This window comes from Canis lupus, chromosome 3 (assembly GCF_048164855.1).
Source record: "Canis lupus baileyi chromosome 3, mCanLup2.hap1, whole genome shotgun sequence".
In the NCBI taxonomy this organism is placed as follows: Eukaryota; Metazoa; Chordata; class Mammalia; order Carnivora; family Canidae; genus Canis; species Canis lupus.
Genome location: NC_132840.1, coordinates 79111024 through 79255202, shown reverse-complemented (window position 1 = coordinate 79255202; position 144179 = coordinate 79111024). Strand labels below are relative to the sequence as shown.

The following is a 144179-nucleotide window of genomic DNA, read 5'->3' as shown; positions in this document are numbered from 1 at the left end:
ATAACTCCAATATCTGAATAATAATAATTCTAGAAAGAAATAACAAAAAAAATTGTGTGGGAAGACAATTATCAATAAAGAGTATGAGAAATATTTCCAGAACTAGAAGATTTGTATTGCTAGATCAAAGGAACACTCTGAAAGAAAATAAACATACCATGAATATTATTGTGGATTTGAGAACATTGTGGATGAAGGTCTTAAGAGTTTTGAGAGAGAGAGAGAAAGAAAGAGAGAGAGACGTGGTGGCAGGATGGGGTGGGATAGGGAGGTGGACAAGATAGAGATAGAGAGAGAATCACATAATATATAAAAGAACAGAAATGAGAATGCTACTGGACTTGTCACAGACACTGATGCTGGGATCTAGGAAAGAGGGGATCTAACACAAGAGAGCAGCATAGGGAATTCCAGGCTGATGGCCATACACTGGGTCTAAAAGGCAATCATTCCAGATACATATAGAGGGTGCAAACCTCCAGGGAAAAAAGGAAATTGACAGATAGTCCCATATGTTTGAACATTTGGAAATTAATATTGATGGGTATTTGATAGATACTATGCAGCATGTGAAAATATGAAGGAGAGATACATGGCATTGGGACGTTATCAATTCCAGGAAAAATTTCAGATAGTACAAATAGGAAACATAATTAAAATATAGTATTTGGCTGATTATTTATATAGTGATGGTTATTTGCATAGTTCTCATAATGTGGACATTAAGTATTGAGAATGAAAAATTATAATGTAACTGAATGGACATGAGCACGAACTGGGGTGGGAGAGTGTTAGAGAAGAATCCACATATATTTTAAGTGAAAATAATAAATTCCACAAATATTTATTGATAACTATTATAAAGCTAGGCCCCATTATTTACTGATCCATGAATAAATGTCTAAAATAGAGGATCCCTTCACTATGAAAGGGTTTGAATCTTTGTCAATTATATTCTTTGCATCTGGGACTTGCTGTCCATATCCACTTACAGTTACAATGGCGCAAAAACACCAGAGAGCATCCAAATGGAATATCTGGGTTCTACACATGGTCCTTTATGCCCCCATGAGTGAAGGCAGCCCTACTTCTCTTGCTGATTAGGATCAATTATTTTTGCCAGGATGGTGAATCCACTTGTCTGCTGGTTGCAGGCATGAGGAGTCCTCAGTGCCCTGGAGGCAGCCATAACTTAGAGTTTTTTGGGGACCCTTGTGTCCTCTGGCATTTTGTCATCTAGACTAAAATCTAACTCCTGATGCTCCCCATTCTTTAGTTATTCCTGCCTTCTTACTCATGGTTCCATGGAAACCAAAATTTTAGTCAAATTTGATTTGTGGTTCTTTCTTTCCTTCTCTCTCAAACCACAGAGATATTAAATCCCGATCTTATCTCTTGACACTATTTTTACTTTAAAAAGTTTAACTGATGTTCCTGTTTTTATTCTCTCCCTGTTTTAGATAATCCTGAATAGTAGGGCAGTCTAAAATATCTTTTTCATGCCAGGGTGTAGATTTGAATGATGATGATGATAGCAACAACATAATAATTATTATGCCTTTTATGTTTCAGTAATGGAAATGGCACCATTTATGATTATTATCCCCATTTTAAAATAAATAATTTGAAGCTTAGGAGAGGCTAAACTAAGTTTCCAAGGCTACACAGCTAGTAGGTAGCTAGGAATTGTAGAGGTTGGTTTGATTCTGTATAGAATATCTCATTTAACTAGAATATATTTCATAGTGAAAGAATCTGCTTCTACTAAATTTTCTGGGAAAACATATGTAAATTAGGACCAATCCAAATGAACTAGGACTTATGATACCCCATTAATATCACCCTCTACTTCCTCTCCAATAAAGGAATGGGAAGGCTAGGCAGATGTCTGTTTTGGGGCCAAAAAAGATGTGCTAAATTTTATATTTGTTGAGTTCAGGGTGACAACAGGATGGCATTTTAATAAAGAATTTGTATACATAAGACAGGGAATTCACAGCAATGTGAAAACTAAATGTGAGAGCTAACCATACCGACGACGTTGTTGAAGTCATGAATGAGCTCACCAAACATTTAAGAAAGAAGAGGTCCAGAGACTTGAGAAGTGAACCCTAGAAAATTTGAAACATGAGGGCAATAAGGTGATAGAATAGGAGATGCCTCTACTAAACTATAAATTTCTTTACAGCAAGAACCATTTCTTTTGAATCCCTGTACATAGTATTTAATATGCCAAACACACAGAGTAAGAACTAATTCAACATTAAGTATAATATAGATCATATGACTTCTTTTTTAGGGGGAGGGAGGAGCATAAGGAGAAGGAGAAAGAGAATCTTAAGCAGGCTCCATGCCCAATGCAGAGCGCAATGCGGAACTTGATCACACAAACCCTGAGATCATGACCCAAGTCAAAAAAGAGTCAGATGCTTAACTGACAGAGCTACCCAGGTGCCCCTATATCATAGGACTTCTGAGAGATGAATTTAATTTTATGAGCATCTTGAGAGCCTAACTGAAGACACATTAAATGAAGACATTTCAGCTACCATCTTTTCTCTCTGGGCAGGCTCTCTAACTTTTTTGGTTGGAATTGTGGCTTATTCTTGTAGTTCTCTTGTGTGGAGTGAAGGGTACTGACCTCACACTACTCTGGTGCTGCCTGAAGGTTTACCAGACATATGAGGGCTAATGCATGTGCATGAGGTATATATACAAAGACACTGTATTATACATATTTTCCACATTAGTATGTTATAATCCATGTCTCACATATATTTTAGTGATAGCAATAAATAGAACAAGAAATCCATTATACAGAGATTCAAATTTTGGGAAGATAGTTCTGCAACAAAAGTAACTTAATCAAGAATATTTATTTCTGGGGTGCCTGGGTGACCCAGTTAAGCAACTGACTGATTTCAGTTCAGGTCATTATCCCTCGGTCCTGGGATCCAGCCCCTGTTGGGCTCCCTGCTGAGCAGGGAGCCTGCTTCTCCCTTTCCTGCTCCCCCTGCTTGTGCTCTCTCTGTCAAATAAATAAAATCTTAAAAAAAAGAATATTTATTTCTATGTTTCTTTCTGCTTGTATTAGAACAAGTCACTAGTAGAAATGACTTTGTAGCAGCCCCAGTTCACTTGAAATAAAATCTAGATGCATTTGAAATGAAATTCCCATGGAAACCACCTTTGAGGTGACAAAAATCTCAGAAGTTTTCCTGGTGTTGCATCATGCATTCAAGAACCCTCTAAGATTTCTAGAGGAAAGTGAACATTTAATTAACCCCTAAGGTCTTCATTGCCTTTAGGTCTAAGGAGAGTTTAACTGTAGTGCTTATTTTAATTTTTTGATAATAGATTGCTTTTTCTGTTTCTTGAATGTGTAGTGGGATTGAGAAAAGGGATTGGGATTCATTAGAGTTGCTCTAGGCCACGGAAATTTCTCACGTAAACACACAGATGAGGGACCATTATTATTGAGTCTTAGCTGAGGGGAAGCAAGTCCTCACTGATGCGTGTTCTCACATAAACACACAGAGGGTGTGTATAGTGGTTTTAGTTGGCTCTGCCTGAGGAAGATGGACTTCTCTGCCTTTGTGTTTTGATTTCTTAACTTCTCCAAGAGGACTTCATCCCTTAACTATGAGCAAAAACGGAACTCATCTGCTAACACTTGAATTTATCCAAAAGAGACATTTTTGGATGGAAAATTTGCTATACTTATATATAAAGCCCCTGGAAAAATTGCTGCACAAAGTTTTATTAGTCTTTATATCAGTCTTAGTTAATAATTTATATTGCATGACTTGTGATTGTCTAAAACCTCAGCAAGATCTCTTGGCCCTCTATCTTGTTACTACCATCAGAATTTCCTCCCTCAGATCAAGTAATCTGGGTTAACATATTGCATTTACAGTGCAGTATAAAAATGTGATGCTGTAGAAAGGTGCTGGATTGAGTCATGAATGTCCAGTGTTTTATTAGAGTAACTAATCGTACCAAGCAAACACTTTTTAGGTCTCTTTCAAAGTCAAAGTTATCACTTGAATGTCAGATTATTCTATTTTAAAACTGAATTCTGTAAACTTTGCCTTTGCTATCCTTATTCCTTGTATTCCTTTTCTTCATATAACTTTTCAAGTTACATATTTTACCTTTTTCTCTTTCTTCTTTCTTTCTTTCTTTCTTTCTTTCTTTCTTTCTTTCTTTCTTTCTTTCTTTCTTTCTTTCTTTTCTTTCTTTCTTTCTTTCTTTCTTTCTTTCTTTCTTTCTTTCTTTCTTTCTTCTTTCTTTTCTTTCTTCTTTCTTTCTTTCTTTCTTTCTTTCTTTCTTTCTTTCTTCTTTCTTTCTTTCTTTCTTTCTTTCTTTCTTTCTTTCTTTCATGTATTTTGTCTTTTCTCACTTGATTAAAAGCCCCACGAGGGCAGGAACCACTTTGTGTTTTTTCACCAAGACTTAGAAAAGTTTTAGGAATGGGATAGATATTCAATTGATAGGTGATAAAAGAAGGCCATCCTTGTTCAAAGTCTTTCATCAACTCCCCATAATCTGACATATTGATTGAAGACTCTGTTCTCTGCCTTTAGGTATTGATAGAAGTTGTTCTTAGTTATCTGACAAATATTTGTTTTTAATAGTCAAGCTTAAAATGAAGGGTTAAGTAGTGGAGAAAATTCAGAGAAAGTTTATTTTTAAGCGTGGAGAAGGATCAAATAATTATTGGGGGGATCCCTGGGTGGCTCAGTGGTTTGGCACCTGCCTTCGGCCCAGGGAGTCCCAGGATCGAATCCCACGTCGGGCTCCTTGAGTGGAGCCTGCTTCTCCCTCTCCTGTGTCTCTGCCTGTGTGTCTCTCATGAAAAAATAAGTAAAAATCTTAAAAAAATAATTCTTGGTATATATTGGATGTGACTGAGAAATAATGAATATCCTTCTCTAAAGTCTGATTCCCTTAATTTTACCTTTCTTGGTTTTAGCACTTCCTACATTCCCTTAAAGTTATATAAGTACTTGTTTTTATCTATAAAGACTCTCATGAGATCCTAGTAAGTAAAAATGGCTGCTTCAGAGATTTCATTGTCACTTAGAAGAAGGTAGCGTGCTTAGTGATTAAAACTAAGAAGTTAAAATTGGACGGAGTAGAGTTTGACTCAAGATTCTGGAACCTACTAGCATGTGTGCTCCTTACTTTAAAGGAGAGATTGATAGATCTAATCTATAGGGCTGTTGTGAGAAATAAAAAGGTATTAATTTTTTGTGCATTGCTTTAGAAACTTGGTTTTAGTACAAGGATGCTGGATCTATACTGTGTTTGGTACATAGTAAGCACTCAATACAAGGAGCAAGTACTATTTTTCCCATGAGACTTTGTTTTGAATTGTGCTTACAAAGATGTAACCAGAATGAAAGGTTAGGTCATTGAAAGCCACATCAAGCATTATCAAATGCATAAACAAACATTTCTTCTTCCTTAGGGAAGTGAGTCTCTGGAGCAGTGATCCTGAGGGAGTCCCTACAACTACGTCACGGAGATCTCTAATCCCAGAATAAAACTCTTTCATCTCCTGTTATCCATGGGCATTAGGAAAGGATGCTGTCTCATGCCTGGAATTTGGACAAGAGACTTGGGACAAAGCCACACTCAGAGATCAAGTTCTTGAGCTCAGCAAAACAATTAGAGGTTTTGATCCTCCAAGCAGAGGATCTGAGAGTAGAAGTAGCAGCAGAGGGTCTGAGCTCTGAGTTGTCACTTTCTGTTCACTGGGGCCATCTGAGTGTCCATGAAAGAGTTAGATGAGAGCCAATGGAGAAGAGCTCTGTGACTGCAAGCAGAAGCAGGGTTAGTGTCTGTCTGACCTGGTCTGTCCTATAGCAGAGGGGGTAAAAGCTCAAGCCCAGGAGCAAGATCACCCAAGTTCACCTTCTATTGTCACTCAGCAGCATCGGGACTTGTGCAAGTCCCTCAGGTTCAGTGTCTTCCTCTGTGAACTGGGGATAATCATAATGCCACATGGCACTTAGGACAGTGTCCATCCCATAGTTAGTACTCAGTGAACCTTCCCATCTGTGTCTTCTCCACATCCGCCCCCCTGCACTTGCATGGCGTGTAGCCTCTTTCTGTCTCAGTGATTTGTTTCTTTTTCCTTTACAGACCCTCCTAGAGGACAATGGCTGCAGATAACGCCTCCTCTGTGACAGAGTTTATCCTGGCAGGCTTAACAGATGAGCCGGAACTCCAGATGCCCCTCTTCTTCCTGTTCCTAGGTTTTTATGTGGTCACCGTGGTGGGGAACCTGGGCCTCATAACCCTGATTGGGCTGAATTCTCACCTTCATATTCCCATGTACTTCTTCCTCCTCAACTTGTCTTTCATTGATTTTAGTTATTCCACTACTCTCACTCCTAAAATGTTAATGGGTTTTGTCTCAAAGAGAAACATCATTTCCTTTGCGGGGTGTGTGACTCAGTTTTTTTTCTTCTGTTTCTTTGTCTTTTCTGAATCCTATATCTTGTCAGCGATGGCATATGACCGCTATGTCGCCATCTGTAAACCACTGCTGTACACGGTCACCATGTCTCCTCAGGTGTGTTTACTCCTCATGTTGGGTGTTTATGGGATGGGGGTGTTTGGGGCTGTGACCCATATGGGAAACATCATGTTTATAACCTTTTGTGCTGACAACCTTGTCAATCACTATATGTGTGATATCATTCCCCTCCTTGAGCTCTCCTGCAACAGCTCTTACATAAATTTGCTGGTGGTCTTCATTGTTGTGACCATTGGCATTGGGGTGCCTATTGTGACCATTTTCATCTCTTATGGTTTCATTCTTTCTAGTATTCTCCACATTAGTTCAACTGAGGGCAGATCCAAAGCCTTCAGTACCTGCAGTTCCCATATAATTGTGGTATCTCTTTTCTTTGGATCAGGAGCTTTTATGTATCTCAAACCACCTTCTATTTTACCCCTTGACCAGGGGAAAGTGTCTTCCATATTCTATACTGCTGTGGTACCCATGTTCAACCCGCTGATTTATAGTCTGAGGAATAAGGATGTCAAAATTGCCCTGAAGAAAACATTAGGCAGAAAACTCTTCTCTTGAAATGATTGTGAAAGGAGATCCAAAGCTGTATTTATCAGAGTATTTCTTTTTTTTTTTTTCAGTGAAGGAAACAAACACCAGTATTTTTTCTTATATACCTAGAGGAAAAATTTTAACTTGTTCTTAAGCATAAGTGTTCCCTCTGCTCTTTATTCTACCCTAAATATTCTAATCATTTTTGTTTTATGAAAATAGTTTCACAGTCATAGAGAGTTAGTCTTGAATAGGCCTAAGATATACTTTAACCTAGTCCTTCATGTTATGCATTACACACTGGAGACTCAGAAATACTTTGTAGGTTGTCCATGGGCACATATTTACCTCGTGCCAGAGCTGGGGCTCAAATCTAGGCCCTTGAAAACACTTTGCTCTTATTTCCTTTAGCCATGCTATTGTGATGTACCTTATTTCCTGACAGATTTCATTTGAAAGCTTTTATTTTTATTTTTGCATTTAAAGAAATCTTATTTATTTATAGTGATATGCAACTTTTTAAGAGTTAATCTTTGGAATGCTATTTTTGCAACAATGATAGTGGTGAAAAATGTGGTAATTTGATCTTGCAAAATGCTAAGGTTTAAGGTTTTTTGGTGGAGACTGAATTTCCCTATAGAATCAAGTGTGGTATCTGTTGAAGTGGTATGCAGTGCTGTAAGGATGCAGGCTTAGTTATTAGATCTTCTAATGGAGAGATATACAGATTTAAGGGAGTTAAAAATGTTGGATAAAAGCTTCACTCATTATTTACAGATTAAAAAGGTAGAATTTGGAGGCTTACTTCAAGTGTCTGAATGATATAACTGAGTAATAGTTTTGGGTAGATGTGAGTCGTTAGAGCAGCATCAACCAACTAGTCATCAAGAAGGTAGTTGCCATTGTATTTTAAGACATTGCAAATAGTTGTGATATTTTAATGGTAGGGTGCAGGGTAAGGCAAAGAGATGTTGGAGTCAGGACAGGTCATATATTCACAGTATTAGTTAAATGGAAGCACAGCTTATGTAAAGAATCAGAACAATTTTGGGGCCTGAATACATTATTAGTGGTAACAGCTCTTTTAGAAGCAATGGAACGTGAACTGTTTGCAAGATACCTTAACTTATTAACTTTTCTAAGGATAGTTCTCTTCTATTAGAAAAAATAAAGTTAGGATAAATGTTTAGTTTTATCCTTTATGATGGTTCTGTTCAATGAGGATGTAATAAAAGAAATGCAAGTGTAGAGACGACTGTGCTTTAGATAATATTATAGAGGGAAATATCATTGAGTTACTTATGAGTTGAGGGTGTCAAAAGGTTGATGGAAAAGCAGTACAATGCTGGTAATTAAAAAAAAACCTCACCTCCCTTTAAGTTGAAGTATAAGTTATGTACAGCAAAGTACACAAATCTGAGGTGTCAATGAATTTTTTCACATATGTAAGGCTATGTAACCATCACCTAGACCAAGAAATAGATTTGCATCATTTCAGAATATTACTCCCTGACCCTTCCAGGAAATATTACTCCCAATTCTCTTTCTGGAAATAGCTACTATTTTTAGTTTTATCAGATTCATTTTGTTCATTCTTGAACTTCATGTAAATATTACATTTACTTTTTTTATGTCTGGCTTCTTTCTCTCAATACAAAGTGTAGTGTGAGTTTCGCTAATAACATTATATGTATAAATATTTGTTCTTGGTTATTGCTGTTTAATATTCCACTGTATAAATATAGAACAATTTATATATCAACTATTGCCTTAATGGATATTTGGCTTGTTTTCAGTTTCTGAATATTATTGTTAATAAAGATACTCTGAACATTTTTGAGCGTATAGTTTCTTTGAAATATATTTATTTATGTTGGGTCTATATCTAGATGTGGATATATGGGTTATAGAATAGATATACTTCTAGGCTTCTCAAATACTATCAGACAATCTTCCAAATATTTTATTTTTATTTATTTATTTATTTTTTAAAGATTTTATTTATTTATTCATGATAGTCACAGAGAGAGAGAGAGAGAGAGAGGCAGAGACACAGGCAGAGGGAGAAGCAGGCTCCATGCACCGGGAGCCCGACGTGGGATCCGATCCCGGGTCTCCAGGATCGCGCCCTGGGCCAAAGGCAGGCGCCAAACCGCTGCGCCACCCAGGGATCCCTCTTCCAAATATTTTAAACTGATTTGCATTGCCAACAGTTTCCAGTTTAAGGATGCTCCTCATCCTTCTGAACTATCATTGTTTTCAATTCTTTTCATTTTAATTGCTCTTTTGGATATGTAGTGCAATATCACTTTAGTCTTTTTCTTATACTTCCCTCATAAGTAATGATGTTGATTTATAAGTGGTATATATTTGGATATCATCCTTTGTGAAGTGTCTGTTCAAGTGTTTTGCCTACCCAAAAATAGTACCTTAGGTCTTTTCTTATTAATTTGAGTTTTAGAAAAGTATATTCCGGATATTAATCCTTTTTCAGACATATACATTGCAGTTATTTTTGCTCAGTCTGTGGCTTGCCTTTTCAGATGGCCATTCCTAATGATGTCTTTTTGGTAACAGATGTTTTAATTTTAATGAAACTCCCATCTATCAACTTTTTCCTTTACTGTTAGCGCTGTGTCCTATTTAATCTTTACCTATTACAAAGTTATAAATATATTCTCATGTTTTCTTTTGAAAGCTTTACTGTTTTTCCTTTCATGTTTATATTTTTGATCAATTTAAATTAGTTATCATGTATGGTGTGAGGTAGTTAGTTTATTTTTTTCATGAATATATTCAATTGCTTTAGAATCATTTAAAGAAAAGCCATATCTTCTCTTTAAATTGTATTAGCTGTATTTATATAGATCTATTTGAAGACCATGTGACAATATTCTTATGTGAGTAGTTTGAGAGAAGTAGGCTTGGAGCCAAAGTTCTGTATTCTGCTAGCACAACATTGAAGAAAAGTGGTAAGAACAAAGATTCTTGTCTTGTTTTGAAGTGGATATTATGTTTATTCTAGGAATTTGATATCTTTTATGCTGTTTTTTAAAAGATTTTATTTATTTATTCATGAGAGACACGGAGAGAGGCAGAGATTTAGGCAGAGGGAAAGGAGGCTCCCCCGAGGGGAACCCAATGCAGGACTCCATCCTAGGACCCTGCAATCATGCCCTGAGCCGAAGACAGATGCTCAACCACTAAGCCACCCAGGTGTCCCTTTTAGCCTGTTTTAAATGAGTTTTTAAAATTTTAATTTTTGTTTATTACTATTATATAGAAATACATTTTCTTTTTATATAGAGATGACACTTATACTACATGGGTTTGAACTGTGTGGGTCCATTTATATGTAGATTTTATAGTACTGTAAATGTATTTTCTCTTTCTTAAGAACACTTTCTTTTCTCTAGCTTACTTTATTGTAAGAATACAAAACAAGCATATAAGACATAGACAAAACATGAATTAATTGATTTTTTATGTTATCAGTATGGCTTTTAGCCAATAGTAGGCTCTTTGTATTTAAGTTTTGGGGGAGTCAAAGTTATATATGGATTTTCAATCATGTGGAAGTTGATGCCTTAACCCCTGTGTTGTTCAAGGGTCAACAGCATCAATTTTGTAACCAGCTACTTTGCTAATTTCCATTATTAAATATTTCACATATTGGTTTAATTAACAAAAGAGGAAATAGGAAATCTTTTTAAAAAATTTCTATATTTATAATCATGTCATCTGCAAATAAAGACAGGTTTGATTCCTCCTTAATTATCCTTCATTTTCTTCTATGCTCTAAAACCTCCAATACAATGATGAGTAGAGGTGAAAATAGTGTACATCCTGTCTTGTTTCTGATCTTATGGTAAAAGCATTCAGGCTTTTACTACTGAATATGGTGTTTGCTGTAGCTTTATTTTATTTTATTTTTTATAGAGAGCATGATCAGATTAAGAGTGGGTGATTACTTCCAGTTAGAAAGTAATGTTTTTTTTCTAGAAAATACATATGGATAGCAAAAAAAATTCAATAGTATAAAAAAGTATACAGTAATAATAAGCCTTCCCTTTGTTTCAATTCTCCCCCAGATGTAACTAGTCCCAGAAATAGAAATAATCACAGATAGGCATACATTTATTTCTATGTATTTACTTATCTATATATCTAGGGACTCCCCTTTTTGTCATTTTAAAATTCTGTAAAAGGGCACTTAAAGATGAATCGTGAATAGATATGGAAGATAAAGAGGAGTGAGCAGAGGACATTGCTGGGCAAGAAGAAGAGAAATCAAGATATGTGAAAAGATGTGTAAGTAGAAAAGAAGAGGAAACATAGAAAACCCATGGCAGCTTCAGCTCTGGCAACATTTTGGTTTCTCCCAATCTTCTGTTCCCCATATATCCTGTTCCCATGACTGCCTAAGACTTTGCTTATTGCTATGAAGGGCAGCATCATCAAATGTTTAAGGTGCCAGAATGGCAAGCATTTTCAATTTGACAAACATTCAGATGTTTATTTATCTGTTTATTTATCTATTAAAGAAAAAGAGTTGGTGTTAGCTCCAAGAGGTGAGAGCTTGGTAGTTGTCACACTCATTCTTACATTAAGAAAAAGACTAAGCAAACTGAAAACCAACAGCTCTTCTTAGATCTAAAGGAAAACTGACATCACAGAGTGAACTCTGTCTCTGAAAACTGGAGAAAGAAGTGAAAATACAGAATCACAGCATATTTGGAGCTGAAGCTGCTGGACCCTATATACATATATGGGTAGTAATACTTCACTAATAATTGATGAACTGCTGGAGGCTGAGTATGGACTGGCTTGAAACATTAAAACTCTTAAGGACTCAGTCTTTTTTTTTTTTTTTTAGGACTCAGTCTTAAAGTCTCCACACTTTTGTGAATTTTACCTCTGGGAGCACCATCAGGTTCTCATGGTGAAGGTTGGAGAAAGCAAGGGAAATACCCAACTCCTGGTCCTACTATCCCATCTCATCTTCCTGACCCAACAAATCTTTACAATAATAGGCACAGAGTGGAAAGAATGACAAAGCTCAGACTCTAATTAAGAGTGTCCAGGGACATCCAAAGACAGCAGAGGAAACAAAAATGCCACTAGAGGAAATTGAAGCCTCAGACACCTATAGCTACAGCAAGTAGTAAATACAGCATAACTCCTAGCCAGATAAACATAAAACCTCACACTAAAGTCCTATGTACCCCAGATCCTATTACTTAAGACATCATGTTTCGTTTTCACCAAAAAATAACAAAGCACACTGAAAGGCAACATGAAAGTCTGAAAAGACAATGCAAACCACAGTATCAGACCCAGATATAGCAGAGATGTTGGAATTCTCCAGTCAGGAATTTAAAACAATTACAATTCTGTGCTAAGAATTTTAATGGAAATAGTGGACAGTAAGCACAAATAGTGGGCAATGTAAGCAGAGAGAGGGAAACTGTATGAAAAAAATCAAAAGGAAATTATAGAAATCAAAACACTGTGACAAAAATGAAAATGCCTTTGATGGGCTCACCAGCAGACTAAGCACAGCAGAAGAAAGAATCAGTGATCCTGAAGACTCATATTGACAAAATTTCCCTAAACTGAAATGAAGAGAGAAAAAAAAAACAAAAAATATGGAGCGGAATGCCCAAGGATCATAGGACAATTATAAAAGGTGTAATATAAACATAATAATACCAGAAAAAAAGAGAGAAAGAAACAGAAGAAAAATCTGAAATAATAGCAGTTGAGCAGGATAAATACCCAAAAAAATCAACAGCTAGCCATATCCCATTCAAACAGTAGAAAACTAGATTTAAAAAAATCTCTAAAGAAGCCAGGGGACAAATACCTACTTAACCAACAAAAAACCATGGAAAAGAATTACAACAGACTTCAGAAACCAGAAACTTGAATTTAAATAAAATCTTGAAAGAAAAAAAGTATAGTTGATATTAAGAGAGGAGAAAAAACCTGGAATCATATAAATGCTCAGTTAAAACTGGAAAAGGTAGAGAATGGAAGATTAAAAAAGAAACAAAGAACAAGTGCAACAAATAGAAAATAGATTCAAATATTATAGATATTAGTTCAACTATATCAGTAATCACTTTAAATATAAACAGTCTAAGCATGCCAATTAAAAGACAGAGAGAGTGGATTAAAAAAGTAAAACTTAGTGATGTGGGATCTACAAAGCAATCCATTTAAAATATAATGTAAATGATTATTATAAATAATATAAAATATGAACAATATATTATAAATATATACTATCTATAAAAATACTTATATTTGTATAATACACTTACATATTATGCTTATTTATTATATACTTATATATTACAGTTTATAAATACTATAAAGCATAAATAACATGTACCATGCTAACAGTAAGCAAAGGAAAGCTAGAATATCTATATTAATTTCAGACAACAGATTTTAGTAAAAGGAAACTTATCAGGGAAAAAGAATTATATAATGATAAAAGGGTCAAACCCCAAGCAGACATAACAATTTTTAAGTTCACACGCCAGAAAAGAGAGCATCAAAATACACAAAGTAAAAACTGACAGAACTGAAAAGGGAAATGGATGAATCCATTATTATTGCTGAAGACTTTAGCAGACTGAAAATCAGTAAGGACACAGTCAAACTGAACAACATTATCAATCAAATTATCTAATTGGCATCAAGTCATGAAAAGACAAGGGAGACTCTTTAATACATATAGCTTAGTGGAAGAAGCCCTTCTGAACAGGCTATATACTGAGTGATTCCAACCAAAAATCATTCTGGAAAAGGAAAAACTATATAAACAGTAAAAAAAAAAAAAAAAAAAAAAAATCAGTGGCTCAGTTCCATGAGTAGATGGAACACAGGTATTTTTAGGGCAGTAAAAGTACTTTGATGACACTGTAACAGTGGGTATATAACATTTTGCATTTATCAAGTCCCGTAGAACAGAAAGAGCAATAACTAACATAAAGTCCAGTTTAATAATAGTGTATCTGTATTGGTTCATATATTATAATGAATGTATCTCACTAAGGCAAGATATTAATAATAGAGGAACCCCTGAGTGTGGAAGAAGGGATATATGGGATCTCTCTGTATCATCTGTTCAATTTTCTGTCTGCCTAAATCTGTTCTAAAAAATAAAGTCTATCGATTAAAAAAAATAAGAGTTCTGATCATTTTCTTTTCTGAGTCTTAAATTCCTTGCTTTACACTTTCTTACTGTCCAAATTCCCTAAATAAGTTTGTATTACAAACTTATTAAGAGAACATTTGAAGAGAACATGCAGCATGTATGTATGACAGTAAGAAAGTGTGAAGAAAAGAATTTACCCCTAAGATTACTGAGTAAAGGTCAGGAAAGTATGATTTCATTTTGAGGCATTTTCTTTTAGTAGGATTATACTCTATACTTTGTGTTTCAAAATGTTTTTGTTTTTTATTGTGCTATGAGTTTTTTCCCCTTGTTTCTCCTTATTCTTTAGATTATAGTTTCTCTATATATTATTTCATCATATGGATTATCATTTTTTGTAAAATTTTGTCCCTGTCCTTTTGTTTGTTTCTCTCTCTCTCTTTGCTTCCAGTTTTAAAAATTCCATTTAGTTAACATACAGTATAATATTATTTTCTGGACCAGAATTTAGTGACTCATGTCCTCTTGTTTCAGATCCTTCAATGCTTTATCAGAACAAATAATACTATAACTTCAGTGTAAAAATCTTGGCCTGAATTTATGTCAATTTCCTCAGGATATATTCTCCACAAGGATGGTATCAAATGGCATGATGTTTTGGATTTGTCATTTATTTTTCAGTGAATTTATTACAATTTGCACTCCCAATAGTAGATAAATACCTTTATGAAATGTCTACTCTTTGTGAGACATGCTGTACTAGAAAGGGTTTAGCTCGGAAGAAGTAATCACCTTGATTATTTCTCTTTGCATGCCTCTCTAAAGGAATGGCAGTGAAAGGCCATTGCACATCTTTTTTCCCTGCTTTTGCCTCTGGATACATAAAGTGTTTTCAGTAAGTCTTGGTCTCATCAATTTTACCAGTTTGAGCACCCTTGAATTCGGACGAAAAGAGAAATATGGGGCTTTGTGAAGCAGGTAAGACATTTTGCTGTTTAGAGATGTGTAACTTAAATACTCATTTCTTTGTTTTAGGTTAGGTGCTTCCACTATGTTCCTTCATAGCACCCTTCACTTAACCTATTAGAACATGTACCAACTGCCTATTTATGTGTGGCTCACCCTCACACAAGAATATAAATTCGAAAAAAAAAAAAGAATATAAATTCGGCGAGGTCAGGATCTTTGCTTTTTTTTTTTTTTTAATGATTTTATTTATTTATTCATGAGAGAGAGAGAGAGAGAGAGGCAGAGACACAGGCAGAGGGAAAAGCAGGCTCCATGCAGGGAGCCTGATGTGGGACTTGATCCCGGGACTCCAGGATCATGCCCTGGGCTGAAGGCAGGTGCTAAACCTCTGAGCCACCCAGGCGTCCCAAGGTCAGGGTCTTTAGTGTTTGTCTGGTTATCTAAAAACTGCTTGAGAGTTATGCCAGGAGAGTAACTGGCATACACTTGATGCTTAATAACTACTTAGTGCAGGAAAGAATGAAGAGTCCAGGAGCTTGAGAAGATTATTTTTTAAAGGGCCATATCTGACTTCCAGGCCTATGATTTTAGACACATTTGAAGAGAACATACAGCATGTCAAAACAGAAGTGAATGGTGCATTTTCCCCACTGTGATTGTTATCTGTTCCTACTGCTTCATCCCAGGTACAGGCTTCCCTCAGCCTCCTCCATCTCCTCCATCTACCTACCGTGACTCAGGCCCAAGTAGGACATCCTGTGTACACCATCAGGAACTGGCCTTGTTAGAGTGGCATTTGAAAAAAACAGAGATTCTACTTCAATGTTTTTGTCAACTTTCACCACCATAATCTTTGAGTTTGTCTCACACGCCGCCATGGAGTTGACTTCATTAATGGTAAGGGACCTGGAGTATTTGTGCCTTCACGTGATCAGTCATTTGCTCTAGGTTGCCTTCAAAGGAGTGCGCATTCTCAGGTACTTCTGTGTCTCCTGTGAAGACAAACCAGTCTTCAGCATTCTGAGGCAAGCTCTTAGGCAAAGAGAAGCAGGGACAGGTGACAGTTGTTGGAATTTTATGAAAATTTACTTCAAGCTGGAGTGCATAAAAATTTGACAAAGAGACCTGAGGGAGAATCATGAAGTACTGTCAATGTATGGCTTCCCAACGGATAAAGAGATTTTTATGTCACTGGTGTGATGTTAGTGAGAAACAACAACAACAACAACAAAACACATTACATCTGAAATCTCTATTTCCTCTTTGTGGAGCATTTCCTCTTTCTGGTATACTTAGCTTATGTTTCTAGGTTCTATAGGTTGGGTCAAGTTTTGTTTTGCTCATTGGAATCAATTACTCCCTTGGCAGTGAAAGGCAGCTTGGTTGCTATTTTGGTTTGCTGTTCATGGTAGGTACCCTGGTTTCTGCTAGCTTTGCTTTTCCCCAGACATTCAGAGCTGGAAACACTTGATTCCTTCTCATTTACCTTGGCTCTATTCCAATTCTGACAAAAACTAACAGTTTTCAATGGACCTCATCCTTCTGGAGAATGGAGATGTCTTCTTGCTGCTCCCAGTCTGTCTGACTGATACACCGGATATTTTGGTAGCTTACATTTTTATCATTTTATTCTCTCTATGCATTTGGGCCTCATTTGTAGGGTTGTACTCGTCACTATCCTGAGTACACTGGAAGGGGACAAATGAATCTCCGCAGAGCATAATTCTTTGTGGGAAGCAAGAGGAGGCTCTGTTATCCCATTACCAAGATGGTGGTAGAAGAGTTTTATGAGCAGAAACGGAGGTGTGAGAGACCCAACCACGGCCTGCCCGTTTTCTTCCTCCCCATTTCTTCATCCCACTGTCCATCTGGCTAACTTCCACTATGGCCAGCCAGGGTTCTTAGGTGCAAGAACTGTATCTGATTCTGGCTAACCTCACAGAGTTCTTTCCAAGAACCAGATAGAGTTAGGAGAAGGCAGGCGGCTGGAAACTCGGCCAGGCCACACTGCAGAAACTGTCTGGTTGGAACGTTGACAGAAACTATTAAGATCTCGTCCTCAGGCAACTGAGCACTGACAGTGACACCCCCTAATATCACCACCTTCCAGAGCAGGAAGCTGTCAAGTGTCTTCTCTATCTTTGGCATTATGAACTCTAAGTTGCTTCAGGAGTGTAGACCTGAGCAGGAGTGTCCAAGTGCCTAAAGTTGGGTGACATTGCTGTTGGCGTGTGTTAAGAGTAGGTGTCCTGGTTTCTCCCGTAGTGTGGAGATTCAACTAAGACTCATGTAAGAGAAGACTGACTCGTCAAATAGGACAGATAGTGACATACTTTATTCTTCAAGCTTCTGCCCGAATTTCACTTTCTTCTTGAAGAAATTCAGTCTGATTTATCCTATTAAAAGCCTTCATTTTTGGGAAACTTTTGGTTTGGGGCTTTCAGGGCACACATGTAAGGTGGATTCCAGTCCCAAACACATCTAAATGTGGGCTTGCAGTTAGGAATTCCCAGAGAACCTATCTGCTTCCTCCAGAGCCAATGCTAAGAAGAGACTGTATGCGGGGCCACTTTTTTCTACTTCACTCACTGGGAATGGAGCCTGCCTGGGCTCAGGCTTTGTCTCCAGTCCCTCATATACAATGACTCTGTCTTGGCAGCTTCCCCAGAACAAATGTAGGTTCCAGCCTTCACCTGCCTCATGTGATTCCTGCCTTCTTGTCTCTTCTTCCCACCCAGGAACCTCTTTACTTTCCTGGCAGCTCAGTCATGCACCAAAATTATGCATTTTTCTTTAACCCAGCATTTTAATGCATGCTCAACTAGAAGGAGTTTTTCTGAATTTCAAACTGCTATATGGCCCCAAATGCCTGCCTCTTTACATAATTTTAAATTTTATAAATGAATGAATAAATGAGTGATAGTAAATGAATGAATGAAAGTTTTATTTTATACTGTAGTGACTTGGCTATTGCTTTACATTTGCTGAATCTCATAAGAGAGTGAAAAAAACATGGAGTAGAAGAGCCTTTGTGCTAAAAGGGAATAGTATTGTTTTAACAGTAAACTTCACTTATTTATTTATTTTTTAGGATTTTATTTATTTATTCATGAGAGACACACAGAGAAAGGCAGGGACATAGGCAGAGGGAGAAGCAGGCTTCCTGCAGGGAGCCTGATGTGGGACTCGATCCCAGGATCCTGGGATCATGATCTGAGCCAAAGACTCAATCACTGAGACACTCAGGCACCCCAACAGTAAACTTTAGAACATTCTACACCGAAGCTGGAAAGAGATCCTCTGGGTAGAAAATAGTTATTAGACCATGTGACACAGGTTCCTTCCTGAGGACTCCTCTTCCCCTCACCCTTGTGCCTTCTATTTTTTTTTTTTTTTTTACCCTTGTGCCTTCTAATTGATGTCAACATCAGGCAGGGGCCATCCAACAGCATGCAGGCCTCAGAAGGATGCTGCTCCCCATTTGTAACCACAAATTTCTAATCAGAGTTATAGTATAAAGCTTTGGTTATATTGCAGCCCAGTGCATTGGTAAGAACATAATCTTTTGAGGTAAGGTAGGCATGAGTTTAAAGTTCTTCTCTTTGGCTAACCATGTGAACTTGAGCTAGTTATTTCACTTTGTTAAACCCAGCTTAGTAACCTGTAAGAGGAAATAACGTATCATATGGCTGCCATTAAGAATAATGTACATAGTTTTTAGAAAGTACTTTGCATAATGCCAGAAACTTCCTCTTTTCCCTAAAGGAAATATGAGGTTTCATATTCAACTTACAACTTATCAAAATTTTCTTTTGAAAATCTATATGATGTGTAAGGACAAAAAAAATGAACCCATTTTCTGACTTAAACAATAGGGCAGGTGGGTCCTGCTACCCCACTTAACAGATGAGGTAAATGAGGCTTAGAGAGTTTAAGTAATTTGCTGCTTATAGCTAATTTGCCAGAAAAATTGTTGAGACATCATTATATGTTCTTTTTCTTCCCCACTCACAGGTACAATTTGCAATTTTTCTGCCCTTTCTAGCCTGGCAGAAATTTTAAGGTTTACTGTCTGAAGAATTTGAACCACAGGGACCCCTGGATTCCAGACACCAGGCACAGCTATGGGCAAGGGACTGAACTGAAAAGACAGGGATTAGGCAACATTCTTGGAGTTAATCACCAAACTCTCTGAATGTTGGCAGCATCATTAGTAAGGCCACTTTCCTTCCACCTCTTAAATTAGATCAGGATCTCCTTTCTGGGGAAACTGTCCAGCATATGAGGAAAGATCTATAGATAATGATGTTGGGGGTTCCTACATAGATCACTGAAGAGTGAAGTCTAAGAGTGTGGCCTAAGCCTGCCGAGTGTCCTCTCAACTTAGGGCACTCAGTTTCAAGAGAATAGCCAAAGATCACTGAGCATTTGCAGAAGGATTATGACATGAATAAAAGGAACTCAGATGAAACAGAGAATGTCATGCTACAGTTGTCTTACATGGTAGAAGGTATCTAGAGGCAGATAGACAGGAAGGAATCTAATGCAGGAAAATGGAACGCATCTTCTTGTATTGGCCAGTCCCATCATGCTTGTAGTGAGCTGGGTGATTTCCACATGGGTTCACCACAAAGTCATCCTGCTGGTTATGACGTTATGGAAAAGAAACTTATAGGAAGCATGGGACTGGAGGGCTTTCTCAAGGCAGCCGTCTGCTGGAATGGAGATTGGGAGCTGAGACAGAGTCTATCAGCAAGTCTTGGGGGCTACTTCTTGCCTCCTTCCAAATTTTTGATTTGGCAAGCACTCTGCCCCAGTTTTGTGGTTGAGCCTTTTTGTGTCATGGTAGAAAAAAGGAACTGCACTCATTCCAGATATATGCACTGACTCAGGTTTCTTGTCTTGGAGTTCTCTTTCCAAACAGCTGTTGGATCCAGACAGGCCAGCAGTGGCCTGTGTCTGCTAACGTGCATGCTGGCACTAGCACTCATGCAGTTTCATGTTGATGTCTACTTCCTCGGGTAGGTGACATGTTTTATAGGATTTACTATTTCAAGTTAAGTTTAAATATTTGATTTGTTTATTCATTTGAGAGAGAGAGAGAGAGAGGAGGAGGAGGAGCAGAGGGAGAGGGACAAGCAGACTCCATGCTGAGCATGAAGCCCGATGCAAGGCTCAATCCCATGACCCTGAGATCATGACCTGAGCTGAAATCAAGAATCAAACACTCAGTCTACTGAGCCACCCAAGCATGTCTCAAGTTGAGTTTAAATGTAGGGGAGTGGTATAGGTTGGAAGTTTTGGAGGAAAGAAGTGAATACAGTGGAAAGCATTTGGCATTGATTTTCCCATCATCACTCCCTAGAAAGAGAAATAGAGAAACTGGTGCTTTTCCCCACTTAATGGTAAATAAACAGGTAATGTGGGGTTGAAGATCTCTTGGTGGACAGTTTAGTAAGCAAATAGCATCACAAAAAATATGGGGCCAGGTCTCACCTCCCAGCAGTTCCATATTCTTTTTAACAGGGATTGTGAAGTTATTGAATAAATTGAGAGCTCCAAACAACACATGGTTTGGATGGGCTCACAATGAGATGGAAAGAAAAGTAGAGAAGCAATAGAAGCAACATTTACCCAGCACATTTTATGTATCAGGCAGTGTTAGGCACTAACAGTATCATATCTATAGCTTTGGAGGTGCGAAATGAAACGGCTCAGAAACAGTAATTCTCTTGCTGAAGAACTTCTTCTGAGGTTCTAATCCTGGAAACGATTATCATGTCCCCCCCCCCCCCCATGAGACTTACATGATTTAAAACTTTATTTTTCAAGTTAATAAAAATTGATCTGAAGATAAAAAAGCTTGTTCTAGATTTTTGATTGAAAAATTATGGAAATGTTTATGGTTTAAACTGAACTCTCTTACTTTTCTTTTGCCCCCTGCTTTTTCAGTCTCCAAACTGTAATCTTCAGACAAGTGCTTTTCAAATTGGGCTACAATTTAGAAGTGGCCCATGACAACAACACTGTGGTCCAAAACTCTTGGGAAAATGTCAGGGCCATCAGGAATGGAGGGAAGCCCACAGCTCAGAACATGATCATCAGATACCAGGAATGTACCAGGTTTGGGTAGGACCCCTGAGGAAGCAGTGGGGAACCTGTGAGCATGTGCTCTGCAGTTGTGTGTGCAAGTGATATGATATTGTTGAGTGAGGGCATGCATAGCTGTCCAGATGGAATCCCAGGATAGGCAGAGTGAGAACACAATGGGTTCAGGCAGCTGGCTCTGAACACAAAGTGTGTGCAGTTCCAGTCTTGGGAGTATCTGTGCTAGGAACAGGAGATGATTCTGTAAATAACATGGGAGGCCATGGGCCAGAACACTGGTAATTATAGGGAGACTTGACCTTGAATATGTCCTTGCTGGTAGAGGATGCAGAGATTGGGATTTTACCTGGGAGTGGTGCCAGTTTGCTGTCTCTAAGTAGGTGGAGTCCTGTGGTTTTATGCTGCTCTCTCATTAATGAGGTGTGTGGGGAGAGAGAGTGCTGTGGGGCCAGGCCACCCATTTAATTGGTGTGGAATTTGGTTTGATTTTAAAAAAAAAATGCATCAAAGGCCTGCATTTTGTTGTTTGGGGTGGGAACAGAGATCCAAAACTCAGCTAGGATTGCTTCCACTTATAGTATACTTTGTCCCAGAGATGTTTGGCTCTGGGCCCTAGATTTATTTCCCCAAACTGCTTTGCATTTGGTACACGTTTTATCTCTTTGACTTTGATCTTTTTCCAAAACGTTTCACTCTCATTGTTACAGTTTTCTGTTGGACTCGGAGTCCTGGAAAAGTTAGGGCAGAACTAAGAAAAGAAAAGAAAAAAAGAAAAGAAAAGAAAAGAAAAAAGAAAAAAAGAAAAGGAAAAGAAAAGAAAAGAAAAGAAAAGAAAAGAAAAGAAAATACTAGATCACGAACTTTGAAATTCGAAGGCAAAAAATCCCCACTGGGGTTATATATAAAGGTTATCTGTGCCCTAGTTTTCTTTTCTGTAAAAGTAAGAACATAGTCCATTCTCCCAGAATTGAAAGGATTGATTAAGACATGGCGAAAAGCGAGTTTCAAACTCTACAGTGAGGTACAAGTGTCTGCTCTTGCTTTTTTTTTTTTTTTTTTTAAGATTTATTTATTTATTTATGAGACACAGAGAGAGAGGCAGACACAGGCAGAGGGAGAAGCAGGCTCCATGCAGGGAGCCCCATGTGGGAATCGATCCCGGGCCTCCAGGATCACACCCCAGGCTGAAGGTGGTGCTAAACCGCTGAGCCACCGGGGCTCCCCTTGGATTTATTTACTTATTTATTTAAAAAAAATATTTTATTTATTTTTTCATGAGCGACAGAGAGAGAGAGAGGCAGAGACACAGGCTGAGGGAGAAGCAGGTTCCATGCAGGGAGCCTGATATGGGACTCGATCCCGGGTCTCCAGGATCACTCCCCAGGCTGAAGGGGCGCTAAACCGCTGAGCCACCAGGGCTGCCCTTGGATTTATTTTTAATTATTCCCTGGGCTTAAAGGTTTTTGGTCCACCATGGCAGGGGCTTCTGTGAGTTTAGGGAGAAATTATTAACAACTGAAATAGGGAGCAAAAATTGGGTGAAACAAGCATTGTTTGCTAACACCTAAGCCCCATTTTAGTTGAATCTGAAGTTATCAGCTTTAATGGAGTAAGGGGATAATAGGAAAATTTCCTTGTTTTATATACCACATCTATAATAACTGCAGCGTGGCCAGGCTGTTCTCAAAAACTTTTCAAAAGGGTTGCTCTATATGCTCTATCATATCCTATTCACTTTGTTGAGGGAGGCCTCCCCACCCTATGATTATGGGGTTGACTGAACACACAACACTCAGTGATGGACAGACAGGTTAACAGAAGTTTACTAGTCACATACACTCACAACCCAGGAATGGAAGACATGGCAGGTCATGCAGGTCCATGAGGGGTTACACTCAAGAACAGCGTGACCAACCAGGGGCCGTGACAGGCGGGCTTTCTAGTACTGAGAGGACTAAGTACCCATTTGTTCCAATGGGAGAACTTCCTTGGCTTTCTTTGAATAGTTTATTCAGTGGCTTATTCATTGACTTCTTTGAATAGTTTCTGAAGCTGATGGGATGCTGAAACTCTAGGACACTCAGGGATTGGCAGGGATCATCCCTTGGACCCCATAATAAGGAGGATTGTGTAGGTGGGAGACCTCATCAGTGGGACCAGAGTCAGGAGGAGAATTCATGGTCATGCCACTCGAGGCTGTTCTGGTTTCCCTCAGATGTTGAGGTAACACATAATGTTGGGCCTTAATTTTAGGTCTTGTCCCACACACACACATTTACAAAAAATCACACATGTTTGCATTTATGCACTAATGCAAAGCTATGCATATATATGTGGGTATATTATATATGAAATTAAGTGATCAAGAAGAGAAAGATGTAGCTCTCTGATCATCCATGCTGAATAGCTAGTTTTGCTTTGCATAGGGTAACGAACTAATGAGTGAGAGGCTTTTTAATTTGACGGGGTTTAGGGGAAGGCCTCCCCAAAATATGCCACTTTGGCATACTGATTGTTTTAAATTCAAGTTATTTAAGAAATAGCCAGGGCAGGGCACTTGGGTGTGGCTCAGTGGTTGGGCGTCTGTCTTCTGCTCAGGTCATGATCTTGGGGTGCTGGGATTGAGTCCTGCATCAGGCTCCCTAAGTCCTGCTTCTCCCTCTGTCTCTGCCTCTCTTTCTCTCTCTGTCTCATGAATAAATAAATAAAATCCTAAAAAAAGAGAAATATCCAGGGCAACATGGACAATCTGACCCTCCTTTGTCCCCTTGAAAGCAGGAAATAAGTCTCCCATGTGAACAGTACCTTCCCCGTACCAGGAGGTAGAGACATCCTCATTATCAGAGACACAGAATTCAGTGCCAAAGAAGTCTATGTAAACAAATCTTGTTGTTTTTATTAATTAACTACCTCAGCCCAAATTCTGTTTAGAATTTCTTACTAATTGAAACTTCCATACATAAGTTTTCTTTGTCCTTTGAATTTCTCATAGCTTTGTGTTACTTTGTCTAAAATATATAAAAAAGCTGCATGGCTTGGTCATTTCTTTGCGTCTCAATTTTATTATTGGCCTCTGTGCATACAAAATTAAATTTTCTCCTGTTAATCTGTCTCATGTCCATTTAATTCTTTGACCAGCCGGAAGACCTTGAGGAATAGAGGATAATTTTTCCTTCCCCAAAAAGCACAGCTGAGAAATTTCAGCTTAATAATCAATTTACTTCTGATTTGGGGCTAGGTGGAGACGTCATACAAGAATAAGAAGGTTGTGCTAATTTGGGTTGTTAATTTTGTATTTTGCCTTCATTAAAGAACCTAGGAGATAGAGAACGTTTTAGAAAGAGGATAAATAAATTTCACATGGCTGAGTTTTAGATGTCTATTCAAGACATTTAAGTGGAGAAGCCTGATAGTCTATTGACAGTACAGGATGCAAGTATAAACTAGACAAATATATTTGGCAGCTATCAATTGTATAGAATGGGTTAATCTTAGCCAGTATGAGTGACTGACTGCCTGATTATCTTCCAGAGCTCCCTAGGGCAGTGTCCTCACTGTTAGCTAATCCTATGGAATGTATTTCCTGAAGATATATGGTGTTTTATAACTATGGGTCACATCCTGTTTGGGGCAGTATATGACAGCTTGCCAACATTGTCTAGTAATAACAAGCAGATTATAATAATTCAGTAACAACCTCCACCACCACCACCACCACAATAATAATTGCATCTGGTTTCAGCAGAACCTGAGGGTTTTCAACAGAGGTTGATGATACCTACAAGGCCTCTTGCTCTAAGAGTAGCAGACTTTGTACTTTTAGGTACCAAGAAATTTCCCATATAGTTAGTGATGGTTCAAGACCTGAAAACAAAGTTGTGTAACCCAGTGGTGGGAGAGCAAGGAAGCCTGCGCCAGAAATACCTGGACCCCTTTGATTGGCTACTGCATTCTCCTTTACTTGAGATAATGCTGTTACTAGAGGAAAAGGGTTTGAATCTCGTGAGTTCTTTTAGCAGTTGAATACTTAAGGCAATTAAAGTTAATTAACATATTAATGGATGGTATTGAAACCTGAGGAATGAGTGGAATTACAGTTTGAGGAGAAAAGAAAGATGAGGTTGGAAATTCGAGGTACTTCAACATTTAATGCTAGGCAGGGAAAGGCATCTGGTGTACTATAGGTAATATCACAAGGTAAATAAATGTTGCTCCTTGATTAAAACTAGTCTTTAGAGAAGTTCACTAGAGAAACCTTTGAAAAGTGCAAGAAAACGTTACAGTGGTTTTGTGGCTTTCCTGCTCAGACAAGTTAAAAAACAGAGAGTCTTTAGCATCCTACAATTAGGATTTCTGAGACATCTCTGTCCAACAAGTTAAGTCTGTTGCTTCCTACAGGATTGGTGAATCTTCATTTTTAGGATTTATTTTTTTAAATCAATTGAGACATCTCCACTAATGCCAAGAATAACCTCCCTTCCATCAAACTGCCTTTAAATAGGCTGTGTTATCTCCTTGTATTTGCCCCCTCTGGGGAGAACATGATATTGGAACATGGCATGCCCTTAACACACCTTGAAATCATATATTTTACATTGCTAGTGTTAGTGTAATTTGCTTTTTATAGCACATATATTGCTGAGTTAAATGTCACTTAAAAATGGATTCCTATTTTAAGAGCAACAAACTGTGGGCTATGATGAAACTAAGCTCTGGGCAGCTCTGGACTTGGGAAGGCTCAGAAGCTCTTTCTGTCACTGAGTAACTTTTCTTTGCCAGTCCTCAAAATATTGGAAGCTTTCCTCTATTCTGTAAATATCTTGATCCTGGAAGTCACACCCAATAGGCACACGTCACCTAGCATGACTGTCAGTGTCAACATTAGTATATTTAATATGTCAAAAATATTTACAGTGAAACCAGTTATATAGAACCTACATTATTTATTTTTTCACAAAAGAGTTTACATAACTATTGATAGGACACTTCTAACAAATTCCTTCAGTATTTGGAAAATAAATGTATCCCTGAATTGATCAGTTTTTCACATCTGGGCTTTTATTGAACCATATTTATATTTCTTTATACTGAACTTAGTAAATATTAAGGAACATTATGTGTGTTCATCATTGTGTTCAATACTGGGTGTGTAAATTAGACAGTATTTCAACATATGATTGTGCTTGTAATATAGTTGGGGCTCCGGAAATTCACTCCTGAAGCAGTGGATAAAAGGCAGAATTTAATCAAGTGGATAAAAAAAGAAATAGAAGAATAAGGGTCTGTGAAACTTCATTAATTCAAAATTATAATTGACTCCTGAACAATGCAGGAGTTATGGGCACTAACTCCCATGAAGTAAAAAATCTGTGTGTAACTTTTGACTCCCCCAAAACTAAACTACTCAGAGCCTACTGCTAACCAGAAGCCTTTCCCAATAATATAAACAGTTGACTAACACATATCTTGTATGTTAGTTATATGTACTATATACTGTATTCTTACAATAAAGTAAGCTAGAGAAAATAAAGTGTTATTAAGAAAATCAGAATGAAAAGAAAGTACATTTATAGTTCAGTACTGTATGTATTGAAAAAAATCTGTGGGGCCTGCACAGTTCAAATCCATGTTGGTTAAGGGTCAACTGTACTTATTAAACATTATGACAGTTGATCCTTAGAACTATCCTATATGTTAGGTATTAATATCTAAGCTTATAGATGGAGTTGCCAACACACAAATACCAAATACCATAAGCGTACTTGGCCAGTGAGTGATGTGATCAGAACCCAGATTATCTGGCTACAAAGCTTGCTCAGAACCATCACATTTGTCTTCACTGACACATTTACTAATGACTTTCTCCTAGCTTGTGTTGAAAGGTTCCATCCTTTACCCTTGACTTGTGGTTTCTGGGATCTTCTACTTACATGATTTTCCAATACAAGTCTCCATGATCTTCCAAGCTCCCCTCTCATAGGAACAGCTCCTTACTGATCATCCCTCCTAGACATACTTCTAGCATAATACATGCAGGTTTAAATTCTAGCTCTTTATTTTCCCTCTTTATTTCCCTTTTTCTGTGTTCTGGAATTGAAATCTTAGTCACCTTTGATACTGGAACTTTCATCTCTATTCTTCCCCTCATGATCATTAATTTAGCAAATCCTGCTAATTCCTCCACTGCTACAAAGGCCTGAAGGCTCAGAGAGACCAGGCTGTCTAACTAGGACATAAGCATGTCTGATTCCTTTGACTCAAGGAAACGTTCCTGTGTGCAGCAGGATAATAATAATACCTGTTCACAGGATTTTTGTAAAAACTAACTGAATTAATTGTGTAAAGCACTTTGCATAGTTCCTGGGACATAGTAAGCACTTAAAAATGTAAAATATTAGTACTAGCATTAATATTCTTGAATCCATGGGATGATATTTTTAAGCATGCCAAGTCTGTACTTTCTGAAGATTATACATTTCCTATAAATGACATAATGTATGTAAAACCCGCTAGCTTGGTGCATAGTGTTCAATATGTGTTAATTATTGCCCCCCCATATAGACTTCCGAGGTCTAGATTCTAGGATTCTATGTTAAATATGTTTATTATTTATGTAGATATTTGTATGTTAAGGAGGCAAAGATGCTTAATAAAATAAATTGAGATTAAATATATGCAGAACCATCACTTGCCATCAGGGAAATACAAATCAAAACCACAATGAGATACCACCTCACACCAGTGAGAATGGGGAAAATTAACAACACAAGAAACAAGAAATGTTGGAGAGGATGCGGAGAAAAGGGAACCCTCTTGCACTGTTAGTGGGAATGTGAACTGGTGCAGCCACTCTGGAAAACTGTGTGGAGGTTCCTCAAAGAGTTAAAAATAGAGCTGCCCTACGACCCAGTAATTGCACTGCTGGGGATTTACCCCAAAGATACAGGTGTAATGACACCTGCACCCCGATGTTTCTAGCAGCAATGTCCACAATAGCCAAACTGTGGAAGGAGCCTCGGTGTCCATCGAAAGATGAATGGATAAAGAAGATGTGGTCTATGTATACAATGGAATATTCCTGAGCCATTAGAAACGACAAATACCCACCATTTGCTTCGACGTGGACGGAACTGGAGGGTATTATGCTGAGTGAAATAAGTCAATCAGAGAAGGACAAACTTATATGGTCTCATTCATTTGGGGAATATAAATAATAGTGAAAGGGAATAGAGGGGAAGGGAGAAGAAATGGGTAGGAAATATCAGAAAGGGAGACAGAACATGAAGACTCCTAACTCTGGGAAACGAACTAGGGGTGGTGGAAGGGGAGGAGGGCGGGGGGTGGGGGTGACTGGGTGGCGGGCACTGAGGGGGGCACTTGATGGGATGAGCACTGGTTGTCATTCTGTATGTTGGCAAATTGAATACCAATAAAAAATAAATTTATTATAAAAAATAAAATAATAAAAAAATAAATATATGCAGAACCATATAACTCTTGATATTTGCTTTCTCAGAAGTTAACTGTGGCTATTTCCAATAAAGCTCTTTCTGTTGCCATCTCTTCTCTTCAATGAGGTTCTGTATGTATCTCTTCTTCTGGAAGTGCCATTTGTGCTTGGACTCCTCTGGTATGTGGTGATGGTCAATGCACTTGGGACAAGCCTTGTGGCACAAGAAGTCTAAGGGTTAATGCATGAGAGACATTGTATTGCATTTACAGGTACCACGCATGGAATGACACAAATAGATTATAATGACAAAAAAAGGTGGAAAAAAATAGAAATAAATAAATAAAGAAGCACTATATAGAGATTCAAGTTTTGGAAAGAGGGCAACTTTGCAACAAAAGAATACAGTTAAGAATAGTTCTTCCTACACTGCTTCCTGCTTGGGCTTCATCTGCTCTTCAAGGAACATGACTTTAGTGAAGCCCCAGTTGAGAAGATTTTGAAATGTAGTTCCCATGGCAACAGGCTCTGAGGTGACATAAATCCAAAGGAACTTTTCTTGGTTCTCTGTCATCCAAACAAGAATCCTCTAAGGCTCCTAAAGAAAAGTCAACTTTTAATGAAGCTTGGGTCTTCTTTGCTGTCTGTGCTCATGGAGTCCTTTTCCTGTGGGTCTTATTTCAGGTTTGTAGTAATGATTTATTTTCTTTAATTGTGAGTTGATAACTGTAGGAATGAGAGGAGAGATTGGGATTTATTGTAATCACCACCACAGCAGTGGCAAATTTCTAAGTGTAAGATTTGTGCTTGAGGCCTTAAGAGATTAAATATATATCCCTCGTGTGAAGTATAGGCAAGCAGTGGGAATGCACAAATGTCATCCAACACTCACACACAAAAGACATACGCACGTACACAGGACTGATATAGGAGTTGTAACTAGCTTGCCAAGTGGAGGACAGACAGCTGCCAAAGTGATTCTGATTATACACCCACCACATGATGACTCCAGCTGCCCCATCCCTACTAAAATGTACAATCAATTGAGTGCTGTTTCAAATTTCATAGAGATCTATTATTTGGTTATAGAATTTGTCTTCATGAAAAAAAAAAATAAGTCCTGGAAGAGGGTGTAGAATGTGGATGACCCCCAACGAGTTCTTAATAGACTGTGTTGATCAATCTGCGACATCTTTCCTGAGAACTGCTTTTGAAAATCAAAGGTAGAGCAAACATTAGGACTGTGATGTTTGGGGAAGAGGAATGTTTATCAAAACTAGAAATGGGTACAGAAAGAGAAGTTTGGGGGCTGTGAAGGAAACCTTACCTGACTTTATAATTTGGCCTTTGTGATGTGATTATTTGAAAAATAGGGTGTCCGTGGTGGGACAGGAAATAGGAACTGCTGCAATACTCAAGGATCCTGATGCTGTCCATGGATTAAGTTATGCTGGAGAGTTGGGCCTTAGATAAAGTTTTGAAGAAAAAAGATTATTTCTGAATTTCTCTTATCTCTATCAATCAGCTCTCTTCTTCCTCCCTATATTAGCTTCTCTCTTGCCCTTTTTAGGCTCCTCTACTCTTAGAAGCTCTTTTCCCCTTCATTTGCTCCTAAAATGATATATATTTTATGTATATTTCATGTATATTTCCCATAACATTTATCGAGGCTCCTCCATGTGTCAGCCTCTTTGCTAGGCTCTTGCATTTTATGATTTAATTTAATCCTCATAAAACCTTATAGATTATTATCATTATGCTCATTTTACAGATGAGGAAGGTTGGGCATCTGAGATTAATAACAGTTTTGTGAGCTGCTGCAAGCCAGGTTTGGTATTTAATTTTCAAAATAAACATGAATAAACCTAGTTCCAAACCATCAAAGCTCATGGACGTAAACGGGAGATCACAGAGACAGCAAAACATCGTGAGGAGAGTGGCTCAAGGTACTATAGGACTTTCTGGTTAATTTGCACAAGGGTATGAGCTGGTAATGATCTGAGATCCTATTTTGTCTGTCATTTTACTAGGACATACTCAAGACATAAATTCTCTGAAATATGGAATTTCTAGTACTTGATAAATTTAGTGACTCATATATTTAGTTTCCTGACCTGGAATCAAATAGGTTTGGGTGAGGCTGCTTCCTCCCAGGTGGAGTAAGGAACATTTTGGTCAGACTTGCTCCAGATACTATCTTAGGAGCACCTTAGCTGGGGTTTCCATAAAAAGCTGTGCTGGGGACAAGGACTGTGTACACATAGATTATTTTTGGAAGTGATCTCATGGAAGAGGAAGAGTGAAGCAGGGAAGGATGGGAAGCTAATCCAAGGTGGGCTGCCAAGGTGTTTACCTTAATGGGAAATTCACAATTAATCCCTTTGAGGCCCCTTTAAGAATCAAGAATGAAGTACCAGAGACACAGAAGAGCAGAGCATTTATCTATTGACCCCCAAGGAGTATTACCTCCTTCATACTTCTAGGTTTGCACATGCACCAGAGCGGGTGGGTGCATTCCAACAGACAGTCTGGGTGTGAGGCAGAGACTGGGATCTTAGAGCAGAAAGCAGGTAAAAGTGGTGCAACTGGTGGATTGTGCTCTCTGACTGCAGCTACATGCAGCCAGCTGCCACAGCAACAGCAGAAGCCAAAAAGATGGGCTGAAATGAGGCAGAGACAGTGTCCAACACAGAGATCTTGGTGATGGGATATGTAAAAATGTTCAGAGTGGAGGGGAGATGACACCTTGGCTATAAAAGGCAGGGATTTGTAATGTGCTAAAAAGTTCTAGAAAGGCCTTTTGCTCCATTTACCTTTTTCTCATTCTGAAAGTTTATCCTTTGTCCCTTATCTTGTTGTCTGCTGGAGTTAAAGCAACTTGCCTGAATTATAAGATAGAATGTTGCCTGGAGGGACTATTGAATCAAGTCATTAACACCCAATAACCCGCAAGACTGGTAGGTCTTCCTCAGCACATCTGATCATGTCATTCCTCTGGTCATGCCATTCCTCTGTTCAAAATGTTCCATGGATTTATACATTTCTTGTCATGGCATTTAAGTTTCTCCCCAATACAACCCTCGGGTGCTATTCTAAGTTTGATGTCAAATTATGTCCTTTACTTGTACTCTGCATTGTACTCAACCAAATCAAAGACCAGGTAGGCTTCTTCTGGATAAGCTGGAAACCTCCTCCAACTGGAGAAGTTAGAGATTCATGTTTTATTCGGACTCTACCACCAACCAGCTGTGTGATTGATTTGGCCTCAGTTTTTCTGTCTGGAACATGTAGGGTAGGAGGGTTAGATCAGTGAATTCTGAACCTGGCTAAATATCCCAATCACGAGGAATAGATTTAGAAGAAAAAAACTGATTATAAAGTCTTATGTCTGAAAATTCTGATTTATTATGTTTAGATTGGAATAACAGAATACGTACTTTTAAAATGCATAGATAACTCTAACTCAATGTGAACCTCAGGACTAGATTACTTTTAATATTGCCTCAAATCTATGAGGCCCCAAATTTGTGAATTAGCTGTCACTGAGCTCAAGCAAGACTGAGAGATTGGGGCACAGTGGGATAACTTTTGTCATGAGGGAGGGTTAGAAAAGGAACAAAGGAAGCAAAATGGGGAAACAAATGTTGGTGGGTCTGGTGGGAAGAGGGGTCAAGCTACAAGGCCATGACAGTCAATATGAGGGCACTGGGAGCCTCCTAAAAGAGATCTGACAGGATGGAGGACAGGTGCCTCCTGTCAAGGATTCCAACAATTTAGCAATTTTGGAAAAGAATGTTCTTAATTGACAGGGATTTTTTTTTTTTTTTTTTTTTTTTTTTTTTTTTTTTTTTTTTTACTGCCAAACTCAAGTTCCAAGAGATCACAGAGAAGGTCTGTTTCTCCTTGGACTAGATATTATGCAATTTCTGTGATGAACTGAAATTTAAGTGGTGTATGGAATGCCCTTCTCTGAACTTGAATAGCATTTTATTTTTAACTTTTCTGGATCTTAGCACATTTTTTTTCAGCATATTAAGTTCAGTGTGTTCTAGCTTAATTTTTCCAGGAGATTGTCAGACCCCTGAGGGCAAGGACTCTGCTTATATATTTCATTATCTCCCACAGGGAGAGGCTAAACACAATCATTAAGAACACCAGATTTGAAGCAAGATGGATCTAGATTTCATATGGCCTTCGTAATTTAACATCTGGTGAATTATTGCATCTCTAAAATGGGAGTGATAGGGATCCCTGGGTGGTGCAGCGGTTTAGGGCCTGCCTTTGGCCTAGGGTGCGATCCTAGAGACCCAGGATCGAATCCCACGTTGGGCTCCCAGTGCATGGAGCCTGCTTCTCCCTCTGCCTATGTCTCTCTCTCTCTCTCTCTGTGACTATCATAAATAAATAAAATTTAAAAAAGAAAAAAGAAAAAAAAGAAAATGGGAGTGATAAAACCTAGTTCATAGGATTTGGGAAGAGAATTAAAAAGAAATATTACATGTGAAATGATATTGGATTCTGGCCTGCTGGAGTCAGTACACAAGTGCTAGGACAGAAAGAATGCTTGGTACATATCGTAAGCCCTCAATAAATGGTTAAGTTATTATTTTTTGTACAATACTTTGCATTTTATTGAGTAGATATTAATTGGGCAACTAAATAATGTTTCTAAAAGCCCATTCATATATTATCAAGGGTATAAGCCAATATTACTTTTTTAACAGTTAGTTTCTAGGGCTGTGATCCTGGGGGATCCTTTGGCTTTCTACTTCTAATCAGGTCCCCAGATCCCCAAATCCAGAATAAAACCCCTTAGTCTCCCATCACCAGCTGGCAATGATTATAGGCTAAGATGCTGTCTCCCTTCTACAAACTGGGAAATAGCGTTGGGGTAAAGCCTCCATCAGACATCATCTTCTTAAGCTCAGAGCAAATTCTAAGGCAGTCCAGATTCTGATCCTTTAAACAGAACGGGAGTTAAAATGGTCTGTGCTTAGTTCCTTTTTCTGTGTTAGCACCATAGTCATTTATCTGTCTGAACAATCATGGATAAGATTTGGACTGAAGGGTACATTGTGGAGGCTCTAGGCTGAAGGAGGGTGAGTGACTGAATCTGGACAGAACTTAAGTCCCCAGCCTCACATAAGAAAGGCTTTGGGAAGGACCACCTCCCTTTTCTGCTTTGTCCTTGGTGACCACAGGGTGGAAACTCCAGGCACAGGTGGGCTGCCTTCAACCTCTGAGAGGACTCTCCCCAGATACTGGCCCCAGATTTTGCGACCTTGAGCAGAAGCTGGAGTTGGAAGGACACAATAAATGGACCAAAGTAAAGACCTGGGAGACTCCTCAGCTCATCTTTGAGACCCTCTTCCCAGCAGCATCTGTCCTCACCATGGAGAAAGGTCCATTCTCCAGAGGGTGCTTTAGTGGCAGAGTCCTTAGGGGGCCTTGAGATCAGACCTACAGGCATCCTGAGAGGCCTTTCTGCTGAAGTTCAAAATCTCTGTGTGGATTCAGTTCTTACAAATAGGAGGTGACTAGGAGGAGAGGGAGTGTCTCTGTTTCTTTTTCTCTCTCTCTTTCTCTCTCTCCCCCCCTCAAATTGACTCTTTCCCCTTGTTCTCACAGAATGCCTTTAGTAAGAATGGCAGCTGAGAATTCCTCTGTGACAGAGTTTATCCTCTCAGGCTTAACCAACCAGCCAGGACTCCAGATTCCTCTCTTCTTCCTGTTTCTAGGTTTCTATGTGGTCACGGTGGTAGGGAACCTGGGCCTGATAACCCTGATTGGGCTGAATTCTCACCTGCACACCCCCATGTACTTTTTCCTCTTCAACTTGTCCTTCATAGATTTCTGCTATTCCACTGTTATCACTCCCAAGATGCTGATGAATTTTGTCTTGAGGAAGAACGTCATCTCCTACGCAGGGTGTATGACTCAGCTCTTCTTCTTTCTCTTCTTTGTTGTATCTGAGTCCTTCATCCTGTCAGCAATGGCATATGACCGCTACGCCGCCATCTGTAACCCACTGGTATACACTGCCACCATGTCTCCTCAGGTCTGCTTCCTCCTTCTGTTGGGTGTCTATGTGATGGGGTTTGCTGGAGCCATGGCCCACACAGTGTGCATGGTAAGACTGACCTTCTGTGCCAACAATCTGGTTGACCACTACATGTGCGACATCCTTCCCCTTCTTGAGCGTTCTTGCACCAGCACCTATGTCAATGAGCTGGTAGTTTTTGTTGTTGTGGGCATTGATATTGGTGTGCCCACAGTTACCATCTTCATTTCTTATGCCCTCATCCTCTCCAGCATTCTCCGTATTCATTCTACCAAGGGCAGGTCCAAAGCCTTCAGCACCTGCAGCTCCCACATAATTGCTGTTTCCCTCTTCTTTGGATCAGGGGCATTTATGTACCTCAAACCATCCTCTCTTTTACCTATGAATCAGGGGAAAGTGTCCTCTTTGTTCTACACCATCGTTGTGCCCATGCTCAACCCACTAATCTACAGCTTGAGGAATAAGGATGTCAAAATTGCTCTGAAGAAAACACTGAGCCAGAAACCATTCTCTTGAGAAAGGAGTAATACTTAGGAAAGGGCCTTTCTTCCTTCCTTATATGATTCAGGTTCCACTGGTTACATGGAGGAAATTTTAACTTCCTCCTTTCCACTTTATGCATCCTTTATTTATTTTTTTTTAAATTTTTATTTATTTATAATAGTCACACAGAGAGAGAGAGAGGCAGAGACATAGGCAGAGGGAGAAGCAGGCTCCATGCACCGGGAGCCCGATGTGGGATTCGATCCCGGGTCTCCAGGATCGCGCCCTGGGCCAAAGGCAGGCGCTAAACCGCTGCGCCACCCAGGGATCCCCTATGCATCCTTTAATTTAAGAAGATTCTTTAATCTAGGGTACTCATATTTAGTGGACCTTAAAGTTCCTTTAATTCAGTTCCCTCATATTTCTGAGAATAGATACAAGTTTATATACCTTCTCCAAGGTCACTCAGTTACCCAGCAGCAGGACTGTGACTAGGATATAGGCTTTTGATTTCTAATACTAGTTGTTTTCCACTATGGCTCACTTTCTTCCTCCATCAACACTGGAAGATTTCATTTCAAATGTGAACTGATCTAGGATGTTAAGATCTGGTTCTATCTACAGAAATTTCATGCAACTTTTCAAGGGCTAATTTTAAATACCACATTTTTGCAAAGAAGGTAGGAGGTATAAAACTTTGTTGAGATGGTCTTGGCTAAATGACCAAATTCTTGAAGAATTTTACACAGTACTTGGGGGAAGTATGCTGGGACCCAGACAGCAGGAAGCATGGTTACTCCTAAGACAGTGGTGTGGAGCTTCAGGGACTTGGACTTTAGGGGATTTGGTCATGCTGGCTGGACAACCGTATAGAAAATATCAAGGTCATGAAGTACAGGATTTGGGAATTTTTTGCACACAATAATTTCCTTGTTTCAAATTGTGCTTTTGAAACCTGGGTGGAGAAGTCTGAAGCTCACGGTGGTCAGCTAAAAATCAGGAGAATATTTCAGAACCATGGAAACTTTGTGTTACAAGCCAGTAATTAGGTTAGCACCACATAGCAGCCAGTCAACAGAGGAAACGACCACGGACTGTTATGGTACTGTATGTGATAGAGATGAGTGAGGTGTTCTCTGTGTGCCTCTCTAGATCAACTTTCTATTCCTTTGTACCTTACTTCAAGTACTGGGAGGCATTTCCTAATGGATCTTGTCAATGGGCTCCCTGACCCTCTGGTTTCTGGCTGGGTTAAGCCAATGGCAGCATCAGCAGAAGAAATCAGAGGACAAGTGGAACATGATATTGTGATATTTATTTCCCTGACTTCCAGTGGGCTATAGTAACTGCCCATTTCTAAGCCATTGTCAGTAACTGCTCCTTCGTCTCTTTATGCAAAGGGATGGTAATGCTGCTGCTGCTTGCTTCTACCATCCTTCTCTGGTTTCTCGTAACCACCATTTTGCCTACACCTATGCAAATAGTGCCCTTGTTACATTTTTCCGGGAGTCATCTTTTTTCTGCTGGGACTCTGACACACCCTTCCAGTATAGGGTGCAAGGATTATACAGTTTAGGTTTGTAAATCCACAGCCTAATGGTACTGTGTAAAGGGAGGCAGAGTTACTTCTTGGTTTAAAAGAAAATTATAAGTGGTAAATATGTCTTTGAGAAACAACAATATATGAAAGACTCTGAAAATACTTTCGATTTATGAGATTCTCTTCAGGAAAATTCTCTTCTATTTGTAAAAATGAAGTCTGGATGCGTATATAGTTACATCCTTTGGGAAGGTACAGATCAGTAAGGGTGAATTCAAAAGAATAAAAATGGAACCAGGGAACTGTGTTTAGATGGCACAGAACACAGGACCAGCGTAGAATTGGGATGACTGGGACAAGGGAGGGAAGAACAGCATAGAGACTCAGAAAAAGCAGAGTAGGGAATTGAGAGGTAGAGTCAGATTTGAGCCTAGTTTTTACTCAGCAACTATGTGACCTCATGCAAGTTACCTGATGTCTCTTTCTCTTTGAAGTCATTTCCACAGGATTATTAAGAGAATTATTTCTTTCTGAATTTGTGTATTCTTTCTACATCCCATTTACAATATGTATTTATTCATACATTGACTGGGCAGTACATGTTCATGGTATTTATAATTATTACCAAAAAATACTCAGTGAAAGGAAGTCTCTCTTTACTCAATTTTCTGGTCCTTCTGTACCCTCTCCAGGGTCGGTCAATGTTGCTTATTGGTTGTATGTTTTAAGACAGTCTTTCTATGCATGCTGCTTGTGTTAGCCAAGATGCAACAGGGAGTTACTCAGATCAGAGGGCTGAAAACTATCAATAGAAGGGAGGAGGAGAAGGGAAAAAAGCAGGGATGGAATATGTTTTGTTGCTGGAACCAGCAGTTCCTGCCAAGGAAATGCCAGGTTAGGTGTTTCCCCTGATAGCTCTTTGTATAGGCCAGTCTGAGCTGATTTGGAGCTGAGGACCTGTGCAGAAGCCCCCCCCCCCCCAAGTTGTCCTGAAGTTACCTTTAACTAATTTTAATAAGATTTTCTCTTATGGGTAGAGTTTTCCACTGTATTTTGAACATTCAATGTATGCACTAGCATGCTGACATACCAGATATATGCAGTTGAACTAAAATACCTAGGTAAGAGAATATGTATTAAGTTCCTTACTGTATGTACAAGACCCTGTCCCTGCTCCTAATACGCTAAATAAAAGCTTCCTGTACTAACCCCACAGGCAGATCGTGTTTCTATCTTCTTATTTGTAACAAGTAATAAAAAGTGCTTTGCTTTTGGGGCACCTGGGTGGCTCAGTAGTTGAGGGTCTGCCTTTGGCTCAGGCCTTGATCCTGGGTCCTGGGATTGAGTCCCACATGGGGCTCCCTGCAGGGAACCTGCTTCTCCCTCTGCATTTCTTTTTGTCTCTCTCTCTCTGTGTCTCTCATGAAGAAATAAATAAAATCTCTAAACAAAAAAAAGTGCTTTGCTTTCAACACTTCCTTGAGTTGTGTTCAATTCAGTGTACCCCAATGGCAAACCTCTTGAGTTTGGTTACACCTGCACATACATACACACAACCTTGTCCTTGTTTTCAAAGTCTATGAGCAGCTGCTTTAACATGTTATCTACCAATGAAAACTAATATGCAGGGGAGGGAATAAAGGGTTGTTATTGGATAAATAAGTGAATAAAAAAGCAGGAAAGATGTATATGAAGGATTGTGGATAACCAAAAAGAGGCAGAGAGAAAAGCACACTGTGAAAACAAGGGAGTGTCAGCTCTGGTTATATAAGTGTGTTTCCCAAGACACAGTTCACAGAATTTGTTTTTGCTGGTCTCTTGTTTCCAACTTGATTTTTATGATCACATAAAATTCTTGTATATGCATGCATTATATCTCATTAACAATTTTTTACTACTGTATATTACTTTTGTTTTTCCAAATTATAAACAATGGTTAGCAGACTTATTCAATAACTCTTTGAGTTTTCCTCTAATTAGGATATGTTTTTAGACACAGAATTACGGAATGACATAAGATTGTTGAATATTATTCCAAAATTCCTTCTTTAAAGTTCATCTCAATTTATACTCTCACAAGCAGTATAAACATACTCAGATGGTCTACTCTTGGCCAGATCCTGTACCAGTAAGGGTGTCACTCATTAAAAACTGATTACCTTTAATTTTGACAGTGGTGGTGTTTGTACTACTGTCTTCTCCTTTTACAGCTTTTATTCCTTTCTACTTCATGAACTACCACTTGTGGTATCTGAATGGATAAAGAAAAGTGGGAGCAAAACTGAGAATGTTTTTTTCTGTCTTCTTTTTCTTTATTATATATTCCCTGTAGAGGAGGGAAAATTATTTTCCTTCTAAGTTTTTGACTGAAACTCCCCTGTGATGAGAGACTGATTAGCAGGAGAAAAACAAAGAGAAGTTTAATAACATGTATACATCCTGTATATATAGGAGATACTCAGGAAAAACAACCCAAGCCACCAACTTAAATACCATCTCCAGCTAAAGGCAAAAAAAGATGTTGCGGGGGAGGGTTGTCACTTACAGAAAAGGTTATCAGGCAAAGCCCAGTAAATGATGGTATGGTTGTTACGCAGATTTAAGTTGCTACCTTCTCCATTGATAACAGTTTGTAGAGATTTAGTCATCTCCCTCTTCTTGGTAGAGAGGGGGAGAAACTCTTAAAAATGGAGATTTCTCTTATAAATTTCCCTCACAAAGGGAGCAACTTCTATCCAGCTGTCAGAGCTTCTTCTGTCTTTGTTTTCTTAAAAAGAATCAGATCAAGATCATTCTTAGGCCAAAAAGACATTTTGAGGTGGCAAATTCTGCTTTACCTCATCCCTTTATTTCTTAAATGGCTTTTTCTTGGCTTCATCATAACTCTGGTAATCTTTTTGGTCCAAGGAAGGAAAGATAGTCTAGAACTTTCCCTTTGTGATAATTTATTATGAAGTATCCTTCTGGATTATCTTTCTCCCACATCTCTGTCTCTTTCAGTGTCCCTACCCTGTATTCTCAGAGCACACTGCACTTCACCTGTTAAGTGTTGGTCCAAATGCAGGGCCACTGCTCATTTGCTTTTCTATATACATCCTCACAACAAATCAGACTGTAAGTTCTGTGTGAGCAGGGTCCTTGTTGTCCATTTTGATATATCCTCCACATCTAGTGGCTGTAGCTGAGCCAGACTCTAGGATTTGTAAACCCAACTTTCCACTCCTTTTTATAGTCAAGCATAGTGCTGTATAAAATGGTTAACTTTTTCTGGCAAATTCTAAATCACTCTCTGATTGAACATTGGCTCTGAAAGCAGTTTTATAAAATACCAACAATCGTGCATTCCCTCTGTACTGTCCATTTTCGCTCATATCTGAGAAACAACAAATTAAAAGAACAACTTGTATGATGAAAAAAAAAAAAAAAGAATCATTCATGTACGAAGCTCCCATTTCCCCCAGAATAACAGACTAAGCCTGAAAGATTGTGTTCAAAAGATAAACTAGAAAAAAGTCACCAAGACCATAATCCGATTCTTCCTTGTTGATTTTGCAGGGCACAGTACTGCTTTCCTTTTTCTTTACTGTCACAAATTAATATATTCTATATCCTGTCAAAATTGCTTCTGGGGACATTTGATAATACAGTTTTTGGAACTTTGCAAGTTCCTTGTAGTTTTATTGGGGAAAATTACTACTTTTCCCTTTGTTTTTTTTTTTATAATTTTTAAAAAAATTTTTATTTATTATAGTCACACACACACAGAGAGAGGCAGAGACACAGGCAGAGGAAGAAGCCGGCCCCATGCACCGGGCCCCATGCACCGGGAGCTTGAAATGGGATTCGATCCAGGGTCTCCAGGATCTCGCCCTGGGTCAAAGGCAGGTGCCAAATCGCTGCGCCACCCAGGGATCCCTACTTTTCCCTTTGTAATTAAAGTTAGGGAGAGATATTTTAGAACTATGAAATGTCTTGTTCCTTTTCAATTTTTCACATACCAGTTTTAGCATCCATTGATAATTCTTGCCTCAATCAGTATTACTCTGATGGTTGAAAAGTGGAGATTTTCTAACTCCATCAAGCTTTCATTATTGTTAGTTGGTACTTTGTCAGAAAAAAATCTTTCCTTCTGTACTTATTTACTTATCCATTCACTCATTCATCTGTTTATTCATTCATATGATTGTAGGCTCATGCATTTCAATTTTATCCAATGGGTTATGATTCATTATTGTCATTGCTTAAGTCGTTGCTAAGTTTGTTCCTGATTTATCCAGTGGGAGCCTCTTCAAACTAGTTCCTATATTCTTTTAATATATCTCTATTAGATTTTGAGCCTTTGTTGCTTTATAGCAAAGCAGTATGTTTCAGGCTTATTTTGTAACTTTCCTGCCCCAGCATTGGTTCTATTTAGAGATAAATTGTGTTTAAACCAAAATATGAATGGTAGGTGAAATGAGCTGTATATAATGTAATTCTGCAAGTAAGTATCTAATGAGAGAATATTCATGTTTATAAAATATTCTTTTATATGTTTTTTTCCCTTGAGGATGCCTGTCTGTGTACAGGTGATAGACCTGGTCTCTGTGAATGGGCCAACACTCTGTGTCTCAAAGTCCATTAGCCCTGAGTGTCATAGGTGGTCTTCTTCTCACTGTCTTTTACCAACTCATGTGATAATATCATCAGGTTCCCATCAGTGATCAGTGAGACCACATAGAAGGAATAAGTAGGCCTGGATTGAGAGGGGAAACAAGTCCTGAGACTCTTGTCCACACAATTGGGTTTTGATGCCACTCAGTCTAGCTTCCTTAAACATAGGACTCCTTGTCCCATTTGCTTCCTTCCTTCATATTGTACCTTGCTTGCAGTGACTACCCTTCTCCTTTCATTCTAAATTTCCAGAATTACAGCTGAGAATGAAGGTGGACAAGACTTTCACACTCAAGAAACTCATGTTCTTCAAACTCCAATAATGTCATTTTGGAAACTTTAGGTCCTTTGGACTTTACGTACAAGTTCTCATTTAATCTTCTCTACAAGTTAAAGAATTTGCTTAGATTGTACAATAGCAAGTGGTGGAGTAAACAATTAAATTTAGACTGCCTGATTCTAGAGCCCATATTCTCAACATTTGCTGCCTTCCAGAGGTTCAATCTGTATGTGTAAGAAATAGCACATATATTCATCATGTGTAATGTCCAAGTTCCTGCTGCCTTTGAGCTAAGTAAATTCATACATTCACTCTCATTTAGAAAAATTTGCTCAAAATATATGTCAAGAGAAAGATCCTAAAGATTTTTCTACTTATTTATTGCATTGAACTAATAGGGTCAGTAATATAAGTATGTGTGGGACCTGCTGAACTGTAATATGAGTGAGAGGGGCACTAACCAACTGAGCCACCCAGGTGCCGCTACAGTGTTTTGTTTTAAATTTATTTTTTAAAAACAATAATTCTTAAATTTGCAAAAGTAATGCTCAAGTACTATAGGAATACTATAGGAATATTGAAAGTAGAGAAAAGCAAAAGATAAAAAAAATCCATGATTCTAAAAAAAAAAAAACCATGATTCTATGACCTAGAGAAAACTACTTTTAGTATTTTAATGTATACTCTTTCAGAATATTTTTCTCCATGTGCAGTTGTGATGGCTTAGACCATTTTGCAAACACTATATATATCTATACACCTGTGTGTATACACATACACACACATATGTAGATATATATATATGCATATATATATATACAACAGAGACAGATGTGATCATATTAAGTACAATTTTGTAACTTTATTTTTCATTCTGTAACACATTGTAAACAGCCTTCCATGTGATTAAATTTTTATCAAAATCATTATTTTCAATGATATTCATTGTATTTAAAGCTAAAAGGTCTATGGAATGATACAAAATATTTCTGTTTGCTGCACAGAAAGACATTGCTTCCTTCTTTCCAAAGAGTTTTTTAACAGTGATATGTTCATCTGATGATCCTATATTTCTTTTCTAAATTCTAAGAGTAGCTCTGTCTTTGATTTATTCTTAGTGTCAATTCTGCATATTCCTCCCACTACCTTAGTTCAGTTTTTCTGGTCTCTATCCTTCTCTTTCATCTTTTATCAGAAGTCAAAGGCAAGTCTAGACATTCTAGCCTTGTTTATGCTTTAAACTTCTCTTTCCCTAGTGAAGAAATGTTTACATCCCAGGCAGGTAAATAAAGAAGCAACCATTTCTCTTCCCCTTTATCTTTCCTGCTCTAACTCAAAGGAAGAGGATAGTTTACAGGACTGATGAGAAATTGGGTGAATGAGCTTATGTGGCTTAGTGTGTCCTAGTCCCCTTCTTATGGCCTCTCGCCCCATTTCTGGTTAGGACAGGCACATTCTCAGTGCTCCCATTCATCTGTAATCCTTCTTCGTTATAAGAGAATACCAATTGTTGTGCAGCTTGGTTTAGACCCATATTCACTAATTTAGTCTGTGAAGTGCCATAGGAAATTACAAGGTCTTACTTGTACATCCAAGCTGGGTCTCTCAGTCAACTCTATCAGCATCAAAACTGATATAAATATGTGTGGGACCTGCTGAACTACTGTACTATGAGTGAGAAATTAGACTAATTTCTAATTTCTCAATTGATTCTGGAATCAGAAATGGATGAGAGATATTATTTATTATCATCATTAACCTTTCCCAACTATCTCCCACCCCTCCCTGCCATGTATACAGCAATTCAAGTCTCAATATCATTTGCCATTCCCCAAATTTGCAGTGCTTTTTTCCTCTGATGGACTTTTAAATTATTTTTTGTGATTCCCTTTGCTCAGAATGTTCTCCTAATTTTCTCTGCTGGTAACCTTCTACTTATATTTAAGCCTAATACCAATGCATTTCTAAAACCATATCATAAAACAGATTGTATATTTCCATAGTAACAATGTAATAATTGGAGAATGTTTTTGAATAAAGAACTAGCATAAAATAACCTGCTAAAAATCAAATATATACTTTTTGGAATACTTTATAATGACTTTTTCGGGGAAAATTATTTCCCGAGTTTTAAAAAGTGTACAAAAAGCTATTCTATGTATTGATTTCATATGAAACATCAAAGGCAATAAAGTGAATATAGAGTCCATGAAAAACAGAAATCTATCATAACACTGCCCAATTTAAACAAACACTAGCTATTTAATCATTAATAAAAATAATTATTGTGCCATAAGCTTCCTTTGATGTTAAATATCATCCCTTTTATTATTATTATTATCATTATTTTTTGCTATGACCCATATTGCATAAAAAATTTGGCCAGATAATTCATTGAATACCTTTCTGTTTAGCCAGCAAAGTTATTCATTCAGTAAACAGTGTAATGAAGTTTATTAGAAAAGATGAGTCACTGAAGAATTGAAAGTTTTCAAAACTGTGTAGGAATATGAAGAATTATCTGTGGAATTGGAAATGTTTGTTCATTTATCCTCCAAATCATATCCAAACATTTCCATGAAAGGGGAATATCATTCAAAATAGAGCAAAACTTTGAAAGAGAGTTTGTTATATCCCTCTAAGAAGGTAATTTTGATAGATGTGTCTGCCTTCATCCTAGGAATAAGAGAAATTTGTCTCATGGCCTAAATGATTTTCTGTCTCTACTCTCTTGTCTACAGCTTCCTGAATGTCCAGTTCCTATCATACTAGCCAGGATTATTGACTGCAAACAGCAGAAATTGATTTGGGTTAACTTTGGCAAAAGATGGAATTAATTGGGGTTTATTAACAAACCCATAGAGCAGGCCAGAGAATTAGCTTTTGGAATCCAGCAGGATCTAGGGGAAATCAGGTGGTGGAATCACAGCCAAGTTATACCACAGAACCATCTGGTTAGGCTGCATTGGTTCCTTGTATTGGTACCACCAATACCCAATACTCATTATCACTGGTAATTTTTCTGTCTTTGTCTTTGCCAAAATGAAATATAAATTGTTCCTGTTTCTTTGTGTCACTTGCCCCAGACTTAGAGTCCTGCATAGAAACATCTGACTGACTGAGTTCAGTCTTACTTTCTTTGGGGAAGCTTCACAGAAGGCTGAGTCTGGTTCCAATCAAGGCTCACATAAAGGCAGATTCCTAAACATGGAAGGAGGACTAATGTTGCAGTCAATACTTCTAGTTAGTTATGTATAAGTATCTGTTTATTCTAGGTACTAGGTATATAACTAGATTATATATATTTGAAAGGGCAGGGATTTTGTATCTCTTTTGATTGTTGCTATATTCTTAGAGCAAAACACAGGCTCTAGAATGTGGTAAATGCTCTCTATATGCCTATTGGACCTTCTCTCTTTCTACATTTCTTAAGTTATGTCTCTAATTCATAGTCTTTCCCTGTGGCTGATGCTGACTTTGGTTAATACCTTTAGATCTATCCTCCTCCATTTTACCTATTAACTCTTCACTTGTGTCTAATAGGCTATCACATTCATAGACTTCCTCATTTCAACTATCATGTTTTCATTTCTAAAAGTGCTAGTTGATTGTTTAAAAAAATCTGTCCTGTCAAGTTTTGATGGAGCCTTCATTACACTTTGCTCTTTTTTTCTGAACATATTAAATAAACTATTTTGTATTCTGTCCCTGATAAGCCTGATAATTTTGCAGGCCTGGTCCTGTAGCTTGTGGTTTATCATTAATGATTATTTTCATTTCTGGTGGCTTATTTTGTGTTTGTTTAGGGCTTTTCATTAAAAGTTCATGATCCCCAGTTAGTTATCTGGGGAAATTCTTTGATATCTGGAGCTAATCTATATTTTCCAGAGAGGAAATATATATATATTTGGTTACATTTGTAATATGACTTTTTTTTAACCTGGAATGAAGAGGTTGTTAGAAGTTCTCAGGAGATATTTTATCTCTTTCTCTTCCCTAGAGCCAAGGCCATATCAGACACATATCTTGCCTTCTTCCTGTGTGAGTTTTTTTTATTTCTCTAATTTAGCCATGGAAAATGTTTCTTTGGGGATCCAGGATTACAAGTTAGTAATGATTCCAAACTCTCAGGCTGCTAAGGTTTAGTCATGAATGGACCTATCCCAGGATTTATCCTTTATGTCCTGCATAGGCAACTGAATTAAAACCCAACTCTGGGCCGTTGGCAATCTGCTAGTTCCCCCAAGGCAAATTCCAGGTCCAGTGCTTGTGTACCCCTCTGAATTATTACTTTATCTTTTGTCTTTTGCTCTCATGGGAATTCATTGAGTCTCTGCCACCTCAAACATTAGCAGATAGATGATTTTTGTATTTTACCCAGAATTCTTAGTTTTGTTCTATTCAGAATTCTTAGTTTTGTTCTTTCAGGAGAGATTTTTCTGAGTATAAAGTTTTCAAGAGTACTGGAAATAGCTGGGCTTAATAATACATATTGGATGATGAATAAGTTAATAAGTTGATTTCTACTCTAATGAATAGAGATAATTAATTCTCAGTCTTTCATTGCTGGGCCATTGCTGCACATCTGATAAATTGTTGTTTAAAGGGGGAAATATAGAAGATATGAAATTATGTGTACTAGAAAAATTATGTGTACTAAAAGGAAATGCCTATTTTCTACATAAAAGTAAGCCTAAAAACATCTAAATATGGAACCATAGGAGATATTCTGAGTAATAAGGGGGAACTGGACTAAGTAATTCAAATTTGTACTGAAAAGTCCCTGGGCCATTTCCCTTGAGTATTTTTCCTTGATGTCTACCAACTAGCATACAGGTCCTAGAGGGCTTCTGCATCTTCTTAATATTGGGTAAATGACCATAAACTTGCTGGCCTGTGGCATATCTGGAGACAAGGCCAGAGGGTTCCAATATGATTGTCCTGAAGTCTAGAGGATGATAAAAGAGAAATAAGAGTGGAAGGGGTCAGGAGAGGGAGAGAGAAAGAGAGAAAAAGAAAGAGTGAGAGAGAGGTAAAGAGAGAAAAAGAAAGAGTGGGAGAGAGGTAAAAGCTGTACCCTTGTAGGGCTGAACTTTAGAAGTCAGATAACATCACTTCTGCTATTCTCTTTTGGTTGGAGAAATCCCAAGTCCTTGCTTAGATGCAAGGGTAGGGAATATAGATCCTATCTCTTTATTTAAGGAGTGTCAGTCCTATTGTACCAAGAACATGTAGGATACAGATGTGTGTATATGTGTGTATATGGGTATGTGCTGCTATGGTCATCTTTGGAAAAAACAAAACAATCTTCTATACATATGCACATTGTACAGTTATAAATATTACATTAGAAAACATCCAACATAATGGCATAATACCAGGCACTCTGTAGTTGTTTCATATCCATAAATTCTTTTGCCCTTTGATTTCCTCCCTTTAAATAAGAAATAAAGGGAGTTTTCAGAGATACAAAATGGCTGAAAAATAAAAATGATTTTTTTTTTTAAATTCAAAAGAGACACACAGAGAGAGGCAGAGACATAGGAAGAGGGAGAAGCAGGCTCCCTGTGGGGAGTCTGAGGCAGGACTCGATCCCAAGACTCCAGTATCATGACCCGAGCCTAAGGCAGATGCTTAACCACTGAGCTACCCAGGTGCCCTTGTTTTTGTCTTTTTTGTACATGCTATGATACTGAATTGTTAGATCAGTAAATTCTCATTTTACAAATTAGGGAATTAATGGCTCAAAGATGCTTTGTAATTTTAGTGTTGAAGTAGTTTGTCAGGATGATTTATTAAAATATTAATTTATTTTTGTTCTCGACTTACGTTAACACTTAAGTATAACACAAGGATATAGCTTGATGGGGGTGCCTGGGTGGCTCAGTTAAGTGTCTGCCATCGTCTCAGGTCCTGATCCCAGGGTCCTGCGATGGAGACCAGCATCCTGCTCCCTGCTCAGTAGGGAGTCTGCTTCTCCCTCCCACTTGTGGTCTTTCTTGCTTTCTCACACTATCTCTTTCTCAAATAAATAAATAAAATCTTTTTATAAAGGGAAATAGCTTGATGAATTTTTACAAACTGAACACATCCATGTTATCAGTACCCCTATCAGAAATAGAATATTGTCAACAACCTTGAAGTATATCCTTTTCCAGTCACTAGACTCTGCAAGACCAAGCATAAATAATGGTTATCTTTCTTTTTTAAAGACTATTTATTTATTTATTTATTTATTTATTCATGAGAGACAGAGAGAGAGAGAGAGGCAGAGACACAGGCAGAGGAAGAAGCAGACTCTATAAAGGGAGCCAATGTGGGACTCCATCCTGGGACTCCAGGATCACGCTTTTGGCCCAAGGCAGGAGCTAAACTGCTGAGCCACCCAGGGATCCCAAATAACAGCTATCTGACTTATAACACCACAGATTAGTTTCCTTATTTTTGAAATTCATATGAATGGAATCATAAAGTGTGTACTCTTTATGCTTGGCTTCTTTTGCTTCATAATAAGTTTGTGACCTTTATCTATGCTATTAACTTTCATGGCTGGGAAGCCTGGGTGGCTCAGCGGTTTAGCATCACCTTAAGCCCAGGGCATGATCCTGGAGACCTGGGATCAAATCCTACATCAGGCTCCCTGCATGGAGCCTGCTTCTCCCTCTGCCTGTGTCTCTGCCTCTCTCTCTCTCTCTGTGTCTCTCATGAATAAATAAATAAAATCTTTATTAACTTTCATGGCTATTCGGAATTCTTTTTTATTAATATCAATTTATTATCCAGCATATAGCTGATTGAAATATGGGTTACTTTCAGTTCTTGGTTATTATGAATAATGGTGCTATGAAACTTGACATGTCATTAGATAACATGTGTATTTATTTTTATTGGGTATGCACCTAGGAGTAGAATCGACTGTTCAATATATATGTGTATGTCCAAATTTGTTAAATATTACTAATCAATCTATTGTTCCATAAACAATGATACTCAACAATGTTGTATCACTCATATTATGATCACAATGATTATAATGTAAAACTGTACCAATGCTTAATCCTTGTACCTACATAATTCTTCTCCCTCTATTCCCCTTCTACCTATTTTAGGAAGGTAGCTAGGGTTTGTATTTCTTTGCTTTAGGGTTTTTGGAAACCCTAAAACAGCTTGCAGCAAGGGCTCTTCCCATTTTTGAACATAAATCTACTGAAGATATAGTATTGGTTGGTCAGGAGGAATAAGTTCAGTTAAGGAGAACTTTGAGGGCAAGGAGGGTAAAAGATACTCCCTTAGAATGAGGATGGAGGTCAGTGGGTCTAGGAGGCAGTGGGGGCCAGAGGACCTGAATAGCTGCTTATGCTCTTTTTAGTAGGGTGACCATATAATTTCTTAGCCAAATCCAAACACTTTTAAGAGTGAGACAGTGTGCTATTAATAATTACAGGGATAATAGATGTAAATCAGAACTATTCCAGGAAAACTGGGATTATTTTAGGCAGTCTCAGTTAACTTACAAATGCAGTTGCTGACATGCCTTTGAATGTTTCTTAGAATATTCATGTAGCAGATCATATGGAGAGCAGCTTTGTCATCTGGAGAATGACAGGATTAAAACATTTAGGTACATCTCCTGTTACATCTTGGCCTGCACGTATCTATGGAGTAACTTTATGCAGGTGTATGTGTGCTTCCTTGCATATGTGTTGTTATATTTTAATCTCCATATATAGCAAAGGCCTGTCTGTGGCCCTTAATAGATCTGAGGGTAGGTGGTGCTTGTGGTGGTGATAGTGTGGTGTTTCCACTGTTCTGAGCAGCTCAGGCTGTTTGAAACATTTTGTCTGAGGTGCTCTCTGTAGCATCTACAACTCTGATTTAAATTGTTGTCTATTACCAAATTCCCTTTGAATATTTGGAAATGGTGGCTAAAATAAGTTTGAGGTTATTTTCCTTTAAAGTCAAGCTTAAGTGCTAAGAGTTAATGGAGAGGAAAAATAAACCTCTCTCACTCAGTAGTGAATGGCGTGAAATCCCTGGAGTAACAGGGAAGTTTGAGTAGAATACCTGAGTCCCAAGATGCTAGGGAAGCAGCATAATCCAGGCTGTAAACAAAGACAGTGCAATTCCTTCCTCACAGAAACAAGTCTCTGAGAAATTCCCAGGGGAAATTGTGTCTAAGCAGGCCCCTGAGATCAAGTAGCATAAACTTCTCTGTGATATGCCAGCTGGGGTTCTGGTAAAAATGAAAGTTGCTATTTTATATTTTCTCCTGAAGTTGGTGTAGACCATCTGGGAAAATCCACAAACAGAAATCTTATTCTATTCCCAGAGTACCTTGGTGATTGGGGTCTGTAAAAGGTCTAATTCTCAGCACTGGGGGACTCAGAGGAGTTAACACTTGAGGCTGCTTGTTTTATGCAGGAACACCATTTTCTCCTTTGAGCTAATGGGAAAAAAGATTGCATAAGGCCCAGCACTGAGTGGGACCAGGGAGAAGGAAGGTGAATGTCTGAATCTCATCATTCCTGATGATTTTCTTTTAAACCCAGACATCTAGAGTATATCGATCCCTTCCCTGCTTTCAACACTTATTTTAATGTAAGATGGAGCGAAGGGGTTTAGAGGAAGAAGGTAGTATGTGTAGAGACAGTAGGGGGCACTCTTGGCTTTCCTTTTATGGTAGGAGAGGGAGGCAGAGAATGGGTGGAGACAATGGGGGACAGGAGAGCTCCTGCCAGGGGAGCTGAGATATAGTCATGGGCATATTGTCAACAACCTGGCTGAGGGAGGAGGCATAGATGAGTAAAGAAAGTAAAAAGGTAGGACATCCATATATGGGCTCATCTTCTAGAGCCTTCTTCCATCAGTGATGCTTGTGACTCTCATCAATCTATGTATTTTATCACTTGTTTCCACAGACAGCTCCCTGGAAGAGAATGACTCTAAGAAACAGCTCCTCAGCAACTGAGTTTATCCTAGTGGGATTATCAGAACAGCCAGAGCTCCAGCTACCCCTCTTCCTCTTGTTCTTAGGGATATATGTGTTTACTGTGGTGGGCAACATGGGCTTGATCACCTTAATTGGGCTGAATTCTAGCCTTCATACTCCAATGTACTTTTTCCTCTTCAACTTGTCTTTTATAGATCTCTGTTATGCCAGTGTGTTTACCCCTAAAATGCTGAATGGTTTTGTGTCAGAAAATATCATCTCTTATGTGGGATGCATGACTCAGCTATTCTTCTTCTGTTTCTTTATCAATTCTGAATGCTATGTGTTGGTATCAATGGCCTATGATAGCTATGTGGCTATCTGCAACCCTCTGCTGTACACGGTCAACATGTCCCCACAGGTTTGTTCTCTGCTGATGTTTGGTTCATACGTGATAGGGTTTGCGGGAGCTATGGCCCACACTGGAAGCATATTGAGACTGACGTTCTGTAATTCCAACATCATCCACCATTATCTGTGTGAAGTTCTTCCTCTCTTGCAGCTCTCTTGCACCAGCACCCATGTCAATGAGTTGGTGTTTTTTATTATTGTGGGAGTGGTCATCACAATATCCAGCATCAGCATCTTCATCTCTTATGCATTGATTCTCTCTAATATCCTCCGTATTCCTTCTGCTGAGGGCAGGTCCAAAGCCTTTAGCACATGTGGCTCCCACATTATTGCTGTTGCTTTGTTTTTTGGGTCAGGGGCATTCACCTATTTAACAACCTCTTTTCCTGGATCTATGGACCAGGGTAAATTTGCCTCAGTCTTTTATACCAATGTGGTTCCCATGCTTAACCCTTTTATCTACAGTTTGAGGAATAAGGATGTGAAACTTGCCCTGGGTAAAACCCTGAGAAGAGTGCTTCTCTGATGGTTCTGTTTGTATCACTTAATTACTGGTAAGCTCACACTCAAGTATCTTTTTACTTACAAGTACAGAACCTTCCATCTTTTCTTTTCAAGTAGGGTCTTTTCTCCACTTTACAAAATTGGAAGTTTCTTGCTTATACTCTTCTTGAAGATTATACTACTTTGTACCATGTAAATTGGTTCATTGCTTGCAATTTAGCATCTATTAATTGTCTACTATTTACTAGACTCTATACTACATCCAAGAGATGAATAAGATGAAGCTCTAGGCCTTTCATCCTTTTCTTGGTAGGATAAATGGGTTTGTCCAAGCAATATTTCTTCTTTTTATTTGAAAGATTTATTTATTTACTTGAGAGAGAGGGGGGGGGAGCATGTGGGTGCGGAGAGAGGCAGAGGGAGATGGAGAGAGAAAATCTCAAGCAGAGTCCCCACTGTGCATGGACCCTGATGTAGGGCTCCATCTCATGACTCTGGAATAGTGACCTGCGTCAAAATCAAGAGTTGGATGCCCAATTGACTGAGTCACCAAGGTGCCCCTGTCCAAGCAACATCTCTGGTTGCAAGATGGAGCAAGTAATGGTATGAGAGTCCAGGAGAGTGAATTTGTTTTCTTCAGTTATGGGAGCAGCTTTACCAAAACCAAATGTAGATACCTTGGTGCCATAGGTAAGATAGTCTCCCAGCTTCTTGAGAGGTTGCTTGTCTAGGGATGTCATAAATCATCTCATATACATACATATACACACAAGAGAAGGCCTTGCACAAGAGTTCTTTACATGGTTTGAAATGTAAGGATAAAGCAAAACTAAAGTCTTTCATTTCCAAGTTTCAGAACTCTTAGGGCTCGGAATGGTAACCATGGCGTAGGTGGTTTTGTAATTGGGCCAATTTCTTGGGCTCTGTATGCTAAGGCTGAAAGCAAGAACAAAGGAGAAATTCCATGGATTTCTGTGATTATGTTAATTGCTATCTCTATCTTGCCCTGGAAATACTGTGTACATTATGGGGTGTTTAGGAAAATTCTTTTATTCTTTAAAGTAGATTTAAAGTTTATTGTCTCTAAGAATATGTGTGTGTGTGTGTTTATGTGTATATATGTGTATGTGTTATAGTTAAATATTAGAGAATCAGGAAGAAAGAGGAGTCATATTACATTTTCTACTTGCAGGGAAATTTGGAAGTGATCCAAATCTTGAGCGCCAAAGTCCACTCTGTACTCTTCAGCTGAAGAATCTGCTATTCTATATCAAATAGTTCATTTTTCAAGGAATATAACCTCATAAACTGTCCTTAGTGTAAGCAGGAAGGTGAATCTTGGGCCAGAACAACCCTTGTGCAGAGATGGGAGGGTGGAGACACAGTATGGCCAGAAGAATGGGGCTGAGTAGAGGCTAGAACTTGGGGTGTCCTTGAGAAAACTCCCTGTGAAGAGTATTTGGTACTTTTCTTTTGGATATGGTGAGAGTCATATAAAGTACTGAGTTGATGTACTTTGCTTTGCTTATATTCTCTAACTCTTCCATAAAATTAGATTGTTGTACAATGTGAATTGGTATGAGAAACTAGGTAGCAAAGAGCAATTACAACTGCTGATTGTCTGGGCCTAGTTGATTTCTACTCTCCAGAGGATTGTCTGTGTCTAGGTATGTGGGGATCTTGGGGACATTAGGAAAGAGTCAAGAATAAGTAAAGATAAGAGCAAGTATACTATGGCACAGACAAAGAAAAAATTACCATTGGTATAAATGAGTAGGAATAAGGAATAAGTCAGAACTATAAGGATATGAATGAAAAGGAATAATTATGAAATAAATGCATTACGTCTCCCAAATATCCTTCCTTGCATTCATTACATATTCGCATTGGGGTGAGTAGGGGTGATAGCATAAATTTGACTAACTGAGACACTGGCTTGGATCTTTTGGAAAGCAGTCCCTTTGAAGATGTGAAATGACAAAACTCAGAGGTACTTTTGCTGATTCTTACAATAGCTAGACAAGAGATATTTATTGCTCCCACAGGAAAGACAATATTTTGCAAATTCCAAAAACCTTCACTCCTCTTACAAGGATAAGTCATCCTTTGGTCCTTATAGGTTGGTGTTGAGGAATTGTTGGTTCTCAGTGGTCAACAAACAGGAACACATTTAGGAGCTTCTGTTTTATAGTAACTGAGAGACCTAATTTGATACTCTGTGTCAGATATCCTCAAGTAAATCCCTCTACCACAATACCAAAATGCTGTCACCCGATCATACCATGACATTTTGATTTTCAGCAAAGGAAGTTTTCCCCTTTAAGAACCATTATTAAAGCTGGGATTCCTGTGGGTCCAGTCCTTGGTTCACTTCTATTCTTGACTTTTCCTGAGGCATCTCTTCAGCCTCTTTGGCTTCAACAACCTTTACTTTATTGTGACTCTTAAATCCATAACTCTGGTCTTGATCTATGATTATGATCTATAATCAATTCTAAATTAGAAATATAAAGATGTTATTCATGTTGATGTCCAAATACAATTTTGTAATGATTATATGGTAAAATAGTTTTGGAGTATAAAAAAGAATAATCTGTTCTTGATATCTACACATTGTCCTACAGTATAAACAGGTGGGGAAGCACAGAGATAAGTGATAGACACCAAATAGCAGGAGAGAGAGTCAAGGAGAACTGAATAGAGCTTGAGAGGCACAGCCTAGGTGTTTCTCTATATTCTGTGGAGCAGATGGGAGGATATCTGTCACTATGGCTCATTCTTGGCCCTCAGCCCATGTATTAGATAGAAAAACACATTACCCTCTCGTCCCTCACACTTCCACAAATGAAATCAATCATTTACTAATTGCTTCAGCTGCTAATAACATGAATCTGACTGCAGTGACTTAAAATCATGAGGATTTATTTTTCTTTAATATAAAAGGCATCTAGAAGTAGGCAGTCCAAGGCTGATACGGCAGTGTGAGTCAGCAAAGACTCAGATCCTCTCTCTTTCCTCTTTCCTGTCTCAGTAGTGACTTCATTCTTGCAGATGCTTCATGGGTTCCATATGGCTGCTAGAGCTCCATGTCCACATTCTAAGCATCAAGAAGACACAAGGACAAAGAAAGGCAGATGATGCTTTACCTATTGAATGAGTGACCTCCTCTGACATCTTTTTAGCCAGCCCTACCTACAAGGGAGACTAGGCAACTTAGCATTTAACTTCAGGACATTGCCATCCTGGGAAGAAAGAATTAGGATTTTGTTACTCATTAAGAAAGAAGAAATGGCTATTGAGTAGGCAATTAGCAATCTCTATCAAAGAATAGGTTTGGTTCCACTTGCCAGGAGGAAACAGTTAAGAACTGAGCACTTTCCACTCCTATTTTTGCTTTCTTACTTACTGTATTATACTAGAGGAAGATAGATTAATCTGACAGATAAGATGGGAAAAGAGACAAGTTGGTGATGATGGAACTGTACCCATGTCTCTCCCTTACTGACCTGTTGGTACTGAATTAAGGCAAAGTCTTGACAGGGACAAGCGAGATTTGTTCTATTTCATTTCCAAGTCCTCCTCCTATCCCTTATTGGGTGAAGTTAGAGTCCAGGTTCTGGGAGGGGGCTCTGAGTCCTGGCATATTTTCCTAATCAGCTTTGCTATTAATAAAGCCTGTAATGATATTTTGATCCTCTACTGGCTCCTTGTACTTTCTCACTAGTTAGATCTCACTGGGGAGGAAGAATGAGTGATTACTACTGCTAAATCTCCCACATGATGGTTATCTTTGAACTTTTAGCATAAGGGACTTCTGGGAACCAAAGCTCTCATTTTTTTTTTTTTTTTTATGCTTTTAGATCTTCTCCCCTTGATCTGTGGATTACTGGAAACTTTAGAGGAGGAACAAAATTCCCTCTTTCTATCTTAGATTCCTTCACTTAGGCCCTAAAAATAGAAGGACAAAAGACAGACTAAAAAGAGAAAACATAAGTGTGCATGTTAACACGTGTATCTTGCATACAGGAGTACTCAGTGATGAGTAACTCCAAGGGTCAGAATCATGAAATGGGCCAAAGACACGAAGAGAAATCTCACAGAGGAAGACATAGACATGGCCAACATGCACATGAGAAAATGCTCTGCATCACTTGCCATCAGGGAAATACAAATCAAAACCACAATGAGATACCACCTCACACCAGTGAGAATGGGGAAAATTAACAAGGCAGGAAACCACAAATGTTGGAGAGGATGCGGAGAAAAGGGAACCCTCTTACACTGTTGGTGGGAATGTGAACTGGTGCAGCCACTCTGGAAAACTGTGTGGAGGTTCCTCAAAGAGTTAAAAATAGACCTGCCCTACGATCCAGCAATTGCACTGTTGGAGATTTACCCCAAAGATACAGATGCAATGAAATGCCGGGACACCTGCACCCCGATGTTTCTAGCAGCAATGTCCACAATAGCCAAACTGTGGAAGGAGCCTTGGTGTCCATCGAAAGATGATGGATAAAGAAGATGTGGTTTATGTACACAATGGAGTATTCCTCAGCCATTAGAAATGACAAATATCCACCATTTGCTTCAACATGGATGGAACTGGAGGGTATTATGCTGAGTGAAATAAGTCAATTGGAGAAGGACAAACATTATATGTTCTCATTCATTTGGGGAATATAAATAATAGTGAAAGGGAATAGAAGGGAAGGGAGAAGTAATGTGTGGGAAATATCAGAAAGGGAGACAGAACATAAAGACTCCTAATTCTGGGAAACGAACTAGGGGTGGTGGAAGGGGAGGAGGGCGGGGGGTGGGGGTGAATGGGTGACGGGCACTGAGGGGAGCACTTGATGGGATGAGCACTGGTTGTTATTCTGTATGTTGGTAAATTGAACACCAATAAAAAATAAATTTATTATAAAAAAAAGAAAAAAGAAAAACTCCAAGGGTAAGTTAGAACTTGGGCTTAAGTAATATCTTAACAAAAGAATAATAAATTTGTAGGAAAATGGAAAGACGGAAGAAAAGGACTTTGAGCCTCGGGGCGGGGGTGATGTGTGTGGCAAACTGTGGAAAGGTAAAAATATGGGGGGAAACTAATGGATGGTAAGGGCTAATTAGTAGGGTTTATTATGTAATTCTGCTGGTGAGGTCTCTGGGCTGAGAAGTATCTAGAATTGTCTCCAGTGATTAACTTCTGTCTTCCTCATAAGGAGAGAAGGGGACACACCTTTACAAATTTATATCTTGCTTTTGGGTAAATAGGGGGAAGGAAGAGAGTTTTTCTTGTATCTACTTTTTCTTAAAATTGTCTTCAGCTCAAAATAATCCTTATGCCAAGAGTGGCATGTTTTGGAGTGGCATATTCTGCTACCCTTCAAAACAATACCAAGAACAAAGTTCCTAAGAATATACAAAATATAACCCAAATAGAGCCATGGACTGAGGTGCTCACTGAAAGTTAATAGGGTATTTTGACAAGAAAAATTAGGCTAAAGAATCCATAATATCACAGAGAAGCAAGAAGACTTGCTTATCTTATAAAATTTGCCCAACCATTTACGGGTTCAACAGATAGTCACTAAATTCTCACTAAGCTACAGGTAAAAAGTTCAAGATTTCACTTTATGGGATCATTAGGACCTGAAGCTATCTTATGTTTCCATTAACATGTACAACCGGGTGCCTTAATTGATAAACAGAAGTGATATTAACTGATACAGCTTTCTGAAATTGAGAATACTAAATTAGAACATTTGCCTAATTAGAACAATTTGACATCTCCTTGGAGGTAAGACAAGAGTATCTACAAGCTGACAAACAAAATGAAAAAAGTATATTTAACAGTGTAAACACTATGAAATGATATATTATTGACTAAAACTGGATGGTAGAGAAGAATGAGAGGGGAACTAATAGAGTAAGAGTTTTATATAAAGTTGTAATTATAAAAGCATGCATCAGTATCAGAATTTCACACAATAAAGAAGAAGGAAAGCAAACCATATAGTAAATGGCTCAAATAATATAAATATAAAATATGAAGCCATGACATATTATGATAGAATTAAAGCAAATACATACTATAGAGATAAATATAAATGTCTTAACATCTCTATTAATAGAAAAATACTTGGGCTGAATCAATAAGCAAAATACAAGAAATACAACTCCATGCTGCATACAAGAAACACATACAAACCAAGTGATTCAAAAAAGGTTGAAAATAAAATGGTGGTCAAGTGAATGAAATGATGTCCTAAGTGAATGCTAGCAAATAAACAAATAAACAATATGGATATCAGCTAGAATGGAAATCAGGCCAAAACTGCTAAGTAGGAATTCTTTCTAATGTTGTAGAGTACAATTAACAATGTATTTGTAATAGTTGTGACTTTCCATGCACCAAATAGTAAAACATGAGGAGCTGTAAAAAGAAAAATTATACTGGTGGAAGAAAACTTTAAATTACCTTTCTCAGTCTATGACAAAACAAGTTTACAGAAATACAGGAGAAAAGATAGAAAATTCTATGTCTAAATAAAATAATCAGTTACATAAATCTAATTTACATGTCATTTCCATGATATAGACAAATTTAATATATGTATATATGTTTGTGTGTTGTATGTGCAGTTATGTATCCTAGAAATTAGAAATACAACTTATTGTGAAGAGGAAAAGACAGCCACATAAATTAAATGGATATTAGGTCACAAAAGCAAACCTCAATACATTTCCTATATTGGTACAGATAATGTTTTCTGATCATTGTGCAATGAAACTAAAACTTAATTACCTGACTATTACAAAGTCCCTTGAGGGCGAACAGAAATACACAAAATTGCAAACTGTTTAAGGGTGCATGCATGGCTCAGATGGTTAAACCTATGATCCTGGTTTCAGCTCAGATCATGACCTTTCACTTGTGGGATCAAGCCCCATGTCCGGCTCTGTGCTCATTGCGGAGTCTGCTTCAGATTCTCTCTCCCTGTCCCTCTCCCTCTCATTCTCTTTCTCTCTCAAATAAAGAAATAAAATCTTTCAAAAAATTGCAAACTATCTAGAAGAGGAATATGAAAATGCAACATTTTATAATTTATGGGATATATGTACAGCTAAAGCAGAAAAATAACTCACAACCTTAAATACTGTATCAATAAACAAAACAATGAAAATATATGTATTAAGCACTTAATATGTCAGGAAAATAAGCATAATAAATTAAATAAGAATAGAGGGTAGAGATTAATAAAGTTAAAATTAAAAATTATTGAACTGGAAAACACAATAGCAGAATGAATACTGAAACTCCATAGTGCATTCTTTGCAAAACTGATACAATAATCAACTCCTATCTATTCTGATTAAGAAAAAAAGGGAGGGCAAACAAACACAAAAATTAAGAAAGAAAGGGTAAATAGAAATAGAGGAAATAAAAAAACTGCAAAATAAACTACTTTGTTCCAGCTCTATTGAAATGAATTAAGAAGCCTGAATGAAATAGACAATTTTTGAGGAAAATACAATTTAATAAAACAAATGCTGAAACATCTAGAAAATACAGTCTAATTCCACAGGACAAATAGAGAAAGTTGTCAAAGAGTTACAAAAATTCCCAGACCCAAATGGTTTCACAGAAGAATTTGTCCTAAGAACAAATAGTTCTTATACTATTTAAACTGATCCAAAGCCTAGAAAAAGAAGAAAGACTCCAAAATTATTTTTATGAGATGAGCATAACATTGATGCCAAAATCTGGCAGGATTGCATACAAAATAGGAAGCTACAGACCAACCTTATTATGAAAGTCAATAAAAAAAAATCCTAAATAAAATTTTAGATATTTCAGTAGCAGAAAAAAAAACAGTGACTCATCATTAACTCATTTATCTAAGGAGGGTTTAGTTCATGGCTGCATGGATGGTTCAACATTAGGAAATCTAACATAATTTATTTATTAACAGAGTGAGGAGAAAAATCATTTGATCATCTCAACAATGGATATTTGTTAAAATTTATCATATAATCTTGATTAAACTCACCTTATAAAATAGGACTTGATAGAGCTAATACTAAGTTTGGATTTCTTTCTCTCTCTCTCAAGCTAGAACTAAAGCCTTGTTGGTTCTATTTCATTTACTTCTATTTCTAGCAATGTATGAAGCTCATCAAACTGCCTGCCCTCTTTGGACAAAATTCACAGAGACATTACATTTGTCAAATTTCTTTCCTGGCCCTTAGTATCATGCTGTATTAGGGAAATGTAACATTTTTGCCATCTTGTTCATTTTTATTTATTTATTTAAATATTTTTATTTATTTATTTGATGGAGAGAGAGCACAAGCAGGAGGAGGGGCAGAGAGAGAGGGAAAAGCAAGCCCGCCCCCCCCCCCCCCCCCCCCAAGCAGGGAGCCCAATCAATGCAGGGCTCTATCCCAGGACCTGAGTTGAAGGCCGATGCTTGACAGACTGAGCCACCAAGGCACTTCTTGTTCATTTTTATTTATGTTCTTTTTATTTTCTAGCTATCCAAGTTTTGGACAAAAATTCTGGGCCTCCTAATTGTAAGAGCAAAAAATACAGCATATTTTCCCTAGCTGAGGACCAAAGGGCTGTCTGTAACATTAAATTTCCTTGTTTTCTTAACTGTGCAAATATAGCTCCCTAGCACATATAAAGATCTTTTATTCCTCTTTGGAAAAGGAAAGAGATATGGCAGAGAAACTTCCTAGGAGTGAACTGAACACCTTTCCATGAGACTCCCATTTGTCTTCAGCCTCTTAGAAGGTAGAAATAGTGAGTATTCTCTTGACTATCATCTTTTTTCTTTCTTTTTTAAAAAAATTTTTTATTTATTTATGATAGTCACACACAGAGAGAGAAAGAGAGAGAGAGAAAGGCAGAGACATAGGCAGAGGGGGAAGCAGGCTCCATGCACCAGGAGCCCGACGTGGGATTCGATCCCAGGTCTCCAGGATCGTGCCCTGGGCCAAAGGCAGGTGCTAAACCGCTGCGCCACCCAGGGATCCCTTGACTATCATCTTTTACAGAGGAATAATGTATTTCAGAGTTAAAGAATCTGCCGAAACTTACCAGAATGTGGCAGATCCTATTTTTTTAAATTGAAGTTTAACAGACGTATAACATTATTTTCAGATATACAACATGATTCAAGATTTGTATATATTGTGAAATGACCACCACAATGTCTCATTAACATCTGTCACCATATATAGTTAGAAATTTTCTTCTCATAATGAGAACTTTTTATTTAAAGATTTCACTTATTTATTTGAGAGATAGATATATACAGAGAGAGCACACACAGAGGGAGAGAGAGGGGGAAGCAGACTCCCTGCTGAGCAGAGAGCCTGACTTGGGGGCTCAGTTCCAGGATCCTGGGATCATGACCTGAACCAAAGGCAGATGTCTTAACCGACTGAGCCACCCAGGCACCCTTCTTATAATGAAAACTTTTAGGATGAACTCTTTCAGTAACTTTCAAATATGCAATACAATATTATTACTATTTTTTAAGATTTTATTTATTTATTTATGAGAGACAGACAGAGAGAGAGAGAGAGAGAGAGGGAGAAGCAGAGAGAGACACAGTCAGAGGGAGAAACAGCCTCCATTCCATGCAGGGACCCGACGTGGGACTCCAGGATCATGCCCTGGGCTGAAGGCAGTGCTAAACTGCTGAGCCACCCGGGCTGCCCTGCAATACAATATTATTAATTACAATCATGATGTTGTACATTACATCTTCATGGCTTATTTATTTTGTAAATGGAAGTTTGTACCTTTTGGCTCCCTTTACCCATTTCACCCACCTCCCACCCTTGCCTCTGGCAACCACTAATATGTTGTATCTATGAGTTTGTTTTCATTTTTGCTATATACAGACATATAAGTATGGTCATACACTATTTGTCTCTGTCTCACTTATTTAACATAATGCCCTCAGGATCTATCCATGTTGTCAGAAATGGCAAGATATCATTCTTCCTTTTGGCTGAATAATATTCCATTTTATAAATATTTTACATGTTATATATACATATATATACATATAATTTGTTTTTGTGTGTATATACATAACTACATCATCTGTTGATGGACACTTTAGATTGCTTCCATATCTTGGCTATTGTAAATAATGCTGCAATGAACATTGGGGTGCATATATATTTTTAAGTAAGTGTTTTTGTTTTCTTTTTTTTGTGTGTGTGTGTGTTTGTTTTCTTTGGATGAATAACCATAAGTGAAATTGCTGGATCATATGATAGTTCTATTTTTAATTTTTTGAGGAACCTCAATACTGTTTTCTACAGTGGCTGCATCAATTTACATTCCCAGCAACAGCGCACAAGTGTTCTGTCTTCTCCATATCCTTGCCAGCACTTGTTAGCTCATCTTTTTGATAGTAGCCGTTCTAACAGGTGTGAGGTGATGTTTCACCATGGTTTTGATTTGTATTTCCCTCATGATTAGTGATGTTGAGTATTTTTCATGTATCTGTTGGCTTTCTATATGTCTTCTTTGGAAAATGTCTATCAGAACCTCTGCCCTCTTGTCAGTCTGATAGTTTTTTTTTTGTTGTTGTTGTTACTGAGTTGTAGGAGTTCTTTATGTATTTTAGATATTGACCCTTTATCAGATATATAATTTGCTAATATTTTCTGCCATTCAGCAGGCCTTCCTTTCATTTTGTTGACCATTTACTTTGCTGTGCAGAAGCTTTTAAGTTTGATGTAACCCCACTTGTTCATTTTTGCTTTTGTTGCCCTTGCTTTTAAAGTTGACTTCCAAAACTCATCACCAAGACTGATGTCAAGGAGCTTACTGCCTATGTTTTCTTCTAGGAGTTTATGGTTTCAAGCCAATCATATATTTTTGAGTTAATTTTTATATATGAGGTAAGACATGGTCTAGTTGAATTCTTTTGCATGTTGCTGTCCAGTTTCCCCCAACATCATTTGTTGAAGATAGTGTCCTTTCTCCATTGCATATTATTGGCTTCTTTGTTGTAAATTAGTTGAACATATATGCGTGGGCTTATCTGGGCTCTCTATTCTGTTCCACTGATCTCTGTGTCTGCTTTTATTTTATTTTTTAATTTATGTTTATTTTTTTAAAGATTTTATTTATTTATTCATGAGAGACATGCAGAGAGAGGCAGAGACAAAGGCAGAGGGAGAAGCAGGCTCCATGCAGGGAGCCTAATGGGGGACTCCATCCCAGGACTGCAGGATCACGCCCTGAGCCAAAGGCTGATGCTCAGCCTGCCTGCTGAGCCACCCAGGCATCCATGTGTCTGCTTTTAATCTAATACCGTACTGTTTTGATTAATATAGCTTTGTAATATCATTTAAATTCACAGAGCATGAGGCCTCTGGCTTATTTATCTTTCTCAAGATTGCTTTGGCTATTTGGGATCTTTTGTGGTGACATACAACTTTTATAATCATTTGTCCTCGTTCTGTGAAAAATACCATTTGAATTTCAGCAGGGAATGCATTAAACCTTTAGATAGATTTGGGAGTGAAGTGAATATTTTAACTATATTAATTCTTCTAATCCATAAGCATGGAATATCTATTTACTTGTGTCTTCTTCAATTTCTTTTGTCATTGCCTCATAGTTTTCAGTGTACAGGTCTTTAACCTCTTCGATGAGTTTATTTCTAGGCCTTTTATTCTTTAATTCCATTGTAAATGGCATTGATTTCTTAATTTCTCTTTCTGATAGTTTGTTATTAGTGAATAGAAAGGTGCTCGCTTCGGCAGCATATATACTAAAAAAAGGGAATAGAAAGGCAATGAATTCTGTATATTATGTATCCTACACATTTAAAGAATTCATTTATTGATTTTTATAGTTTTTTTGTGGAGGGTTTTCCATAAATAGTATTTTAAATAAATTTTTATTTATTCTTTTTAGAGGGACTGAGAGAGAAAGAAAGAGCATGGGGGGTGAGGGGCCGAGGGAGAGGAAGAGAGAGAATCATAAGCAGGCTCCATGCAGTGCAAAGCTAAAGTCAGGGCTTGATCTCATGACCCTGAGGTCATGATCGGAGCTAAAATCAAGAGTTGAACATTTAACTGACTGAGCGACCAAGGCACCCCCATATAGTATTATGTCACCTGCAAATAGTGACAGTTTCACTTCTTCCTTTCCAATCTGAATGCCTTTCATTTCTTTTTCTTGCCTGATTGATCTGGCTAGGACTTCCAATTCTATGTTGAATAAAACTGGTGAGTGTGGGCATCCTTTTCCTCTTCCGGATCTTAGAGGAAGAGCTTCCAGCTTTTCACCATTGAGTATGGTGTTAGTTGCGGGTTTGTCATATATGTTCCTTATTATGTTGAGATACATTCCCTCTATACCTACTGAAAGTTTTAATCATAAATGCATGTTGTATTTTGTCAAATGCTTTTCTGCATCCAAGGAGATAATCATGGTTTTTGGCAGATCCTATTTTTAAACCCCACTTTATTTGGCTCTAACTCCACTGCTTTTTTGGTACTAATATGCATTGCTTTCTAGGAAGGAATGGAAAGAAATAGGAATATGAAATATAGAAATAAGAGAGGAGAAGAGAAAGTGACAATCTGGAGAAATGACTGCAAATTAACATGGAAGACAGGGTAGACACAGCAGTGGTATCCTATCCTATAAGTGAGATATAGTCTGCATTGGTTTAGATTCCAAAATGGTCACTTGCATATACCCTTTAAAAGTTTGTGTCCAGAACCAGATGAAAAAAGCAGCTACAATGGAATATTTAACTTTGGTTTGTTTTCAACAACTCTCACAAGATTGGGGTACAGACTAACCTCATTCTAGGAATATGTCAGAATCTTCAGGGACATTATGTTTGGTTAAAAAAAGATTTATTGTCATATAATTGTATATTGAGAGTAAAACAAGTACAAATGATTTTGTAATGCAATGTAGTGATATAAAATATTCTGGTGTGACTACACAAAAGATAGAATTTATCTTCTTGACACCATTTATTTCAGAGAAGAGCAAATGAGGGTATTCTTTCAAGGTGTATCCTTACGATCTGTAAAATTTAAACTTTCATCAAGTGGTTTTAAGATAATTTAAATGCTGTTTTAGAGGAATGAATTTAGATCATATATTGGTAAGCATTTAAAACTAGAGAATAACACTAATTTTTATATCTATAGCACTTTCTAAAAACATCAGTTATATAACTGTTAATTCATCAAATCTTTCATTTACTCAACGACTATTTTTTTGTACTCCTATTTATAGTCTATGTATTGGGGATGAGCAATAAACAAAATAACAACAAAAAGTACTTGGAGGTAACACTCTACTAGAATATTTGTTTATATTTGTGTGTATTATTTATAGTGTGACTGCTATGTCTTATCCATTCTTTCCTCATCACACAATATAGTAAGTGCCCAGTTAAGTTTTGCAAATTAAATATACTCAACCTGTTTAAATTTTTCTCTAAAGAACATCTTTTTAAGAAGTTTATGTGTTTTAATAATGAGTTGATATTTTTACACAGGGAGTTATGTAAAATCCATGACTATATGTTTAGGGGCCTAAAAATATGTAAAATATAAATTTTAGGCAAAATTCTTTTTTATCTTGTTTAAACAACATCACTGAGTCACCAGCACAACCTGGTGGCTGTTTGGCTGAACTGCCTGGTTTAATGTTTACAATTTCTCTTGTGAGTTGTCTCCATTCTTGTATTGATGTGGCTTTTCTTTCTTTTTTTTTATTTACTTATTTTTATATTTAAAAATGACATAAGAATTTTATAACTACCGTTATTCAAATTACACAACTTTTTGTTAAACAAATGTAGGTATTTCAAAATACCACATGTACTGGTCCTCTCGTAACAATGTGGCTGGAAGATTTGTCCCTCCTCAAAGTTAATTAATTTTTAGAGGTTAAGAAAAATGTCATGCACTGTTTAATTATAATCCTATTCCCCACAGGAACTTAACATTTTGTGAATTAAAAGCAATTTTTGTTTTACTTACTGGTAACATTTAAAAAAGTTTGTGGGCTTTCTAGGTGATTGAGGCCCATTTAACAGTTTGGGGAAAATATTTTTGTCAGATCCATGATACCTATAATCTGACATGCTGGAGGTGGTCATTCCCTCAAGTGACCACAGCTAGAACTGTCTGGGGAGAAGCTGAATGATTACCAGAAGTGTCTTCAAAGCTATTTCATAGATAGGGGTGGTTGCACTAGAATACCTCTAATTCTAAGATTTAAAAACCATTAATGGTACATTAAAATACATAATTTTCAACTGCTTGCACTTACCCTAACTAATGTAGGAATTCAACTCTTATGAAATTTGCTCAAGAATTTCTGGGAGTCTTCAGAAGGATCTTGCTGTGCTCAGGAACCACATCTCCCTGGCAGCACACTACTCTCTCCTGCCACCACCTTCTCCCCTAATCAGAGGATATATTGCTCTTTTTGTTCTTCTCTGAGGAAAAGAACAGCTCCTTGGACTCCTGAGTTTCTGTCACATTTGTCTGTTGCCCCTTGCGCCAGAGCTCAGAGAACAGTCCATGGGAGTAAGACACATTCCCTGAGGCTCTGTTACCAGCTCCTGACACAGAATTCTACTTCCTTCGTCCCTCATTTCCCACTTCCCACACACATCTGCTGCTCTGGATGGTGGCCACTTCCATTGCCTTTTTTCTTTTTCACATATCAATGTAAGAAACATTTAAATGAGCATCTATGATGTACTGGGGATACAGCACTGAACTCTACAGATATGGTCCAGGTTCTCTTGGAGCACCCATCCCAACAAATAAATATGGACACAAAATAGGCCAACTCACCATTAATTAGTGAAGCCTACCACTTCATTAAACATTATGAATTTCCATTAGGCTTATCTGGAATCCTGTTTTTTTTTTTTTTTTTAAGATTTTATTTATTTATCCATGAGGGACAGAGAGAGAGAGAGGCAGAGAGAGGCAGAGACACAGGCAGAGGGAGAAGCAGGCTCCATGCAGAGAGCCCGATGTGGGACTCGATCCCGGGTCTCCAGGATCAGGCCCTGGGCTGAAGGTGGCACTAAACCGCCGAGCCACCCGGGCTGCCCTGGAATCCTGTTTAAGAAGTATTGACTTTTGGGACCCCAGGGTGGCTCAGTGGTTGAGCATCTACCTTTGCCTCAGGTCATGATCCTAGGGTCCTGGGATCAAGTCCTGCATTGGGCTCCTTGCAGGGAGCCTGCTTCTCCCTCTGCCTGTGTCTCGGCCTCTCTCTGTGTGTCTGTCATGAATAAATACATAAAATCCTAAAAAAGTATTGATTTCACTACCTAGAATAAATAACACAATCTTTACTGAGTTCCTAAATGTTTAGTGAACTCAGAAACTGAACATTTTGCAGCCTTGGCCTTCCTTTTTTCCTTTATGCCCAAGATTGTACGAAGCTTTGGTTGCTATAAAGCTGGTATAAGTTTCAATCAAATGAATGCTTCCTGGAAAGGAACAATGTGGATGCTTTTGGGAATGGAGAGAATTGGAGAAATGCTCAGGTGCAGAATAAGTAAAAATGGTATCTGAATACAGAAATTGTATTAAGGGGGTTGGGAAGAAGGGTGGATTTTGGCTGTGTTGGGCATGAATGGCCCATACATCCAAAGAGAATGGACACAAAGAGATTAGGGATATTTGATCAATTTTTTTTTGGTTCTAAATATTGAACCTAAGTTGCTTGAGTGTAACTTTATTTTTATCCATCTAAATTGATGTGGGACAAAATAAGCCTTTAACACATTTATTTCTACTGGACCCATTTGAATCTTGGGAATCTCTGTTACATTGGGTGGCTCTATTGGTGGGGGGAATTCATTCAGATAGGAACATAACAGACATAGGATGCTCCATAAAAAAAGGTATTAAGGATACATCAACACTTAAGAGAGCTGTTCTAGTATGTAGAACATTAATAGCACTGAAAATGCTCATCTCAAATTAAATTCAAGATAATAATAGAATCAACCTAAACAGGTGATATCTTAAGATTTCAGTTTTAAGAAGAATATAATTTTGGGACGCCTGGGTGGCTCAGCAGTTGAGCGTCTCTGCTTTTGGCTCAGAGCATGATCCTGAGATCCTGGATGAGTTCCGCCCTGGGCTCCCTATGGGGAGCCTGCTTCTCCCTCTACCTATGTCTCTGCCTCTCTCTCTCTTTCTCTCTCTCTGTCTTTCATGAATAAATAAATAAATCTTTAAAAAAAGTATATAATTTAAAAAATTCCTTTAAATGTTTTTATGTTTCAGAGATAAAAGCCTATATTCTTTAACTTTTTTAAAAAATTAAGCTTTCAATTTCTATTGTAGAAATTAGTTATAAAAATTTTAAAAACAATGCAGAGAAATCCCTTGTATCTTTTATTCAGTGTCCCCCAAAGGTAACATTTTAAGACTAGTATAATATCACAACCAGGATATTGATAGTGACATAATCCATTGGTTTTGTTCAGATTTTCCCAGTTTCACTTTTACTCGTGTGTGTGTGTGTTTAGTTCTATACAGTTTCATCACGTGTGTAGGCTAGTGCATTCACTTACCACAGTCAAGATACAGAACCACTAATCTGCTCTCTATCACTAAAATTCTTTCATTTTATATAAATGGAATGATACAGTCCATAAAATTTTTTGAGATTGGCTTTTCACTCAGTAAAATATCCTTGAAGTTAATCTAGGTTGCTGCATGTATCTATAGTTCATTCCTTTTTTGCTGATGCATAGTATCCCATGATATGGACAGATAAACACAGTTTAATTGTTCACCTATTGGAAGACACCTGGGTTGTTTCCAATTTTGGGCTATTACAAATAGGGCTGCTATGAACATTTGTGTACAGTTTTTGTCTGAGAATAAATCTTCCTTGCTCTGAGATATATGCTCAAGAGTTTAACTGCGGAGTAACTGCAAACGGTAACAAACTTTTTCTAGAGTGATTGTAACATTTCATATTCCCACCAGCAATTTATGAGTGATTCAGTTTTTCTTATTTTTAAAAAAATATTTTATTTATTTATTCATGAGAGACAAAGAGAGAGAGAGAGAGAGAGAGAGAGAGAGAGGCAGAGGCACAGGCAGAGGGAGAAGCAGACTCCATGCAGGGAGCCTGATGTGGGACTTGATCAGGGTCTGGGCTCCAGGACCCCGGGTCTTTAGGATCAGGGCCTGGGTTGAAGGCAGCATTAAACTGCTGAGCTACCCGGGCTGTTCAGTTTTTCTATATCATTGCCAGCATTTGGTGGTGTCGCTATTTTTTATTTTAGCCGTTCTGAGAGATTTGTAGTGTTGTTTCATTGTGGTTTTAATTGTGTTTCCCTAATGACATAGAATACCTTTTCATGTGATTATTTGTCACCTGCAGGCCCTTTTTAGTAAAATGTTTAAGTCTTTTTCTAACTTTTTTTTTTTTTTTAACTGTTGAGTCCTGAGAGTTGTTTATATATTCTTGATACTACTTCTCTGTCAGATAAATGCTTGCAAATATTTTCCCCTCTGTGGCTTCTTTTTTTAGCCTCTTAATATGGTCTTTGACAGAAATAAAACATTTAATTTTGGTGAGGTTAAATTTACAAGTTTTTCCTTTTATGGATCATCTCTTTGGTGTTAAGTCTCAAACATCTATGTCTAGCCCTAGATTCTGAAAATTTTCTCAAAATCTGTGTTCTTTCAACCAACTATACAAGCTTAACATTTAAAAAAAAAGATTTTATTTATTCATGAGAGACACAGAGAGAGGCAGAGACACAGGCAGAGGGAGAAGCAGGCTCCCTGCAGGGAGCCCAATGGGAGACTTCATCCCCGGACTCTGCGATCACATGCTGAGCTGAAGGCAGATGCTCAACTGCTGAACCACTCAGGCATCCCACAAGCTTAACATTATTAGATTTTTGTCTTGACCTTCAACTTTGTCTCTCCTACTTAGGAGAGAAAGTTTTAGAAACTGGGGCTAGAAGATCAAAATTTTCTTCCAGGAAGATATTCTTGGTGACCTTAGCTAAGAGTTTTACTCTACTTCTTCAATGGTTGTGAGGAGACTCTAGGAGGCAGGGTAAATCCCACCACAAACTCCATAGTGCAAGCATTCATTATCACTGCTTTCATAGTGAAATCATTCATCTGGTGGTTTTCTTTGCTGGAAGAAGAAGAATCTTTGCAGGATTAATTGTAATCCTGATGATACTTAGCAAAGATCTGGTAAACAAATTTTCTCTCCATTAAAAAGGAACAGTATTAAAACTACAATGAGATATCACCTCACACCAGTCAGAATGGCTAAAATTAACAACACAGGAAACAACAGATGCTGGCAAGTATGCAGAGAAAAGGGAACCCTCCTTGGGTATTTATCCAAAGGATACAAAAATAGTGATATGAAGAGGCACATGCATCCCAACATTTATAGCAGCATTATCAACAATAACCAAATTATGTAAACAGCCCAAATGTCTACCAACTGATAAATGGATAAAGAAGAGGTAGTATATATAGTCAAGGGAGTATTAGTCACAGAAAAGAATAAAATCTTGTCATTTGCAACAATGTGGATGGAGCTAGAGAGTATTATGCTAAGTGAAAAAAGTCAGAGAAAGACAAATACCATATGATTTTACTCATATGTGGAGTTTAAGAAACAAAACAGATAAACAGAGGGGGAAAAGAGAGGCAAACCAGGAAATAGATTCTTAACTATAGGAAGCAAACAGTGTTGCTGGAGGGGAGGTGGGTGTGGGTTGGGCTAAATGGGCAATAGGGATTAAGGAAAGCACTTGTGATGAGCACTGTGCCTTCAAAAGGTGTTGTGCAAAAGTGATGAGTCACTAAATTCTATACCCGAAAATGATATTACAGTGTATGTTAATTAATTGGAATTTAAATAAAAAATTGGAGAAAGAAAGAAAAGGAGCAGTATCAGTCACAGATGAAAAAGGGTCATTTTCCTCTGAGTGAATCCAAATGCACAGCTGCACACATTACTCCTTTTCTTTACATATTGTTCTGTTTGATGTTTTATCACAAAACTCAGGGAAATAGGACATTTTCTTACCAGGTCACAGCCACCATTCTATATCACAGTACGAGTGAGTTCCATGAATATAGGGAACTCAGTTTTGTTCTCTGTTTTATCCCAAGTGCAGCAAATACTATGATGGGTGTTCAGAAAAATCTGTGGAATGACTGAATGAACGAATCAAAAGGATAAACACGAACTATTTCTTTAGGCAACTTAGGAAAGTCTTCACTACAATAGAGATCAGAGCAGTGAATTCACTTAACTCTATTTCTGAATAATAGAGTGAGGGAGAGCACAGGAGTTTCTCAGGCTGGTTACCTTAGAGAGGAAGGAGTCTGTCTATGTTTTCCCAGTTATATACAGTCTCAAGTCCTGAGGTTTGTGTTCTACTGGTTTATCCATATTTGTTTCTGAGCTGAAAATAACTGAGATGGACAATATGGATACCTATGTCCATCCCTCAGGGGCATTAGCCTGAAGTCCTCAGCTCAGTATTTTGTGGGCATATGCATCCTCTTCGACCTGCTACAATGTCCCCCAAACTCCTCTACTGGTGTCCAGCCTTAGTCATGGATATCTGATTGCATTCCAGCCTCTGCTAGGACTGACGAAATCCTCACTCTGAATCCTAGGCCACACCATAGACATCTCCCAGAATTCATTGCTATTAATGTTTTGCTGTATTTCTTTACAATCGTAATTTGTAATTGCCATATTCTCTTCACTGCATGCTTGTGCTTCTCCTGGAATGCATCATGCTCTGTCCCCTTTGGCCCTTTCCTCAAACTGTTCTTCTAGAATACACTCCCCCTGCCATGCTTCCACCTGACTTCTCATCAGACAATGCAAACTTCTCCCTTTGTTTAATTAACTGATTTCCTTCCTGTGTTTTCTTTCTGACTTCTCATCAGACAATGCACATTTCTCCCTTTGTTTAATTAACTGATTTCCTTCCTGTGTTTTCTTTTTAACATTACTTTCTCTGTTAAGCCTCACAATCTCTTAAACCAATCTTATATTCCTGGGCACCATTGTACCTATTATCCTCACTGACTTGGCAGACTCTACTCTAGACTTTTAGCTCTTACAAGACAATAGACAAATTATTCATCACTGTATCAAGATTTCAAGAGTGTTCCGTATATGTAGGCAGCGGTTTCTAGCCTTGGATATACATAGGAGAGGAGTATAGGCCTGAGAGACAATGAACATTATCTGACACATGCTATCTTATGGATTAATTCCCTTTTGTTCTACTTTTAATCTTAAAGAAATGTTGTAGGTTCCAGAGTCCATAGTGAGTGAAATTAATATTATGTTGAATTTAGCCAGGCACCTAAGTGCTATTATATGATCACCAAATATCTTGAAAATTTGTTTTGAATATAGCTTAAACTAGACAATCTGGGTACACTAAGTTCTTTTGATCCCATCTTCCCCATAGTTTTTAATAGAAGCAGAATTTGTAACTTATCTCTAATAGCTTTTGGTGGTAAAAAGTCAAATTTGTAGCAAATGATGTTCATGTTGTATGAAAGAGAACTCATTATTGGCAAAGCCGATAATGACAGTGCTTTCCTGTTGTGGTATCTGATACCCAGCATTCTAGTAGCCTAAGATTTAGGGCAAGGCAACTGCCAATCCTAATGAGGAAACTGAAATGCAATCAGTTTTTACCAGGGTTCAAGCCAAGCCTGAGGATTATGCAAAATAGCAGAGATGTCTGTGCTGTTTCTGCGGCTACCCTGAGACAAAATTTTATTTACCATGATGAATTTTCATGTTATAAAAATTCCACAGCCACTTTGCATACACAGCTAATTTATTTACTTGATTTTATTATCTTCTACTGACAAAGGCATAGGTTGCATTTTGGAGATAGGTTTTTAATTGCACATATATAATAAATAGTACAATACAACTCTATTTCATTTTAGTTTCTGAAGTAAAATTGTATGTTTTTCCTCATTTATATTGTAACCTAACCAAACAGTTCCTTTTTTTGTTTCAAAGGAAATCCAAGTTCTTCAGGAGAAACAGGTATTTTGTAAATGGGGAGCGCTGGTTACCTAGAACATTAGCCAATTTGAAAGACACATGTATTATAACAGAAAGAATTGCATTTCTGTCTGTTGTATCCAATTAGACTCTTTTTTCAGTCTTGAAGAGTTATAGCCATGCGTTTAAAGAAAGCTAATTTTCATGGGAGAAAATTACTGTTTTTATTAACATAGTTTTTAATTTGGCTTAGAGAAAAATTCGTATCTAATAATTTCACAAACTTATTTCATAAATATTTATTTTTCCAGATTCTACGCTAACTATGCATAGGAGAAAAAAGAAAGACTAAGTGGTCAAATTCTATTTGATTAGACAGAGATGTCAACAAAATAAGGACAGTCTGATATATATACGTACATCTGTATATAATATAGATTTTTTTTATCTCCAATGCTTTTATAACAGAAGTCAGATTAAATTGATTTTTTCTAAATATTTTATTTATTTACTCATGAGAGACACATAGAGAGAAGCAGAGATATAGACAGGGAGAGGCAGGCTCCTCACAGGGAGCCCAATGTAAGACTCTATCCTTGGACCTGGGATCATGTGCTGGGCTGAAGGCAGATGCTCAACCACTGAGTCACCCAGGAGTCCCCAGATTAATTTGATTTAAATTAATTATGTTCATTTCTCTCAGTTCCCAACTGGTATTAACATATGCCATACTTTTAAGCTAATGCTTGCGATCCCTTTGACTAAGCATAAATATCTCACAGATACTACTGAGGCTTTGTTGAGCTTACCACAGTCCCTGATACAGCATGTAAGGGAGTGTCTTTCTTTGGCCCCACTGAGAATCACTGAGGAAAGTAAATTAGTGTTGTATCTCTGTAATCACACAAAACAAGAAATTTGGTAGAATACAATTTTCGATATTTTGTATTATGAAAAGACTACATTTTTTCTTTTTCCAAATGTAAAATAAAATTAGTTGTCTCCTTTTGAAAACATTCACAGAGATTCAGTCATGCCTCATCAGTATTATACTACATAATTATAAAAATTCATATCAAACATTTCTAGAAGCATAAATTAAAGCCTTTATGGACCATTCTTCCACTTACAGGGACTTCAGGCTAAAGGTGTCATTTGTACCCTCACTTCCAGGTGAATTCTAAAATAATTCTCCAGATTTTTTATTTCCCTTCTCTTATATTTCCTATTTTTTCCCCTTTCCACCCTGAGAAGCAACATGATAACATGGAAAGAATACAGGATTTGTTGTTAGATGAATCAGGTACATATCTGGGCTTTTTGCTCTGAGCTAATTGTGTGATCTTGAGCTGAATTTCTGAATCTTGGATTCTCTGTCTCTAAAACAGGGTATTCAGAAGTGCATTATGATAACATTTGAAAAGACACAACTCCCATTAAGAACCCCACAAATGTTCATTCTGTCTCCTCCAAAGTGAACATTACAAATGGAAAGCATGAAGCCCTCCATGACAAGGGTCTTCTCATTCTTGTTTGTATGTCTTGAACAGAACAAGAAAGGCTATCAACCTTTGCAAAGGGGGAATGCTTTCTGTGCATGTGGACAGAGAAGCCTCATGTTAAACCTGACACTTTATTTTGTGGCCAACAACAATCACTAAAGCTGTGAAATTTGTTTGGTTCCTTATATGTCTCAAAATATTTTTTGAGAATTATGAAAACATTGGGAGAAAAAAGGTGATCAGAAGACAGGACAGTAGCAATCTTTTTTCTAGTATATCGGACAATTTGCTCAATACTACGAAACCTAGCCATGATTCTCAAGAAATGCCTGTGATTTTCACCATGGGTGGTTTTGAAAGCGGGCAGGTTGGTGAACCCCACTCATTCTTTGCCATCCGCAGAAATAAAAATTTTTAGAAAGCAAAGGCTCAATCTTCCTCATTTGTGGGTTAGGAAATCTCGGTATAGAAACAAAGACTAAAAGGACTCTGAAATTCTGGAAAATTTATAACTTATACAGTAAAAATTCCCCAAAAGCTGAAAACCAGAAGGGCCATATGTGATTGTTTTTAGGGAAAACAAAGAGGGATGACCTCATCAGACAGCTTTCTAGTGTAATGTTTGTTTATGTATGAAAAGTCCATGGAAAGAGGCAAAATGGGAGGTGGTCTAAAAAGAAGTAGGAATTAGGCTGCGTATCTGGAGCACACTGTTAAGAATAAAGCTCAGTTCAGTATTGGACTGAGAATAACCACGAGATTCAATAATGATTGCAGGTTTAATTGACATGTTTACAGAGAAGTAAGTACTTAAAGCAAAAATCTCATTCTGAAGAAAATTATGGGGACATGCACACACACACACAGCATACACACATTCCCTAACAACCCAGCAACACTCATTGTGCTTAATTTGCAATTCTTTTCAGAGTTTTTTTCAGAGCACATTTGACATCCTTGTTCCTTAGACTATAGATAAAAGGGTTCAACATGGGTACTATATTTGTGTAAAATACTGAGAAGAATTTCCCCTGGCCCATAGAACCAGAAGGAGAGGTCTTGAGATGTGTGAACAGCCCAGATCCATAGAATAGACCAACAGTTACTATGTGGGAGCCACAGGTGCTGAAGGTTTTGGACCAACCCAGAGCTGATGAGATGTGGAGGACACTGGACAGGATCAAAACATAAGAAATGAAAATAATGGAGCTGGATATTATGACAACTGTGATCACAATAATGGAATCCACCAGCTCACTGGCATAGGTGCTGCTGCAGGAGAGCTGGTAGAGGGGGAAGATGTCACACATGTAATGGTTGATGATGTTGGAATCACAGAAGGACAATCTGACCATGTACCCTGTGTGGACCATGGCACCAGCAAACCCCATCACATAAGAACCAAACATCAGCAGAGAACAGACCTGAGGGGACATGGTGACCATGTACACCAGGAGCTGACAGATGGCCACATAGCGATCATAGGCCATGGCTGTCAGCACATAGCACTCAGAATGGGCAAAGAAACAGAAAAAAACCAGCTGAGTCATGCATTCTGTAAAGGAGATGATATTCTTCTCTGACACAAAGTTCATCAGCATTTTAGGTGTAATGACCAAAGACTGGCAGAGATCTATGAAGGATAAGTTGAAGGTGAAAAAGTATATGGGAGTGTGCAAGTGAGAATTCAGGCAAATTAGATTAATGAAGCTCAAATTTCCTACCACAGTGACCACATAGTTCAGTAAAAAGAGGAAGAAAAGGGGTAACTGGAGCTGAGATTGATCTGTAAATCCTACCAGGATGAATTCAGTCACTGAAGACTCATTTTCCATAGCCATATTCTGCAGGGGTGTGATCTGTGAGGAAATGAGAGAAGTGTCATATCAGGAAGGGACTCAGATGCTTTGCTTCTCGAGTAAGGCCTTGTTCTGTGGGGGCTGTGGGGACAGCATCCTGAAAGAAGAGCCAGGGCAGACTCTCCATCTTTAACTTTCTTTTCTTGTTTATCCTTTTCTTCTGTTTTCAGATCTCAACTGTAACTCCTCACCTCCCCTGGACTAACACAATCCGGGACGAAGTCTTTTAGAATGGATACCAAAAGTGATGATCGCATGTGAGAGATAAGGAAGCAGTATTTTGAAGAGATGAATAGGCTGGTCAAGGTCATGCAGGTAGAGAATAGAGGAGCCAACAGTTGTACTTGGGACCACTTCCTCTGAAAATACCTGAAGCTCCAAGACAGCAAAGTCACTGTGATACCCACAATATCCACTACTCAATCCACTCTCTCCCTCTTATCTTTTAGAAAATTAGTACCTGGTTTAGTGAAAGTGCTAATAGGTAAAAAGGCTCAAAGAGATTATGTAACTTGTCCAAGATCACACATATAATAACTGGAGGAATTTGAATTCCACTATTGTTGTGAACTTCTCCTATTCATTCCCTTTATCCAATCTTTTTTTAAAAAATATTTGTTATTTATTCATGAGAGACACAGAATGAGAGAGAGAGAGAGAGAGAGAGGCAGAGGGAGAAGCAGACCCCACACAGGGAGCCCGACGTGGGACTCGATCCCAGGACTTCAGAATCATGCCCCGGGGCTGAAGGCAGGCGCTCAACCCCTGAGCCACCCAGGGATCCCCCCCTTTATCCAATCTTACCTCAAAATCACAATGAACTGTTTAAGGATGACAAATGACTTCCCCACACTTCACCACTGCTGTAGCCATGGGAATGAAAACATCAGAACAGAAGGACTCAGCTGCCCAACTTCCGTCCGCCTGGAGACCTCACTACTGCCAGACTTCTAAGCGTTCTTTTCCTTTCACTTCCCTTCAGACAAAGGCTCTGAAAATGGAGAAGCCAATATTCCTTCTGTTTGTGGATTTGCATAAAATATCTTCAGGGCAAAGCAAATGTATCAACTCGTATCTCCAAACCATCAGCAGGCTAATATTGTGGATTTATCTTATTCTCTCTGGATCTCAGCAACTTATTCAGAAGCTTGGAAAATAAGGCTCATTTAGCATCAAAGTTTGATCAGGGTCCTGAGGGAAGAAATTACTGAGCCTGTGTTTACAATCCTTTGACAGTAAGTTAATATAGGTTCCTTTGGGACTCAATGTTCTCCAAGCATCAGTTCATATTAAAAACTTTGGATCCTCTGTGCAGGGGGGGAGTAACCTCCTTTATGTTCCCAGTTATCCTAGAGCTCATGCTCAATTATAAAAGAGGAGTGAGTGTTCAGGGGCAGAGCCATTGCCATTCCCAACACTTTTTTTTTCCCATTGTTCTGTGATTGGTATAGAATTATGTCATAACTTTATATTATCCATCTTTTGGTGTCTTTTGTACCTATAGAGAAATATTAAAAGAATGAGCTGTGTGTGTGGGTGTCTGGGTGGCTCAGTTGGTTGAGCATGTAACTCTTGGTTTCAGCTCAAGTCATGATCTCAGGGTTGTGAAATTGAGCCCCATGGCGGGCTCCATGCTCAGTACAGAGTCTGCTTGAGAGATTCTCTCTCCTTCTTCCTACCCCCACTCTTCCCTCAGCTTGTTCTCTCTCTCTCTCAAATAAATAAATAACATATATATATATATTTTTTTTTAAAAGAATGAGCTCTGGAGTCAGTCAAGCTTGAATTCAAATTCCTCCACTTACTATGTGTGTGATCTTGGTCTAATTAATCATTCTGAGCTTATTTTACCTCATCTACATTGTAAGTTTAGTAAAAGTTTCTAGTTATATTGCTTTGAGGATTAAATGCCTCATAATCTCTAGCACATTTAGCACACTGCTTGGCATATGGTTAAGTGCTAAGTAAGTATTAGTTTTCCTTCTTCTTTATCCTCGTCTCTATCTATACATGGACCTCTTGCCCAAGTTCCCAATTCTGTACCCAAGTGTTTACTAGACATCTCCACTAAATTGAATTCAGCAAATTCAGCATTTCCTTGTGGTCCCATAACCGTTTATCTTCCTGCTATCCTTTTCTAAGTTAACGGCACTATCCTTAACCTAGTTAGGTAATCTAGAAATGGGTTGTCATTCTGGACTCCTCCTTCCCGCTACATTGGCATCTGATCTTCAAAGTTTACATATTTCCATTTCCTTAAAATCCCTGGTTTCTAACTTCCTCTTCACTGGACTGCCTTTGAGCCTCAAAGTCTGGAACACTCTAAGGTTCCTTAACCTGGGGTCCTACCATCACCCATTATATTAGCTTTTTCTTGTGTCGTAAATTACCATAAACTTAGTGACTTAAAAGAACACCCATTTATTAGTCATAGTTCTGTAGGTTAGAAGTTTGGTAGAGAATGTGATGCTGGTTTCTCTGCCCAGGTTGAAATCAGGTATAGGCAGGACTACAGGACTACATTCCCTTCTGGAGGCTCTGGGGAAGAATGTTTCCAAGCTCATTCAGGCTATTGGCAGAATTCAGCTCCCTGAGGTCTCTATCCCCTTGCTGGCTCTATGCTAGGGGTCACTCTCAGCTTCTAGACACTGCCTGCATTCCTTCTGTAGCCCCCTTGTCTTCAGTCGAGCAATAAACAACATGTGAATCCTTTTTGTGCTTTAACTCTTTGACTTCCCTTTCTGCCACTAGCTTGAGAAAAAACTCTCTGCCTTTAAAACGTTTGCGTTATTAGGTTAGGCCTACCCTAATAATCGCCCTATTTTAAGGTCAGCTGTACATATAGCACAGCACTAGAGTGCTATCTCATTATATTTACAGGTTCCCCTCACACTCAAAGGAGAGAGGATCATACAAGGGAAAAAATCATTGGGGAGTCATGTTTTAGAATTCTACCGACCACAACCATCTTCTTTGGAAATCTATTCACACATTTTATATAGAATTATGTGTAGAGAATGCAATGTTCCCTTGCTTAAAACCCTTTCACTTCTTTCCCAACACAAGTGAAACCTCTCATCCTGTCATTGAAAGCTCTTTAGAGTTTCCTTCCTAATTGCATCCATAGCTTTATCTCCCATGTCTCCACTTCTTGAATTGTACTCTCCAGTAATACTGATGTTCCTTTCTTACATTTTGATGATTTTTTGGCTTCTATTGTTTCATCTGCCTGAAGTGCCTTCTCCCTTCTTCCTCACTTGTATACAACTTACTCATTCTCTAAGACTCAGTCCTGTCCTCATTTCTGATAAAACATCTCTTCTGATCTCTTCCCCTGTCCCTACTCTCAGCAGATGTGCTTTCTCTGTATGCTGCTGAGGTATCTCGTGCATGCTCCCACTTATGCACAACAAGCTTACCCATGTATCTTCATTACACGTAGACTGTACCCTCCTAGAGGGTGAGGATTCAATCCCACTCATTTTCATCCAAGCTACTATGAAAAGACTTTTTCCTTCCTTCTCCCTCTCTTCCTCCCATCTTTAATTCCATATTTATTTTATTTTATTTTATTTTTTATTTTTATTTTTATTTTTTAATTCCATATTTCTAAATAACACGCAGTTGCTTCTCAACTTGTTAGTATTAGGCTTTGTCAACTGACTTTAAGTTTGGGAAATGAGATTTAGTCAGTTTTCACTTTCCATCATCACAAATACACTTCTCAGTGTTTTCATTTTCCCAATAGTAATTTTTTTAGTTAGATCAATATTCAGTATTTACATGACTTATAAGGATGTACATGCTCCGCATATCTTTTTTAAAAAAGATTTTATTTATTTATTTGAGAGAGAGAGGGAGCATGCACACAATTGGGGGGAGGGGCAAAGAGAGAAGGAGGAGCAGGCTCCCTGCTCAGTTCAATTCCAGGACCTCAAGATCATGACCAGCAGATGCTCAATGGACTGAGCCACCCAGAAGCCCCTATGCTCTGCATGTCTAAGTAGTAAAATATGCTGATTACCTTTCCGTCACAAACCTCTTTTATTGGTTCAATTTTCTATGTACTTATAATTAACCTCAACACTTTCCCTCAGTTGTTTAAATTATCTTCCAATACTTTAAAAAACTTTAAGCATTCGAAATCAAATATACATAATTAAAATACAGTAAGTTTCCATCTTACTCATGGGAAACCCAAGATATGGTTTCTAAATCATAGCCAGCTTCCTAAAAACAATAAACTTGGACCTAAGATCCTTCCTTCTTATAGCTTCCTTCAACACATACTCTTTTACACTGAGTTGGCCAAAGAAGAAACATTATGAGAGATTCTCAAAGTGAAGTTTTGTGGGTTTGGAACTGGCACACATAACTTTTGCTCATATTCCATTCCTTAGAACTTAGTCACCAGGTTGTACTTAACTGAAATTCCCTTTCAGACTACATTTCCCAGGGAAATGTCTTGTGACCAAGAAGAAGATAAAAAGAGTTTTTGGATAGCGGGCCTATCCATATCTTGCATGTCTTAACCCCATCCTGATGTCTGAAAGTATCTTTGTTTCATACTCATATTTAAATGATCACACTCAATATGTGAACTTCCAACTATTTCTCTTCTTTTTAGTGTAGTATGACCATATTCACTTGCCCTTCTTCCACAGAACCTCCATTCTATACTTTCTACAGAACAACCCCCAGTCTTCTGTTTCAGGAGAAACATTCACTAGGGGATTTTTTTTTTTTTTAAGACTTACATGGAGCTCTCCTCTTTTTATCTTTTCTTTCACCTCTATGTTCAGAAGTGATTTGTGCCACCAAATTACTGAGTATACAAGAGATGATGAAATGTGTCATATCTGCTTCTACCACATAGCTTAGAATTGAGCTTCCTGGGGACTACTGAGTCAATTACTGACCATTTTTCTGCTTTCTAGTGTTCCAAATTTCTTCCCACTCTTCTTCCCCCTATTGTTTTCTTTGTCCCAGTGGGTTAACATAACATAATTGTGCTCCTGACTTCTAATGCCTTTATTTTTTTTCTAAAACAAAAATACGTTTATTTATTTATTTTTTAAATTTAAATTCAATTTGCCAACATATAGGATAACACCCAGTGCTCATCAAATCACGTGAGCTCCTTAATGCCCATCACCCAATTACCCCATCCCCCCACTGACCTCCCCTCCAACAACCCTCAGTTTGTTTCCCAGACTTAAAAGTCTCTCATGGTTTGTCTTCCTCTCTATTTTTTTCCCAGTTTCCCCTCCTTCCCTTATGGTCCCTTTCACTATTTCTTATTTTCCACATATGAGTGAAACAATATGATGACTGTCCTTCCAATGCCTTTACAATCATTCTAATGAGCTTTCAGAAAGTAAGAGTAGTTAAATACATGGGCTCAATCTGCTATGTCTAATCAGAAGTCCTATTGCTGAATTTTTAGGGTGAATTTTTATGGGAGCATAAAAATAATAATTTCACTGGCAAAAAGCGCCTTGTCCTTGCTTAGAGAAGGATACTGTCCCTAAGGTTTAAAATCCTTCACAAACAAATTATCTGATTATTTTAGAAGTTTTACTGATTCATTTTATTCAAGAAACATCTCTTAGAGGACTTAAGTTGCAAGGCACTCTGAACACAAAAAATAAAAAGACACAGATGATGCCCCTTGGTTTTCTCAGTTTGATTAGAGAAACAACAAAAGAAACCAACTATTGTACAATTTATAGATAACTGGTGCTAGTCACAATACTCAATTCTTATTATTAACTTGTCCTTTACAATCTTCACAACTATCTGAGGCAGGCATCTCTGTTCCACATATAAAGAAACCAAAGGTAGGGTTAAATGCCAAAGGTAGGGTTTGCCAAAGTCACAGCAACTAATGGTGGAGCCACAGTCCAAACACAGATCTTTCTTTTTTTTTCTTCTCTCAAGGTACCCAGAGGTGTCACTTCAAACTGCATATCCTTCTCATTCCCTTCCTGTATATCTTGCTCTGATCTATCAAGGCAAAATTTTTTTTTTCTCATAGTTAGTGTGCACCTACTTTTTCTGACTGTGTTGTAGATTCAATTAGATCCATCACAACTGTGTTCCTCTCTCTTTCTGTTTTTTTCCCCACTTGCCCTTGCTTGTTGCAAAAGCTTGAAGCAGAGCAGGACTCAGAGATTGCTCCTTAGGACTTGAAGTTTCTTCTTTTCATATTAAAGTTATTTTGAAGCTTGAGCATTTTCTGTCTTTGGATTATACTGTGATTATATTGTTTTTATTGAGTTTTATTTGTTCTTCTTATTGTTTTGTGTTACTTTTACCTGAGGTATGGCAGGTGCACATCTAAGCAGGTGCCATTTTCTTTGGCTTCTAAACCCAAACAAAAATTATTCTTATCTTACAGATGTGGATATCAAGGCTGAAAGAGGTTATGTAAATTGTTTAAAATCTCACAGGAAGTGCAGAGGCCCTCTGGAGTCACTCCTTTCACCCCTTTGCTACAACAAACCACAACCTCAGACTAGTGGAGGCACTGGCTTTCTCTGCTTTCTTCACACTAATGTCATGCCCACAACTTTGTTACATGATGTGGGTACTGATGTTACCTACTGTTCAGGATTGAGTGAGCATTCTTTGTCAGTGGCAGTGGAGCTTCTAGCCCTCGTGGTGTGGTCCACCCTTGCAGAACCCCTGCATCTACAAAGCTGGGAGTAGGGGATGTTGATGGAAGGAGCTCTAAGCAAAACATCACAGAATCCCATTGTCTTACATAAAGTTCAACACTTCTTGAAGCATCACCAGTTCTCAGGTTTGGTTGGTTTTCAGAGTGTCGGAATTGTCATTTTGCCAATTCTGTCCAACTTTATATTTGCTGATCTTCTCACTCAGCTGTAGCTGGACGTTCCACTGAGGTTCTTTTCAGTTTGAACTACCCATCTTTTTCAAAAAATGTAAATTGTGTGACTAATAATTTTTGGTGGAAAAATCCAAAATTGTAGCAAATGAGTTGATATGATATGAAACTTGTTTCTTAAGTCCTGACTTATTACTGAGAAAGTCAATAGTGATATTGCTTGCCAAAGAGGAAGCTAGATTCTTGTCTTTTGGGAAGTACAAAGATTACACAAATTTCAGTAATTGTTAATTTAAACACCCTACTATCTTACATTTTAAAGTTTAGTCATATTTATAATTTATCATTTAACCCATTTAACAGATGCATGTTTTGTCAGGTAGCTGTATTTTGGCTTACACATGTGGGAAAATATATCGTATAAGGGTTTATGTAGAGAAAGAATAGAAATGGACTCTGATACAGTGCTGTCAATAACATTTCAATTAAACTGGGAAAAAAGTGATTCTAGCTCCTTTAAACAGAAAAACGTTAATAGAAAGGACATTAGGAATTAAAAGATTTGGTTTGAGGTTGTAAAACCAAATTTGGAGAAGAGGTAAAACCAAGCCAACTGCAGGGGTGAAGGGCAGGAAGTATTTCAGAAGAATAGTCTGGCCACATTATTGGCCTTGATTCTGCAGAAGTTCCACTCTATTCACACCAGTGACTCAGCCCTTGGATACAGCTGCAGCCACACGAATGGTTCCCAATTGTCTCACTGTGTTTGTGTAATTTGTTCCAGGTCAAAATCTTAGATAAGAGTTATGGGATTGACTGAGGGTAGGTCAGTGTGCCTGTCCTCTGTTTGCTACCGAGGCTTTTCCTCCCTCTTGGATTCTATAGTGGAAGTTTGGGCACTACTACATCCCACCAAGATGATGCAAGATGAGGATTCTATCTAAGTCATGAAGTGGGACTCTCTTCCATCTTCCCAGGAGACAGGTATGTGTGCAAACATGCTTTCCTATTTATAGAAAAGAAGAAATTATGTTTTCAAATCTATAGAGAGGTTTACATAAAATTAAATACTACATTTTTTTGTGGTAATGAGCAATTTGTGCTTTTGTAGATAAGTTTTTATTTAAAAATAATTGTAGGGGCACTTGGGTGGCTCAGTGGTTGAGCATCTGCCTTTGGCTCAGGTCATGATCCTGGGTCCTGGGATTGAGTCCCACATTGGGTTCCCTGCAGGAAGCCTGCTTCTTTCTCTGTCTATGACTCTGCCTATCCCTGTGTGTCTCTCATGAATAAAAAGATAAACTCTTAAAAAAATAATTGTAGATTTATAGAAAAGTTATAAAGACAGTGCAGAGAATACCTGTGTATATTCTTCATGCAAATTCTCCCTAGTATAAATTTTGTACATATCTGTGGTACATTTCATAAGACTGAGAAATTAACTTCAGTACAACACTGCTAATGAAAATACTGATTTTGTTTTGGACTTTACCAGTTTCTCCACTAATGCCATATTTCTGTCTTGGATCCAACTTAGGAAGCCATGTTGCATTTGGATGATACATCTCCTTAGTCTTCTCTGATCTGTGACAGTTTCTTAGTCTTTGTCTTTTTAAAATGACTATAGCAATTTTAAAGACTGTAGGTAAAATATGTTGTAGAATGCCCCCATTTGGTTTTGTATAATATTTCCTCATGCTCAGACTGGAGAATAATGTCGAGTGAAGAGTCTTTACTACTGCATCATAACAAAGTCTATATGATATCAACATGACTTACCACTAACAATGCTAACTCTGATTAACTGGTGAAGGTAGTGTCTGTCAGTTTTCTCCATTGTAAATTTACTGTTTTTCCTTTCCACTGTAAATTTACTATTTTCCCCAATTACTATATTTCGTACTCAATTCTTTGGAAGCAAGTCACTATGTTTAGGAGAGAGGAGTTAAGCTCTACTTCCTGGAGGGGAATTATCTAGATATGTATTTTTGAAAGTCATACAGACTCATGAATATTTACTTTATCCTTTGGTTTATAATCCAATACTACCATTATTTATTTTGTTTTCCAAATAATTCTAGCTTTGGTCCTTAAGAGCTCCCAGGTTGAATCCTATAAATTTTTGATTATGACTCCATCTTCTTTTTAAAGATCTTTTTTTTTTTTTTACTCTCTGACATTATGAGATGCTTCAGAATCATTTTGTAATTTCCTTGTTCCAGCTCTAAAGTGAATCACTTCTCCAAAGAGCCCTAGTTCTTATTATCACAGAATGTTATTTAGAAGTAAGACCTGGGTGCTTGGATGTGTTCATTGCTACTAGGGTATCACTACTTCCAGGCCCTCTTGAAGCTACCTCAGCCATCCGGCCAGCCTAGTAGTCTTTAAGCTTTAGCAAGCACCTTCAGCCCCTGTGTTTAACTAACCTTTATTTGTTTATCTATAGATCATGCATTCTTTTTTTAAAAAAATATTTATCCATGAGAGACATACAGAGAGAGGCAGAGACACAGGCAGAAAGAGAAGCAGGCTCCCCACAGATAGCCTGATGAGGGACTTGATCCCAGGCCCCCCAGGGATCACAACCTGAGCCAAAGGCAGTTGCTCAACCACTGAGCCACCCAGGTGCCCTAGATCATGCATTCTTTCCTAGAAAGAACAGAGTGCCTCTGTAGGTAAGGAACCAGAAACCCGACCCCCTTGCACAATCCCCATAACCAAGGGCATGTAATGGAGAAATGTTAGGGACCACTGGCACTCCTTTTATTAATTTTCCTAAACTCTTTGAAAAACCCCTGGGCCAGGCAGAAACCTTGGAGTTGGCCTTTGAACAAGAGTCTGTCTTCATTCCAAGTGGCTGGCCTCCTGAATAAGGCTCATATTCCTTTAGAATCAAAACTCTTTTTAAAGAAAATTTTTATTTATTTGAGAGAGAAAGAGAGTACAAGCAGGGGGGGAGGAGCAAAGGGAGAGGGAGAAGCAGGCTCTCCACTGAGCAGAAAGCCCCGGGGGGGCTGGATCCTAGGACCAGGAGGTGAGGACCTGAGCTGAAGGCCCATGCTTAATCCACTTAACCACCCAGGTGGCCCTTCAATCAAAACTCTTGAGTATTGTTTTTTTGAGTGACAGGCAGCACACTTGGGTTTAGGTAACACTTTCAGTGAAAAGAGGTGGGAAAAATGTATATATATTCAAAGTTTTCTATGTATCTTCATATCTAGTTATTCCTATATCTTACTATATAATAGAAACCCGAATTAATGACGCTAGTCTAGCAACACAGGGTTCATTATAGTCTTCCTCTTTTGCGTATGTGTAACTTATTTCTCTGGCAATGAGAAACATGGCTCCATCATCTACCATTTTTAACCTCTTTGATTATATATTGTAAGTTTATGGTAAAAAGCAATGTATATAACATTGTATGTTTGCTGCTCAATTTGTTTTTCACAGGAGTATGTTTGCAGCTCTGAAACTCGGTTACATGCATACTGGGATTGATTGAATGAAAATAAATCGTAAACAATAGAAATTTTGTCATACTGCAACGTCTCTCCCGGGCCGATCTGCTTATGATGAAGAAGACTGTGGTCACTTGATGGGATGAGCATTGGGTGTTATGCTATATGTTGGTATATCGAACTCCAATAAAAAATATACAAGAAGAAGAAGAAGAAGAAGAAGGAAAGAAAAAGAAGAAGAAAAGAAGAAAGAAGAAAGAAGAAGAAGAAGGAAGAAGAAAGAAGAAGAAAAAGAAGAAAGAAGAAGGAATAAGAAGGAAGAAGAAAAGAAGAAAGAAGAAAGAAGAAGGAAGAAGAAGAAGAAAGAAGGAATAAGAAGGAAGAAGGAAGAAGAAAGAAGAAGGAATAAGAAGGAAAAAGGAAGGAAGAAGGAAGAAGAAAGAAGAAGAAGAAGAAGAAGAAGAAGAAGAAGAAGAAGAAGAAGAAAAAGGAAGAAGAAAGAAGAAGAAAAAGGAAGAAGAAAAAGGAAGAAGAAAGAAGAAGAAGAAGAAGAAGAAGAAGAAGAAGAAGAAGAAGAAGAAGAAGAAGAAGAGAAGAAAAAGGAAGAAGAAAAGAAGAAGAAGAAGAAAAGAAGAAGAAGAAGGAGAAGAAGAAGAAAGAAAGAAAGAAAGAAAGAAAGAAAGAAAGAAAGAAAGAAAGAAGAAGAAGGAGGAGGAGGAGGAGAAGGAGAAGAAAAGAAGAAGAAGAAGAAGAAGAAGAAGAAGAAGAAGAAGAAGAAGAAGAAGAAGAAGAAGAAGAAGAAGAAAGAAGAAGGAGAAGGAGAAGGAGAGGGAGAAGGAGGGGGAGAGGGAGAGGGAGAGGGAGAGGGAGAAGGAGAAGGAGAAGGAGAAAGAGAAGAAAGAAGAAAGAAGAAGACGACGACGACGGTGCAGAAGTCGTTGGTGACCTGGGCCCCGCGACTGGCCCCCCCGCTGCTCCGGGAGGTGGAGCTACAGGCCGGGGCCACCCCGCACCCCGGGCCCAGCCTCCTCTCTGCGCCTGCTCCCGCGCCTCCTCCGCTTGGCGCCAAAGGGCCCTTCCCCCAAGCCCCCCTGCATTGGAGGGGCGGGTGCTCCGGGGCCCCCGAGCCCGAGCCCAGCGGCAGCCTGTCCCTTACCTTCTCCGGGGAGTCTCGCAGTGGGGGAGGCGGCTGCTGGCGCCTGCGGGTCCTCGGCCGGTGCTGCAACCCCAAGGAGGCGCGGCGCGCAGAGGACGGGGCCGCGACCCGCAGGACCGCAGCTGGGAGCCCCGGCGGCTGCCCAGGGCACGGCGGCCGCAGGAGACAGGCGTCCCGTGGGACCTGCGGCCTCCGCCAAGGCCAAGACCTCGCACTGCGGCGCCCTGAGGCCACGCAGCGCTGCGCCAGGCCGCCCACCCGGGGCGTGCAGCCCCCGACGGGGACAGGCGCGGGGCCATCTCGGGTGCCCGGAGAGGCCGCAGCCCCTTGGGGTCGCCGGGGTAAAGGAGCCGTTCCGGGGTCCCGGCAGGGAAGGCGCCCCGGGCGGCGAGGCGGGGAAGGTCACGGGATCCCGGCTACGTCGGGGGGCGAGCAAGCAGTTCAGGCTTCTGGCCCAGCAGTTCCGGGGGGGGGGGGGTGGTGGTGGTGCCCGCATCCCTGCTCCCGACCGTCAGCCAGAGCCCCGGGGCCTGGGGCCGCAGTCTGGGGCCCAGCTGACCGCTCCGGGGATGCCTTTGCGCCCTTGGGCTCCAGCTCCTCAGGGCCCCACGCCTTGCTCCGGTCAACTCCCGTCCTCTCTCAGCGCCTCTGGGCCTTCAGCCACCTCTTTGTGCATCTGCCTCCACCCCCTTAGGTCCCCATTCACTTCAGGGAACCCTCTCTTGGTGCCTTAGTCCTCCATCTTTCAGGGGGGCCCATCTTTTTGTGCCTCCGCCCCGCATTCTCTCAGGACCTCGTGTTTGGGGCTTCTGCATTCTCAGGGTTCCCCTCTCTTCACAGCCTCCTCCTTTGCTTCTTCACTCTGCTGCCTCTGTACTATTCTCTTGGCAGCACCATTCTCTAACTCAGGACCTCACACCTTCTCACGGCCTTTTCTCTCCCATCCTCACTCCAATTGGTGAGGTCTCGCTTTTTGCCCTGCTTGGGTTCTCATTTTTCTTTGCCCACCCCCCCGCCCCCGCCAGCTTTTATTGGTGGCCTGTCCTTTTGTGGTGGGGAAGCAAGAGCTGGTTGCAGGTAGTTTTTGAGGGAGAGATGGAGCCAGACCCAAAGGATGCCTCTCTTAAGAATTGCAGTAGGGTTAGTGCAGGCCAGGGGGCAGGGCACAGAGGATCCCTGAGAGGCTGCCCAGCCGATGCCAGCTGAGACAGATCTGGTTCTCTCCTCTAGCCAAAGTTCCAGCTAGCACCTGGTGGGCAGTAGGAGCATTAGGCTTTGCAGCACAGTAAAACTCAGTCTGGATGGATGATGTTACCCCAGCTTCATGAAGGATCCCTGGCATCCTCTGACAGGCGCATGTTCACAGGCCCATCCCTAGCTATACCCAGAAAGGGGTTGGAGGAGAACTGCTTGTTCTTTCTTTTCTTTTCTTTTCTTTCTTTCTTTCTTTCTTTCTTTCTTTCTTTCTTTCTTTCTTTCTTTCTTTCTTTCTTTCTTTCTTTCTTTTTTCTTTCTTTCTTTTTCTTTCTTTCTTTCTTTCTTTCTTTCTTTCTTTCTTTCTTTCTTTGTTTTTCTTTCTTTCTTTCTTTCTTCTTTCTCTTTCTTTCTTTCTTTCTTTCTTTCTTTCTTTCTTTCTTTCTTCTTTCTCTTTCTTTCTTTCTTCTTTCTTCTTTCTTTCTTTCTTTCTTTCTTTCTTTCTTTCTTTCTTTCTTTCTTTCTTTCTTTCTTTCAAGATTTTATTTATTTATTCATGAGAGACACAGAGAAAAGGCAGAGGCATAGGCAGAGGGAGAAGCAGGCTCCAGGCAGAGAGCCCGATGTGGGACTCGATCCCGGAACTCCGAGATAATGCCCTGAGCCAAAGGCAGACACTCAACCGCTCAGCCACCCAGGTGTCCCAAGAACTGCTTGTTCTTGAATAGGCAAGGGCAGGGGACAGAGTATGGTGGTGCCTGAGCCCCAGCCCACTGCTCCACGGGGTCCTGGCACACCATGAGGTAGGAGCAGTCCTTGCCCGCAGGTACCCAGCAGACCACGTTTTTGGAGCAAAAAATTCTAAGATTGGATGCATTTGAAGAAGGTAAGAGGAATAGTTTCACTTTACCTATGTCCTGCCTTCCCTAAGGCGTAGCTCAGTGCCAAAAGAGGTGTTCTTATAACCTGTGACTGTGATTCCTCTCACTGCACAAAGTGAGAGCATGAGAGTGAATGCCTGGTTTCTTCAGCTCTGAGACACACTACCAAAGAGATCCACTTTTCATCCCATTCAGCTTGCTGAGGTATATTGTGTGGCTGAAGGTGGGAGTGTCTGGGAAGGTAGCAGGTAGGGCTGTTGGAGGGCATCAAAGGGATGTGAATCCTACTAATTGTGCCATAGACTCCTTCAGGAAGCTTGCTAATGAGCCACTGGAGGTGCCCTCAAGTAGTCATGGGTACCTGCCCACTCTGTGCACCTTACCCACACATACCCCCATCCTGTGGATGGTTTTCCACATGTGCTTCCAGTGAGAGAAAGCCTTTGTAGATGGCTAGTGAGCACATGCAGAAAGATGGCCTGATTCTACAGGCTGGGGAAAGATCACACACTCGAGCATTCAGTCGTACCCTAGGGAGAACAAAAAGGAGGTTCTCAGCAACTAACCTAGCTTTGTAGGATTGAGGGAAGGCATACAAGTCTAATAATTCTGCCATAAGATGAAATAAGACATTTGGAGCAGTAATAACCATAGAAAAGGTCTGAGAAAGCCTCAGAATCACTACCAGGGGTAACAGAAGGTAATTTTCTCATAAAGCAAATCAGGAAGACTGGAGGAGGTGGCTGTTTTTTCAAATATGAAGATAGCAGCAGTCTTCAAGGAATATGAAAAATCATGTAACCCGGCACACTAAAGGAACACAATAATTTTTTAGAAAGAGATCCCAAAGAAATGGAGATCTGTGATTTGTCTTATAAAGAATTCAGAGTAGCTGTTCTAAGGAAGCATGGCAAGCTACAAGAAAACATGTAAAGGCAATTTAATCAAATCATGAAAACAATACACAGACAAAATTAGAAGTTTAACATTAAAACAACGAAAGCAGGAATTCTGGAGCTGAAGAATACAATGAATGAAATGACAAATGCAGGAAAGAGTATCAGTATCAGACTAGCTGGAGCAAAAGAATGAGTCTGTGAAGTAATAGACAGGACTTTTAAAATTATGCAGTGAGAATACAGGAAAATAATGAAGAGGGATAAAGAAAGCCCACAGGACCTTTGGGATACCATTAAGAGAAACACTGTAGACATTTTTGGAATTCCAGAAAAAGAAGGATGGAGAAAGGGGCAAGAGAGCTTGGTTAAAGGGATAATGGCTGAGAAGTTCCTAAATCTGGGGAGAGATTTGGACTTCTAACTTCATAAAGTTAATAGGTCACTCCAATATTTCCAAAGTGATTTTCCTTAAGACATATCATAATTAAGCTGTTTAAAATAAAAGATAATTGAGAGAATTTTCAAAACAGCCAGATAAAAATAACCCTTACATACCAGGCAACTGCCATAAGGCTATTAGCAAATTTCTTTGGAGAAACTTTGCATCCTAGGATGTTATATTTAAAATACTGAAAGAAAAAACTGTCAACCAAGAATACTTTACTTAGTAAAGTTGTTTCTCAGAAATAAAGGTGAGATAAAGACTTTCCCAACAAACAAAAGCTGAGGTAATTCATTGCCACTACACCTTCTTTATAAGAGATGCTGAAAGGAGTTCTCTGAGCTGAAGCAAAAAAGACACTAACTAGTAACATGAAAAAATTAGAAAATAAACAGCACACTGGTAAATATAAATATATTTAGTCAAATTCAAAATACTCTAGTACTACAATATGATGAACTACTTAACTCAACCGAAGGTTAAAGGACACAAGGATTAAAAATAACTATAGCTAAAGAATTTGGTAAAGGATATATGACATAAAAAGGTAAACTGTGACATCAAAAACAATATGAGAAGAAAAGAATTTTTACATGTGATTGAAGTTATTATCTTAAAATAGACCATAATGTCTACAAGATATTTTATGTAAGTCTCGTAGTAACCACAAAACAGAAGCCTACAGTAGATGCAAAAGGATAAAGAAAAAAGAATTGAAAGCATACCATTATAGAAAGTCATCAAGTCACAAAGAAGGAAAGCAAATGAGGAAGAGAGGAACCAGGGAACTACAAAACAGCCAGAAAATAATTAAGAAGGCATTAATAAGTCCCTGCCTGTCAATAATTACTTAAAATGTAAATGGTTTAAATTTTCCCATCCAAAGGCATAGAGTGGCTGAATGGGTAAACAAACAAAAAACAAGACCCAACTTGCCTACAAGAAACTTACTTCAGCTTTTAGGACACATAGACAAAGAAGATGATGATATCATGATGATGATATTCAGAGAAGACATTATTACTGATGCTGCAGTAACACAAAGGATCATAAGAGACTATGATGAACAATTATATGCAAATTAGTTAACCTAGAAGAAATGGATATGGTTTTAGAAACACACAACCGGGCAGCCCGGGTGGCTCAGCAGTTTAGTGCTGCCTTCAGCCCAGGGCATGATCCTGGGGACCCGGAATCAAGTCCCACATCAAGCTCCCTGTGTGGAGCCTGCTTCTCCCTCTGCTTGTGTCTCTGCACCTCTCTCTCTCATGAATAAATAAATAAAATCTTAAAAAAAAAACCCCACAGAGCCCACAGGACTGATTCATGAAGAAATAGGAAATCTGAACAGACCAATAACAAATAAAGACATTAAATAAATAATCAAAAACCTTCTAAGAAGGAAAAGCCCAGGACCTGATGGTTTCACGGGTGACTTTTACCAAACATTTAAAGAAGAATTAATGCCAAATCTTAGATTCTTCCAAAAATGGTAGGGAGAGAACACTCTCAAATTTATTGTATAAGGCCAGAATTACCCTCACACCAATACCAGGCAAGGACACTATAATAAAACTACAGGCTGCTATCTTTGATGAATATTGATGTAAAAAATCCAAGCAAAATTCTAGTAAACTATATTCAGTAGCACGTTAAGAGGATTGTACACCTTTATCGAGTGGGATTTATCCATGGGTTGCAAGAATGGTTCAACTTATACCAGTCAATATAAGGAACACCCCAGATTAATAGAATAAAATCATATGATCATTCTCAATAGATGCAGAAAGAGCATTTGACAACTTTAAACATCCTTTCATTATTAAAACAGGACAGGAGATGGATTGCAAAAGAGTAGAAAGAACTTTTGAGTATGATGGAAATGCTTTAGGTCTTGATTATGGTGGCAGTTACATGATTGCATTATTTTTTGAAAGTCATTGAACTGTACTTGTGAAGTGGATGCATTTTGTTGCATTCAGGTTATAATTCAATAAAATTGATTAAAAAAAAGAACATTGCAAGAACCAGTCTCAACTGTGATCTTCTTGTCTCTGCCCCTGAAACATTTTCCATTAATAAAACAGATTTAGTTTTGTATTCAACAACTGCCTCATTATTTTTAAATTACCATAGAAGGTTGAAAGAATATGGGTTGTAAAAAATTCAGTGTGACTCAATAATATAAGAAATGGAGCATTGATGCATGCAACAATTGGGATGGACTTAACGACATCATGCTTAGTGAACAAAACCAGTTTCAGAGGTTATACATGGTGCAATCTTATTTGTTGAGGCTTTCAAATAACTCCACTCTAGAGGTAGAGAAAAGGTTAGTGGTTGCCAGAAGACACAGAAAAAGGGGAGGAGGGGATGAGTGTGACTGTAAAGAGGTAGAATAAGGGAGTTCCTGTATGGTGGTGGTACAGTCCTCTTTCATGATTGTGGTCATGATCACATAGTAATGATCTTGTTCACATGCTACAGACAACATGGTCAGATCACATAGATCTACACACATAACACAAACACACAGTATATGTAGAATTGCTAAATACTAGAAAAATTGTAGTCCTGTATTCTGTGAATGTTATTTTACTAATGTCAATTTCTTGTTTTGCTATTATGCTACAGTTATTAAAGATGTTACTGTGGTAGGAAGCTGGGTTGATTTCAAGGAACTGTATATATTATTTTGCAGTTTTCTGTGAATCTGTCATAATTTCAAAATAAAGAAAAATTAGGTGCCTTCTCACCAGAATGATTATAAATTAATATGTAACTGGGAATTCTAAAGCCATATTTTCTTGAAATAGAAGCTTCTTAACAGTATTTTTCTGATAGATTTGATATAATATATTAAGAGCAAAGACATATTGAGTCAGAACTACCCAAGGTAATTAAATTTCCATGAAATAATGGATCATTTTATATTAAATGATTTTTATTAAATAATAATCTCTGAAATGAGTTAAAAAGTTCCTTTTGGGGATCCCTGGGTGGCTCAGCGGTTTGGCGCCTGCCTTTGGCCCAGGGGCCGATCCTGGAGACTTGGGATCGAATCCCACGTCGGGCTCCTGGTACATGGAGCCTGCTTCTCCCTCTGCCTGTGTCTCTGCCTCTCTCTCTCTCTCTCTCTCTCTCTCTCTGTGACTATCATAAATAAATAAAAATTAAAAAAAAAGAAGAAGCTAACCCTCTATAGAAAAAAAAAGTTCCTTTTGTTTGTGTCTATATAGTTTGCTCACACACTGAATATTTAAAAAGACTCAAATATTTTAAAAAGGCAAAATAAATATACTTTATTGAAATGTTCATAAATCTTTTTTAATTTAAATCCTTAAAACTAATATGTTACCTAGAAATATAATTAGAGAAATTTTCAATAACATTGAAAATAAGAAGGGACAGCATAGGATCCCTTCTTATATTCCCTAGGGAATGTAGAATCCCTGATGGGAAATTAACATTTACTGTCACAATTAGGGTATAAACAGAGACCCTAGTTTCTTCCCTGCAGAGCTTATCATGATGGGAAGGTCCTAAGGGAAACCTACGGGTACCTGGATTTCTAATCAGATTAAAAAATATATAAGCCTTAAGCAAATGCCTTGAGGTCTCTGACACAGACTCAGGTGTCAAGTGTGTAGTTGCTCTTAATATTTTCTTAGTAAATTTATAATGACAAGAATGACTCCTGGAACACTCAGACTGTGAATCTTTGAAATGACTCTCTTGCCTATTAAGGAAGAAGACTGTGACTAAATTTGCTCAGCTTTGATATCTCAAAAGCCAGTTCTTCCAGTGGAGGTGAGACCCACATAAAGGGTCAGCACAGTTCTTTCAATGGAAGGAGAGTGAGTTAATCAAGTTTCTATTTATCTCTCATACTCTCTGTTCCTGAAAATGAGGAAAAAAGTTATATTGAATTATAAGAAACTCAAAAGTATGGAGCTCTGACTATACCACTTGCATTATTCTGAGCGTATCTCCTCTGTGTTGGCTTCATCTTTGGTCTGGTAGTGACATAGTTATAGCAGTACTAAGTGACACATGCAGAGTATAACAGCATCAAAGGAAGAGATTTATCTCTTTCTTAAGATAAGGTTTTTAATTGAAATAGGCTTGTAAAAGAGTTTATGTGTTATAAGCATGAAGCTTGATACATTTTTCACAAACTTAACAACTAATTTAATCAGTACTCAAATTATGTTTCTTTTCCAAGCCCTTCTACAAAACCAAGGAAAGCACATCCACCTTCCTTTATTCATTCTGTCCAGCGAGGGTGGAACAGAGAAGGAGAATGTATAGAAACAGCGGAGTATATGATGAATTATAAATCTTAGGCTATAAAGGTTCTTCTCAATACTTGTTATCAACTACTGACTTCATGGATTTTTGCAGTATGTTATCTGAAAACACTACAGACTGGTAGGGACTCTCTTCTAGGAAGCACAGTTGTGATATAGTCTCTGCCTAAGAGGAATCCTCTCTTTCATGATAGTCATCACAGGGGAACTGCGGTATCTGGTAGGATAATGGAAACATGAGCAGGAACTAGAAAGGGAAGGATCAGATGAGTGGGAGGGCATGATGGGGATACTCCCCACTGCTGAAGCTCACCAGCAGGTATCCTTCATCCTAGCTACTTCATCCCTGTATCTTCTAGTAAAAACAGGAGCATTTGTTTGTCACATGCAGCTCATGCAACAAAAGACAGAGCGATTTTAATGTTGAGGGGCATGTGGTAGTCCATTCTGACCCTGTGAAGCAAAGGAGAACTTATTTGAATTCTGTGTCTTCCCATAAATGACAGCGTGTAAGGAGGGAGCTGGGTTTTCTATTAATGGGATTTTCTTCTGTTCTCACAGATTTCCAAAGAGGAGAATATTGGTTAGAAATGACTCCTTAGTGACTGAATTCCTTCTTGCTGGATTAACAGACCGCCCTGAGCTCCAGCAACCTCTCTTCTTCCTGTTTCTGATGATCTACATCGTCACCATGGTGGGCAACCTTGGCTTGATCATCCTCATCGGTCTCAATTCTCACCTCCACACCCCCATGTACTATTTCCTCTTCAATCTATCCTTCATTGATCTCTGTTACTCTTCTGTTTTTACCCCCAAGATGCTGATGAACTTTGTATCAAAGGACAATATCATCTCCTATGTTGGGTGCATGACTCAACTGTTCTTCTTTCTCTTTTTTGTCATCTCAGAATGCTACATGTTGACCTCAATGGCCTATGACCGCTATGTGGCCATCTGTAATCCATTGTTGTATAAGGTCACCATGTCCCATCAGGTCTGTTCCTTGCTAACTGTTGCTGCATATATGATGGGATTTGCCGGAGCCTCTGCCCACACGGGGTGCATGCTTAGACTAACGTTCTGCAATGTCAATATCATCAACCATTACCTGTGTGACATCCTTCCTCTCCTCCAACTCTCTTGCACCAGCACCTATGTCAATGAGGTAGTAGTTCTGATAGTCGTGGGAATTAATATCACAGTACCCAGTTTTACCATCCTGATTTCTTACGTCTTCATCCTCACTAGCATTCTTCATATCAAATCTGCTCAAGGAAGATCAAAAGCCTTCAGTACTTGTAGCTCTCACGTCATTGCTCTGTGTCTTTTTTTTGGATCAGCAGCATTCATGTATCTTAAATATTCTTCTCCTGGATCTATGGAGCAGGGAAAAATTTCTTCAGTGTTCTATACTAATGTGGGACCCATGCTCAATCCCCTGATCTACAGTTTGAGGAATAAGGATGTCAAAATTGCACTGCGGAAAGCTCTGATTAGAATATGGAAGAGAAACATTAGATTCTAGAAGCAGCAACAATATAAAGAAGTTCAGTTTTTGTTTAATAATTATTGGTATTTTTCAAGATGTGACTGTGTCCATAACTATGTTGCTTCTATAGGTTGTGTGTGGTTTAATAGATTTATCATTTTCCTGATAGCTGATCATGTCTTATTTTTCCTTTTGTATCTCCATCGCCTTGTGGAAGTTTACTAAATAACTAATATATTTTATAAATAGGAACTATGCACTGTTGTTTAAAATAATTTTTATACTACTTTTGTTTCTGGGCTACTCTTAACTTGGACAAATACGGTTAATTTTATCAGTTACATAAAATTAAAATTAAAGTGTCACTGATCTAGACACAGAAGTGACAAACAGTACATGAACTCTCATTTTTAACAATATTGTCGCTATTATAGGCAGCAGCTTTCAAAGAAACCCATTTCAAACTGTGTATACTTTAAAGTAAGATCAGGTCTCCCCAAGGTAATGCCAAGTGGTGCAACTACTCTGGAAAACAGTTTGACTATTTCTTATAAAAGCAAAAATAGCCTTCACATACAATCTAGGAGTCATGCCCCTAGATATTTCTTAATTGATTTGAAAATTCATATGCACATAAAAACCTTCATGTGAATGTTTACAGCAGCTTTATTTATGATTGCCAAAAAACAAGAGGCAAACAAGATGTTATAAAGGTGAATAGACAGGGGTACCTGGGTGGCTCAGTCGGTTAAGCATCTGACTTTTGGTTTCTGCTCGGGCAACAATCTCAGGGTCTTGGGAGCATGCCTGCGTCAGGCTCCATGCCCAGCACAGACTTTGCTTGGGATTCTCTCCCTCTCTGCCCCTCACCTCCCCTTTCTCTCTCAAATAAAATAAATATTTAAAAAATATTTTAAAAAAGGTGAAGAGATAAACCTGGTATACCGGTATAGGGGATTATTTTTCAATGATAAAAAGAAATGAGCTATCATGCCATGAAAAAATACGTAGGAGTGTTGAAGATATTTTTCCAAGTGAAAAAGTCAGTCTGAAAAGGCTACATACTGCATGTTTACAGCTGTATGATATTATGGGAAAGGCAAAACTATAGAGATAGTAAAAAGATCAGTAGTTGTCAGGTTTTTGGAAGGAGCAGGGAGGGATGAATAAAAGAAATATCAGGGATTTTTAGGACAGTGAAACTATTCTGTATGATACCATAATGATAGATAAGTGAGATCGTATATTTATCAAAAACCCATAGAATATTATAAAGATTGGCAGAATTAATATTGTGAAAATGTCAATGTTACCCAGGGCAATATACACGTTTAATGCAATCCCTATCAAAATACCATGGATTTTCTTCAGAGAGTTAGAACAAATTATTTTAAGATCTGTGTGGAATCAGAAAAGACCCCGAATAGCCAGGGGAATTTTAAAAAAGAAAACCATATCTGGGGGCATCACAATGCCAGATTTCAGGTTGTACTACAAAGCTGTGGTCATCAAGACAGTGTGGTACTGGCACAAAAACAGACACATAGATCAATGGAACAGAATAGAGAACCCAGAAGTGGACCCTGAACTTTATGGTCAACTAATATTCGATAAAGGAGGAAAGACTATCCATTGGAAGAAAGACAGTCTCTTCAATAAATGGTGCTGGGAAAATTGGACATCCACATGCAGAAGAATGAAACTAGACCACTCTCTTTCACCATACACAAAGATAAACTCAAAATGGATGAAAGATCTAAATGTGAGACAAGATTCCATCAAAATCCTAGAGAAGAACACAGGCAACACCCTTTTTGAACTCGGCCACAGTAACTTCTTGCAAGATACATCCACGAAGGCAAAAGAAACAAAAGCAAAAATGAACTATTGGGACTTCATCAAGATAAGAAGCTTTTGCACAACAAAGGATACAGTCAACAAAACTCAAAGACAACCTACAGAATGGGAGAAGATATTTGCAAATGACATATCAGATAAAGGGCTAGTTTCCAAGATCTATAAAGAACTTCTTAAACTCAACACCAAAGAAACAAACAATCCAATCATGAAATGGGCAAAAGACATGAAGAGAAATCTCACAGAGGAAGACATAGACATGGCCAACATGCATATGAGAAAATGCTCTGCATCACTTGCCATCAGGGAAATACAAATCAAAACCACAATGAGATACCACCTCACACCGGTGAGAATGGGCAAATTAACAAGGCAGGAAACAACAAATGTTGGAGGGGATGCAGAGAAAAGGGAACTCTCTTACACTGTTGGTGGGAATGTGAACTGGTGCAGCCACTCTGGAAAACTGTGTGGAGGTTCCTCAAAGAGTTAAAAATAGACCTGCCCTACGACCCAGCAATTGCACTATTGGGGATTTACCCCAAAGATACAGATGTAGTGAAACGCCGGGACACCTGCACCCCGATGTTTATAGCAGCAATGGCCACGATAGCCAAACTGTGGAAGGAGCCTCGGTGTCCAACGAAAGATGAATGGATAAAGAAGATGTGGTTTATGTATACAATGGAATATTACTCAGCTATTAGAAATGACAAATACCCACCATTTGCTTCAACGTGGATGGAACTGGAGGGTATTATGCTGAGTGAAGTAAGTCAGTCGGAGAAGGACAAACATTATATGTTCTCATTCATTTGGGGAATATAAATAATAGTGAAAGGGAATATAAGGGAAGGGAGAAGAAATGTGTGGGAAATATCAGAAAGGGAGACAGAACGTAAAGACTGCTAACTCCGGGAAACGAACTAGGGGTGGTAGAAGGGGAGGAGGGCGGGGGGTGGGAGTGAATGGGTGACAGGCACTGGGGGTTATTCTGTATGTTAGTAAATTGAACACCAATAAAAAATTTAAAAAATAAAAAAATAAATAAAAAAAAAGTCATACCAAAAAAAAAAAAAAGAATATTATAAAGAATAAAGTTTAATGTATGAAAGTCTGGAAAATCATTTGTGGAGTCAGCACAATCCCAGGAAGGAACACAGATAATGAAAAGAGAATCTTAGTGTATTACTAACTTATGAAACAACCTCAGCAAGGAGGTTAAGGGAGACAGGTGCTAGAAATGAGTGAAGTTTGTAAGGATAAAAGCAAAGGAACTGCACATAAGCACTGTCCTCTAGTTGATGCATTTGGTTTCTGTGGGGGTATGGATTAAGAATTCTGACGTTGCTGTACATGTTTACTGGAATTGAACAATCAAATGCATGGTGAAGGGCGGGAGCCACATTTCTTGCTGTTGGAATGGGAATTTACAAGTCAGTAGAATTAACAGGAGGCTAGAACGATGGATATGGTCATAGATTGAGTTGAAGACATTAGTAAGAACTCGCATTTAGCTTGATAGAGGTAAAGATGGTTACATATAGACATAGTCACAGATTTGTGTATATACATTTGTTAGTATACAAACATATTTCTTTGTCTTGTCAACTGAAAGGGCCTTAAAAAATGGCACCCTTTTAAGAACAAGCACACTAGCATTGAAATCTTGGTTTCTAGTACCATTCCTTAATAAAAAGAATTTAATGCCATATCCTGGAGAAATGGCTGATTCTATGACCAAGGCAAGAGATAATCAAGATGAGCCTGGAGCATCTCATAATTCCACAGATTAAGGAAATGCTCACATGCTTGATGAGGGTATTCCAAAGGGGCAAAGGAGCCAACTGGAAGAGCTCCACTGGAAAATTTGAGCTGGAAAATCTGAGTAAACAAAGTAGCATTGGATTATAACTCAGTGTATGAAGTGAATATCCATATGATTAAATTGATGTAAATAAATTATTCAGTAAATTAATAACTTCCTCTTCCTTAACTGTGGGCTGCTCATAGTAACTCCTTCCTAAAAGGAACAGTATGGTAGTTGGGGTGTGGAGAGCATGACTTTATGGTGGAGAAACCTGACAATACTTCAGGCAAGTGATCAAAGTCACAATGAACATTTGTAAATCATAAAGATAGTACAGATTCTGTGGAAGGAGCCTCGGTGTCCAACGAAAGATGAATGGATAAAGAAGATGTGGTTTATGTATACAATGGAATATTACTCAGCTATTAGAAATGACAAATACCCACCATTTGCTTCAACGTGGATGGAACTGGAGGGTGTTATGCTGAGTGAAGTAAGTCAGTCGGAGAAGGACAAACATTATATGTTCTCATTCATTTGGGGAATATAAATAATAGTGAAAGGGAATATAAGGGAAGGGAGAAGAAACGTGTGGGAAATATCAGAAAGGGAGACAGAACGTAAAGACTGCTAACTCTGGGAAACGAACTAGGGGTGGTAGAAGGGGAGGAGGGCGGGGGGTGGGAGTGAATGGGTGACGGGCACTGGGGGTTATTCTGTATGTTAGTAAATTGAACACCAATAAAAAATAAATTAAAAAAAACAAAAATTAATTAGAATATAAAAAAAAAGATGGTACAGATTCTTGATATAATGTGGTGAAAATGGCATTACCTCTGTGACCTGCTTCTCCCAAGCCCATAACCTCACTGTAGTCATTACAAAGTCATCAAATTCCAATAGAGGGACACCTTATAATATACCTGAGAACTACTCTTCAAAACTGTAAGGTCATCAAAAACAAGGGAAGTGTGAGAAATGGTCACAGTCAACAGGAGCCTAAAGAGACATGACAAATGAGTGTAATATGAGATCCTGGAAAGAAAAACGTTAGGCAAAAGCCAAATCTAATGAAATAAATAAAAAAATAATAAAAATGGTTCATTTATTATAATGAATGTGCTGTATGATTGTAAAATGTTAATATTAGGGCTGTGTGCAGAAGGATATATGAGAACTTAGTACTATCGTGTCGATTTTTCTGTAAATAGAAAACTTTTTAAAAATAAGATCTAAAAAATATTAAAAACATGACATGTTGGAGGGTGCAGCAATGCTTCTCCTCAGAAAAAAATTATACTACAAACTTTATCCAAAAGATGTTCTCCCTCTATCATGAGGCAAAAATTATCACCAGTGATGGGAGAGTCAAGACTGAGAAATCTGTACAAATAAACCTCATTAAACCTTATTTTTCTAGTTGCTTCTCCACAATTTGCTATCCTTGCTTAAGTCTTTTTGCCTTGTCATGTTTCCATAATTTGCTATTCTTTGTCCAACTTAGCATCATAAGCATTTGGCTCTAAGCAGTTTTTTTACTCTTCACTTTTCTCATCACGGCTCCCATGCACATGTAAAAAATAATTAAAAGGTGTATGTTTTTCCCTATTAATCTGTCTTAAGACAGTTTAATTCTTAGACCCAGCTGGAGGACCTTACGAGGTAGAAGAGAAAACTTTTCACTTCAGAATACAGTTTTTATAATTTTACTACCTATATATGTACCAATAATTTACAATCAGAGTAGTTTTATATATTTAAAAATTTATGTTTTCATACTGTGCCTGGCCTTTTGATTTTTTTCCTTTTGAATTTTTAATTCAGAATCATGTTTGGTATTTATTCTTGTTCATAGATATAGTAATTGTTCATTTGCTTTCATTCCAGGCTGTCAGGGTCTGTGTAGGGGGTATTTGCTCAGATTACCTGCTCAGATTACCTTTCCCCCAAATCTCTCTCTGTTTCCACTGCCCTTTTGTTTCTTAAAGTTGGCTTGGATTTTTGCTTTATTCCCTTTTTTGAAGCCCATGCACCTTTATCGAGACTCAGAACCATGTTGCTCTGTCTGTACTGAAATAGGCATTCACCTGTGAAAAAAACTGTGATAAGCTGCAGACACCTGCCACAGTCTAAACACTGGGTGACCTAAAGTTTTTCTCCTCAAGATATGGTCATCTGAATAGCAGCTTCTGCATTAGCTGGGAAGTTATTAGAAGTACAAAGTCTAGTACCCCACTTCAGATTTATTGAATTAGATTCTGGTTTCCCTTTTCCCTCCTAGAACTTGAAGATTTAATTTTCTTTTTACTACCTCAGGTATATATTTACATTTAAAGAGATATTAGCTAATGTTTCTGGGTGTTTATAGCATGTTAGCTCAGTGTGACATAATCCTACAAATTAAAAATCTATTTAGTTAAAAATAAGTTTTCCTTTTCTGCATCTTCATGATAATGTACTCCACGGCTTAAATTATCATCACTAACTTTGACCTATTAGAACATGCTGGGCTTGAGTTGCTTACAAAGGAGTTAAGAGATGGTTTGGTCTGTGGAAGGAGCCTCGGTGTCCATCGAAAGATGAATGGATAAAGAAGATGTGGTTTATGTATACAATGGAATATTACTCAGCCATTAGAAATGACAAATACCCACCATTTGCTTCAACGTGGATGGAACTGGAAGGTATTATGCTGAGTGAAGTAAGTCAATCGGAGAAGGACAAACATTGTATGTTCTCATTCATTTGGGGAATATAAATAATAGTGAAAGGGAATAGAAGGGAAGGGAGAAGAAATGTGTGGGAAATATCAGAAAGGGAGACAGAACGTAAAGACTGCTAACTCTGGGAAACAAACTAGGGGTGGTGGAAGGGGAGGAGGGCGGGGGGTGGGAGTGAATGGGTGACGGGCACTGAGCGGGGCACTTGACGGGATGAGCACTGGGTGTTATTCTGTATGTTGGTAAATTGAACACCAATAAAAAATAAATTTATTATTAAAAAAAAGAGATGGTTTGGTATATCATGAAAAGGATGACCATTTCATATACTTTGATATAATTGAATTAGGCTAAGGTGACTGTTATGTAGATGGAACAAAGGAAATGAATGGGATAGTTTTGCTATGTAAGAATAAGCTCAGTGTCTCTCTACACTCATTCTGTATTTGCAGACATTAATATTGGTTGTATTAAATGTGAAAGAATGACTTTTAAATCTTGCTTAGAATCTTGGCATAAACTCTTTCTGCAATATGATTTGATATAATATGAACTCAGAGGGAGTGTTTCTGGTTCTTACATCACCTAAATAAGAGTTCTTAACATTTCCATAGGAAACACATGTTTTAATGAATCTCCAAGGTCCTCATCACTGCTGCAGCCCAGGGAATGTCTATCTTGTGGGATATATTTCAAATTTGCTCTGAGGAATGTTTAGTACCCTTGTAATTTTGAGGAGTCTGAGAATGATAATGAGAACCCATTTTAGTAATGGTTGGGTTTTAAATTATCCTAAGTGTAACACCCATACGAGGGATTTCCCAAATATTTTTCTTGACCTCTGCTTTTTTTCTCTTTACTCTCTCTCTCATTGCGTTCACATAAAGTCATGGCTTTAACCTTTATAGAAATAATCTCCAAATCTTTTTTTTTCATATTCTGGTCTTCGATTTAAACTTTATTTAGCCTTAAGTAGGCTGTATAATTCTACTTGAAGGTCCAGTTGGCAACTCAAGTCCACCACATATACACTGAATGTATATGTTTTATGAATATTTCTACTCTTCCTGAATTCTCTACTTATAGTAACACCATAGTTTATCCAAATACCTAATGCTAGTATCTTTGGGGATTTCTTGTCTGTTTTCATCCCCTTTGTGAGAAGTCCCGATGAATCTTTCCTTACAACATCTTTTGCATTATATTTATTATTCATTTATTTATTATATATTTGTTTATAATAACATTGCATTATAATTGCCTCTTATAGTTCATCCTGCCTCCAGTCTCTTTTATACCAGTGCATCCTGCTGGTTTCCACCATATTCATCCTTCTAAGTCTGCACTTTGATTATTTCTATCCTGAGCCAAAGTAGGAATAAAAATCTTAAGTGGCTTAATGACCTCTTATAATAAGCTGACCTTGATTTTGGCATTTGAAAGCTTCCTATACTCATCCAAATCTGACTTTTGATCTGACTTCATGCTGCAATCCAGAGAGGGGTGGTGGTGGTCGGGGCTGTGGGGGCACTGGGACCTCTTGGAGAGCCTGTGAAGCTATGTCCTCTATGTGACATTCAGGGAGAAGGAAAATTACATTCTTTCTTTGAGCTCAGTAGCTCTCATCTGGATGGTATCTAAGAATTTAGCAGTGTCCTTTACATTTGTTACTGAGGTTTTTTTTTCCAGCCCACATTCAGGTCTACACAGAAAAAACATTGGCACTACATAAGCCTTTGCCTGTGTGGCAAAGGAATTCTGTTGTAGTATCCAATATAAGTTCCAGGCAAGATGGGAAAAGGATCCTCATCTATTCTTCTTTATACAAATATTTATTGAATATTACTGTCCTTGCCAAGTATTGCTCTAAGATGCTATGGGGATAGCACTGAAGAAAATAGGCACATTTAGAGCTTAGATTTAAATGTAAGCAGGTACATGAGTGTATGTTTATATGTGGTGGGAACATACAATAAATGAATAAATGTGTAGTATTTCATATAGTGATAGGGGCTAGAAAGAAACTATTGTGGATGCAGGAAAGATCATCATATTTTTCTATTTGAGAATGTACTCCACTTGGTAGGAAATTAAAATGTGTATAAAATGATACATTTCCAGTGGTCAATGTTATTATCATGAACTGAGTTGTAAATGCAGACTAGGTAAAAATTGTTTTCCACTGCAAACCCTGATCTCTGGGGAAAACATAGGCCTTCCAACTTTTAATCAGGTCCCTAGGATTTCCCCACTCATGAAAACCTCTTGGGTCATATTAGCAGATGGATCTTCTGGCACCAGCAGATGATATTGCACCAGCAGTTGCACCAGCAACTACCCTCTAGTTGGAGAGGACACTGGGCAAACCATCACCATCAGTAATTATGATCTGTAACTCATGGCTCCTCAGAGTCTGTGGTACTGAGGTCTGTGCTCTGGCATCTTTAGTCCAAAACTCACTGAAAACAAAAAATCTCTCTTTTGGGTTGTCACTCCCTGAAATTCATCAGAGCCAAAGTCCAGTATTGAAGTTCAGATGCAGAAGGGTGAGTATTGGATTTTTTCTGTCCTGCTATTCTTTTTCCAAATATTTTCTATGAGAGCCATAGACTCCTTGAAATGGTACATCTTCCGTTGAGATGGCAGTTGTCTCTGAGGTGGGACTAGTGGACTGTCAAAGCATAAGTGCAGTAGGGATGCTGCAGAGTCATGCTACAACAGAGTTCCTGAATTTTATCCCTATGGAAATTGCCTTTTATGGCTTTTTGATATACATCTTTAAACAGATGTGCAGCCTTTATACAGTGGAGGTGACAAAGGCACACAGCAGGGTGGGTGTGAGTTCATTCTTTCATTCTGGGTCTCAGTCTCATTATGGAGGAATTAGGGAGAGACAGCCGGATACTCATTTTAATGTCACCGTTTGTCCTGTTCTCACAGATACGCCCTAGGGAAGAATGGCCATAGGAAATGACTCTTCAGTGACCGAGTTTATCCTGCTGGGTTTAACACAACAGCCAGAACTCCAGCTGCCTCTCTTCTTCATTTTCTTAGGATTCTATGTGGTCACCATGGTGGGGAACATGGGCTTGATTCTTCTGATTGGGCTGAACTCTCACCTGCACACTCCCATGTACTACTTTCTCTTCAACCTTTCATTCATTGATTTCTGCTACTCGTCTGTCATAATCCCTAGAATGCTGATGAGTTTTGTAAAACAAAACATTATCTCTTATCCAGAGTGCATGACACAGCTCTGTTTCTTCGCTTTCTTTGTTATCAGTGAGTGCTGTATTTTGACATCAATGGCCTATGACCGGTATGTGGCCATCTGTAAGCCCCTGCTCTACAAAGCCATCATGTCCCATCAGGTCTGCCTCATGTTCATGGCAGGAACATATGGGATGGGGTTTGTGGGTGCAATGGCCCACACCGGATGTATGCTGAGACTCAGCTTCTGTGATGGCAACATCATCAATCATTACATGTGTGACATACCTCCTCTTCTCCAGCTCTCTTGCACGAGCACCTACATCAATGAGGTGGTGGTTTTCATTGTGGTGGGCATCAATGTAATAGTGCCCAGTCTCACTATCTCCATTTCTTACACCTTGATCCTCTCCAACATATTCCATATCCGTTCTACAGAGGGCAGGTCCAAAGCCTTCAGTACCTGCAGCTCTCACGTAGTTACTGTTTCTCTCTTCTTTGGAGCATCGGCATTCATGTACCTTAAGCCCTCTCCTGCTGGGTCCCTGGATCGAGATAAAGTATCCACAGTTTTTTATACCATCGTGGGGCCAATGATGAATCCTTTTATCTACAGTTTAAGGAACAAAGATGTTAAAATTGCACTGAGTAAGACTTTGAAGAAAAGGGTGTTCTCATAAATGGATTCCAAATCCTAGCAAGGGCACATAGTGTAAGGAGCCAAAATAGAAATGCAAATGATTCAAATAACAGGGTAAATTAATTATTTATAAGTCACTTTACACAAACAATATAAGGAAGAAGAGGATCAAGGATCAGTGCTTTATCTTTTCATAGAAGGTAAAGGAGTTCATTTGTCATTCTCCAGCTTATTTTCAGAAGTTATAAAGTTTTAAGTATAAAAGGTAGAACGGAGGTAAATCCAGAAATGGCAAATTGTGAGATTTTTTTGACTGAGGCATGTCTGGAATTCCTACGAAATTTTGTTATGGTTACATGGACTTTGGTGGACTTTAGATTTGGCCATTTATTTATTCATTCGATAAACCTCCCCTGAAAGACCATTGAGTTTGAGGAACTGAAGGAGGTTTTTTTGAGTGTTGTTAATATTTTGTTTCAGGAGATTCCTTTATCTCCTCAAAGGAGGTAAGAATGGGTATATGCTCCTGTCACTCTGGTCTCTGGTCTCTTTTCACTTTAGTCTCAAGGGAATGTGGTAAAGCAAGATTTCCGTCTGGTTCCTGTTCCTAAGGACAGGAAACTGAGATAACCTTTTAGAGCCATCAAGAATGAAAGGAATCTACACTGGATTTTACCTTTTGGGACTTTAAGACAGGAAATAGGACTTGCTATGTCTTCAGTGGGAAGAATTTTACTAGGAATATTTACCAATTATTAACAGAGGAATATTTGTTCTTTACTGAAATGGGCTTTCACAGCTCTAATTCATTAGCACTCAGCATCTTCCCTTTATTATTTTCATTATCCCTTTTGTCTCAAGTTCTTATGCTACAAAAGATACGGTTTACTTAATTAACAAATAGAAACACCTATCCTGTACCAGATGCTGTTTTTAAACATTAAAAGATACAGTGGTGAATAAGAGAGACAATGTATGCACTCTCATAGGGTTCATAGTCTACAGGAAGGTGGAGCTGGGGTGCACATGGACAGGAAGAGGAGACAGATGAGCACATGTGAAAAGATCAGAAAAATGCTTTGCAGAGTCTTTTTTTTTTTTTTTTTTTTTTTAAGAGCGAGAGAGTGTGAGTGTAGAGAGGCAGAGGGAGAAGAGAGAATACCAAGCAAGCTCCACACTGTTGGGCTTGATCTCATGACCCTGAGATCATAACCTGAGCCGAAATGATGAGCTGGATGCCTAACCAACTGAGCCAGGCGTCCCTGCTTTGCAGAGTCTTAAGTTAAGGTAATGGTACAGAGAGTAACTGTGTGATTACTTTAGATTGGGTGGAAGGGCTTTTCTGAAGAGGTGACATTTCAGCTGAGATCTCACTGACAAGAAGAATAGCCATATGTAGAGCATTCCAGGCCAAGGGAATTTTGGCAAGTAATCATACAGGTGAGCTTGAGGGACAGAAAAACAAGCCAGTGTGACTGTGACATAGGGGTAGAAGTATAAGTATTAGGAAGTATATGTAGTACATAGTGAAAGAATTAGGAAATAAGGATAGAGAATCAGGGTTGTGCAAGCCTTGAAAAAAGTGGATATTATCTTAAGCACTGTAAAAATCCATGTGATGTTAATCACACAAAAGACCTTATGTCTGCTTTCTCCTCTTCTTGGGGGGCCCTGTCCATTATTTCTAAATAACCCTGTAGAAAAGTTCAGGTTTCCCTAACTGATTTCTAGTGAAACCCATGAAGCAGTATACCTTCAATAACACCAGATTGCCATTTCCTGCATGAGGGTTTTTTCTCCTGCTAATTTTGCTTGCTTAAAGAAGATGAACCAAAGCCTACAGGATGTCATCTAAAACAGGAGTATGAATTAGATGGAAATACCCTTGATCTTGTCTTTTCACCGACTAGATACAAACGTCCCAAAATAGAAAGACTGTTGAATTTAGAACCATGTAATCAGGTTTGGCTCCACTTATTTGTAATTTGTTGTATTCTAGCTCTCTCAGCCTTAGTTTCTTCATGGCTAATATTTCAAAGTGCTCTGTTGCAGATTAAATGAAATGTTTAAAAGATGCTACATAGTTTTCATGTTTTAAAAATCATAATCCAATAAATCTAAGATGTACACATCTTTTTATGTAACTTCCCTGAAATTAGTATGCATCTTATCAGTACTGTCTTACCTTTGTTGTTGGCTTGTGGCAGTTGTGATGTAGTAGTCATTGCTCATGCATGTGCAAATTTGATCACAGCTATTCATGCTGTTGTCATTGCAACTGTGTTAGAATTGGTAACACATGTATGGGGTTAATTGCCATTTAAAATTCTTCAGTTTTAAATATATATTTTATATAAAAATTTAATTCTATAGTGTTTATAACTATAATTTAAGTTACATTATCATTATTATATAGTACTGAGTATAAAGTTATCATGTATGCAGAAGGATCAGAAATATATGGAAACAGGAGCAGTGGGTGTAAATTAGAAAATAGTGAAGTAATTAGACTTCATTGGTGGAATGGCCACAATTTCATTTATCCATTCATCCATCTGTCTTTTCTATTTATTTATTGTAAAACAATAGCAAAAGAGTTTTATAGGCCCTAAGAAAGTAAGATACCCACAAGTCAATGAAGCTGGATCATATTTCATTACCGAGACACATGCAAAAGAACATCATAACACGAAAAGCAATGTAACTGAAGACAGGGTGGATTGCTGAATTCTTTGTAATGTCTAGAAACTGCTAGAAGAATACTTTTATTAAGTATAAAAAGGAAATTCTAAGTGGCATGTGATTATCATGCCACTATATAGTTGGCAGTCTTTTTTTCTTAGCATGCAAGCCCCCCCTCCCAATGTCATGTCTTACAAACAGCAACATTAAAATTTCAGTAAAACCTCAAATTATCTTTACCTTGTTTAGTTAATAATGGTTGTTGTGGGCTGAACTGTGGTCACTCAAATTCATGTGGATACCTTACCCTCCAGTACCTCAGAATGTGACTGTATTTGGAAATAAAATCTTTAAAGAGGAGATTAAAATGAGGGCAGAAGGATGGGGCCTAATCCAACTTGACTAATGTCTTAGAAGAGATAATTTGGACACAGAGAGACATTAAAGGCATGAATGTGTGCAAATGGAGAAAAAACCATGTGAGGATATAGGCAAAGGATAGCCATCTGTAAGCCAAGGGATGTTGCCTCAGAAGAACTCAAACTTGCTAACACCTTGATCTTGGACTTCAAGCTTCCAGAACTGTGAGAAAATACATTTCTGCTCTGTAAGACACCTAGTCTGTGATATTTTGTTATGGTAGCCCCAGCAAAACAATATATATATGATTTTTACTAAACATGAAATTTATTAAACAGGAATGTATTTACTAAGTACTATAAGTAATAAAAATACACTATACAGTATAAGTAGCAAAAATGTAGCTGAGTAAATTTTATTTATTTATTTATTTATTTATTTATTTATTTATTTATTTATAGACCGGGAGAGAGAGAGTGAGCATGGGGGGGTAGAGGGAGAGAGAGAGAGAGAGGGAGAGAGAGAGAGAGAGAGAGAGAATCCCAAGTTGGCTCCACACCCAGTGGGGAGCCTGTTGCTGGGCTCAGTCTCACAACTCTGAGATCATGACTTGAGCTGAAATCAAGAGTTGGACACTTAACCGACTGAGCCAACCAGGCACCCCTCAACTGAGTAAATTTTAGAGGTCTAATTGTCTTTATTAAATGACTAATTAATGGACAGTGTCCCATCTAGTAAATAGAGGAGTGTACCCAAGAGTTATTAAAAATGCAAGGGTTTTTGGGGCGCCTGGCTTGGTATAAGCCCTGGTTTGGTTTAAGTGACACCTTTTGGAGTCCATGTTTTTCTTTTTAACACTATGAAATACTTTTTAAGAGTTGGATTCATGGTATAAATGTTTGATTTAATATTAAACATATTTTATTTATTTAACAAATAAATAAATATTATACCACCTGGGGTGCCTGAGTGGCTCAGTGGTTGAGCATCTGCCTTTGGCTCAGGTCGTGATCCTAGGGCCCTGGGATTGAGACCCACATCAGGCTCCCTGGAGGGAGCCTGCTTCTTCCTCTGCCTATGTCTCTGCCTTTCTCTGTGTCTCTCATGAATAAATAAATAAAATCTTAAAAAATGCCCTGCTACACATAGCTATTATCAAATTTAATGGTCAAAAAGGCATACCTACCAATCTCACTTTTACTGAAAGTAATCAGTCGATTAATTGAATCATCTCTTTAATTCACTTTGCATTTCAAGACTATCAAAAATAGTGTTCATCGAGATGTCAGAAAGTATTTTTATGTTTTTCCAGAATTAAAGCTTTTTGAGCAAATTTTACTAGAACCCAGGTTATAGGCAAGGACACCGGAGGCATGCTCCACTCCTCTCCCTTCTGGGATAGAAGCCAGTCTCAGTTCTGGGCTGAAGCAATCTGCTGGCTTTCTCCTTTTGTTTTTAGCTGATCCCAGGCATCCAAACTATGCTGGTTTTATTAGCGCTTTGGTGGAAGAAAGAGAGAAACCCATTCCTTGTTCTATATGAGTTTGAGAAAAATGTGTTTACTGCTGTGGTGGATGCCATTTCATCTCCTAAATTTGTAAATTTAAATGAGATCAAGTTGATTTGCCATTCAGGTGATATTATCCTTACTGACTTTTCAGCCTGGGTGATTTTTATGAATTCATAACTCTTCAATAAAGATTAAGTGTCCCTGATAAGCTGCCTTGTTCTTATATCACCCTACTGAAATTAAGATAGCTACTCCAGCTTTCTTTTGAGTGTTAGCATGGTATATATTTCTTCTTCCTTCTTTTAACCTAAGTCTTTACGTTTAAAATGACTTTCTTAGAGACAGCATGTAGTTGGGGTTTTTTGACTTTGAAAATCTCTGTCTTTGTATTGGTATATCTAGACCATTCACATTTAAAGTGATTATTAATGTAGTTGGATTATTATCTGTTCCTAACCTGCTTTCTACTAGTGCACACGTTTCTTTTTCTCTTCTTTTCTGCTTTTTTTATTCTTCAGATTTAACGGAACATTTTATATTATTCCATCTTATTTCCTCTCAGCATTATCAAATACTTCTTTTAAAATATTTACACTGGTTTCCCTATAGTTTACAATACACATTTTAAATTACTCTAAGTTCACCTTCACACAGTCTACCAATTCATGTATAGTACAATTAGTTACCTCAGAATATTTCTACTTCTTCCTCCCTGCCATTGCTGTTAGTCATTTCACTGATCCTCACTGTAATCACCAATGTGTTGTTAACTATTATTATTTAAAATACAGTTATCTTTTAGATAAGTTAAGAAGAAGAAAATTAAATATTTTATTTTACTTCCATTTATTCCTTTGCTAGTGCTCTTTCTTTCTGTTAATTCAAACTTCTGACCTACATTATTTTCCTTTGGCTTGTAGAACTTTAATAGTTCTTGCAAGACAGATTTGCTGGCAATACATTCTCATACTTTGTTTGAGAAAGTCATTATTTCACTTTGGAAGTATAATTTCATTGGATACAAAACTCTGGAGTGGGTTTTTTTTTTAATTTCAACATTTTAAAACTTTTTATTCCACTCTTTTCTTGATTGAATACTTTCTGATGAGAGTTCCACTATGTAATTCCTATCCCTGTTCACTACAGGGAAAATACTTTTTTTCTGTTGGCTTCTTGCAAGATTTTTCTCTTTGTATTTGATTTTTCTGCAGTTGGAATATGATGTGTTTTGGGGTGTGTGTTTTGGGGTGTGTGTTTGTGTGTGTGTGTGTGTGTGTGTGTATAATTTATTTTGCTTGGCATTCTCTGAGCTTCCTAGATTTGTGGTTTCATATCTGTTATTTATTTTGGAAAATTTATATTTATTTTGGAAAATTCTTGGCCATTGTTATTTCAAAAATTTCTTCTGCTCCACCCTTTCTTATCCTTCTGATATTCCAATTATGTGTATTTCTCCTTTTTGAAATTAGTTTTCCAAATTACTTTTCCAAAGTTATTGGATATTCTGTCTCCCTCCATCAAGTTACTGGATATTATGGGGGTTTCTTATTTCTTTTGTTTTATTTTTTTTTTGTTATATTAAATTTAAAATTTGTTATATTTTGTTAAATTTTGTTATATTTCTTTTGTTTTTATTTCACTTTCTTCCTTTTTTTATTCTATTTATTTATTCATGAGAGACACAGAGAGAAAGAGGCAGAGACACAGACAGAGGGAGAAAAAGCAGGCTCCATGCAGGGAGCCCAATGCAGGACTTGATCCCAGGTCTCCAGGATCATACCTTGGGCTGAAGGCGGCGCTAAACCACTGAGCCATCCAGGCTGCCCATCAGCTCACTTTCTAAATTGTGTTGAGTTCTGATGAGCAACAGAAGAGCTTTATTTATGTTACCGTTCCTTTTATTTCTAGCATTTTCTTTTGATATTTTTTCTTAGAGTTTCCATCTTTCTGCTCATATTATCCATCTACTCTTGCATGTTATCTATTTTTCCTTAAGGCCCTAACATTCTCAATATAGATATTTTAAATTCCTATTTAATAATTCCTACATCTGCTTCTTAATCTGAGTCTGGTTCTGGGGATTGCATTATCTCTTCAGACTGTTGCATTTTTATCTTGTGTTTTGTCATGTCTTACAATTTTTTGTTGCATGACAGACATGCTGTATCAGGTACTAACAACAGGTCAATGACCATTAGTGTGAGACCATTCTGGCTAGGATTTTGGCTATGTTTAATTTTGTAGTAAGTATAGGGGCCAGAGTCTTCAAATTTCTCTAGTGTCTTTGTTTTTTGTGTGTTTTAGATAAGTAGGCCTCTTTGGAGAGTGTCTGCATCTTGCAAGTCTCTTAGCTATAATTAGCCATCATTATACTAGATTCCTTGTGGTGTGGTAGTAGGGTATATGGGAACATTTCATAATCATTTGAATAAATCTCAGTGTATAAGTGGGCCTAGTACTTATACATAATGTTCTTTTCTCATGGAGCATTAAGGCAAAGGTGCAGGGAATATTTCATAATTATTATTACTCTTTTCCTCTCCTTCAAGAGCCATGATGGTTCTTTCTCAGATCTTCATTATGAAAACCAGGTGGTGTTGCTGGAGATGAGTCCAAAAAGTGTGGAGGTGCCCCTAAAATTGTGGTTCTCAGAAAATCCTCATTGTCACCATAGTCCACACTCAACCCATAGAAACTCACCAAAAACACCACTTACATGTGTCTACAAGTTTATTGTATCAGTGGTTGCTCCAGGTAAACTGATCTTGGCTGTGTCTCTCCAGATGAGCCTATCTCTCCGTACTTCACAGTGACAATATTCTCTCAACCTCAGTTCTCTGATGGATCCAAGAAAAGTAATTGATCTCAGCTTATCTAACTTTTTCTTGTTGTAATGACAGGAATGTCATCTTCTAAGCTCTTTACATATCTAATCTGAAACCAGTTTACAATATATTTATCAAATTCCCTTGGGACTTCCTTTTTGACCCATGGATCATTTAAAAGTATGTTATTTAGTTTCCGGGTCTTTGGAGATTTTCCTGTTATCTATCATTGATTTTTTAAAAAATATTATTTATTTATTTGATAGAGGGAGAGAGAACGTTGAGTGGGGGTGGAGGAGTGAGGTGAAGGGCAGAAGGAGAAGGAGAAGCAGACTCCCCTCTGAGCAGGGAGCCTGACTTAGGGCTCCATCCCATGATCCCGGGATCATGACCTGAGCCAAAGACAGATGCTTAACTGAATGAGCCACCCAGGCGCCCTTCTGTCATTGATTTCTTGTTTGATTCCATTGTAGTTCTAGAACAGCCTATATGATGTCATGTTTTGAGAATGTGTTGATGTTAATTTTATGACCTAGGAAATGAGAAATATTACTATATGCTCCACAGACACTTGAAAATAATATATATTCTTTTGTTGTTGAGTAGATATTCTATAAATGTCATTTAGATCCTGTAGGTTGATGGTCTTGTTGGGTTTTTCTATATCCTACTGGTTTGCTGGTCTAGTTTGTCCATCAGTTGTTGAGAGAAGAATGGACATCTCTGTAATTGTGTGTATGTCTATTTCTCCTTTCAGTTGTGTCAAGTTTATTTCACATATATTTTAAGCTCTGTTCCTTGTTTAAGCACATTTATGATTGCTTTGTGTTCTTGGTAGATTAACATTTTTATCCTTATATAATATGTGTATCTTTATCTCTGGTAATTTTCTTTTTTTGAAGTATATTTTATCTGATAAGTATAGCCACTCCTACTTTCATCTTTTTATGATATTTACAGATATACTTATTTTCATTCTTTTATTTTTAACTTCCTTATGTCATTATTTTAGTCAATATGTTAATATGTTGGAGACAGCACTTAATTTGGGATACATATATATATATAAATATATATATTTAAAAGATTTTATTTATCTACCTTAGGGAAAGAGAGAGAGAGACAGAGACAGAGAGCATAAGCAGGGGGAAGATCAGAGACAGAGGGAAAGGGAAAGGGAAACAATCTCCAGCCGACTCTACACTGAGCACAGAGCCCATTGCAGGGCTCCATCCCATGACTGAGATCATGACCTGATCCAAAACTAAGTCTCACACTCAACCAACTGAGCCACCCAGGTGCCTCTTAATCGGCTTAAATTTTAAATTCATGATTCTAATCTCTGACTTTTAATTGGTGTGTTTAGGTCATTTTATATTTACTATAATTATTGTTATATTTGGGATTACACTTGCCATTTTATCTTTTGGTTTTTGTTTGTTTTTTCTTCTTTTTGTTTTGTTTCTTTTTTTTTTCCCCCTGCATTTCTGTTGGTTACTGGAACTAGTTTTAGAATTCCATTTTGACTTGTCTGTAGTGTTTTTATGTTTATCTCTTTGGATAGCATTTAAAAATAAATTTTCTAGATATTGAGTTAAGTATGCATATCATAGTTTAGCAATTTAAGTGAAGTATACACTTGTTTATGTTCTTTTGCCCTCTCTTGGTCGTAATTATCTTTAACATTTCTCCTATGTATTACTTGGAATCACATGAGATGATGATATAATTTTTGCTTTAACTGTTAAATGTAATTTAGAAAATTCAAGAGGAGAATGAAACCAACTACAATAAGGAAAACCTTTATTTTTGCTTTGCATATACTTTCTTACTTCTTGGTGTTCCAATTTTTAAAAAATCATTTGCCTCTAGTTTATGGAACCTCTTCTAGCTATTCTTTTTTTTTAGTATTTCTTTTTTAAATAATAAATTTATTTTTTATTGGTGTTCAATTTACCAACATACAGAATAACACCCAGTGCTCATCTGGTGAAGTGCCCCCCTCAGTGCCCGTCACCCATTCACCCCCACCCCCCCCATTCTCCTCCCCTTCCACCACCCCTAGTTTGTTTCCCAGAGTTAGGAGTCTTTATGTTCTATCTCTCTTTTTGATATTTCCTACCCATTTCTTCTCCCTTCCCTTCTATTCCCTTTCACTATTATTTATATTCTAGCCATTCTTTAAGGGAAGGATGCTAACAACAGATTCCGTCACTTGTCTTTATCTGAAAATGTTGTGATTTCCCCTTCATTTGTAAAGAATATTTTCCCTGACTATCAGATTATGGGTGACAGTTCTTTTCTTTTAGCACTTGAGAAATGCTACTCCATTTCCTTCTAACTTTCATGGTTTCTGATGAGAGATTCATGATTTAAAAACAAAATTTAATATGTATGTTAGATATCATTTCTCTCTCTTTCTCTTTCAGGGTTGGCTCTACCTAATAAATTTATTAAAGTTAAAGACTAATTGTCTATACAGCTTTATAATTAAAGATTTTCAAACCCTCATAATCTAAACATAAGTCAAACCTATAAAGTTCCTTCCTAAATCTATATTGTTACTAAAATTCCAAAAGTTAAATAATAAATCACAGGTTAAACAGTCAATTTAAGCAAATGTAATGACAATTGGAGGGTATGGCTGGCGCCTTTTATAATGTATGCAACTAAGATTTTATAGCAGGAGTGGCATTTCTTTGTCTTAAAACTATCTTTTAAAGTATGGTATAATACAGAAAAAATATAGCTTAATAAGAGAAATATGGAATAAATCTTGATAATAAAGGAAGAAAATCAGAATGATTAAAGAGAGACAATTATATCCAGCTCAACTGTGCAGAGAAAGTCACCTGGCATACTGCACACTTCTAGTCATTTGTTCCAAACTTAATGATAAAAGATATTGACCCTACAATTAAATAGGTACAATTCAATATTTTTTTGTCTGAGTTTTCGGAAGTTCTGGTGGTATGACTATGCACTATATTAGAAAGAATCTTAATTACTGCATCCACACTTCAGGGACTTCCTTGCTATAAGTGTTTTTTTTTTTTTTTTGGTGTTTTTAACTTATCATAAACAAACTTATTGTCAGGAGGGAAAAAAGAACACTATTTTCCAATCCTATATATGATTGGGAGTTTTAGGTAAAGAACCAAAGTCTGCCAAAGAGGATAGGAATCTCCATAAGCATTAAAGCTTCAATGTTATAGAAGCCCAGTGTTTTCAACCTGTACACTGAGTTTTAGATGACTTATACTATAGTCCAGAATTGTTCACTTTTAACAGGACTCGTGACCTAACTCACTAATTATCTATCTTCTTAGTCACCTGCCTTAGTCATCAATGTTGTCATTGTAGTTTCAACCAAGTATTATTATTTTGTTGTTTTATTTTTACAGAAATATTAAATGCTGTCCAATAGAAGTACCAGCTCTATTTGGAAATCTTTATTAGAGAAGAACAAACAATAAGAGACTTGTTGACTACCTACCCCAGGTTTCTCCAGTAATACTTAAACCTCTTAGTGAAGAATGGCTTTTTATGGTATATCTGGCCTAAAAAGATGGAGATGGACTGTCCTCTGACCATCCTGGTTATCAAATCAAGGGCCTAAGGGACAGTGGATATAAGGGAAGTTAATTATGCTTACATCTGTCCATACCAAGATGAGCCATCAACTCTCACCCTTTATAGGCACACTCAATAATGTAGAGTATCAAAGGGAGTTCCCATGAGAATTAACCCAACAATTAATCTGCCTTACTTGCCTGTCATTGGTCAGGCCCTACAGGCAATTATAAATGTAATAGAATTACTAAGATGTAGGAACTTCCCATTGACTCAGATTAGTAAGAAAATATGTACATTAGAAAGCAATAAATTCTTTTATTTTTTATTTTTATTTTTTTTTATTTTTATTTTTTTTAAATTTATTTTTATTGGTGTTCAATTTACTAACATACAGAATAACCCCCAGTGCCGGTCACCCATTCACTCCCACCCCCCGCCCTTCTTCCCTTCTACCACCCCTAGTTCGTTTCCCGGAGTTAGCAGTCTTTACGTTCTGTCTCCCTTTCTGATATTTCCCACACATTTCTTCTCCCTTCCCTTATATTCCCTTTCACTATTATTTATATTCCCCAAACGAATGAGAACATATAATGTTTGTCCTTCTCCGACTGACTTACTTCACTCAGCATAATACCCTCCAGTTCCATCCACGTTGAAGCAAATGGTGGGTATTTGTCATTTCTAATAGCTGAGTAATATTCCATTGTATACATAAACCACATCTTCTTTATCCATTCATCTTTCGTTGGACACCGAGGCTCCTTCCACAGTTTGGCTATCGTGGCCATTGCTGCTATAAACATCGGGGTGCAGGTGTCCCGGCGTTTCATTGCATTTGTATCTTTGGGGTAAATCCCCAACAGTGCAATTGCTGGGTCGTAAGGCAGGTATATTTTTAACTCTTTGAGGAACCTCCACACAGTTTTCCAGAGTGGCTGCACAGTTCACATTCCCACCAACAGTGTAAGAGGGTTCCCTTTTCTCTGCATCCTCTCCAACATTTGTTGTTTCCTGCCTTGTTAATTTTCCCCATTCTCACCGGTGTGAGGTGGTATCTCATTGTGGTTTTGATTTGTATTTCCCTGATGGCAAGTGATGCAGAGCATTTTCTCATGTGCATGTTGGCCATGTCTACGTCTTCCTCTGTGAGATTTCTCTTCATGTCTTTTGCCCATTTCATGATTGGATTGTTTGTTTCTTTGGTGTTGAGTTTAAGAAGTTCTTTATAGATCTTGGAAACTAGCCCTTTATCTGATATGTCATTTGCAAATATCTTCTCCCATTCTGTAGGTTGTCTTTTAGTTTTGTTGACTGTATCCTTTGCTGTGCAAAAGCTTCTTATCTTGATGAAGTCCCAATAGTTCATTTTTGCTTTTGTTTCTTTTGCCTTCGTGGATGTATCTTGCAAGAAGTTACTGTGGCCGAGTTCAAAAAGGGTGTTGCCTGTGTTCTTCTCTAGGATTTTGATGGAATCTTGTCTCACATTTAGATCTTTCATCCATTTTGAGTTTATCTTTGTGTATGGTGAAAGAGAGTGGTCTAGTTTCATTCTTCTGCATGTGGATGTCCAATTTTCCCAGCACCATTTATTGAAGAGACTGTCTTTCTTCCAATGGATAGTCTTTCCTCCTTTATCGAATATTAGTTGACCATAAAGTTCAGGGTCCACTTCTGGATTCTCTATTCTGTTCCACTGATCTATGTGTCTGTTTTTGTGCCAGTACCACACTGTCTTGATGACCACAGCTTTGTAGTACAACCTGAAATCTGGCATTGTGATGCCCCCAGATATGGTTTTCTTTTTTAAAATTCCCCTGGCTATTCGGGGTCTTTTCTGATTCCACACAAATCTTAAAATAATTTGTTCTAACTCTCTGAAGAAAGTCCATGGTATTTTGATAGGGATTGCATTAAACGTGTATATTGCCCTGGGTAACAAAAGCATAAGATACCTAGGAATAAACCTAACCAAAGATGTAAAGGATCTATACCCTCAAAACTATAGAACACTTCTGAAAGAAATTGAGGAAGACACAAAGAGATGGAAAAATATTCCATGCTCGTGGATTGGCAGAATTAATATTTTTTATTTTTTTTATTGGAGTTCATATATAGCATAACACCCAGTGCCTCCCTCAGTGCCCGTCACCCAGTAACCCCCACCCCCCGCCCACCTTCCTTTCCACTACCCCTTGTTTTTTTCCCAGAGTTAGGAGTCTCTCATGTTCTGTCTTCCTTTCTGATATTTCCCACTCATTTTTTTCTCCTTTCCCCTTTATTCCCTTTCACTATTTTTTATATTCCTCAAATGAATGAGACCATATAATGTTTGTCCTTCTCTGATTGACTTATTTCACTCAGCATAATACCCTCCAGTTCCATCCACGTCGAAGCAAATGGTGGGTATTTGTCATTTCTAATGGCTGAGTAATATTCCATTGTATACATAGACCACATCTTCTTTATCCCTTCATCTTTCAATGGACACCAAGGCTCATTCCATAGTTTGGCTGCTGTGGACATTGCTGCTATAAACATAGGGGTGCAGGTGTCCCGGCATTTCACTGCATCTGTATCTTTGGGGTAAATCCCCAGCAGTGCAATTGCTGGGTCATAGGGCAGATCTATTTTTCACTCTTTGAGGAACTTCCACATAGTTTTCCAGAGTGGCTGCACCAGTTCACATTCCCACCAGCGGTTCAAGAGGGTTCCCCTTTCTCCACATCCTCTCCAAAATTTGTTGTTTCCTGCCTTGTTAATTTTCCCCATTCTCACTGGTGTGAGGTGGTATCTCATTGTGGTTTTGATTTGTATTTCCTTGATGGCAAGGGATGCGGAGCATTTTCTCATGTGCTTGTTGGCCATGTCTATGTCTTCCCCTGTGAGATTTCTGTTCATGTCTTTTGCCCATTTCATGATTGGATTGTTTCTTTTAAAGCAATACATTCTAATCGGTGTTGCAAAATTGTTTTTGTGACAGCAATAAGCTTAAACTAAACCACTTTCTGCTCTTTTTAGGGTAGGCTAGCTAACACTCAAAAATTACCCACATAAGTTTTTAGCTTACATTCTACTTAAGCATTACTAGAGCACATAGTATAATAGACAAAAACCAGACAATGTCTACCCGGATCTAAACCTAAATGTGAAAGTGGGTCCACTCTTCATCACTTTTCCACTGAAATATGTTAAACAGTTTTAACACTTAGAGCCAGGGCTTCCAGAAGGGTCGTAAATCAGTCTGTACTGATGAGCTAGTTTTTGTTGAAGTAGCTAAGTTGGGGGACACTAGTCAGTCTTGGGGTGTCTCTAGAGTTTCTTGGTGGGGGAGCTCTTCCACACAGGAAGCTGATGAAATCTCTATCAACAGTTTTGAGCTTTATAACCTAGGCCAATGAATACATCCTTATTGCTATGCTGACCACCAATCTGATGTCAATGTCAAAATTTCACTGATGGGTATCCATGCTTCTTTGTAGAGGCTGGTGATGGCAGTGCAATCCAGAGAGAAAGTTCAGGCTGCTGATACACTTGGTCTTTGTAGAGCTGGGCCATGGCAGTGGCTGAGTTTCAGAAGAGATGCTACGTAGTCTGCTGCTGCTTGTGTTCTGGGTACATGGTGACCACCACCTCCTCTTGCATCATTTTGGATCCTGCTTGGAGAACCAGGGCTTGGGCCTCTTTTTCTGGATAAGGGCCTCACCCTCCTTGTGTTCTTCCATCCCCTGTGCTCCAGCAACCCCTCTTCTTCCTGTTTCTGATGATCTACATCGTCACCATGGTGGGCAACCTTGGCTTGATCATCCTCATCGGTCTCAATTCTCACCTCCACATCCCCATGTACTATTTCCTCTTCAATCTATCCTTCATTGATCTCTGTTACTCTTCTGTTTTCACCCCCAAGATGCTGATGAACTTTGTATCAAAGGACAATATCATCTCCTATGTTGGGTGCATGACTCAACTGTTCTTCTTTCTCTTTTTTGTCATCTCAGAATGCTACATGTTGACCTCGATGGCCTATGACCGCTACGTGGCCATCTGTAATCCATTGCTGTATAAGGTCACCATGTCCCATCAGGTCTGTTCCTTGCTAACTGTTGCTGCATATATGATGGGATTTGCCGGAGCCTCTGCCCACACGGGGTGCATGCTTAGACTAACGTTCTGCAATGTCAATATCATCAACCATTACCTGTGTGACATCCTTCCTCTCCTCCAACTCTCTTGCATCAGCACCTATATCAGTGAGATAGTAGTTCTGATAGTCATGGGAATTAATATCACAGTACCCAGTTTTACCATTCTGATTTCTTATGTCTTCATTCTCACTAACATTTTTCACATCAAAACTGCTCAAGGAAGGTCAAAAGCCTTCAGTACCTGTAGCTTTCACATCATTGCTCTTTGCCTTTTTTCTTGGATCAGCAGCATTCATGTATCTTAAATATTCTTCTTCTGGATCTATGGACCTGGGAAAAATTTCTTCAGTGTTTTATACTAATGTGATACCCATGCTCAATCCCCTGATCTACAGTTTGTGGAACAAGGATATCAAAGTTACACTGCAGAAAACCTTGCTTAAAATCCAGAGTAGAAACATGTTTTCATTAGAAGTTATAATGTAAAGAAATTCAAGTTTAAAAAATTTTTATTATTGTTTTTCAAGAAGGTGTTTTGAGCATTACCAATATTGTTTCTGTGGATTGTGTCATGTGTGGTTTAATAGACTTAATCATTTTCCTTATAGCTACCTTGTTTCATTTTTTGCTTCCATATTTCTGTACCTGATACCAGTTTACTAACTAACTAACTAACTAATACCAGTAACTAAGTAACTAATAACATGTGTATGAAAAGAATAAATATATTGACTCTTTTCTTTTCTTTTTTTTTTTTTTTTTTTTTTTTGCCCTTACTGTTTCTGTCTCTAGGCTATTTCTAATCTGGACAAATATGGTAAGCTTCATAAGTCACAGGAAGTTGAAATCACAGCTTGCTCCCCTAAACACAAAAGTGCCAAATACTATAGAAACATTCTTATTCTCCATATTGTTACAAACTGTGTATATAGCTTAAAGTGTAATCAAATCCCTCTGATGTTTGCATTTTGTTCTATTTTCTTTTTTTCTATTTTCTTGTCAACTTTTCTTTTTGTTATTCTCTTCTTTCTTGTTCCCCTTGAAAATGGTAAAATCTATACTACATACCACATGCTTTTGAGAATTTCAATCAGTCCAGTTCATTTAATATTGAATTGAATACATATGACTCCACCTTTTATTGCCAACAATCTTATTAGCATAGTATGATTAAGGGAATAATATATATCTCAGGATCCAAATATGGGGGGATGACTGATGTATTATAAGGCTTGTCTTCATTACTATCTAAAATAACATCAAATATTTTGAAAAAGAGCATAAAATTCTCACTGTAGTCTGTTATTTATCACTTAAAAGAAAATACCACATATTGGGAGAAACAGACATTGTTTTACTTATTTAATGAAGTTTTCCATGAAAAAAGGGTATATATTAATGATAATAAACTTTATTTCTAACAACATTTTGAGCTTATTTACACCTATGTCTTAGTCCATTTGGCTGTTATAGCAATATCACAGACTTGGTGGCTTATAAACAGAAATTTATTTCTCACAGTTCTGAAAGCCATTAAGTCCAAGATCGAGGTGCCTGGTGGAATAGGTAAGGGCACTCTTGTAGTTTGCAGACCTCTCATTATGTCCTCACATGGTGAAAGGACTAGTGATCTCCATGTAGCTTCTTTTATAAGGCACAAACCACACTCATGAGAATTCCATTGTCGTGACCTACGCATCTCCCAAAGGTCCCACATTCTAATATATTTGGGGGTTAGGATTTCAATATTTGACCATAGCACTTTGTCTCATGAATAAGATAATAAGCATTTAAAGTAGATTCTGTTTCCCATAATGTTCCTATTTCTCAATGTTTTCTCATTTGTATATTTAGAATGTCAGATATTGGGAGGACAAGAATTAGATTATCTTGCTTGAATAACAATGTTTATTGCTAAAATAATAATTAATAAAATATAATAAAGTAATAAATAAATCAGAAAGAACTTTGGGGTATAAGTTGCTTCTGGGAGTGGATTGTGGCAATCATAGAGAGGTATTGCTCAGCTCTTTGTTGACTGATAGTCCAAAGCTGATACTCCTTTGGATTCACCATCGTGTTCAGGTAGAGTCCACGCTCACTCTGAGATGTTTGTCCCCAGGTAGTAGCTTAGCATGATGAGTCATACAGGAGCTGGCCATTATCTATATAACACAGGTGTCTTCTGATAGGCAATCTTTTCATAGGGACTTCTTGTCATCCTAAATAGAGAGTTTTTAGGACTGCACTATAGTCCGAGATTTTCCTACTGTGTCCTTCCTTTCTCTCTTCTTTCTTAGGTGTCAGAGTTTCAACTCAGTCTGAAGGCCTTTATCACTGGCTCCCTCTCTCTCTGATTTTATCCTTCACAACTCTTTCACAATAAATGTCTTGCAGGTGTAATTATTTCTTGGCATCTGCTTCTTGTGGAACTCTACATGACACAGAAAATTTACACTTCACACTAACTGATTTTAACACTTAAGTATATCCTCTGATAATGCAGATAGATTGGTTTTGTTATAAAGATAGATAAGTCATGGTACAGTATAGAAGGTTCAGAAAGAGACCCTTACTTATATAGTCAATTGATTTTTGACCAGGCAACAAAGTAAATTCATAGGGATAGGAAACTTTTTAAAGCAATCATGCTGAAAATGCTGTTCTTGAGAAAAACCATCTCCATATCACACCATATACAATGATTAGTTTTAAATGGATCACACTGCACACATGAAGTTTAAACATAAATCTTCTAGAAGAAAACATAAAAAAGTATGTTGGTGTAGACAGATTTCTAAAACATATTCTAGAAAGCACTAGTCTCAAAAGAAAAAAAACAAATATAAAATAAACTGCATTAAAATTAGAGCATCTGTTTACCAAAAAGATTCATAGGCAACCACAGATTTGAAGAATATTTCAAATACATTTATCTGATAAAGGTATTGTAACCATAATATATAACAAGTTAAAAACTGAAAGATGCCTTGACAATAAAATAATATTTCATAAATGGACAGATGATTTGAAAGACATATCCCCCCAAAAGGCATGCAAATGGCCGATAAGCCAATGGAAATGTGTTTAACCTTCTGCATCTCCTTAGATGTGTAGTCAGTAGCTGCACAACACTCTCTTGGCAGCTATACTGTCGTCCCTCGCTTCATTGCATGGGCTATGCCACTTGAGAGGTTTAAGCACTTGTTAGGCCTGCTCATTGGTCTTCTTCCATGTTGGGCCCCACCCTGGGTTGAGCCTCTACTTCAGAGGTCCAAGCACCATATGTGGGGCACCTTGAAACCCTCCATTCATCCAAGCACAGGCATATAGAGCTTCTCCTCTAGATGAGGAGATTCTAGAATCTGGTTATACTTCCTCTTTTCATGTGTTTTACCAGTTGTGAGAGCAGTAGCTATTTTCTGTAGTTAGTCTATATTTTTCAACTTTTTTCTCTCCCCCCCTTACAATATCTGTATAAACCAATTCTTTGTTTTAAATACACTCTATTGGTGTTCAATTTACTAACATACAGAATAACCCCCAGTGCCCGTCACCCATTCACTCCCACCCCCCGCCCTCCTCCCCTTCTACCACCCCTAGTTCGTTTCCCAGAGTTAGCAGTCTTTACGTTCTGTCTCCCTTTCTGATATTTCCCACACATTTCTTCTCCCTTCCCTTATATTCCCTTTCACTACTATTTATATTCCCCAAATGAATGAGAACATATAATGTTTGTCCTTCTCCGACTGACTTACTTCACTCAGCATAATACCCTCCAGTTCCATCCACGTTGAAGCAAAAAAAAAAAAAAAAAAAAAAAAGATATTAAGTAAATACACTCTATAGGAAGCACATATCATGCCATTTGTTTTTCTGATTATACCGTGTCTGATACAGGTAGTACATTTTATGTGATTTTTATAGGTGGATTTACTTACTTTAGGAGACATTATCTTGTCCAATCAACACATTCCAAACCTCAATGGCAGTGATTAGTCAATAGTAGACATTTGATTTGTCTTTTCTACCATAACTATTTTTTTAACCTTTCTTTTCTCCCTAGAGTTACTGAGTTGTTAAGATTAAGTCTAGGAATTTTGTTGGTTCTTTTTGCTACCTTGGGAGAACCTTTCTGAGATTAAAACTGTGTAGAACTAAGCAGAACAAAAAGTGGGAAGAGAGACACACACTTGAATGACTTGGTCCTGTACATCCATACAAGAAGCCATGTACATCCTCAATTTACTGATTTCATTTACCAGTTTTGTGGCATAGGCTGGCTTATTTAGTTAGATTCACTTTGAATTTCTGTCACTTAATTTGAAGGATTCTTTTTTTTTAAATTTTTTATTGGTGTTCAATTTACTAACATACAGAATAACCCCCAGTGCCCGTCACCCATTCACTCCCACCCCCCGCCCTCCTCCCCTTCTACCACCCCTAGTTCGTTTCCCAGAGTTAGCAGTCTTTACGTTCTGTCTCCCTTTCTGATATTTCCCACACATTTCTTCTCCCTTCCCTTATATTCCCTTTCACTATTATTTATATTCCCCAAATGAATGAGAACATATATTCTTAATGTAATCTACAAAATATTCCACATATACCACATAATTCTGCATAATGTAGTAGTAAAAGAAATTAATTCTGGATCCATAGATACTAAAATATGAATCTTGTTCTGGCAGTTGCTGTTTTGAACATGGAACAGTCAATTAATCCTTCCTGCCTAATTTAGAGGATGGGCATCAAGGAGGATATGAGGGAAGGTGGATAAAGAGTCTAGCACTGTGACTAGCTAACAATAACTAATAGTGGTATAAATCTATGTCCTTAGATTTCTCTCTAATTATACTGAGAAATCATAAGGTCAAGGCCTATACCTCATTCTGTGTGTGTTCAGTCTGTCTTGCAGTCTAAATGCTCAAAAATTGTTCATTAAATGAAATGAGCCAGGAAGACCTCTAAAATAAAGAGTGTCTATTTATGGAGTTTTAGCACTCATGTACCATCTACTTTGGGTAGAATAGAACTCTCAAGACCTAGAACATTAAATTCCAGGCTTCAGGTTCCTGTGGACTTAGTGTTCTCCTAGGTTTCATCCTAAAAGTACAGTGGAGGACTCTGGTTAAGGATGAAAGACTAATGTAAGCAAGTTGTCTCTATTTCTTTTTGAAATCACTAACATGACAGAAAAGGGATTAAAATGGCACCCATTCACCTGATTTATTATTATAATCATACAATAGTAGGAATTAGGAATAGAGAGCAAGAAGAGGATGTGCATGTCTGTACAATGATGGTACAGGTTGGAAAAGTTACAAATTCTCATCTTGGTAGTAGTTCAGGTTAGAAAATTATTAGAGTAATCTGAATTGGAGATGAAGAGAGAATATAGAAGCTGTGTAAGAGGGAAGGCCAAATCTTTCAAGGAGTTGGATTCTCTGGGATTTGGAGACTGGATGAAGATGGTAAGCAAGAAGTTTCTTGAATTTAGTTTGTAGATTAGTTGCCTGGATGATGGTGAAAATAATGTGGAAAATGATGACCTGGAGGAGGAGCAGTGGGAATCATCAGAAAATGCTGACTTTAGTTTTGGGCACTTTGGGCTTAAGGCATGTAAGTAGACATAATATAGAACTTTCTGAGGGGTATTTATGGAAGTCCATATACATGTAGATACAGATCTATATATGGATCTGCATTTCTCAATATAAGTGATTTTGCCACCAAAGGGACACATGCCAATGTCTAGAGAACATCTTGATTGTCACACCTGGTGGAGGGGGTTACTACTGGAATCTAATGGGTAGAGGCCAGGGATGCTTTCATCTTATGATACACAGGACAGCTTCACAATAAAGAATTATCTAGTCCAAAATGTCAGTAGTGCCAGGAATGAAGAACCTTGATATAATAACTATGGTTTGGGAACAGGGGAGGGGTATCAACACTTATCAGGCTCTTTTTTGTGTGTCAGTCTTTTTTCTGACACTTTATATGATTTAACTCATTTAATCCCCACAACAACCATATGGGATGATTGATCCTTTAAATTCATTTTATAGATATACATAGGTGTATCTAGATATAAAAATATACATACAAGGGCCAGAGAATTTATATTATGGTCTTCAGCCTCACAATTGAGGATTTTAAAGTCCAGATTTAAACTCAGTCTGACTTGGGTGTCCACTCCTACTCTCTTAACCACTTTGCAGAACATCCTTTTACAGAAGTGAAATCCCCATGCTTGGATAGTGCTAAAGGTATGATTTAATACTTTACTCATGCAGTCCCCAAGAGTTTAAGAAAGTGCTAGAAATGGCAAGTGACTATGCCCCAGACTTTCCTCTTAGCACTGTGTAGACTCCAGAAGATGATAAAGGAAATGATAAAGGGAGGCACTCATTCCTCTGCATTGGGGATTAGGAATTCCTATTGTAAAATGATAACCTGAGCAAAATATTGAGTCTCAAAGGATCCAATCCTAAACCTGTGACACAGAATATGAACACGAGCTCAATAATTTCTACCCTCAGTGGAACTCATTTAACTTGGAAGGAAATAATGAGGGAGAGAATAATTTTCTGTGCTTCTAATAAATTTTCTCAGAACTACAGGTCATGGAATAGATTTCCATTTGAGTCAACTGGTTGTTTTGGAGTTCATATAAGATTGTTTTTGGCCTTGCAAGTTAAGAGGACTTCTGGGCAATTCTCAAATAGAGATCATGGCCTGTTCTCCAGAATACCTCTTTTAGCAATGTCAAAGCCTGAGGGCTCTGCTGATGGATATTGCCTCCTTCCTAGTCAGAAACTTTGACCCCTCAGGATTGTAGAGTAGAAGGTCTAGCAGCAGTGAGGTCTCCAGGACAAGGAACATGAGACTCATGGAGCTACTGGAGAAGTTTGTGTTTTAGGTGCCCAAGGAGCACCCATAGGTACTGCTGTCTATGGTAGTGGGAAGCCAGGCAGGAAATCCTGAAGTTGCTTCAGAAAGATGACCAACATCTGTTTCCTCATTTCAGATACTCCTGACAATTTCCAGCTGATGTATCCTGTTAGTACCATTTAAACTAGTGCGGTTGCTCTAAGAATGTACAAGCCTTCTTCAAATTAGGGCTTCTTTGTTATTTTGAAGCATTTGAAATGAAAACATGAAATTGGCTCTAAATTGCTTTACCATTAAATCTCAATGAAAGAAAAAAGCTTTCATTATTTGAATGATTTCAATTGTAAATTTTGAATTAAAAAATGATTTCAGACTCTGTGTTACCTTTATGTTCATAATTTTTGAATTATGGTGATTGTAAAATAAATTATGGCTATAATTATTAAGAATTCCTGATCAGTAACTGTGTAATTCACAAAATATGATAGAAAAAAATGTGCCAATGTGCCCTGCACTTGCATTCTCTTGTTGATCCACCCTATTCAACACACCCTTGATAGAAGCCCATCCAAATCAGTGCCACAACCATGGAAGTATGGTACTGACCTGAGACAAATATCCTGACATGGAACAATACCACTCCAAATGACTCCTGCCTTGGAGAGAGGGCAAGATAAACACATCAGTTCAATTATGGCTCCAGCAGTAGGCTGGGGGCAGATATCTGACATGATGGTAGCCGTATCCACCAATGAAAGCTTCTTAAAGGAACCAAGAGAGTGCCTGCAGTTCCATGCAATCAGACTGCTGGCAAAGGCCAAGTCTACCCCATTCAAGCCCAGGGTGGCTCCAGATTGGCCCATGAACAATAGAAGGACTAAACCCTGCCCACAACAGGCAAGGAGAACCATTGCAGACAACTGGACCAAAGGCGAACATGCCTGATCCACAACAGTAGGGCAATAGACAGAGGAGGTAACACATAGCAGGTAATAGACAGGTAACACATAACAGGTAACATGAAGAGGAGACACTCTTGAAGTGCCAAGTTCTGGTGAATAGGGGACATTGCAGGACCTCTTATTCATAAGGTCACTACTTTCCAGAGCAGGAGACATAGCTGCCTAAAACATCGAAACAGACAGAGTTAGACAAAATAAATAGATAGAGAAATATGTCCCAAATGAAAGAACAGGACAAAATTTCAGCAAAAGAGCTAAATGAAATGGAGATAATAAGCCCGATACAGAATTTAAAAGAATGTTAATAAAAGTATTCACTAGACTTGAGAAAAGTATTCACTAGACTTGAGGAAAGAATGGAGAGTCTCAGTGAGTCCCTCAACAAAACAATAGGAAAAATAAAAAAGGAACCAGTCAGAGGTGAAGAATTCAACTGAAATTTAAAATAGACTAGAGGAAGCAGAAGAATGGATCTGTGACCTAGAAGACAGAATAATGAAAAGCAGTCAACCTGAACAGTGGAAAGAAAGATAACAAAAAGTGAGGATAGATTAAGGGAATTCAGTGACATTATTAATCATAATAGCATTTGTATTTTAGGGATTCCAGGAGGAGAAGAGAGAGAAAAGGGGGCAGAAAATTTATTTAAATAAATAATAGCTGAAAAATTCCTGAATCTAAGGAAGGGAACAAATCCAGATCCATGTGCCACACAAAACCCTCAAAAACCAACTCAAGATGGTCCACACCAAGATACATAGTAATTAAAATGGTAAAAAAAAAAAAAAAGCAATGATGAAGAGTATGTTAAAAGCAACAAGAGAAAAAAAAGAAAAACCAGTTGTATACAAGGAAAATCCCATAAGGAGATTAGGTGATTTTCCAGTAGAAACATTGAAGGCTAGAAGGGCATGGCATGACATATTCAAAGTATGGAAAGAAAACAACTTGCTATCAAGAATACTCTATCCAACAAGGCTTTTATTCAGAATAGAAAGAAAGATAAAGAGTTTCCCAGACAATAACAGTTAAAGGAATTCATGACCACTAAACCAGCCCTCCAAGAAATACAAAAGGGGACTCATTGAGTGTATGGGAAAGACCATAAGCAGGAGTAAGAAAAGTGGGAAGCACAAACATAGTAAAATAAACATATCTATAAAAATCAGTCAAGGGGTTCACAAGGTAAAAGGAGATCAAGCACGACACCATCTACCTAAAACATGGTGGGGGAGAGGAGTAAAAATTTAGTGCTTTTAGAATGGGTTCAAACTTAAACATCTGTTTATTCAATATAGACTGCTATATGCATAAGGTATTATATACAAACATGATAGTAACCACAAATCAAAACCCAGTAATGGATGAGCAAAAAATAAAAAGAAAGGAATCTAATTATACCACTAAAGAAATCCAGCAAATTGTGAGAAAAGACAGGAAGAGAAAGACTATAAAAACAGCCATAAAACAAGTAACAAAATGGCAGTAAGTTCATACCTGTCAATAATTACCTTGAATATAAATGGACTAAACGCTTCAATCAAAAGATGTAGGGTGACTGAATGGATAAAAACAAAACAAGACTTGTCTATATACTGCCTACAAAGGACTCATTTTGGACCTAAAGATGCATATAGATTGAAAGTAAAGGGATGGAGAAGCATTTATTATGCAAGTGCAAGTGAAAAGAAAGCAAAGGTAGCAATATTTATATCAAACAAAATAGACTTGAAAACAAAAACTGTAATAAGAGACACAGACAATACATAATAATAAAGGGAATAATCCAACAAAGAAGGTATAACAATTGTAAATATTTATGCAACCAACACGAGAGCACCCAAATAAACAAAGTAGCTACTAATAAAAAGGAAATAATTGATAGTGATACAATAATAATAAGGGACTTTAATACCCCACTTACATCAATGGATAAATAATCTAAACAGAAAATCAGTAAGGAAACAGCGGCTTCGAGTGATATATTGTATCATATGGATCTAACAGATATATTCAGAAATTGTGTCTGAAAAGAGTGGAGTAAATATTCTTCTCAAGTGCACATGGAACATTCTCCAGAATCGATCATACATTAGGACACAAAACAAGTGTCAACAAATTCAAAAGAATTGAAGTCATACCATGCATCTTTTCTGACCAAAACACTATGAAAATAGAAATCAACTTGAAGAAAAAATTTGGAAAGACCACAAATACATGGAAGTTAAATAACATGCTACTAAAGATGAGACAACCAAGACCTCAAAGAGGAAATTGGAAATACATAGCGACAAATGAAAATAAATACACGATGGTGTAAAACCTTTGGGATGCAGCAAAGCTTTTCTACGAGTGGAGTTTATAGCAATACAGGTCTACCTAATCTTATACCTAAAGGAGCTAGAAAAAGAAGAACAAACAAAATCCCAAATCAGTAAAGAAGGAGGTATAAAGATTAAAGCTGAAATAGATGAAATAGAAACTAAAAAATCATAATGGAACAGATCAATGAAACCATGGGCTGATTCTTTGAAAAGATCAACAAAATTGATAAACCTTTAGCCAGACTCCTAGGAGAGAGGGAGGGAGGGAGGGAGGGAGAGAGAGAGAGAGAGAGAGAGAGAGAGAGAGAGAGAGAAGAAAGAGAAAGAGAGAGAGAGAACTCAAAATCAGAAATAAAAGAGGAGAAATAACAACCAACACCACAGAAATACAAAAGAGTACAAGTGAATATTATGAAAAGTTATATGCCAACAAATTGGACAAACTAGAAGAAATGGAAAAAATTCTGGGAAATGTATAACCTCTTAAAACAGAAGCAGGAAGAATAGAAAATATGAACAGATGGATTACCAGCAATGAAATAGAATCAATAATCAAAAAACTCCCAAAAAACAAAAGTCCAGGACCAGATGGCTTCACAGGCAGATTCTACCAAATATTTATTTATTTATTTTTTATTTTTTTTTTAATTTTATTTATTTATGATAGTCACAGAGAGAGAGAGAGAGAGAGGCAGAGACACAGGCAGAGGGAGAAGCAGGCTCCATGCACCGGGAGCCTGACGTGGGATTCGATCCCGGGTCTCCAGGATCACGCCCTGGGCCAAAGGCAGGCGCCAAACCACTGCGCCACCCAGGGATCCCAGATTCTACCAAATATTTAAAGAAGAATCAATACCTATTCTTCCTCAAGCTCTTCCAAAAAATAGAAGATACACTTCCAAACTCATCCTACAAGGCCAGCATTACACTCATCCCTAAGCCAGGTAAAGACATTACAAAAAAAGAGAACTATAGGTCAATATCACTGATGAACATAGAAACAGAAATCCTCAACAAAATATTAGCCAACTGAATCCAACAATACATTAAAAAATCATTCACCACAATCAAGTGGGATTTATTCCTGGGATAACTGGGATGCAAGGTGGTTCAATATTCACAAAACATCTAACATGATATATCCCATCAATAAGAGAAAGGATAAAAACCCATATCCTCATTTCAATATGCTGAAAAAGCATTTGACAGAGTACAGCATCCATTCATAATAAACAGCCTCAATAAAGTAACAGCTGACATCAGCTAGTATATTATAAACAATAGTGAAAAACTGAGAGCTTTTCCTCCTAAATCAGGAATAAGACAAAGATGTCCACTCTTGCCACTTTCATTCCACATAGTACTGGGAGTCCTAGCAATTGCAATCAAACAAGAAAAAGGAATACAGAGCATCCAAATTGGTAAAGCAGAAGTAAAACTTTTACTATTTGTAGATGACATGATACTATATATAGAAAACCCTAAAGATTCCACCAAAAAACTACTAGACTGATAAATGTAAGGTTGCAAGCTACAAAATCAATATGCATAATCCGTTGAGTTTCTATACATTAATAATGAAGTAGCAGAAAGAGAAATTAAACAAACAATCCCATACATGATTGCACCATAAATAATAAAATACCTAGGAATAAACTTCACCAAGAAGATAAAAGACTTGTTCTCTGAGAACTATAAAACATGACTGAAATTGAAGATGACAAAAAACAATTGCAAACATATTTCATGCTCATGGATTGGGAGAACAAATACTGTTAAAATTTCTATACTACCCAAAGAAGTCTACAGATTTAATGTAATTTCTATCAAAATATCAACAGCATTTTTCACAAAACTAGAAAAATTAATACTAAAATTTGTGTGGGACCAAAAAGACCCCAAATAGTTAAAACAATCTTGAAGAAAGGGAGACAGAACGTAAAGACTGCTAACTCTGGGAAACGAACTAGGGGTGGTAGAAGGGGGGAGGGCGGGGGGTGGGAGTGAATGGGTGACGGGCACTGGGGGTTATTCTGTATGTTAGTAAATTGAACACCAATAAAAAATAAATTAAAAAAAAAGAAAAACAAAGCCGTAGGTATCACAATACTAGATTTCAAGTTATACTACAGATCTGTAGTAATCAAGACAGTATGATACTAGCATAAGAATAGAAATATAGATCAGTATAAGAGAGTAGAGTCTCCAGAAATAGATCTATAATTATATGATCAATTAGTCTTAGACCAAGGATGCAAGAATATACAACAGAAAAATACAGTTTCTTCAACAAGTGGTATTGGGAAAACTGGACAGCTACAGAAAAAAAAGAAATTTTCTTAACAGCCTACACAAAAATGTACATAAAATGGATTAAAGACCTTAATGCGAGGCCTGAAACAATAAAAATTCTAGAAGAGCACAAGGAATAATTTCTCTGATATTGGCCAAAACAACATCTTTCTAGTTATGTCTCTTTGAAGCAAGGGAAACAAAAGAAAAATAAACTATTGGGATTACATCAAAATAAAAAACTGCACAGCAAAGGAAACAGCAAACAAAAAGACAACCCACTGAATACTGAACAGAAGAAGACATTTACAAATGATATATCCAACAAGGGGTAAATATAAAAAAAAAAGAGGTAAGTATCCAAAATGTATAAAGAACGTATATAATTCAACACACAAAAAGTAATTCAATTTAGAAATGGGCAGAAGACATGAGTAGACAGTTCTCCAGGAGAAGACATACAGATGGCCCACAGACACATGAACATTTGCTCAACATCACTCACTTAGGGATCCCTGGGTGGCACAGCCTTTTGGCGCCTGCCTTTGGCCCAGGGCGTGATCCTGGAGACCCGGGATCAAATCCCACATCAGGCTCCCGGTGCATGGAGCCTGCTTCTCTCTCTGCCTGTGTCTCTGCCTCTCTCTCTCTCTCTCTGTGACTATCATAAAAAATAAATAAATAAATATTTAAAAAAATCACTCACTGTGAGGTGAGGAATATCATCTCACAACTGTCAGAATGGCTAAAATCAACAACATAGGACACCGAACTTTCATGCACTGTTTGTGGGAATGCAAACTAGTGCAGTCACTGGTGAATACAGTATTGAGGTCCCTCAAGAAGTTAAAAATCGAGTTACTTATGATACAGTAATTCCACTACTGGATATTTACCCAAAGAATCGAAAACACTAATTTAAAAGTTACATGAACCCACATTATTTATAAAAGCTAAAATATGAAAGCAACCTAAGTGTCCATTGATGGATGAATGAAGAGATGGTATGTAAATTCAATAGAATAGTAGCCATAAAAAAAGAATGAAATCTTGCCATTTGCCACAACAGTGATGTATTTAGAGAGTATAATGCTAAGTGGAATAAATCAGCCAGAGAAAGACAAATTACCATATTCACTCATATGTGGATTTTAAGAAACAGAACAAAACAAAGAAAAAAAATCAGTCATTAAAAAAAAAAATCAGGGAACCCTGGGTGGCGCAGCGGTTTAACGCCTGCCTTTGGCCCAGGGCGCGATCCTGGAGACCCGGGATCGAGTCCCACGCGGGCTCCCAGTGCATGGAGCCTGCTTCTCCCTCTGCCTGTGTCTCTGCCTCTCTCTCCCTCTCTCTCTCTCTGTGTGACTATCATAAATTAAAAAAAAAAAATCAGACGCTTAAATAGAGAACAAGCTGATGGTTGCCAGAGGGAAGGTGGATGGAAGGATGGGTGAAATAAATGAAGGTGATTAAGAGCACACTTATTGTGATGAACACTTTGTAATGTATAGAATTGTTGAATCACTACTCTTGAAACTAATAAAACTGTACCTTAATTATACTGGAATAAAGAAATAAGAAATTAAAAAATCTTTATTAGAGAGAAAGGCATTAACCTTTCTTTATAGAAGTAATCCAGGAGAGACAACAACTGAATTGAATTATTGGAATCTTTGAAATATTTCATGTAGAGAAATATAGAAGCCTGTAGGCAGATCCTATGGAAATTTTTCATTTAGAATATGGAAAGAAAGAACAAACCTATGCAATAGATGAAGATGGTAGAAAGAAAGGAATTTATTTTTGCTTTTGCCTTGAGGGCTGTACAATCCTGAGAGTGGAGTGTAAACTTGATTAGATACTGAGTCCCTAAGGGACTAAATAGAGATTGTGGTCCTGGGTGTAAAAGCAATCAATCCCCTTGTTTCCCTTTTACATATAGAATCTATTCCTCGGGGAAGAGACTGAGCAAACTTCTACCCTGTTTTTATAACCAAGTGCACTTTATCATTCAACTCACATTCAATCTTCCGTGTCTTTTATCAAGTAGCAAATGTGATAATAAAGACTATTTTTCTCTGGTGCTTGAGAGAACTCAAAGTTATAATCTTTCAAATCATAATGATTTGAAGTCCAGCAATATTTGAAATTAGGTTTGGGCTAAATCTTTTTAGAATTAAAGAAACCAAAGCCTCAGAGCCTGAAATTGCCCTTCGAGGACCACGGGGATAAATACTAAAGATAAGGAAGTACTGATGTTTTCTGGTCTAAGGAGGGTGAGTGTCTCAATTCTGTTTATATCGATGTCCTTATTTTGAGATGGAAGTCTAAAAATCTAAGATAAGCCCCTTTCTTTCCCATTTTGTGTAGTCCTGAGACTCAAGTGAAATGGGGAGGAGGATATGCTTCAGGGAAATTAGAGAATGTTTGGAGATCAGGGGGTACAGTGGATGCAGTATCTCAGTAAGTTCCCTTTCCATAGATGGAGCTCTCAATCTTCTGGATTTATGATTTTTTATCTGTGACATTGGAGAGTAACTCAATATCCCCTAGACTCTGGTCCCTTGGTGTTGGATTAGGAACAATATTCATGGTTTCCAATCCACCAAGTCTAATCTGGCTAATTAGAGACCAGCTTTAGGTTGTTAGGGTCTCTACCTCCAATTTTTCTGGTAAGATGGTTCCAGTGAATAAAGAAATAGTGCGATCAGGGAAGCATGATTCTATCCTGGGTCATGCTTCTTCTTACTGACCCTTGGCCTTCCAGCAGTGACATTTACATATGACAGCCCTGGCTTTCCCTCTGCTGTTAAGTCTGTGATGTCCTTTGCTATATTTACCTTATTAAGACTCTAGTAAGAGAAAGTTCCCTCACTTAGTCTTATGCTAATGGAAAAGGTAGATTCGATGGGTCCTGGTTGGGCTAGTCTCAGACATTCCCAGTGTACACACTCTCCTGCAAGATAAGCTGTTTCAAGAAGAGCAAGTTTTTCTGTAATGCAACCATTTTCTCCTGTGTTCACAGATCTCCTCAGAGAAGAATGCCTCCTGGAAATGCTTCTCTTGTGACTGAATTCATTCTGGTGGGGCTCACAGACTTACCATATCTCCAGCTCCCCCTGTTCTGCCTGTTTCTACTCATGTATGTGGTCACTGTGCTGGGAAACTTATGCTTGGTCACTCTTATCAGGCTGAATTCTCACCTCCACACCCCCATGTACTTTTTCCTCTTCAATTTGTCCTTCATAGACCTCTGTTATTCTTCTGTGTTTACACCCAAAATGTTGATTAACTTCACATCCAAGAAGAATATTATCTCCTACATGGGGTGCATGACCCAGCTTTACTTTTTCTGTTTTTTTGTTGTTTCTGAATGCTATGTGCTGACATCCATGGCCTATGATCGCTATGTGGCCATCTGTAACCCACTTTTGTATAATGTTGCCATGTCCCCTAATGTGTGTTCCCTCCTTATGCTTGGTTCATATTTGATGGCATTCTCAGGTGCCATGGCCCACACAGGATGCATGCTGAGACTGATCTTCTGTGATGCAAACACCATCAACCATTATTTGTGTGACATTCTCCCTTTGCTCCAGCTCTCCTGCACCAGCACGTATGTGAATGAGCTGGTGGTTTTCATTGTGGTGGGCATCAACATCATTGTGCCCAGTGTCACCGTCTTTGTGTCTTATGGTTTCATCCTCTCCAGCATCCTGCGCATAAGCTCCACTGAGGGCAGGTCCAAGGCATTCAGTGCCTGTAGTTCCCACATAATTGCTGTTTCTCTCTTCTTTGGGTCAGGTGCATTTATGTATCTTAAACCATCATCCACTGAGTCTATGGATGAGGGAAAAATCTCTTCTGTCTTTTATACCAATGTGGTTCCCATGATGAACCCTTTAATCTATAGCTTGAGGAACAAAGATGTTAAAATTGCTTTGCAAAAAACCCTCAATAGAAGAACGTTTTGATCAGAATCAGTGTCTCTGTGCAGGAAGTTACAGGGCAGGGAGATTCCATGTGTTTACTTACAATACTTTTACTGATAGTGCCTTATCCTATTATTTTCTCACTGTGGTAAAGGAAATTTGATTTAAATTGGTTCCAATTTTTTTAGGGTTGGTCTGCTTCCTTTCATCATCATTTTTGCAACTTTTGTTCCTTTCCCTTATTTTCCAATTTAAGAATAACAGTAAAGAAGAAATTCATCTCTATTTTTATTGTCATTAATGGATTTTTTTTCTCCTGGAAAAAGATGAATGATTCTGCAAAGATCATAAAATAACACCAGTATGACTTTGTGCCTTGTGGGGTTTCTTAACTGTCATCTGTAATGTGCTGTTGGAAACATGAATCAGATAATCTGTCTGTACTCTTTTTTTTTTCCTTTCTACTGTGGAATGTGACTTCTTCAAATGTCAGTGTTTCACAATTCTAACAGATTCCATGACAGCTATCAATTTTACTCCACTTTGCAGATGTAAACCCTATACATTAAAATTCTTTAGTAAAGATTTCATATTTACCTCTTTTCACTTAAAGTCACACATCTATATATTTTTTTTTATTTTTTTTATTGGTGTTCAATTTACTAACATACAGAATAACCCCCAGTGCCCGTCACCCATTCACTCCCACCCCCCGCCCTCCTCCCCTTCCAACACCCCTAGTTCGTTTCCCAGAGTTAGGAGTCTTTACGTTCTGTCTCCCTTTCTGATATTTCCCTCACACCAGTGAGAATGGGGAAAATTAACAAGGCAGGAAACAACAAATGTTGGAGAGGATGTGGAGAAAAGGGAACCCTCACACATCTATATATTGACATTAATGTTAACTTCAAGTCACACAGCTTTTCATGAAGAATTCTAGAATAAGCTACTAGCTACCTGATTTCAAGCCAACTACTCTTTTTAAGCATACTTTCTTTTTTTTTTTAAAAAGGATTTATTTATTTTAGAGAGAGAAAGAGAGAGCACACATGTGCATGAGTGGGAGGAGGGGCAGAGGGAGAGAATCTTCAAGTAGACTCTCCGCTGAGCCCAGAGCCCAATGTTGAGTTGCATCTCATGATATCATGACCTGAGCTGAAACCAAGAGTCCGATGTTTAACTGACAGAGCCACCTAGGTGCCCCATTTCTAGTATACTTTCTAATTAATTTTATTTCTATTTTAGTAAACATGAAATATGAGAAAATGTTTCCATTTTGAATGCTGACTTTTTTTGTAAGAAAAAAGGAATGTGAAATATTTTCAGGGTCTTGTAATTCAAAGAACCAGATACAGGAGAAAAATCTTCCCAGGAGCATGCCATTGGTGTATAACCCAAAGAGATATATGGCCAATAAATAAAAGCTCCATCAGTAACGAATGGACAATGGGATTTTTAGAAACTGTATTTCATTCTGAATTTGTAACCTGTTCCATAGAATAGTGTCATTATCCTTCACTGTCCATAAAGTTTTCATTAAAAGTTATAATACACAATGACCATATATTAATAGTGGTCTTGGGAATGAATATCAATACTACGGCCACATTTGTGGGGAACCAGGTAAAGTGAGGACAGCATATTAAGGAGATAAAATAATGGATGGTGATCAAAATTCAATTTGGGAAGAAGGAATAGAAAGTAAAATGAAAAAAAATGAAAAAGAAAGAAAAAAATGAAAAAAAGAAAAAAGAAAAGAAAAGAAAGTAAAATGATGGGAAAATAAAGCTTTCTGTAACTTACTTTTGGGAAGGCTCTAGAATATTATGTGGATGATAGAATTTCTCTGGATAGAGTAAAAGCTGAAGTTATTTGATTTTAAAAAGTTAAACTCATAGCAGTGATGGAACTAGAAACAATAACATCACTCTTGTTTTTGTGGCTTCCATATGCTACTCCCGTATGGATTTTCAAGTGCAAAAGCTGGAAGAACAATGGCAATTTGAAAGAACTATTTGATGAATAAATGAAATTGTGATGATGTCTTTTCTATAATGGGATGTGGATTGTTTTTCTTTTGAGAGAATGGGCAAAACAATGATTATTCAAAAATCCTTAATATGATGTGTGAAGTGATAATTTAAACAAGTTCTAAGATAACTTTAATAACATTTACTATATTAATGTTTTCTAATCTTCACTAAATGTTTAGGTATTTTGAAAGTTAGCATAGCTAGATTATTGGCTTTTTGTGGTTTTTAAATGACTACTGTTCCCCTTCTTCTACCTCAATATTAATATGCTTGATTTTCACTTAACTATTTATATGAAATAGCGGATCTTGGGTGGAGTTTTCATTTTGCTTTTCTTTTACTAAATGTTTTGATAAAATTGTTTGAGATATTGGAAAAGAGTTTATAGCTGTGGTATTTGAGATAGTTTGTAGACATTGCAGAGGTGCATTCGCTCTTTATGTATTTTATTACTATTTTAGGTGGCCCAAAGAGTGGATTTAAAAGTCATTAATCTTTTTTTTGATGACACTCAAATACAAATAAAATCTTTCAATTTCAGAAAAAATTCTTTCTTTAAAATTAGGTTCCATTCTTTCAGATTACTTTGGAAACAATAAGAAAAACAGACATAAAGACAGATTGTAAAATTTAAGGGTGGTAAAGTTTTAGTAGAGGCTATTTATTTATTTATTTATTGTTAATAAATTTAAGTACTAAGAAGCTGTTTGTAACTTCTTTCAAAGGGAAGAATATGTTAAAGGAAACAAGTCAGGTGTTTTACATCCACAGCATAGGATTATCCTTTGTAGTCTTGTATTCTTTTGTTATATGAAATGTGATAAAAGGAGTTTTGAAAGGAAGTATAATGCTACTGAAGTTGTCACAGCTGAGAGTCAAATAGGTAAGCCATAGGATTCACCTGTGCCTGTATATTTGGAAGGGGATTTTTGTAATTTGGTGTGAAGGCTTGGATTTTCTCAGCTATAATAAAAAGTGGTCCTCTTAGACAAACCATAAAGAAAATTTCCTGATTCTGTAAAGTTGTTTAATGTGAACTTTCTGTAAGTGACCTACTATTGTTACTCAGGATTAGGTTTGGAATGGGCATGACCAGATTGTGCTGTGGTTAAGAATTGGCAAAAATCAGATATAAAAGGGGTTTTAATTCTAGTGTTTTTAATTCCTGAACCCCAGCTTTGTTAAACTCATATTTATATTGCCTCCCTACACACACACACACACACACACACACACACACACACACGTGCACACAGTGTATTTAAGTCTTATGAGATTTCTGCCTAACATTTCTTTTTTTCTTTTTTGGTATATTTTTAAATTGTAATTCGATTTGCCAACACATAGTATAACACCCAATGCTCATCCCATCAAGTGCCCCCCTCAGTGCCTGTCACCCAGTCACCCCATCCCCCTGCCCACCTCCCCTTCCACTACCCCTTGTTTGTTCCCCAGAGTTAGGAGTCTTTCATGTTTTGTCACCCTTTCTGATTTTTCCCACTCATTTTCTCTCCTTTCCCTTTTAATCTCTTTCACTATTTTTTATATTTCCCGAATGAATGAAACCATATAATGTTTGTCCTTCTCCGATTGACTTACTTCATTCAGCATAATACCTTCCAGTTCTATCCACGTCGAAGCAAATGGTGGGTATTTGTAGTTTCTAATGGCTGAGTAATATTCCATTGTATATATGGACCACATCTTCTTTATCCATTCATCTTTCAATGGACACTGAGGCTCCTTCCACAGTTTGGCTATTGTGGACATTGCTGCTACAAACATTGAGGTGCAGGTGTCTCAGTTTTTCATTGCATCTGTATCTTTGGGGGTAAATCCCCAGTAGTGCAATTGCTGGGTCGTAGGGTAGCTTTATTTTTAACTCTTTGAGGAACCTCCACACAGTTTTCCAGAGTGGTTGTACCCGTTCACATTCCCACCAACATTTCGTGAATGGGATGCAACCCACTTTCAATCTTTGCAAGAGCATTTGGGTACATGGGTCCTGTTTCCAGCTCCAGTGAGGCAGGGCTGAGTGGGACATGCTGCTGAATCCTGCAAGAGGAAATGGTTATTGTTTCAGTCATTCATTTAATTATGTAATAACAACAATAACAGCAGCAGGAGCAAATATGTTTACACCTGCTAAGTATTTAGTGATGTGTGCAATGTGTGATATATCACAAACATAAATAAGGTAGAAGGATAGAAAGGTAGATTTTCGTATAACAACACAGAAGAGTTACATGCTACACATAGATAGAATATAAAATCTGTCTTATATAGTCAAAATTATTATTGAAAATTGATTATGGTGAATCATTGTCCATGTTGGGAACTGTCATGGTATTTTTCCAAAAGTCTGGTGCCGTTGGTTTTTCTCCCTAGCATTGGGACATTTCACTATACATTCAGCTAAGCACCAGATGGTTTATATGCAGGGCTCTGTGGTAAAAGAAAAATGCATATTTGAACATTAAAATCACTCTCAGTGTGTAGTGTTACTGTTTTCTTTGTGCTGTTACATCTGTCAGTCCATGTCCTTCTCAGCAAAGAACTGGGAGGTCAATAGGGAAGGACATCCAGTTTCCAACTTATGGATGATGAAACTGATTCTCAGATTTCATTGGCTTGTTCCCAATCACAATTTATAAATGGTAGAAGTTGAGTTGGGGACCCAGGTGTTTTCATTCTAAATCTATCAGAAATTTTAAAATTATTTTAAAATTTGCCATTCTTTTAAAGCTTGTAAAACATGAACAGTGGTTTTAGTGAGTTAAAATGACTCAGAACACGAAGTACTCAAAGAAGAAAATGTCCAGGAAGTGTCTTTCACATTTCATTGACAGTACTGATTGGTTCACACAGAAGAAATCAGTGGAGGTCAAATAACACTTCCAAAGTAATCCAGAGCAGTCCAGGGCAGAGACAATCCCTTTACCATACTTGAATAATTTCCACTGGTGTCTGAGGGAAGAAGAAGGTCAATGTACAATCCCATTGTATAGATTTGCAGAGGGTTATATGTCATTTATTTTTAGGGTAATGGTAATGAGGATATAGTTCTTATTCCATATCATATGATTTCATTTTATTAACCTTTTCTACTTTCTTCATACAGTCTTCTATTTTTCTTCTTCAGGAATTATTTTTAATAGCTCTGTGATGAAAAGAATTTGGGAATGTAGAAATATGGAAATATTTAGGCATAGAGAAAATGAAGGAAAGACATTAACAGACAAGTCACAGAAAGCCAAATTTCAAAGGCTTATAGATTTATAAAAGAATACTCAAGCTCATTAATATTTAGTGGAATGCAATTTAAAAATACTAGGAAAAGAGATACAGTTCATAAGTTATCCATGGGAATATGAATTGCAATAGTCTTTGGGAAATCCAATATATAAATGTACAAAATGAAAGACAATATTCTGGGAACATATCTCATTGAAATAAAGTTACTGTCATATAAAGATGTATGTATAATAGTGATGGCATTGATTTGATGGTAAAAAGCTGGAAGATAGTGAACTTCTATCAGTATGGAGCAAATGGATAAGTTTTGATATATCTACAGCATACAACATTGAAATCATTTCAATGGAATATTTTTAAATGACAAAAGTGATAGGTTAACAAAATATTTCT

General features: G+C 37.9%; 7 protein-coding genes, 3 long non-coding RNA genes and 2 pseudogenes across 11 annotated transcripts in view; 9 read left to right on the top strand and 3 right to left on the bottom strand.

Annotated features, from left to right (window-relative positions):
• The window catches only part of LOC140625554 (olfactory receptor 8B12-like), a 10329-nt gene extending 1512 nt beyond the window's left edge, over nt 1–8817 (top strand). The window contains exon 2 of the mRNA XM_072812887.1: nt 6151–8817. Coding sequence (XP_072668988.1) covers nt 6167–7102 — 936 coding nt within the window. The 5' untranslated portion in view covers nt 6151–6166 and the 3' untranslated portion in view covers nt 7103–8817. The remainder of the gene's footprint in view (nt 1–6150) is intronic.
• Nucleotides 8818–28821: 20004 nt separating this feature from the next.
• LOC140625542 (uncharacterized) lies at nt 28822–34156 on the bottom strand. The gene is made up of 3 exons (XR_012024887.1): nt 34105–34156; nt 30098–30234; nt 28822–29496 (listed from the first exon to the last, which is right to left on the bottom strand). It is a non-coding gene; the product is annotated as an uncharacterized lncRNA (long non-coding RNA).
• LOC140625545 (uncharacterized) lies at nt 29272–83905 on the top strand. Its single transcript, XR_012024902.1, has 3 exons — nt 29272–29454; nt 76248–77312; nt 83712–83905. It is a non-coding gene; the product is annotated as an uncharacterized lncRNA (long non-coding RNA).
• LOC140625536 (olfactory receptor 8B8) lies at nt 34400–35347 on the top strand. Its single transcript, XM_072812875.1, has one exon. The coding sequence runs from the start codon at nt 34400–34402 to the stop codon at nt 35345–35347; it is 948 nt and encodes a 315-aa protein (XP_072668976.1).
• On the top strand, nt 48803–51653 carry LOC140625531 (olfactory receptor 8B4). 2 transcript variants are annotated; one of them, XM_072812855.1, is made up of 2 exons: nt 48803–48822; nt 50735–51653. In XM_072812855.1, exons 1-2 carry the CDS (start codon nt 48803–48805, stop codon nt 51651–51653), a joined length of 939 nt encoding a protein of 312 aa, XP_072668956.1. The 2 variants fall into 2 exon arrangements, with proteins under 2 accessions (XP_072668956.1, XP_072668964.1); XM_072812863.1 differs by lacking the exon at nt 48803–48822 and having other exon boundaries at nt 50721–51653.
• LOC140625520 (olfactory receptor 8C8-like) lies at nt 75127–76062 on the bottom strand. Its single transcript, XM_072812846.1, has one exon. It carries the CDS (start codon nt 76057–76059, stop codon nt 75127–75129), a length of 933 nt encoding a protein of 310 aa, XP_072668947.1. The 5' UTR covers nt 76060–76062.
• A 9292-nt stretch (nt 83906–93197) lies between the features above and the next one.
• LOC140626090 (olfactory receptor 8B3) lies at nt 93198–97054 on the top strand. Its single transcript, XM_072813698.1, has 2 exons — nt 93198–93292; nt 95832–97054. Exons 1-2 carry the CDS (start codon nt 93198–93200, stop codon nt 96793–96795), a joined length of 1059 nt encoding a protein of 352 aa, XP_072669799.1. The 3' UTR covers nt 96796–97054.
• Nucleotides 97055–106103: 9049 nt separating this feature from the next.
• On the top strand, nt 106104–107036 carry LOC140625513 (olfactory receptor 8B8-like). The gene has a single exon (XM_072812838.1). It carries the CDS (start codon nt 106104–106106, stop codon nt 107034–107036), a length of 933 nt encoding a protein of 310 aa, XP_072668939.1.
• A 7875-nt stretch (nt 107037–114911) lies between these two features.
• LOC140631160 (uncharacterized) lies at nt 114912–129292 on the top strand. The gene is made up of 4 exons (XR_012028802.1): nt 114912–115108; nt 122884–122908; nt 128316–128363; nt 129125–129292. It is a non-coding gene; the product is annotated as an uncharacterized lncRNA (long non-coding RNA).
• LOC140624327 (HUWE1-associated protein modifying stress responses 1 pseudogene) lies at nt 121155–121671 on the bottom strand (annotated as a pseudogene).
• On the top strand, nt 121674–122770 carry LOC140624323 (olfactory receptor 8B3-like; annotated as a pseudogene).
• Nucleotides 129293–137604: 8312 nt separating the features above from the next.
• LOC140625510 (olfactory receptor 8B8-like) lies at nt 137605–138540 on the top strand. Its single transcript, XM_072812826.1, has one exon. It carries the CDS (start codon nt 137608–137610, stop codon nt 138538–138540), a length of 933 nt encoding a protein of 310 aa, XP_072668927.1. The 5' UTR covers nt 137605–137607.
• Nucleotides 138541–144179: the final 5639 nt, after the last annotated feature.

What these genes read in the sequence shown, in the direction of transcription:
- LOC140625536 (XM_072812875.1), top strand. Translation starts at nt 34,400, where the DNA reads ATGCCTTTAGTAAGAATGGCAGCTGAGAATTCCTCTGTGACAGAGTTT.
- LOC140625531 (XM_072812855.1), top strand. Translation starts at nt 48,803, where the DNA reads ATGATCACAATGATTATAAT. An exon ending in ATGATCACAATGATTATAAT is followed by an intron (nt 48,823 to 50,734) that starts GTAAAACTGTAC and finishes AATGACTCTAAG; the next exon opens with AAACAGCTCCTCAGCAACTG.
- LOC140625520 (XM_072812846.1), bottom strand. Translation starts at nt 76,059, where the DNA reads ATGGCTATGGAAAATGAGTCTTCAGTGACTGAATTCATCCTGGTAGGA.
- LOC140626090 (XM_072813698.1), top strand. Translation starts at nt 93,198, where the DNA reads ATGCTTAGTGAACAAAACCAGTTTCAGAGGTTATACATGGTGCAATCT. An exon ending in ACTCTAGAGGTAGAGAAAAG is followed by an intron (nt 93,293 to 95,831) that starts GTTAGTGGTTGC and finishes CTGTTCTCACAG; the next exon opens with ATTTCCAAAGAGGAGAATAT.
- LOC140625513 (XM_072812838.1), top strand. Translation starts at nt 106,104, where the DNA reads ATGGCCATAGGAAATGACTCTTCAGTGACCGAGTTTATCCTGCTGGGT.
- LOC140625510 (XM_072812826.1), top strand. Translation starts at nt 137,608, where the DNA reads ATGCCTCCTGGAAATGCTTCTCTTGTGACTGAATTCATTCTGGTGGGG.